This window comes from Limanda limanda, chromosome 8, assembly GCF_963576545.1.
Source record: "Limanda limanda chromosome 8, fLimLim1.1, whole genome shotgun sequence".
NCBI classification, from domain to species: domain Eukaryota; kingdom Metazoa; phylum Chordata; class Actinopteri; order Pleuronectiformes; family Pleuronectidae; genus Limanda; species Limanda limanda.
In genome coordinates, this window is record NC_083643.1 from 23,753,358 (window position 1) to 23,874,683 (window position 121,326).

Consider the following 121,326-nt stretch of genomic DNA (forward strand, 5'->3'; position numbering starts at 1 on the left):
TGGAATTGTGCTTGGTCAGCGCCTAAGCTCATTTACTCACAGTAGATGTGGAGTTAAGAAGATTTGGAGCGGTTAAGTTAATTGAGCAGCTCTGCTGTAATTCACTGGATCTGGAGAGAGACACAAATTACATTGCGTTCTGTGACTCATTCACAGACACTGAGCTGCCTAACGTTTTGCGAAACTATCACCGACTGTATCAGGTTTGAGTATTTTCCCACTCCTCGTCGTATTAGTCCAAAACAGCAGAATGAGCAACAAAATGACTTCTGAGAAATCTGCTGTAAATCCTCCTTTAGTAAATCGGATTATCAAATTGAATGTGTCCAATGTTTGATCAGGAGCTGGACGTGAGCTATCATGCTGCTTACACTGTAATTGTGTTTAAGTTGAGGTTATGAGCTCTTCCTGTTTCCATTCACTGATGCCTGTTTCCTATTTGCCAACTGAGACTTCCTGTCCACAAAGGCCACATGTGTCCCAGTGTTGTATCCAACAATGTCCCTAACAGATGTTTGGTTCCCACAGGGAAGAAATGTCGGTTTCTGCAATGAACTAATGATAAAGAGTTGCTGACTGCTGTAATATCTGGACATTGGGTTTCAGTTTTACATTGACATTGTCCAAGTCCATGCTTCACAGAGCCAGTGCTATGTGATCATTCAAATCTAGGGACTAAGACAGACAGTTTTATACTGTCATTACGAAAGGAAAACATGCAATAGATTAAGAAGAAATGGTTTCTGAATATACGTTTATGTTTTGAGAGAATCTTATTCCTGTAACAGTAGAATGACAGTAGAAGACAGTAATGTAGCTGATATTTGCTGACAATAACAGAAACATGGTGACTTATAAATGGATCATTATGAATAATATGGTGCTGCTGGCTGTCAAAATAGAGATTTATATAATCAATATACTATATATATATGGTGCAGGTGGATACAGATGTTTTCAGGTTTGATATATACATAATATAGTACAATTAAATGTATATATGTTTTTATCCATGATCATGTTTGGATATTTTAGTCTGTACCAACATGGCTGACCTGCTGCCCATCTTGAGAGCCATGCTGCTAGCATAGCTAAATATAATCATATAAAGACACACAGGCTCTGTTAAGTGTTAGTTGTACGATGGGACATGAAACTACCTCCATGGAGCTGTGAGACCATCGAGAGACTCTCTACCTAATTAAAGTTGTTTACCTTATAACTTGTAGGATCATCTTTCTCGTGTGTACCGCACCGTGTTTGCAGTGGGACCCAAAGCTCATTTGCATAATGAGCTTAGCTGCGGCCCCTTTTTTCCTTTGATGTTTGCCCAAAGCTGTAAAGACAACAACACGGATAGGGATGAAATGTAAAAAAGTAATGGCTCATACCTTGTCATTACATTTTACCTCACATTTAAGCTATACGTTGACACGTGTCACACACCTCAAGCACCTATTAGCCTTGTTACTTAATTTGTTGCAAGACATGACAGAACTGTCGGGATCCGAGATGCAGCCTGGCTGTTCTCCCTGGCCGTGCCACTCCTACTGCCCTCTTCTTGCCAGACAATCTTCACACCCAGTCTGTCTTTGCAGAGAATCACCCACGTACAAACACCCTCTTCCCCCTCAGAAGGGCCATGTCTGCAGCTTTGGCCGGCTTCCTGCCCGAGGAGCAGCGGGGTGACACAGGAGAGAGGAGGCAGCTCCAGCAGAGAGCCACAGATCCTGGACCAGACGACGGAGGAAGGGAGGATGAGTCAGGCGTCATGCGCTGAATTGGCATTGAGTGGCCTCAGTGTCCTGAGTGGTTTCAGTTAGCACTGTAACAAGCACTATTATGGCCCAAATGAGCTATATTTTATGAGTGTATTCAGTCCTGCGGGGCAATAAACATTTATGGAAGTCCTTTTTATTATCCACAGAGAGATAAGCAATTGATTTTGAAATAGTTTTCTGATGGCACAAATCCCCCTCTTATCTAATCAATATTCAGTATTTCAAGTATTCAGTTCAGTGAGTCACTGCTGACGGCCAGCGATGACCTTGGTGTCTGAGGCGACTACTGTGACTAGTAGTTTTGTCATGTTTTTTTGGAACCTTTTAAAATCTGAAACTTACTCAGACTTTTACTCATGCTCGTTAAAATGTCCTCTTTTCGAGTATGTTTTTCTATTATTCAGCCTGTGTTCAGTTTAAGCCTGAGTTCAAATTGTTTCTAGTCAAAGAAGAGAGACAGGAATTGTTTTAGTTTTTTTTACGATCCTCTTGTTGATTTTCTGAACAAAACATTAAGATGAAATATTACAGTCAGCTGTAGAGCAGCTTCCCTGCAGCTGGAGTCCTGCTCAATTGGTATTTTTTTTCCTATTCCATCATCTGGGAAAATGTCCTTATTTTCAACTCTGCTGCTGCCGTGAGTCACTTCAAACTTCACTTCATCTATTCCAGCCGACCCTGACTCACACTGCCCCGGCTCTCACTTGCTCATGACAGAAAAAAGCAGAGCTGAAAATGCATCTAAGACTTTGGTGCTTTGTCGTCAGGAAACAAATGTAAATTTGATCAAAAATGTGCTTTGATGTCTCTCATGTAAATGTTTCACCAGTTGTTTTAACTTTACCTGAACTTTTCAAACTTTTATCCCCCACTATATTTACATATTGATAAAGGTTTTTAATTAGCTGTTCCAGCACCTTGTGCTAAAGAGGAGGAGGAGGAGGAGGAGGAGGAGGAGGAGGAGGAGGAGGAGGAGGAGGAGGAGGAGGAGGAGGAGGAAACAATGCTTGGAATGTGTAAAAAAACTTGAGTCATTCCCACATGTCAAGCTCTGGCTCAGCTCCTCCTCCTCTTCCCAAACGTGTGTTGCCTTCACAGTCTCTTCATAAACTCTTAAATCCAAGCTCTAAAGGTGTAAATGTCACTTGTCCAAATAGACTAAAGTTGCTTATGTCTGACACGTAGAGTTTATTGGTTGCTCTGCTAGACTCTTTTTTCTCCAAGGAAAGACTTTGCAGACCAGCAAATTCTAGTTTTCATGAAGGTATCACATGTATGTTAACAATTATAACTCCTGTGATTTATACTGGCCTTGGGAACAGGAACACATTATATGCTAAATAGATTTTGTTATTACACCACTTTCTATGTTTTTCATGTACGCTTGGCTTTTGATTGTGATTAGACTATTTCCAACTGCACCTGAAGGCAGCAGGAAAAGGGGATTTCCTCTCCTCTGGTCATCTCTTATGAGAGACAAAATGTCATTAAAAGACACACTGCTGCTCTTATTGCTCTGTAATAACTGTAACACATGTACACTCGCTTGGTTCTGCACATCTGTTTGCTCCCTCCAGATGTCAGCTGTCTTCTCCATACAAACTGGGTTTTGAATAAACTGTTGACTAAACTGTTTGACATCAACTATTGCTTTAAAGTCCGTTTCCAAACATGTATCATCGGTGAATGTGACCTTACTTTACACAAAGGAAGGATGGAGGCGATGAACTTATTCCACTGCAGCACATTATACTGCATATAATTATAAATAACATATTATAAACCGTATTTATATAGCAGTAGCAGTTAGTGTAACTTTACAATAAAATACAGAGTAAAATAAACTAATAGCGTGTAAATGGCATGAACACAGATTAGCATTATATTTTGGTAGTTGTTAGTCACGCCACATTTTATATAGATATAACTATCAACTGCATGAGAATAGAAAAGGATATTGTGTCTATAAGGAGGAAGCATAAAAATCAAAAAGAGGATTGGACCAGGCACTGAGCCTTGGTGCATCCCACAGTGAACAACAGTTGCACGTGATCTGGCCTCAGCCATACCAATACAAATATTAGAGTGTCAGCAAAATGTATTTTCTAAATCAAAAACTCTTCTCATTCTTAATGGCCTTTTCAGAATGTTGTTGTCTATTATTATTTCTATGCAGCATATAAGAAGCAGTTTGAATACATGACGATTTTATCACTGTTAAAGGCAAAGCTTATTTTAGCTATAACTGCTGAGAGTGTAATTTAACAATTCAATGTAATGTAAAAGTACAAGACTGATGACATGTAGTTGCAAAGATGCCAACCACCTGTAGATGTTATCAGATGTTAGCAACCACCATCGGATGTTAGGGCTGGCGTCACCAGGTTTTCACAAGACACCCTCTTCTAAGGCAGGCTCCCCAATCACTTCTGTTGTTAAAGGGCTCAATTTATTAATAATATTATAAATCTAACAACAATAATCACCTCCTATATCCCATATGTAGTATTTCCAAATGTTCAGAACTGGTGCAGGCGACTAAATGTCAAGTATTTCAATGATCATTTTCACTTCACTGGAAACGATTTGGTGTGCCTAGTAAATTGCGCGTTCACGCGGCGTAGTCCTGGCCAGCCCAGAATCCCGGTGCGCTCGCTCCCGCGTCTCTCTGGTGGAAAAAACTGCAGCGGCCACGAAGAGAGAGAGAGGGGTGGGGGGGAAAGAGAGGGAGAGGGAGAGCGAGCGAGAGAGAGAGAGGAGCCGTGTATGAAAACACCCACAGACACTGACGAGGAGCTGACCCACACACACACGGACTTTTTCTGCTCATTCCTGCCGAGGACGACGCTGTCAAAGTCGGGATTAATGTCTGCTGGGCGGCGGCAGCGGCGAGCGTGTGGAAGGTAAGAAGAGAAAAGTTCAGCTGAGAGCTTTCTCCTTTGCCCCCAAATTGAAAGTGTCTCAGCCACAAGTCTCGTCACTTCGCCTCCGTCTGCCAAGTTGCAGCTCCGCGTCTTTAGCGACGAGCTAACTGCGCTGCGTGGCTCCGTTTTACGCCAAACGTCACGTTATTGCGAGAAGTTTCCCCGGAGTGAAGCGGCCGCGGGTCAGCTGCTGCTGCTGTCACCGAGCCGCCGAGCCGCGGAGGAACTCTCCGTGCCCGGGGCTGGCTTCGGACTCGAGGGAATTCCGCGCTCGCCGGGCTTGGAGACGAGTCCACACACAACTTGTCAGTGTTTACAGAGCAGCACAGACAGTTCCACTGACCGCTGCTACTACCGACCACACCGGGGCTTACCCTAACCCAGGGACCACCAGGGTCTTCCACAGGGGACCTGGAGATGCTTCTGCGTGAGACACACGAAAACAGCCTTAATGTTAGTCAAGTTAGTATCGTGAACAGAGAAGAGTGGTAAGAGGTTCGTCTCCTACCTGCACAACACACGCCAACACCAGGTTATGTGCAACAACATCAACTTATATTAATCAGAATCAAAATTCTTTTGATTGCCACTTATATTTGCATATATTGGAATTTGCCATGGTGTGGTTGGTGCACTTTACATAAAACAAAACAATATATACAGTAAGACAATAAATACAGTAAGAGACAATACGTTATGGAGTTAACTTATGTGCGAGGGGGGGGGCAGAGTCAATGTGATAGTGGGGAAAAACTGTTCAGGTTCAATTTAAAATACTTTATATTACTTTAGACTTTATTCGTACCGAAAGGAGCAATTCAGGGCAAGCAGGAGAGCAAGCAGGAGAGTAAACAGAAGTACACAGATATTCATCAACACATATAAAATGCTAAATACTGACAAATACTTTAACAAACAAACACACAAACAACAAAAGCAAATATGTCACATTAGTAAATGGCTTCCCAAGGATGGATAAAGTACAAGTGAATTCATCAAGGTTAATGGGCGATTGATCCCTTGCACTGTAGCATTATACCTATTCTTATTTACTGTTGTTGTTATTTAACTGAAATTTGTCATCACATTGTCACCAAATGAGTGTAACCTGTTTTATCTTCATTTTCTGTCTTCACTGTGGGTTTCCAAACAATCTGACCTACATACAAATGTTCCCATCAGTCGATATCTCAACATCCTTCCTGTCAGGTTTGAAGAGTGATTTTTCCTCCTGAGTGAAGGTTGTGGTGTCAACTCCTCTTGTTGAATAGAGAATGACAACTAGCAAAACATTTTACAAATCGGAGGGAGATCAATCATGTCTTATGCGGGGGGCGGCTGTGGCTGAGGGGTAGAGTCGTCCTCCAACCTGAAGGTCGGCGGTTCGATTCCCAGTCTGAACCATCTGCATGCCGAAGTGTCCTTGGGCAAGATGCTGAACCCTGAATGGCCCCCCATAGAATAACTAAGTGCTGCAAATAGATGCACTGTATGAATGTGTGTATGAATGGGTGAATGTGAAACTGTACTGTAATGTAAAGCGCTTTGAGTGGTCTTCATCGGACTAGAAAAGCGCTATATAAATACAAATCCATTTACCAAATCCATTTATGCTTTCTCACTGTACTTGCTCAATGCCTTTGCCTTTTATCACCATGTAATCGATATTGGTCATTTGTTACATTGCTATTAATGAAAATGATTACCTGATTGATTTTATTTTATACCCTATTTGATCGCAGTTGTGTAAAATCTTTCATAGGTGTAGTTTCTCCTTAGAGTTCTTTCTACAGTTGAAGGGGACAAACCTCTTTTAACGTACTTTTCTATCCAAGACCTGTCTTCAGCATGTTTTCTACAAATCAGTGCTGTGTGGAATTTTTATGAAAAAAAATTGCCTCTGAAAATATCCATTTATTAGTGTGAAGGCTGTTACAACTGATGACAGAAATCAGTTTTTTATGCAGATCTGAGATTGAGGTTGTAAGTTGTATTTTTTCTGAAGGGGATATTTTCACCTGTCAACATCTGTGGTCTCAGGTTAGTGTTGAAACGTTAGGTCAGTTACAGGTTCAAAATAAATCCTATTGGGTAGTGAGTTTAATGATAGGGAAATAGTATCTGAAACTTAGTTCTGCTTCCTGTTATTCTGAGGCACTGTTACAGACTGCTTGAAAGAACGTTTTGTTGTCGAGGATATGAACATTTTGGTTTTGACCGACAGTCCAAAACACATATTTTCCCTTTACTACCGTGTTAAAACAGCAAATTCAAATATTTGAAAATGCCTAAATAGATGAAAATTTGACACAAAAGAATTGTTAGTTTGTTAAGTGTCATTGTCCAAATGTCAGTGCCAGTAACATTAGTTCATGTTCAAAGTTGAACTATGATTTCTTATATTAGTGGCTTGGGATTTTTGTGGTAATGCATTTATAATTATCAACAAAAAAAATCCAGTATTCAATAACTGATTTGTACATCATGTACCACCATGCAACCAGCTCTCCTGAGGCTATTTATCTGGTATTTTGGATTATTGACTAATTAATTAATTGACCGATCACATCAGTTTAAGGTTGAGGAGAGAGGCTTGAAAATGAGCTGTGGTAAGCACAATCTGTTTTGTAGTTTCCTACTCATCCAGTGTGTGTTTTCTCAGATATTACACATCACAGTATGGGTCAGATGCTGGGTGGGATGTCGATTATGGTCTTAAGATGAGAGAAAAATTTACATAATATTTTTAGCTTTAAAGACGAAACATCAGCGTCAGACCTCAGCGAAACCACACTGCTCCAAATGTCATTGGGATTCCGCTGAAATCCACAGTATCCGTTATTTCCCTCAGTTGTAAAAGTACTGCACTCTTGTTCATGTGAAGAATGTGTTTGTGAAAGTGAAATGATCCTCAGTGGCAGTGTCACAAGTTCAGGCCAGTGAGAGTTGAAGTACATTACCACTGTAAACCTCAGTCCATTCAAAGCTGTCCGAGGGCCCCTGATAAATGTGCAATCACGTGGGACTGTAGTTTGTCAGTTCTTGTTTTTACTTGCTCCTTGCTCTTGTTTTGATTACCACTCAGTGAGTTGAAAGGGTCAACAGATGCAGGCGTCTGAAATTGTTACTTCCTCACCTGTGTAAAGGCGGATATGGAGGTGGGGGGTGGTTTTACCAGGATTTCAGAATTGCTAGTAACAAAAGTATGTGGGTCAAATATTTGTCTGATTGTATCCTTTATTTCTGAATCGCGGATATACATGACATTCTTTGTGGAGAACAACAGGAAGATCCTGGTTTGTGTTGGGCTTGGTCTTTTGGTTATGCACGACTATAAGAAGCTCCTAGTGCGTGACAGTTTGAAGGATACACATGTCTGACAGTTTGAAGGATACACGCTTCAATGGGCAGAATAGTTCATGATGTTTATTTTACGGCAGCTGCTATGCTGCCGCAAGTATTGTATTTACCTTTCACCTTTCTGTTTCACTATCACAAACATTCAAAGATGCAATATTGATCCATGCTATGACAGTATCGCGCAGGGTTTTTGATACCATTTGAAGATGTGCATAAACATTTTTGAGAGAGTCTTTTAACCATCTGTAGAGAAACTTCCATCTGAAAAGGTTGATATTCTTTTTGGAACATAAGTACCAGTCTAACTTTGCTCTTTTACAAAGTGTTATATCATGGGTTTAGGTCAGTATCCTTATTATGTTGTTAGGCTAGAAAATGCATATTATGTGACCTTAGGTACTCTGGGCATGTTTGTGCCGATTTAAACAGGAAGCAGATTTAAAGCAAAACTATCAATGGTGAAAAATAAGAGTAAGAATTAATTTTCTTGGATTTCTTTTCTTCGGCAACGTGGTGGAACTGTCACTAAAAGTCTGTGATTATAACGTTTTGCCTTCAACGCTGGTTAAGGTTAGGTAAGATAAGAAAATATAAGAACCAATCAGGAAGCAAATGCAGGTAACTGATCATTTCAAAACATCTCCATCAGTACTACAACACAGTACCAATTTGCAAACTAAAACAGGACCAGAAGTGTTTCCAAACTTCTCCATCAGAGGAGCTCAGAAAATAAGAAGTAGATTGTACAGAAGGTGTAAATGTAGGAACAGTGATGTGTTTTAAAACTAAAACGTAGTACGGTGAATGTAAAAATGTGAAAATATATTCATGACGAAGAAGACTGAGTTTTCGTCTCCTGAAGTCTTTACAGCAAAAATTTACAAAGGAGAAAATCGGTTAAAAAGCCAAGAACGACGCCTGTCACAGATGGTGAGGTCAAAGAACACTGAAAACCTGAAACATGTTAACTGTCAGAGAAATTGGTTTTCCGGGCGTAATCAACTCACTACAGTAATACAGTCACCTGACTAAGCCACTGTACAGCTGTACAGACATCTAACTACAAAAAAACTAAAACATTTTAGTGAGCAGCCAGACGCTGTCACGTGTCAGATGGTAAAGGCGGGTTCAGTTTAAATCCATTCAAGTCTTGTTATACCAATGTTATTGTGACTGGCACATAGTAAGAGCACTAACTTCAGTGTACTTCAGGATGTAGAAGTTAAAAGTGAGTCCTATAAGGATTGTGGTTCACTTCATCAGTTGACATATTTATTTTACTTTTTCCTCTTTCCTAATTTTTCTGTGCACAGTGAAAAACAATAACCTGTGTTTATTTTTTTTTTCAAATTTTTTAATGATAACGGTACAATATTATGTGAAAAATGCCACCACAGAGTCTAATCGTCCAGGAACCCAGGGGAAACCCTGAGCGAGGTAAAATAGATAACATAAATGTGACAAAGTAAATGACAGTTTCCATTACAATAGACTCGAATTGTGTTGTAAAGGACAATCATAGGTGACTCATTGGCCTGGAGGCGTATCGTGAAATAGCAGTTCATTGAGATGTCAAAAATCTGTCCCTTCACATTGTGAGTTGGCAAGAAAGTAGTTTCTGTTTGCCAGAAAGATCAAAAATTTCCAAACCTTCACCTGGACTGAGGCCTATCAATATTTGTTTAGGAAGTGTTGTCACGATAATGAAATAATGACTGATACCTTCTTAAATATCTCAATACCGATACTGAAACAATACAACAGTCATGAACAAGGAGGTCCAATGAGTCATATGTGTGCAGTCTACTTTAGGGCATTGCTGTAATGTGCTTGCAATTACCATAAAGTGCTAGACATACAGTTAAGGTAAGTAAAGTACCTGGTTTCAAAATATTTTAACTCAGCAAGAAAAAGTAAAACACGTTTCAGAAATTAAAATAGTTATCACCTCACATTCAAACCCTGTCATAGCTGATTCCAGTAAACTGTATTATTAGTTTTCCTGTGACACATTTAGAGCTAGCTGAGATCTCGTCAGATGACTTGTAATTTGGGACTGAAGGCATCATGTGCCTGTCACAAACAACATCCGTAATTCCAAACTTGTTTGTTTGGAAAAATATACATCAAATATTTGTTTTGGATACAATTAAGCGACATAAATAATAGATAATTGTGTGGTTGCCAGAGTGAATGTGAATTTGTTGGTCCTGAAACCGATCTGTGACGGAAGTGTCATGTGACTCCCTGACCCTTGACCTCTCCCCCTTGCCCTGAGCCAGGGCTTCAGCTAGGTAACAGGTGTGACTTAGAGGTTAAGGAGTACACACACACAAACACACACACACACACACATTCACAGGCACACTCAGATACACAATTACAAACTCTCTCTTGATGTTGAGCCAGCTTCTATGGAACAGCAGTGATACACATACCATAGCAAAATCCTAATCCATCCAGGTTCATGCTTCTCCATATTCTGAAGTGTCTTTGAACAAGTGATCACAACAGATGATCGTAATGAACCTTAGTGTTGCTCCTCAATCACTTCAATAAAATTCTACCCTTTTTTTTAGATAATAGGCTTGTTAAAATCTAAAATTTGAGGCATTGTTAATTAGAAACGAGGTATAACGTTCGACATAACGCACCAAAATAACTTTACATCTCCAAACTCTACCACTCCATTTCTCAAATGTCACTCTCTTTTTGGTGAACAACACTGTTCCCCTTTGACACCAACAGGTATTTGACCATGTAGTTGCCCCTTAAGCAAAATATCCCAGGTTTTAGAAGGTCATTGGAGCCTGATAAAGTGCAGTTTGGGCTGGAAGCCATGTCTACAAACTTCAGCTCTGCCTGCAATCAAAACAGAGCTGGAGCCCAGTCGCATTTTGTTTTTGGATCTCGGCTCCTGATATGATTTGTGTTGGCAGCCCCAGGTCATGGCTTATAGTGAGCACATTTTACAGTTACCAGGCAATAACATTGCACCTTCCAAAAGTCAGGGTAATGTCATCTGAGCCATGCAGGTGGGAAGATGTCAGAACAAATTAAATTAATCCAATGGAGCCCAGAGCTCAAGCACCCAGATGAATGGTGAAATATTTAAAGTTCCTCTACAACAAATCTGGTATGTTATTAATTTGATTATCAAATGATGACGTTTTTTATTTGAAGCGTATTCCTTCAATAAATCACATTCTTATTTGGGGTTTGAGGAATTATGCATCATTGTCAAGTGAAAATATAGTTTTTTTTCATTGGTTTTATTTCAGACTTTCAGACTGCTTGTGACTTTTCATCACATGCAACATTTAGCAATATGCAGTGGTCATAAGTAACACAGAAATGCCTTGTTTTGTGTCTTGCTGAAACTCAGGCAGTGATATCCATGTGAGACAACAGACTGGCATCCTGTTTTACTTTGTCCATTGTGGACTAAAGCAAAGCACTCGGTTCATCTTGGTTAACTCCTTGTTGGACAGTGCAGATCCATGACACACTTCTTAGTAGTTGTGCTCTAAAGCAACAGAGGGCAATTTGCCCTGGGTTTCTGCAGGGTCTTAAAAAGTATTTTAGTCTCTTAAAATTAAAATATTATGCATAGGTCTTAAATACATCTTAATTGTGATCATGTTAAGTTAACAGTATTTGCAGCATGCTTTAAAATTAGTTTTATTTTGGTGGCATGCACAGTTTGTTATGTCTCCCTGTGTTGTAGTTCTTTGTCAATGACCCAAAGTGCACTTTAATAAAACTACGTGGAACAGATTAGGGCTGTAACCATACTCAAAATCCTTTGTTTGGTTGGGACCTCGGTTTTTGAGCCACAGTTGGGTTCATGCCTTGTTTGTTTTTTAAAGTCGGATGTAGTGCGTTAGGAAAAGCAAGGGGGGATTTATAGGTTTTATTAAACACAAACATTTGGAACAGTAAAGAGACGAACACTAGAGAACACTTTGGACTTGACTTCAGATAAAACAACGTAAAAAAATGAACCAAAGAAAAGAATAGAGGGGAGGGTGTGCGTGTGTGTTTCTCCCACAATCTCAACATTCAGGGTTCAATCCTTATTTATACAAAGTCCGGTTCTGTCTCCCCCACAAGCCCAATACAGTTCAGTTCAATACAGTTCAAACAATGACAAACGGATACAACAAAAGCAATCCGTTCTGGGTTTCACTGCAGACTCTCATAAACCAACAACTCAGGAGAGTAGGTCATAAAAGAGTCGTATATTTTCCATCAGAAACCCAGTTTTTCACATGACATCTTACATAAGCGATATTCCCTTTTAAATTTGTATGCCCTTAAAGGGATAATTCACCGAAAATGGAAATTCACTCTACTCTCACTTATCTACTCACCACTATGCCGATGGAGTAAGCCCGACATTCAAATTTGACTCGAATTGGGATCATTTACTTTGAATTCAATACATGTATTTTGTGTAAACGTCTGATACCAGAAGTAGCGATGCGTCCGCGCACCCCCGGTAGTGTTGGTGCTTATAGACACTTGGATGACAGAACAGGAGAAATATGGAGGTATTTTAAAGTTTTTCTGTTGTTTTTGTACGTTTGAAGAATTGGTCCACCACTTACTTTTATTGTATTGTATTTGGCTGCAACACTGTTTAAATTCATCAGGTTGTGTTAGGGAAAGTACTGGCATTTGACAACACACAGTAACAGGTTTTATACATAAGGTCAAACGTGCATTAAAACTTTAAAATGTGAGAAGAGTCTAATACTTTTGGCAATGGCAATATACGTCTTGACTTTGTTTTACCTTGTTGCTCCAGCCATTTATTCAATGTGTGAAGAGAGCTGATAAATGTTAAACATTTCCGGTTTGACCTTTTAAAGGACTGTTGACTTTGTAAACATTGTCTGGGTATGTCAAGGCTATTGCTCTGCTGATACGCTATTAGCTATGGTATTGATCTTGAAAATGCAAGTCCAATGAGCTGTTAGCTGAGTAAGATTATTATTTGGTAATGGCTCATGTGAAAAAAAACAAATACTAATTGCTGTTCATGAATAAGTTACGATGCATTATGCCAACCAGGGTCTGTACCACTTCTTTAGTTTGCTCTGCATACCAATGAGAGCTATTAGCTTGGATGATAACTCTAATGACTGAACTCTGGGTTAAAGCTGTATGCTGCTGTTCACCTCTCAACAAACTTTGTCCCTTCACAAGTATGAATGTTTCTCCTTCTCACAGAGCAGACAGAGTTCAGCTATTCAGCACATCCAGAAGTGACTTAATGTGCCTAAGCTATTGGACTCAGAGATTAAGTGGTGTCAGATATTCTCTGTTTGAACTGAATATTGGGTGTGGGAAAGACAACTACTACCACCATCATCATCATCCTGTGAGGTCCACTATACAAAAGCAGAGGCAGAGCCAGTGGTAACCTAAGGACTTTTCATGGTTGATCTCTTTGAAACACCTCACCTGTCTTCCTACTTGTAAAAAAACTTTACAGTGTCTTGTTAATGCATGGCTAGTAGCTGACTAATTTAGGTCTTACTAGACATTTCATTGACTGTTTGTTTTTGGTGCTTAGCAGAAAGTCTAATGGAAGATAACCTGACAGCATATACTTTGAATGCTGTGCTATCTTTTTAAGATCTGTCATTTCACCCTGGCTTGGAGACCATCCACAAACCTGGCTCCAACACCACTTATATGGGTTCAGACTGAATATGAAAGATAATTGTGGGTTTTGGCTGTGGGCCAAGTCAGCTCACTTATTTTATTTAAACTTCTCACAACAGTATTAATGATTGAGGACACATTTTGAGTGGTTGTTCACATATATACAATCTGTCCTCAAGTAGACTCTCTGACCCTGAAACCAAAGGAGATTCCTTCAATGGTCCGTCCAGCTGTGATACATTCCAAACTTGATAAGTTCTGTATTTTCTCAGGCTACAGCCAACTAACAGAGCAGTCGACTTGAACTATGGTGTGATGGTGTTTCTTCTCGTCTTTAACACATTCCAAAGGCATTTTGTCCCCCCAAAAACTTGTGAATATTTTATAAGAGAAGGCATAAATGGAGAAAGAATCAATTGCATAATAAATTATAAAATACATAGAAGGTTTGTTGTGGTTTTCTTAGTTTGAGAAGCATCCAAGTCAAACAAAGCTGTTGTGTTGGTAACTTAAGTCAACCATGTCATGTCATGTCAGATGGGGACATTTGAAGTAAATTGTCAATTGTAACAGTCCTTATTTGAAGTCTCAGTGGTTTGTACAAAAACAAAGCATATTACTTCATCAACAGAAGTTCCAACTTTACAGTCCCACAAACAGAACGGACAAACAGCTGAATGGTGGATATTCCTATGTCCAGTTTAGGAGGTGCTGTTGCTGAAACAAACACACAAAAGTTTATTTGAAATTCTTGATATTTTAAAACTTTCCTTACTGAATATTGGAAATGAACAATGTTTTTAATGGACTTTTAGTCTTTCAGATATACAGTTAAAAGACTAACAAGTTCAAGAGCATCACTTTTGAACAAACTCATTAGCAAACATTACTGTTGTGTTCAAAATCAAGTCATCTTGCTACAGCAAGTGGACTGGTAACAAAATGGCCATTCCTCCGAGTATCAGTCTAATCTCATATAGGGCAAATTTAACTTGACAACTTCTTGAGTCACAACATTCAGTGAAGTTATGTTGCGTAATGTTTTTATAAATTGGATTCTTGATGTCAAAAGTCCCAAACCACCATCAAAGAAAATATAATGCCTAAATTAGATTGTAGATAATGTAGCCTTTTTTTTTTTTACCATTAATGCCATTATCTTTAAAGGTAACTTTGAAATACATTCTTAGCCTTTGAGTACTTAATTAATCGTTGCTTACTTTATTGACATGAAATGTAAAGGTAGAGCCTGAATAAAATGTTCTTTCTGAGAGTTTTGCAATCTGAGCTTCTAATACCTCCTTATGTCTGAGACAGCTCACAGCCTGAGGCTGCCAAAGACCTAGGAATATGTGGTGGGAGATCAAATTCCCTGGATGTACCTGGTTTCCGATTTAATTTAGAAGAAAGATGCCTTGAAACTCTATCCCAATGTTCTGCATTTATGGTGATTAAATCTGGATGTGGATGAATATGGGCTAGAGCAAATAACTATGAAATACAAATAAAAATCACTGTCAACACTGCAAATGAAGTGACATGCAGTTGCATGCATAGCCCACCCAGCATGTGTGCACACCTGCACACTTTATGTTTTCAACACTGTCCACATGTATCTCTGTAGCATGTGAAAAATGTCTCCTGTTTCACCTGTGTTACTGCAGTTAGGCTTTTGATCTTGGTGAGTGTTGGCACCTTTCTGGTTCAGTGGCTATTGCTCTTGCGGGATTTGAGTCTCACTGTCTAAGACCCTGACTGACGGTAACACTGGAGACGTGTGCTACATCTCCAAACTTTTTCCTGTGGGCAGGGAACTGGAAAACTCTCCTGACAAAGCTTGACAAGTGACAAATGAAAGGATCTTTGCCATAACTTTTTTTATTAGGCCATATCTATGCTTCAGTTGTTTCTTTGGATTTAAAAAAAAAGTTTTACATGATCTCTAACTTTTTTATTGCCATGATGTTGTATTGAACTCCATATATGGGCAGATAATTCTCCCTGGCAGGATATGTGATCTTTCTACATAAGTATTTGTTTTAGTTAGGGCAAGACCTCTGTGATTGGTTGTGTCTATGGTGGGGGTCAAAACAAGACTGCCTTACACAAATGTGTCGAGAGCACAAAGGGATGTTTGCTTTTGGCCAAGTTTTGACCTCACTAACTCTGCTGGACTCAGCCTGTATCTTTAAATAACTTGCTACGTGTTGTGCTGAAATCTCTCAGACATACCTTGCTGCTGTAGGACTTGTTTACCATGGTGAAACTGATCTGTCCCTGGTGTTGGAGATTACAGGCCTAGACAGGGGGCTACTTGTGTACCTCAGTGCTATCTGGTCGATTTATCTGAAGCATCAACCTTTCAGGATGAAGTGTGGCAGGTTTGTGGATACGGGTTGTGTGAGTTTGTGTGTTTGTTGGATATCGAATACTATCAGTTACACAACTGTACCAGCAGAAGAAAAATTATAGACAGCTTATTTGAGGAACATTTAGCAATATATCCTTTAGTTGCATGGATATATTCTGTATGGATGTAGAGTCTAAGTATTGAATATGTTTCTTAATTTGCATCTTGACAAGTCTCATAAATTACAGATGACAGAGATTGAGGCTGTGGGTGTGGTGCTCCTCTGCAAAGCCACCCTAATAATGGTTCTTCCTGACACTGCAAATGTGTAAAAGCTTCCTCCACTGTTCTGAAAGCTAAACTAGGTCAACATGACTCACTTATTTCTACTCAAATTCAAAAGCTCTGTTTCTTATCTCTTGTTCCTACAGTAAGACCCCTCGTCTTTTTCTGGCATTTTCTAATCTCGTCTTAATTCAGTATTGAACAGGTCCGACTTTAAATACTGTTGTGCTTCGGCTTTCTTTGAATTAGCTGTTGGGAACATTGTGTTAAGACCTGTCTTGAAATGTGGACAGAAATATATCCTAACGTTACAGTGTGGCTACAAGCCCTAGCATTAGCTCAAAGGGATAACTCGGATTCACCATGAATGTGCAACAAAATATTTTGATTTGCTATGCACAGATTTGCTGGAACATTGAATTTACTGGCAAAGAGACTAACAATTGTACCTTCAACTGTTTGTCAGTCTGCATTCCAAGGTGGGTAAGACATTATGCAACATTTGTGGTGAAAAGGCATCCCAGAATTCAGCACCTCATCACTTGTAAACAAACATCCGCTGGCTGACCCCGCCTGACACAGCAAGACTCTTTTGTGCAAATAATCCTGTTGGTGCTGCCCAAATTAAATTTGCAGACTCACCCCATTTTCAAGTGACCCAGCTGAGTGAAGGCACAGCTCAAATTACCTGTTCAATTTACCGACCCCTCTTTCCTTTTAGCCTGTGTACAGACACACACAGTCCATCCAAGCTGTGATCTCATCAGCAATATTAGCGCATGCATTATGTTTGTAACAGTAACTCCCATCTGGTTGTGTAAGAAGTTGTTGTTTGGTGCGTGACAAGATGTGGATCACATGAAGATTGAAATGGCAGGAAAACAAAAACTCAGACCCTGGCCCACGCCCAGGCCCATACCACAGCTATATCAGGCTGGCAGACTGAGGGGGGGGGGGGGGGCGGGGGGCGGCTCCTGGCTGGATGTTTTAAAGGGATGAGACGAGAGTGATGGTACTGTTTGGAATGATGTGAAAAACAGCACGTCTATTTAAAAAAAATCAGATGTCCTTTTGAGATGAGATGAGCAAGGTTTGAAGATTTGGTGTCTGAGCTAACTATTTGCATGTGCAACGTCTGTGTGCGTGAGTGAGTGGTTGTGGTAGCAGGTGGGTTTCCTGCCCAGATATTGGCATTGTGCCATTTGATTTGGGCCACGGGAGAAGGAGGACAAGGAAGAGGAGGAGTTCGCAGCAGTATGATCCAGAGGACTGTTGATTGACAGGAACAGTGGCTGTGCAGAAACTAGCCAATAAGCATGAGGCTCCACAACACAATAAGATTCAGTATTCAGCTCAATTTATGATGTCTGCTCCCATTACTGGGACGGCATATTGTAAGATCAAAGGGAAAATACAATGTTCAAACATCAGGATTATATTCTCCTGTGGGTTTTCTCTGGCACCATTCATTGACACAAAGGCGGAAAGTCTGTTTGTTTTCTTTGCTGAAGAAGTGCAGCTATGTAAATCGACAATTTATATGCTAGACTAGGAGTGGGCTGATCACCAATGGCTCCATCCAAAAAAGACCTACATATCTGTATAGCAATTAGGTGGACATCACCCTACCAGAACATACACCCATGTATTTACTCTGGCATGCAGGTTTCTCCCTTGTGCCAGCAGATCATCTTCCCCCTGGGCGAGTGCCGGAGTAGAACACCTGCACCGACACGTGATGGGGACTCAGCACAGATCAGAGGACTCTCCGCACTGTGCTCCTTTCTTGTTGCGTCAGAAAAGCATGCTAGCTCTTCAGGGGTGGAGAGAGCAGCGGGAGGAATGTTTGGGAGATGATAATGTTTCTCACATTGTAATGTGTCCCTGCTTGTGTTATCGCTCCTTGAATTGAGATTGTGAAACCGGTTCAGTTGTTGTGAATTGTAAAGAATGTAGAGGGATCCAAGATGTTTTCGAGTTAGAGAGGCTGATCACTGAGAAAAGACTTTTGTTGACCAGCTCTGACATCATCTGATAACAAATTTCTGTAACTAGCAGAATAAAAGGGGCATAAACTGTCATTGGATAATAGGTTATATTTTCTTGAAAAAATTTGCACATTGACAGTTTAAATTAAACATTTATTTCCTGTCATTATCAGTAGAGAAAATAATATTTAAGCCTAAATTATTCCCCAGGTTTGAACTAAAACCTACACAGACACAAGTATCTACCTGCCCTACATCCACCAACACTTTCTGGTTTTAATTAAAAGCTATCTCTTCTGCACACGCCTCTATGAATCCCCTATTGCATGTCAGCTACTTAAGCAAGACATGTTAATTTACTTTTGCAGTATAAGCAAGAATTAGGCTCAGTGTAAAAGCATGACAGGAAGGAGGACATGCATATTAATCAGGCTGACTTTCCTCATAACGAGCTTTAATTAAACAGTGTTGTGGATATAATGATTAACGACGAGTGCAAATATATCGTACAAAATTAGGTCAGCCCGTAGAGTGTGTTTTAGTGTATACATAAACAAGGTATTATACCAATTTGTCATATTTTCTGCCTACTCAAAATTATAGTGATTCTAATTTAACATTATTAGAAGGTAGCTGTAGGTCACTGTCGCTCTAACCAGCGTAAAGCTCAGAGGAAAGTGTAAAGTACTTGAGACTTAGATTGCGAAGCATGCCAGATTTTACTCAACACTGTTTGGTTTGCTGAATTTTCTTTCCTGCTGATGCCGTTCTTTAAGTCAGCTCAAACAAGCAGCTATCTGCAAACAACCCACTTTTATTTAGAGGTTTTAGCTTTTATCTCATTTGCTTTGTCCTCTAACACGCTTGAGTGTGCTTTATCTAAAGTTCACATACAGTACATGGAGACCTCTGATGGGTAGTTTGCCATTACCTTGTCAGTCAAATCTTTGTGGGCTATAGAAACACCCTCAGTTGCAGTTGCAAAATCAGAAGCTGCAGTTCTCTTTCAAGTTTGTACTACAATTTTTTCGTTGACAGTGAAGTGTGACTGGATAGTTGGACAAATACGTGTAGGAAACAGACAGTAGGGAATTTAATGTGCTTTCCATAGTGAGCTGTCCATAAGCTACTATTTCAATTTCAATCTATAATGAAATGACACCAGACATGTTCGGTAAATATCTTGTTTGTTTACATCTGACATCTATAAAATGCCAGATGTGTTTCTCAGATTTCCAGTTTTTTGTGTTGGGTGATGTCATTCTCTGTTAGGCCTTAAAGTGAACAGCAAATAGAAACTCTAATCAGTAAAACTTTTCTGTTACACACTGGTGTTGTTGCACAGATTAAATTAGTTAAATCATTGAGATTTCGATGTTATGATAGCTGTTTTTGTTTCCCAGGGAGGAAGCCTGATCAGCTCATAAAATTATCAAGTGAAAGCTTCCTTCCAAAACAAATTGATTATGAAGCTCTTTTAAAGTATTTTACTGCCTTTTTAGTAATTGTAAAGTAAGACTTTGATCTTGGAAGGAGATCATCTTAATGATCAAAACTGCCTTATTCTATATGTACATACTGAGGCATGCTTCGGGGTTAGCAATAGACTGCCACATTGTGCCTCTGCACAAGCAGACAGGCTTCCCCAAGGAGTTTGAGCTTGATCCTGAGCGATGTCTTCAAGTCACCCTGTTGAGATCACTTCTATCTGGCTTGCTACGAGTGGATACAGTTTTTATGTTCAGTCTGTCTACCTCTGTCTAAACCAGCTTTGTGTTTTCTTTGCACCAACTGGAGATTCTTGACCTTGGTTATTCTGTCATTCTGTAATTAGTGCCAACCATAAACAACCGGAATACCGCTGAGCATTGCCACGGGTGGCTGCACTCGCCACGACAGTCTGGAGTTTCCCTTTTGTCCTCAGATATGTCTGATGTAGAGCCAGCTGTCCACCGTGGGAGCTGAACTTTGGGACAGCCATATGGAGAGACGGGAAGAGAAAGTTGAAGAGTTAAAGGAACGTGGATGAAGTTGATGAATTAATACTTGTGAAAGAGGAACATGCCTTGTAAAGACAAAATACAAAGAGGGGCTTGTTAAGTAACTTGTTTCCTAGAGACGTCAGTCTCCTTTTCTGACCCTCTGCAGAATCATATTTAAATATAGACTCTATTGCCATCTGAATGTGATGCAAGTTCTTGGCTCTTGGATCAGCATAAAATGCTTTTCTTGCCCTGGCTCCAAGATGTACAATGATGACATCATGGTTAATGTACTACTGCAGAGCTCTCTATTCCAGTCATTTGTCTAATCGTTTGGCTAGCATACATATTCTTTGTGAATATTATATCCACTCAGTCACTAGTCAGAGTACCCTGGCTGAAAATTCCTGGAGATGCTTGGGTCATGACGTAATCCCTTTCGTGTAGAGCTGGCATGGCTGGTGTATGTTTGGTGAAGTTGGAGTAGACAACTGTGTCTATTGTTGATTGTCTTTTTGCAATTTTTTCAGATGCAGTCTACTTGTTTGACTCACAATCACAGCACCGAATGTATTTGGAAGTATGTAGAAGTTGGATGTGAACTAGAGCATCACATATCCTACCCTTGCAGCCCAAGCATCTCAAAAACATTTTCCTTTTTTGTCTGGAATGTCCAACTTTCCAGGCCGTTGTAAAGGTCATGGTGAACTTTCGGTTGTTGTCGTCGTCTTGGAAATAGGGTCTTGGCCTGAAGACATGCTCCACGGACCATTGCAAACAGTCTGCTGCCCCTCCTGTGGCCTGCCAGCCCACTTAGTCTGCACACACAATCAATCTAAGCACATGGCTTCTTGCAGACACCAGAGCGTTTTGTAAATGTTCAGCACCACACTGTATCTTTCCTATCATTCTAATTGGGAGTTTGAAAACACATTTTGTGAAAGTAAAGTCATGTCTTGTTTTACCATACAAATAAAACAAAAATTCACAGAAAAAGAGTATCTTGTCCCGATAATAATATTCTCTAAGTGGCAATTGTATTTTCAGAATCAGGAATTTCAGATAAAAGTAAGAGCCTGTTAGAGCTGTTGTCAATTTGGCCATTGTTTTCATTAACATTTTTGAATAAAGTTTAAAGAAAAAGCACTCTTTCTATTTGAATGTAGAAAAAATAATACTTTGTTAATTTGGTTATGACTGTAATAATTTTTATGATATTACTACCAGCCAAATTATTGTCCTCAGCGTTCAAACATATCAGAGATTAAGACAATAAGAAATCCTGAGAGCCACGTCCGCCTCAATTCAATCTATTTTTATATACTGTCAACTTTCTACAACTGGTTCGAAAGTCAGAGCTATCCCCAAAAAATGTTCACACTGCAAACAAACTAAATTCTGGTTCCCAGACCAGGACCTACTCTACTGGTTGGACAACATGTTGGTCCATTAGTCCAGCACCCATTATTTAATAATCCAAAAGTCTCAATCCAAAAGGTTAAATGTAAAAGCACCCTTTGTTTGAGCTTGAGTGCATTTAAATTGTCTGAAGCTTAAGTTGTACAATTTTAAATCTCAACCTCTGTATCTCACTTCCTTTGGAACTAACTTGTGCATTAAATCTGTCCATTGTTGCTTCCTATCAGCAGCTTGTGGAGGCATTATAACACAGACCGAGCTCCGCGAGTGGGCGCAAACTGCATCGCTGCTGTCGGGATGCAATAAAACAGTTTGCATCACAGTAGCAGCCTGACGTTCTCAGCTCTCTATCTGTCCTGATTACCAATGCTTGACTGCCATTAAGGGATACATAAAGCTGTTAAGCTATCTGCCTGTGAAGAAATACTGTAGTGCACTGTCAATTAGAGTCATAGGAAGTCATGGCTAAAACCAGCATTGAAGTGAATCCCAGGGGAGAATTAGCTTGGCTCTACTCTATACATATTTCTTTATTTAATAGTAATGATTTATTTATTTGTTTTAATTCTTTAATCACACAAACAGACCCTGTTCACCTCCCCCTGCCTCTTCCCACTGGTGTTGGATTATACTGTACATTAAAGGCATGTCCAGAAAGTGGACACCCTTTAAACAATAAAATAAAACCGGCCTTCAGTGTAATCAGAATCCTCATCTAAACCCTCGGCTCATATAGTTGAGAGCCACTAGTTGTGCTCTGCTCTAACAATTCCTTATATAGCTGGGTTTTTGTCTGAGCAGACTACAGTGTGCGAATGCGCTTCCTGCAGGAATGAATTTAGGCCAGGGGAGTGGTTCATGTCTAATTTCTGATGACTCATGCTTATCAGGAGAATTGGGATGTGACAGTGTTGTGGAGAATGTTTTTGGAATGGTTCGTTAGTCTGTTGGTATTATTAACGCACAGTCGGGTTTTTGGCAGGATTATGTGAATATTTGTGATTCTATTACATGAGTAGTGTTTTTGTCATCTCATTCTCAGCCTAATGCCTTGTAGAGGGTTGCTGCACAAAAAAATCTCTTTTAGCTTCAACCTTTTGTTAAATATTTCAGAATATTAGCATAATATCCTGTTGAATCAGGAGAGTGTTTTCTCCTTCTTTCCCTTAGTTGCTAATGCTAATGGTGAAGATGCAAACTAGTTGTGAATCAAATATAATCTGCTGACCAACCCAGGAAGAAGCAAACTGGTACAGACTCCAGTTTTACTTATTTATAAAAATAACTGACTACTTTCACCCCAACCATTGGTAACCGTGCCTTTCCACGCCGCAGTCCTTTGTGTTATGTAAGCAATCTCTGGCCATGCAATCTGCCGATTTCAACGCTCTGCTTTTCATTAGGGCTGGATACCGATTATCATTGCAATTGTATTTTTGTCAATAGCAATATAACAAAAGATCAATATATCAATATAATGCTTATGCGTTGTGCAGGCGCATGAGGAGGTATAAATAATTGATCGACATTGTCAGTTTTTAAAACTTAATATTGTCTCAAAGATTGTGGAGATATCAGTACTTTATGCTCAGTTTTTTAGGATTTATTTAAAACGTTAGTGAATTATAATTACTAGAAATTGTTCTGTATGACTCTTGGTTGTACCCCCTTTCTGTAACTGTGACTACTCAGAAGTAGGAGCTGACATCTCCCGCTTCCCTTGTTTGCAGGACAGCTGGCTGCAGTCGGAGGATGCCCTGTGGCTTTGTCTGAATCAGCGTGTTCTGGTTCCTTCAGACCTGTGACACTCAAGACAGCAAGGCACACAGCCTGGCAGGTAAGCTCAGCCCAAAAGTTTCTTGTTATTCTCGCTCCAAAACTAATCATATTTAGATGTTTCATCCTCTAGCGTTATGCAGTCTCTTTGTACAATAAACTAAAAACTCCCAATGTCTCCCGGAGCTACGCTACAAAATAACTGAAAAAGACTTGTTTACAGAACTTTTTTTGTTTTTCTTTCTTCTTATTTAAGAGCTGTGGCTGGTTGTGAAGTTTTGCTGTTGTGGGCCTATAAAGCCCATTGAGACTAGAGATATACTTGGCAGCACCACATGGGAATGTAACAACAGAAATCTACAGTGACACCTTCAACATTACTTGAACAAGGCAAAGAAAAATACAATTTTGATAGAAATATCATCATCTTCAGTCTGGCTTTTACTGGGAGACTGGTTCGGACTTGTTCATTCTGATTGCTGTGACTCGACATAATATTTGGAGAAGACTTATTCTATCATCCAAAGGGTTAGTTATCCTTGCACAGCGAGACTGGAAGGCCATATTGTGTGTTTTCAGATTGTCGGTTTGTCTATTCTTTGTGCCTGCCTCTCTATAAATCTCTCTCTCTGCAACCATTACCTTTGTGCTTCTGCCAAACTGCTCAGCAACCTCACCCTGTTAACACAGCTCCTATGGGCGTGTCTTTAACTTAGCGTAGGTCTTTCCAGAACACAGTCTAAACAAAATCTCCACAGCTCAGAACTCTCGAGGGAGAATGCAAGAGCATGTCTTTGTACATTTTTCTTGCATATTCTACAATGATAAAACATTGCATTTTGAGGGTAATACTGCACGGTGAAAACATGATATTACTCTCTCGGAGTTTCTTTCAAACCAAGTTCAAATGATTCAGTTGATATGGAGTATTTCTTTATTATAGACTAATTTTCTCCCTCAGGAAAATGATTTCATCCTTTCTGACTTCATGTTATTCAAAGTTATTTCAAAATCCTAGAGTCACGTCGCCTACAAAGCGGAGCAGCTATTTCTGGACATGTCTTGTTTTTGTTCTGTTTAGATGGTTATTACTGCTTCTGCTTTGATGACTGGCACTGCTGTGTTGTCTCTATAAATCCATCTGCATTTGATGCCAGCTTGGCTGCTACTGCTTCACTATTAAGTTAAATTCAAAGAACATATTTCCCATTCCTTTTTCCTCCTCCCCTGATATTTGCTCAGTTTGGTCTGTTATGCCTTGCAAACATACAGTTTTTTTTACCATAAGACAGTTCACACTTATATCCATGTATTCAGTGTAGTTTAAGCAATAGAATTTGCATTCTATTAGGAATTGTCTAAACTACGATAACCCAAATATGAAAATGCTGGTGTACATGGGAGAGCTATACAAAAACTTTTGCATTGATTTTCAGAAAGTTTACTAATCGGAACTAATCAGTGATAGATGCCATTTAATAATTTGTCAATAAGTATTTAAAACCAAATAATTAATAACTAAAGCATTCCACTGTGTCAACATGCAAAAGTGTAGGGTATGAAAGTATCCTGATCCAACTTTCGGGGGGCAAGTGCATCTTTAATGATCCCCAGTTCTTATTAGCAAAATCCCACATTCGTCTTTAAATTGTCTTTGAAAAGGCTGGGGCATAATTGGACCTGCAAGCGCTTTGGTTTTTGAGTCCAGGCCAGCAAACACACACACTTCTCTGTTAACAGACTCCCACTGATAAGCCCTGTGCTATCATGGAGGATCAAGAGGATCTTTAGGGGGGGAGTTGATTTGAGGGGCTTGTTTTTGACATCATTATCTTCTAAATGCTGATTCACTGATAGTGCCGTCATTAATGTGCTCAAGAGGGTTGGAATCCACATCTCTCCTTGGTTTCCTCTGGGGAACTTAATTAGTGAGCTGGGAGATGGTGGGTGGTGGTGTCTGGGAAAAGTATCCGTGAATATATGATAGCAGCAGTTGTAAAGTCAGAGCTTTATTATAGTAGCCATAATGTCAGGAAATTATAATGAAGATGTTGTTGCACATTGAGGAATCCAAGTAGATTATTTTTTAATGTCTTTTAAGTTATGTTTTAATTCTTGGAACAGCTTAATTGACAGTGTGTGCCGGCAGACCTTCCACAGGTCCAATGTTAATTTAAATATTGATGTCTGGCCTTAAAATGCACTGAAATGTAAGCGCAACATGGAAGATATTTTAAATTAGACATCATACTGCAAATCTGAAACTTGACAGTACATTCAGCATTCAATGAAGGACGCAAGTGCCAAACTCATCCAAAAAAATGTCATCGAGAGCATATGTACAGACTATTGAGCTACATCATAGTCCGTAGTCTGAATTACTGGATGTGGTGACACATGGCCGGTGGGTTTGAGTGCTGCCAAACTCTTGGAAACACCTTCTTAAATTATTGATGGTTGAATGGTGGACATTCACCTGTGCAAACATTGCTCTGGTTGACATTCCTGTAATTGGCATGCAGACTGCTCTCTTCCTGGCATTGAGATGTTTGACAAACATTTGACATCTCGGAGTGGCCTCGCATTGTGACCAGTCCAAAGCACACCTTGGCAGTTATGCTGTGTACATCAGCACCTAGAGATGTCACACCTGTCAGGTGTATGGATTAACTTGACTTGGGGAGAAGTGGTCACAAAAAAAGATTTAAACACATTTGTGAAAAGAATTTGAGAGAATTAAATATGTACAATGGATCTCAGAGCCTGGTTTTTAGATTCCACCAAGCGTCTTCCATCATCAGTATAGTGTATATATAGCAAAGTGCTCCCATACATGTGGGTGACTTCTCTAATTATTCATCTCCTTCAATAACGATGGCTTTCACCTTCACCTGCTTTTGAGAAGCAAAGATTACAACTGCCTTGATTTAACAGCATTTTTGTCCGTTGCACCATCGGAAATAAACCCTTTCTATGCTTAGAAAAATATATCTTATTTCAACTTATGAAAATAGTAGCCAAAAGAAAAGTATTGCATTTATATTTCTATAGTTTGAAACATAATTTATCAGTAAAATAAAGCTAGCTCATGAGCTTAACTCTCTTAAGATAAGGTGCTTTATCTGTTGTGTTACCTTTATCTACAGACTGCATAACTATATCTTCAGTATCAGCAGATATGAGCGGTAGTTTATCAGTTTTGTCTTCAGATTAAATCTGGTAATGTGTAATTATACTGTCCTTTTTCTCTTCATGTTTAGATGCCTGTGGTTTTGCTACAGAAGCCAAGTGCAGTGTTTTATACACTGTGCAGTTTCTGAGCTCTCTGACAGTCAGTGTATATTGACTGTATGTATAGATCTATCAAGATTACACGCTGTTGATGCATGGAAGCTCTCTCAGTCACTCTAAATATTGATTGATGCATTTCCCTGCTACGATTGTCCTCAATAAATGGATTAGGATGTGTCCTGAGCTTTTTGCCTCTATAGTTACCACTTCAACAATGCTCACTGAAAGTGCCCTCGCTCTCTCGTTACGATCGTAAACAATGTAAAGTTTTCCCATTAGGACCCCACTGATAAGGTTGTAATCAATTAAGCCATAGATAGTATGCACTTCCAGGAAATTTATTGTCAAAGTGGGAAAAAAGATAGAGCTTGGATAGTGCTCTGTCCTTGAAGCCCCTCATGTCAACGAAGCCAAGGTCAATGTAGATCAATAAAGGGAGTGGATGTCTGGAACATATTTTCATTATACTCCTGTTCTCTCTGTCTCTCTCTCTCTTTCTATCCCTCCTGGCCTTTCCCTGAAGGCCTCACTAAGTGGACTGTGGAAACCAGCAGCTGTTGGAGTTCCCATCAGAGCACCTCAGAGAGGGAAAGTGAATTTCACTGAGGGAGTCACAGGAGTCAGAAACATCAATATGAAATGATGTGGGGGTCAACCCTCTGCTTCATTTCTTTAACATTAGCCAGAGCAAACCTTGGAGTAATAAGAGATTACTCCAAACTAAAGCCACAAACTTTATTACAACTTTTTAAAATAGTCATACATTTGACTGCAGTCTGGCAACAATCCTTTATAAGCTTTCACCTACTCACACTTTTTAAGCATTTCATTTTAATTAATTGGAATGGGAAAGCCATACATTGTGGTATACGACTATTTTAATTAATATTAGCTATAGTTTGAGTATAAAATGCCACATGATGGAAATAAAAGTTGATACTGGTATCGCATTCAAAGTGACAGTTATTTACAGGTGTGTCTTAATGGAGTGACACATTTGTTTTACATACCCTTTAATAAACAGTTTTTTATTTTTATTTATTTTTTTATTCTTTTGCCATTATCTGCTGGTGGATCAAGGGTCAAGTGGTAAAATGACGTCAAGTTGACTTCTGAACCTTTTAGTTCCAGTAGCATTCTCTGTGGATTTAGGCAGCCTATTCATAAAGGTTTCAGAAGGTGGGTGGCAGTCTCCCTTAAATTCCACCAGACTGTGACCCCAGTCCCCTCCTTGCTGCCTGCTAAAGTTATCCCAGGCCTGTTTCAACTTAGATAGGCGGGAATGTGCCATTGCATGAGAAGAGGTCATCATTCCTCATGGTTCTCACAGAGTCCTTAGTCAAGGCTGCCGAGATATGGACGAGTCATGAGCACCCTCCCATTCATCAATGAGGAATGTTGATATTTATTGTGCGTAAGGCTTAACTTAGCTTATACAGGCTATTCAGAGGAAGTATCGAATGCTGTCGTTGTCATTGATGCTCTACTTACTTGTGCAATCTGGTTTCTAGATTATGTGCTCCAGTTTATTCCTATAATGAATTTATGACTTGTTTCATCTCAAACCAGCGTTAGATTTCCTGTGGCCTCTGTATTATTTAATAATCAGATATTAGGTTTAACCAGCTCTTGATCTGTGGGTCACAGAGAGCTGTGTGCATACTGCTCCTCCATAATGCCACCAAGTTGTCTCCAATGTATTGCTCTGTGACCGCAAGAGCGTCATTTAAGGTACTTTCCCACGTGCAGCCTAACCCATAAGAGGCCTGGTAATTCTCTCTGGTCTCTATAATGTGGGATCAGAAGCTGGAGTCGATTTACTGCGTAAGATGCTCTGAGTAATAAGCCAATTATTGATATTATCTGGAAATCTTTAATCATTGGCACTGGTGGGAACAAACCAGCGACATTCATAAGAGAAGAATGTGGAGGTCAGTGATATGTTGCTCGATGTCACATTGACATATATACATTTTAGCGGTTATTGAATAAATCCAGCAATTGCCTTACAATTATTTTTGAAAGAGTATGTCTTTTTTTTCCCTTGTGCCTAAGGAAGGAATTTGGCATTAACCTGTAATTATGTTTCCAGCAATAAGGTTACTTATATTAAATTAACTAAAGTGAAGGATGATTAATCACAGCCAACAACTAGCAAAGCCAGAGATTTGGCTCAGAGCCACAATTTAGTTGCTGGATATTGTCAGTTTTCTTTTCTTTTTCTGGGGGGGGTTATGTAAAGGAGGGTGACTTTTGACTCTGTGGTGTTCATGGGCAATTTCTCATTTGTAGATACTCTTTACAATTTCGGTTTAATTGCAGTCATACAATAACATAAGGACATTAGCTTGATTGAAATTCACAGATTCAATATTTTATAGTGTCTGACAACCTTAAGTCAGCAGCACTCATGAATATCGTAGCGGCGGAACTCCCTGAGTTATGAAAATAGATCCGGTTACTCCACATGTTGCCATGTAATCTTCATGTCAGATTTATTGGCCATGAGTCTGCTCAAAGACTTTCAACTTGATCTGCTCCATGCCCTTTAGTCTGACCACCTATTGTTTCACTGTTTAATCAACCTTGTCTCTCCCGGATCTTCAAACAGGCGGAGATTCAGCTGTTCAGCATCTGCGCCCCCCTGTGTGGTTTGTGCTTTGAAATGAAATTGAATAAGAAATTAGATTTCATGCATTGGAGTTGATCATTAAATTAAAATGGAACATTTCTAAAGGATGTTAGACTTTTTTTCAACTGAGTAATGCTTCTGACCTTACCGTCAAATAGGACAATATCTGATATGTCCACAGTGTAGTTACTGCTCTGTTTTTGCAGTCACAGCACAGTCATACCCTGCAACATAAACAATCTGCTTATTGAGTCTACTGAACTTTGTCTAATGGAGGAAAATCTAATTAATTTATTTGAAACTTAATTTTAAAGGCTGCAAGAGAAACTATATACATTTTTTTACTAACATTAACCCCTTTGTTGTGGTTTTAAACGGCTTAAATTCTTATGACATGAAAATGTATTTCAACAGCCTTAACAGTATTGCACTTGTGAAATCACAAACTTGACGTCTTCTTGAGCTTGTTTGCAGCTGTTAAAAAGTGTAGCCTCACTCCTCCTGCAGTTTTTAATCTGTGTAATTACAAGCAAAATTCTCCCTCTTAGCTGGGACCCTCAGAGACAATGTTTAGAAAGACTGCCGATGAAAGTGAAGAGAAATGTTGAAGCACATGATGGAAAATAACTGTAACAGTCTTTCCATCCACAGTTTGCATCATGCACTTTTCAAAGTGTTTCTTCTAACTATTTTGAAAGCTAACGAATAGATAGATCGACAGAGTCTTAATTTATCATGCCTTGTGTCTGCACAGGCATGGATATGTAAACTAATAAATGGGTTTCACGTAGTATTAAGGCTCTTATATACTACTACGTGTCCGTTTCTCGGAGAGGTCTCAGCAGGGGGCAAAGAGTCTTTTTGATTTTTACTTCTCCGACACAGTCCGTTGGAAAAAATTCATCGCCAAACCCATAGGTGGCACAACGGAAGACGAGCTCAGAGAAGCCTACCCCATTTGGAAAGAAGAAGTCCACGTGTCTCTGTTTACATGTTAGCCTGCGTCCCACACACTGAACCATGGCAACTAACAGAACTAAATAAAGTGACACCCAGCGTGTCAAGATGCTGATGTAATCGTTTCTTAGCACAGCGGTTCCCCGGTCTTGTTTCCGAACTGTGTTGCTGATTCCACAGCTTGAATCTGCTTGAGGCTACATGTAGCTAGAAGCTACCCGGAGCTAGCTCCCCCCCAGCTTCCACACACAGTCAGCAGGGACTTCCGGCACTAACAACTACTATCCAGTGTTTGCTTCTAACCTGACGGTATTATAGAAACAGTGTCATGATAGAAGTGGAATTAAAGTCGTGACGGCGGGTTCTTGCACTGTTACCACCGCAGTTAGCATGGTGGCTAGCCTAGCCTGCTAGCGCCGTTTTGAAAGCTCGTTATAACCGTATGTGACCGTGCACACATGCCCTCAGTGCTCTAACGAGCCACCGTCAGCCGGAAAACTCCGCTGGCTTAACACACACGTCACATTAATCGTAGAATCATAGTTGTGTTTGTGTTTGTTGCTACAAGTAAACAGGAAGTTTGAGGTTCCGAAATACGGAAATGACGTCATACGGAAATGATGTAGTTCGCGGACCAATCACAGCCAAGAGCGGTCCGTCGGGTCTCCAACATGAAGACGGATAGTTAGAAAAATCAGACGTGTACGAAAAGCTGTCCGAAGCACTCGGAGAGGGCGTTTCACGACGGATAGGGCGGTCTTATCTGTCCGTAATAGAAAAAACTGAGAGGCATAAATTGGCCTTTAGAGCTGATGTGCCAGGCTAGGTAAGGAAGCAACAGAACATTGCCTGCAACTGATTTAGCTGCTTTTAACACATAATACAGCACATTAGGTTTGTTGACAACCAACAGCTATCCAAATGATTTTCATAATCCTGTTTTACTGAACAAGAGGTTTTCAGGGGCTAGAGGCTTTGTAAAAATGTGTCAATTGTATCATGCACACAATGCTGCCAAGAAGATAAGTCACAGGGATTATCATAAAGGACGTAAAAACTGCATCCTGTCTCCACAGACTGCAGCTCGTCCCTCTGTCATGCCCTTATAAAGCCTGTACTATATAAAAATACTGGTTCAGACCAGCGTAACTAAAGTAACACAAGAAACACTTTGAAAAGTGCATGATGCAAATTGAGGATGGAAAGATTTTTACAGTTTTTTTCCACATGCTTCAAAAGTTTCCATCGATTTTATTGGCATTAGTCAGTATACTAACTGAATGAAAATACTGGTTCAGGCTAATGTCAGGAGGGTTGAGACTTCTTTGCTCCGTAGCCATCTTGGCATGTTGGGTTTCCTCTGCACCCAACCCAGACCCTGTTCATCCCACCCTCTGTAACATGTTTTTCCAGCTGTGTTTACATGCCAGTTCTCTAAAAGTTGAAGGTTAGGGTGAATGCCTTCCTCTATTCCCGACTTCTGACATTTGTCAAGACTAAGCATCAGTCATGTTTATCTTAACCTATTACTTGACATATAAATGTCAGTTCTAAGCTCACATACACATCGAAAACTCATTGATGTTGTAGGAAAATATTATTTTCCTTCTTACTTCCACATAGTTGTTGATCATTTCAAAACTGATTTCTGGCTTTCATATCAGGCATTTCAGAAATTCCTTGGTTCAACTTATGTAATATTATTCTTGACTAAATGAAACTGAAAGATACAAAAAAAGAAAATCCTTACACATGATACATAAACACTGGGATCCAAAGATATTGGACGCCATACACACAAACACGCAATCATTTTTCCTTCAGGGAAAATCCATCCGCAAACCAGTCAGTTATTAAGCAGAGAAGAAAAACATCCATACTGCATGCATTATTGATGAGTTTGAAAAGGGAGCCTCTGAGCTAATCTTTCATCTCTAGTGTATAGCATTGGGTACCCCTCAATCTATGAGAGTCCATTCCCCGGCCTTCACTCCACACACATGCTCGGTTATTGATGATGAGCACTCCAAATTGGTGCAATCAGTATGCATGTACTCCAACTAACCAAGGGGCTGGTAACGAGGGATATTGAGGGTGAAGGCAATATGCTGTGATTGTCTCAAAGGGTCAGTCAACCCCCATGGTGGAATGTGAAAATGTGTTTTTGGATCATAGTTGTGTCGACCTTGACCTTTGACTCACTCAGTTTGAGGCAGTGATAGAGGAAGCTCTTCCCCCAGTACACTTAGTCCTACATCTGTGGACAGACGGAAGTCTTTGGTTACATGATCTCTGGTCTCTGACAGTGTGATATGGGGAGAGGATAGCTGTAATGGTGGAGCGTAACCATTCAAATCCCTTGTAAACAAACATCAGGATTTGAAAAATAAATGTGGTTAACAGGCGATCAGTGTAGGGAGGCAAGAATGGGAGAAATGTGCTTTGTCTTTTTTGTACTTGTGAAAACTGAATACTTCTTGTGTAACGGAATTTTGTACTAATTAGAGCTGAGATAATGAGAATGAGTGATACCAAAAACATAAAGAGTAACATTAGGCAAGGCTGGAGGATGCAGAGACTGAAAGTAAGGGAATTGATCTGAGTTAAGAAATGATGCAGAGCTGCATTAAGCCTCATTTTATGTACTGATTCATTTGTTTTTCAACTTTCAATTCTGAATCTAATCAATCTAAGGAGAAATTGTGGTGTCTGTGGTCCCGATGTACTGACCTCATTGGGCAGAAAGAAGACATCATTTTTTACTGCATTTCGTAATAGTGGTTATCAATATCCTTTATTAATAATACTTTTTATCTGTCAAAAAAATGTATATATTCATTGATTAAATCATCAAAGCCCAGTCAGCGTACATTTTTTTTAAATTTCTTACCATGTACCTAGTGATCATTTAGGTTGAGATGTAAACTTTGGCTAAATCTAAGAGCTGAAGTATTTTAAGGCCAGTACTTGCAGAAGTCCATGACCCTTACTTGCAGTGGCACCGGTGTTATGATCGTCATTGTCATCATTAAAAGGGATGTTAGAAATCTTTATTCATGAGTGACACTGGATACAGCAAACCCTTCAATCAAGGAGCTTACACAGTGTCATTAGTTTGCAGCTCATTCATTCTTTCCACAAAGGTAGCTGACAATGCCACAGATCCTAACCTGCACTTATATGCCAGCACACCCTAGTTAATTGTCACATGGCTGGAGGCAGACAATCTTTTAAATGAACATGCAATGTTTTTTTTTTAACTTGTTTCAGTTTGTGACTTTGAACAAAGAAAGAGGACCCAGCTAATAATCACGCACCAATGACACCTTGAGAGAAAGATAAACCCAAACTTTTGTTTCCAGAAGGTTGAAAACATATGTTTAAACGGTATGCAAGTTTTTGTGTTGGACAATATAAGATTGTGATTGTCTCCTCCTAGAGTCAAAAGGTAAAATCTGATTGTCTGTCCCTTTTTTTCCTGAAAACGCTGTATTACCTCTTGCCAGACGCCCCACGGAGCCAAATCTGTCTTCATATGCCAAATGGCCAAAAGTAAATTCGATTTAAAAAAGCTTGGCAGGGAGATGGAGAGAAGAAAAGTGGAAACTATTTCAGCAGAGAAAAGTGGAACATAGTTAAAAAATTGACCAGAAATATAAAATCTCATTTAAGACCCCATGAAGGTGAAAGAGAAACTAAGGTGAATCCCAGATAAGGCATTTCCTACATTTTTGTTGATGACTAATGTTACAAAAAGACAAAAATCATTGTGATGGCAAGCAATGGAAATTGCTTTCATTGTGAATTTAAGTATTTTGTGTGATAATAATATCAAGAGTGATAAAATAAATATGACTTCAGCTCATGTTCCTGTCCCATTTACTGAATGACAGAGATCACAATTGTATCTTCCACTTCAAACAGCTCTAGAGAAATTTTGGTCCATGCCCCTTCAACACACATGAACGTCCATGACATGTTCTGGACTAATAAAAGACCTTCTAAGCTTTTCATCCACATTGCTATCTCCCCACCCACATGCATAGATGGTCATTAAGGAAACTTGTAGTAAGTGCCTAATTATGCTTAATTTTGTCAGTGCTAGTCACTTTTTCTATATCTCTGCAACTCACCTAGATATTTAAAACCTGACGAGCCCATCAAATCAAATAGACAGTCTGGTGTATCCCCCTCATTAAAGACTCAGTTTCACCTTTCAAATAACGTGGGCCTCGTATAACATGATAAACTGCAGCGGGGTGAGCTCATTATGTCATTTCAAAGGGTAAAACTCGCGTCAGTCCGGAGCTACTTTGTTATAAATCCTCAAACCCTGTCAGGTTGCAATGTGATACAGCTCTAAAAGCCTCGGTCGCCTGATGCCAGTGTTGTGGTGTCCTGTTGCTGCATGTCTCTCACAAAATCAGCTGTTGAAGGAATGCGAAGCTGGTTGGGCTGAAATGTTTCTGGGCAGACTGGCATACATGTGCGGGCATCGGGAACGTAAAGCACTGTGTCTGAAGGTGCGGTAACAGCTTACATTGCTTCACATTTATATGGGGGTATTAACGGCACAATAATTGCAAACCTGAACAATGCAACGCAGATCCTATTTCTTAATGACAATTTCCTTCAACAACTTTTCTTCAACTAATGAGCTAATTAAGAAGTAGCTGTGACATCAATGTGGATATTCAAGTTTCTCAGCTTCCATATAATTGGTAATGGTATTACTTTTTGCACTGTAGTTAATGATAGGACACTGAAAAGCACAGCATTTGTTTACGCCTTTTCTTTCTAAATTGTCGTACTTCCTGACAGACCTGAAGCAAACGCTTGCAATATGTAAAAATGTCTAGCAGCAAGTTAGTTTGCAAATTCCTCTTCAGCGAGCCTTGTTATCCAAAAACTCATTTTATTTTCCACACTGCCCCATCAGATTTTATGCACGGCAGTGCTCAAATTCATGATCCTGCTTTCATGGTGCTCCACAGCGTAGCTGCGAGTGACTTTCATCATTATTGGTACGCAGTGAATATGACTCTTCAAAAAGCTTATTTCGAATAACATCCTATAAATAGAATGGAGAGTTAAACGAGGCTGTTAAACGCAGTGAAGATTGCCTTTACTCACTGTTCTAATGACTTCATTTCTATGCATTAGGAGCAGCACTGATGGATTTTGATGTCTTGTCGCACTTTGTGATGACTCATCTTATCTATGGCGCTCATTACAAGGGTTGAAGTGTTCTGCTTGAAGACAGCCACTTGACCTTTTAATGAATATTCAGAGTGGCAGAATTGCTTCCACATACAGTCCCACCATTTTTTTCACATTTCTATTAATCTTTAACTATCTATCATTATTTGAATACCAAAGGCTCATGCAACTATTTGTCATCATATCCAAAAGTCGTGGTGAGAGTCTGTGAATAAAAGTAATACTTTAGTGGGAAAACAGCGGCGATTCTACAGAAATCTGTTTCTCTAACTTGAATTTCAGACATGCAAGCTTGGTTTTTGATGAAATTTGCTGAGTCGGTTCATAAAACCTGTTCCTATTGTTATTCGTCCATTCTGGAGGGGTTATGTTTTTGTGTTTTCCATCCATTTGTATGTTTGTTTGATTATCGTCTACACAATATCTCAGTCACACCTTATATCTATCGCATGTTTACTTGGACTCAAGGTTGAACTATAGATTTTGGTGGTGAAAAGACGATGCAAACTGTGGCAGTGGCAATGTCTAGGTGGTAATTCTAGTTTACCTTGTGAAATAACACACCAGAGACATATTGATGTTCACTGAAACACAACTTCCGTGAAAAGCAACGACATCAAATGTTCAATCTAGAGACTAAATATTTTAAAGAGTAAATTAGAATATACATTTAAATGTATTGTGAAAGTAGAGTTTGTTCCTAAGACCTTAGTCACAGAGGGAACTAAAACAACATGTAAGTGGTCCTAAAAATTAGGTGCTTCTGGTATGATGGAGACGTCTCTCTGGTGCCTAGACACTGTGATGAGGAATGGAGGACGAACACTAGGACATCTTATGAAGGTTTCTGATTAGACAGTTTGATGAGAGATGACCGTGCATCGGGAGTTGAGGGATGCAGGGTAAAGGTGGGTCACTCAGTGATCGTGGTGCTGAGCTGACAAAAGAGAGACAGAGGAGAACATTCAAAGACAGCTTACAGGTGATTGGCTAAAGGTCAGCCTGTCAGGTTGTGATTGGATGAGAATGAGCTGCTGGAGCCAAGAGATAGAAGGAACGGTGCATGTGAATTAAAAGGCATGGATAAGAAGACAGTCTTCCTGACTGAACTTGTCTAATGTATGTTTGTGAACTGATGCATTTTAAATGACATCTTATGACACTGTCAATTGCACTGAAATGATGGAGATTCACTGAATCTGGCAGAGACAGCTCAGTACATTTCTGCTGTATGCACTGGAGTTGGTAGGAGCAGTGTTTCCCATTAATTAACAAGACTGTATGGTGGCCCACAATATTATAATTGATCCCACCACAGATCCATAAATTCTGACACTTCTGATGTCTCGAACTTGGTTCTTTGCTCCGTTGCTGCATTTTATAGTAATGTGCGCAGAGCGGCTGGCAATGCAGTTCTTTTTCTCCCACGATAATTTGTCTTTCACTCTTAAGTCTGTGTACCCGTCACTCTGAATCTGTTTTGACTGAGAGTGACGTTTGTGCGTGTGCACCCCCGCTACCACCATAGATTGAATAAATTCTACGGAAAACGCAGGGGGTTTATGCCACTGTTAATGCTTTTTTGACAATTTGCAAGGTCACAGGTCTAGATAACAGCGTGCCTCTTTAATAAAATGTGAAAAAAAATGTCCTCACAGGGATTTAGTTTCGGAAATGTGAACCATTTCATCAACCTTGTGTACAGGCCTGGAGATTGTCATCGTCTTGTTTTTTGATATTTGCACAATGATACTCCTCTTTTACACCCCCCCAATGTCTGTGTGTCTTTATGTCTGCCTATTTGTCTTTGCCTTTTTTGTCCCTCTTGTTTCTGCATATTTTTGCCTTTCTCAGAGGGTCCTTCCTTCACAGGTTCTTAGCATGTGTTTAGATGTAGAGAGGCCCTCAGAGATATGCTGCAATCAGCCCAGAGCAGGAAGCCAACATGAGTACGCTGTGTAAGGACATCATTCTGTATCTAACAATCATAACCCTCTTCTCTGTTGCCTGCCATCCCCCCCGTCTTTGTCTGTTCAGCTCTCCCAAGGGTTGTGCACAGGAACCCATTGTCTCTGCTTAAGGTATTCATTTCTATCTAAAAGGTGCCCTTGTCATGACATTTGATCCATTTAATTGTCTGTAAATGCAGCACAAAAAAATGTCAATGGTTACAGCTGGCTCATATAGTTTGGATAAATGATAAACGAATTTCAGCGGAAATTTGAGAAAAATCAGAGCAGTTTGTCATCAGATAATTACAGTAGTTATAGTTTGAGCACATGTAGGAAATGACGCACACATCAGAGATTTGTAATAAGGAGAACTCTAAATCCGTGGAAACCTAGTATGTTCCCGAGTTGTCACTTTTTATTAAAAATTAAAAAAGTCATTTGAGCGAGGGGCAAAAAGTTTGGATGAAAAACAAACCCATATCACGGTGCCAATTGACACACTGGTGCTGCATGCACTAAGGTCATTAGTCTTCCATAGTTATTGGTTTTCTGTGGAAAATGTGAGACTTTCTGTTTCCACCTCAATTAAAAACACATGACTAAATGGTGAATATCCCTTGTATGTGGTATGTAGTGGTAGTTTAATTTACCTGGATAGGGTAACAAAGAGACAGAAGAGGTTATAAGACAGGAAGCAAGCAAAAATATAGTAACAGATTGGTCTTTCTTTGCCTTACATATGAATCCAATAACACTTGAGAACCACTCCTGAGGCTCGGTTGTGTTCACTGTTTTACTTTGTTGAAAAGTTCCACGTATGTTGAGTAGCTTGTTAATTTAATTAGTGATGATCCTGCGGCCAAATGAGGCTGGGTTGACACTGCATACCACAGTGGTTCCTGTGATAACTGTTGCTTAGTGCTCTCCCACTATTATGGCCTTTGACTTTATCTGCTGCTTTTATTTTTACCATCACTTTTAAATGCATATAGATAACAGATAAATGTGTAGACTCTGTGTTATGGGACGTTGGTCAACATGTGGATTTTCCGACCCATGAGTGCTCTGCAGTCAATCCTATGTGAGTACTCAGTAGTAGTCAATTAATTCTGAGTATTTTGAGTCCTGAGTTTACTATTAGGCTGTAAAGTTTTGTAATGTATCCTGTATGGCTGTTTGGATGACAACTTAGGAATAGAAACATTTGCTGAAGTACTGTGGTTGGTCCTGATACAAGTGTAATCGTTTGAAGTTACACTGTAGGTTTCAAAAAAGATAAACTCATTATAAAATATACTGTACCTTTCCACACATATTTCCATAAAGTCTCCCTGTATCATGTAATACAAGCATTCATTCCATTACATTTTTTTATCAGATGTACAAATGCCTGCATTTCCTTCATAATTTCCTTGTAGTATTCATTCAGGTCATACTGTACTGCCCATCTTCAATTACATGGAAGGTCTCAAATGGTCTCTTCTTGTGATAAGATTCTTTTTCGCAGCGGCCACTCTTCTAGACTGTTTTACTTATTTTATGTCATTGATGTGCATATGAGCTGCAACTCTAGGTAATGAGATATGGGAGAATAAAAACTCAGTGTACACTCATAATATTGAATACAAACTCTATTCTCTAAACTGTCCGTTCTTGCCGTTAATGTCTTTGAACTTACATTGGACCCGTCATAGCGCCCTCATTTCCTCATGGAGCAGCCATATAGGGTTTCCCTGTTAAATAACAGGTTTTTGAACCTTTCCACATGTGCGCATACCTAAACTCTGACTCTGTATTTTACGGTCCCAGATTGATATTGCTACGTTTAATCCCTCTGACCACCTTATGTTCTCAGCTTGGTTATCAAATATCCTTCTCTTCTGAATACTTTATGACCTGATGCCTTCCTCCGGCTCAGTGAAATGTGTCGAGGCTGATCTGGAGTCATTGCTCTTTAATCCTGCTCTGTGCTTAACGTGGGAGAGATTCTCAGATATTTTTCTGTTACTTTTTAATGGGATCAAATAACCAAGTGAAATATTCACTTTAAATTACTGTGGTGCCCTTGAGAAGTATAACCACCCCTGCTTGTGTAAAATTAGCAAGTGAATTATATATTGATGACATACATGTAATGTAATATCTATCTGTAGTTCAGGAGATGGGAAATAAATTCCTTCTATGAGACATGAACAGCTTTAGATTGTGGGGTTGTTGTATTGGTGTTGAATCAATTATTCAAATAAGAAATGTAATGAAATATAACATATAAAAGTATTATATACTATCATTTCAAGACATATTATACATGTAATAACATATCATATCACAGAATCCATTATTCCTACAGTCGATGACTGTTCAGTATTTACTTAAACCTCCAAACGGTATACAAGGTTCAAACTTGTATCACAGGGCTGTTACATCTTTAAAATTTTGCATCTCAAGCATGCCATTTAAATCTCCTCCATATTATTTGTTTACCATTAATTTATTTGTTTTTTTCTGTCAGGGCCTTATTCAAATCTAAATATCTGCTAATGTCTTTGCTTATCTTAAAATATTTGTAATTTAGTTGAGCACAACTTTACCTCAGTATGAGACTTAAGTTTGCATTTGTGACATTTCAAATATTTTTCTTGGCTCAGAACAAACCATGACAGACTTATGTTTGGGAAAGTTCCACATCTACCGACTCAGGATGGTTGGCTCACGTATCCAGAAAGTACTGATAAAGAGATTGACAGGGACAGTTCAAGTTTTATGGATTATTTTGATGGCCAAACGCTCACAGAAGCTGTGGGATTTATCCCATTGCACCCAGCCAGTCTAACTATGACAGACAGGTCTGTAGTTAATGTGTTTGTGAGAGAAAGTGACAGAGAGAGCGGGGAAAGGAAATGCTGAGTGAATCAATATGAAACACACAACTCTATCTTAAAGGCATAGTTCACAGACAAATTTTAATTCACCACCTCTATGCCGATGGTGAAGTGTTTGAGTATCAGGGGTAAACAGTGTTGCAGCCAAAGTGAACCCTTTTTCGGAGCTAATTCAACAACAGGAAAAAAAACACAACATGCCTCCATACTGCTGTGCGGTTTCATCCAAGTGTTTGCAAGCCACAACATTCATATTCGACAAAAAACAAACTCAAACGGCGTCATCACTTGTTACAGCAGCAGATGGTCCGGATGATGCAGAGAACATAAAAAAGTGTTAAGTAGAATAGAATAGGTAATACATTTGAAAATAAATCTGTCTAAAAGCATCCACATTTGTCACACATTAAGTTTTCTTAGACTAAATCATCCGGGTTGTTTTTAACTGTTGTATGCTGTACTTCCATGGTATATGTATCTGTCAGTTAGGATAATCTGATCTAAGCTTTTTAGTGAGACCAGGAATTAACTGGTTAAGGATAATAGTTTAATATTAAGAAAAACATTTCCAGAGGATGTTGTTTCCATTTTTCCTGGGGATTTTATTGTATTCAATATCTTAGTCATATCTAAGTCATTGTGCATTACATCTCTAAAATTTTATTTCTGTTGTTCATTAAATGTGACATGATCAAATGATTCTTCTTTGTCAGAGATGTCAACTACTACAAAGGATTTAGTCGTTGGAAATCTGTGTAATAAAAAACCTCAAGCGGAAATTGATTTACCCTAGAATAATTTAGACAGCTGCCCAATTCCATCAATACCAAGCACAGAAAGCAAGAAAAAACAATTCAGTGTTTTGCCATTATCTCTTTCATTCACCCGGTTCCCCAAGCTCAACCTCACTGTTGCAGAAGCCTTTTCATATGCTTTGATCCTGTTAATAATCATTTGCTATGCAGCTGAGGAAGAAGGGCAGATTGAGAAAGCAGCAGAATGCAATGTGCTGATAGTGGCATTGAGAAACAAGGGGAGAGCTTGGAAACTTGGAACATTTTGTGGTGTGGGAGTTTCAAAAACCCTGTGTTGTCCTTCCCAGATATTTTCACACAATATGAAAAAAACATAAAATGGCCTCGCTCAAGGCTTTTATGCTGTCCGGACAGTATTGCTGTCCTGATGAAAAAAACTTGAATTGGAGACCGTTTTTTCCCGGTTTTGCCAAATAATTTGAAAAGAAGGGATGTTACTGGTATTGAAATGCATATATCCCTGACATACTCCATACCTCTGGTGAACACATTTTCTGCCTGGTCTGGATGCTTATCTTGAGTGGGAATCATATGCAAACTGGTCCGCTTTGCTGGCAAGGTCGAAAAAGGAAAGCACTTGCTGGGGGCAAAACCGAGCCAAGAAGCTCAACTGTTTCTTCCTCCTTTTCTCTCCCCCTGGGTTTGAGATAGATTACTATGACTTTCTCTCTAGATACTGGAGCTCAGACGGGGCTCTCATCCCTACTGGAGTCGTGATCAGAAAGCAAAAAAGTCTCCATGTTTCCACTGAGGGACAGAAAGCTAAAGACATTTGAAGCTGTTTTGCTCTATTCAAGACAGTCAACACCTCTCCTGAAGTCCTAAGTGTCTATTAAAAAGGGCTGTAATGCTGTATAATATGCCTATGGACATCTGCAACAGAAATTCACACCACACTGGTTTGTGGAAATTGTGAATTTTCACTAGTCTGTAGAACATATAAGTGGGTATAAAATCCACAAAGTTTGAAAATGCCAAAAAGTGAACACAAAAAGGGATTATGGAACTTTTATCTGTGTTTTTCCGACATAGCTTTATAGCCATATTGTCAAAGTAGCTACCGTACAAGATCTTGTAGGGAAACTGTCAACCCTTGCATCCATTTCAAAACCAGCTTCACTTCCTGGATGAGTCATGATTAATTCAAATCTGATTAATAGCTTTCTCTTGTTTCTACTTTTATAATGTTATGATCCCAGAACTCATTAATACAATTGTTATTGAGATTCTAGGTAAATTGCCATTTTGAAAGAAGAATCGGTGAAGGCTCACATCCTCTCTCACATTGTTGCTGCAGAAACAACATGCCAAAGGGAGCTATCATAGTGACCAAGCAGTGATTTCATGAGTCCTCCCACCGGCAGGTAGGGCATCTGATGGTGAAGGACAGAGGGATTTATGATCCTGGTATGCTGCCTGTCACTCCAGATTGAGAAAATAAAAATGGGAGTGAGGGATTGTGTCAGTCTCTGATAAACAGGGGGATGGATAGCAGTGACAAAGCGGGAGATGTGCTAACATATGTGTGAGGGCTGTGATTAAAAACAGCTGTTGTTGAGGAGTCATTGGTGTTTGTGTGTGTGATTGCGCGCATGACAAGGATATTTATGCAGGAGTAGCGCCGACCATACAGACATGTCGCTCACATTGACAGATCAAGCGCGGTAGACCTTAATGGCAGGTTGGCCGTACATAATGGTGTCTAACCACAGGCATTTTTCTTGGAAGTCATCTGAGATTAAGTGTGGTTGCAGACAGTATGTAACAGTTGACTCATTGCATTTGAAAGTCGCTGAAGATCCAGAATTGACAGGCAAACCTGCCCCTGGAATAAATATGGATAGAAATTATTAAGATTTTTCAAGCACATTGTCACATAAGTTGCTTTCAGACCTTTCCTGCGAGCTCCTTCGCACAATATCCAGGACATTCACAGTGAACCAGTGGTCATGTTTTGACACAAAATCAGAAAAAAGTACATATATCTCGACATGAAAAAGAGTTGCCATAAGCATAGTCGAGGTTGACAAAGAAGTCAACTTGGAAAAATAATGAGACCCGAGAGCTTATGATGATGTTTTGCATAAATGTTACCATTGTGTACTCCTCTAGGCTTTTCTCCTTTTTGGCAGGCAAACTACGGAAAATGTCCAGACCCAATTTGTTATTTTAGGTTTATAAAAAATCTATACAATTGATGGTAAATTGCAGATTTTCAGTAAAACCCATTAAACACTTCTTGTGACAAAAGCATTGTTGTAAGAGCATTTTGAATCCTTCCTGAAAGAAAGTGCTCATTGTGACCACGCAAAAATATTGCATGGTTCACAATGAGCACTGGTTCCCCTTACAAGAAGCCTCATACAACATGTGTAAGTCATCCATCTGAAGTGTCGTAGGGCCCATGTGTTTATGTATATGGAATACAGAATTAAACCAATGTGTCCCATGGTCACATGGAGTGATAAGAGTGGAAACCTTTTCATGGAGCTTTTCTTAATCTGATCCCTGAGATGGATGAGCACCAGTGACCACAAAGGCTACAAAGGCCCTTGACTTAACCCATCTCTCTTACTTAACTTTTATCCTACTGAGGTCTTATCCCTGACTTTACTCATCTTCTTCATTTCCTTTTAATCTATATAAATTTTTGGATGCATGCTCATGTTCAGAGCTTATTGTTGACATAATGATGTAAATGCCATAAAGTACATATTTCATTAAAATCTTAAAGCTAATACACATTGTAACCATTATTAAAAGCCTAATGCTGCACTACTGCAATTTAATGAACTATTAGCCCTTGCCTCTCTTTATAACCATGCCCTTGTGGGCCATTGGAGTAATTCCACCCCCGGGTGCCCTGTTTTTATTCTCAATCTGGGCCCTGGCCCCTGAGTGTCAGAGACATATGGTCCAGATGTTAGCCCAGACGATGGGGTCACATAGACCTCACCAAATCATCTGCCAACAGCACTGACATCTGCATGCATAGTACCTTTGTGGTCAATAGGAAATGGCCTCTTTAAGCTAATTGAGTACCGTCGGCTACAAGACTAAACACTGGAAAAACCTTGTAGCCACCAACTGTGTCTGTCCTCATCCTTACATGCGAAATATAAAAGCTTGGTAGCCAGACTTGCTTTGATTGTAAAAGTCACCCATAGCACCCACCTTATTTAAGTCCAACATGAGTAAGTAATTTTTGAGGGAGCACTGGAAACTAGGCCTATTAGATGTGGAAATTGTGGGCAGGCTCATGAGATGCATTCAACAGAGTGCCTTTTGAGATTTTGTAGTTAGCAGGGAACACTACAGTATAAACTACTGTATGAGTTTACAAAGATGAAACTCAAACATCTAAGAAAATAAGTGCTTGTGGCCTGTAATTTGCATTAATCTGATGTGATAGGATTATTATTCTGAAGTTCCCCCCCCCCAAAAAAAAACCTTATCCATGGAAAGTACTGCATCTTTTGTGTAAAAAAGTTAGATATATAAAATGACATAGATGCTATACTGCTAATATTTCCATTCCAGTGTAATCGAGACTGTTCCTGTTAAGCACAAGTACAGTAGATTGTGGCACATTTATGCAAATGTAGCTGTAACTCTTGTCTGTATTCAACGTTATGTTGCATCATTAACATCAGGACCTGTGTCTACTCTCGTTTTTGTGACCACTTGCAGGTGCTTATGTAGTTCTGACTTGAACTGTGAGACCATGGCAGTATTTCTTTATTACGGCAGACATTTTGACATGAATAACAGCAAAAAACACAGGTGTTACTCATAAAATTAACAATGGCTCTGTTGATTTAACTATGATCCGGAGTCAACACGCAAAAGATCACCACCCTGAAACTGAAGTAGCTGTCAAAATGTCTGAAGTGATAAATGGCTATTGGGTGCTTAATCTTGACATTACACCCACACACCAGGAGTTGGAAACAAGCAAAGACTTTGTCCACACTAATACAACACAAGTATCCGTCCCTACTAAGACTAGTTGCTGGATTTGCCTGCATGCATCTTTACTCTTCTAACAGTTTGTGCTTGATGCTTGCATAGCAGGACTTCCAGTTAGTGTTGGCGAAAGCGGTGTGTCACTGCACAAGGTGACTACATTGAAGGGGGTGGGGCCCTGATTTGCTTCAGGTACAGATTTTGCCTGTTTCAGACATAGTTCAGGACGAAGTTCACATGGTCTGTGAACTTTGTCCTAGAGCGGTCGCCCTTCCCAGCCCATGCCGAAGTGTCCTTGGGCAAGATGCTGAACCCCTAACCCCTGGAAGGTGCGTTGGATAAAACAATCAGCTAAATTACTTGTAATGACATGTAATAAAAAAGCTCTGTTATCTACTATCTAAGCTCCATTGTAGTTTCAATGTAGAACATTGTTTTAGCATGAAAATGTGACATATTGTTTGAATCACTATTCAGATTACTTTGCCAAAACAATATTCACAATGTCATATTTTAGCACATAGTTGTAACTCACCCTCTTGGATCTAAGTTTTAGCCAATGAAATATAAAAGATAAATCATGCATGTTTTTTATTGAGTTATATTTTCTTTCCTGTTAAAACATTTTATCAGGGTGTAAATTGCAGGCCCAAGGAGAGAAAAACGTGTTCAAAATGCTGCACATCTGATTTTCCTCACTGCTTCGCCCCTCATATGCTTAACATTACTTATTTACGAAGGGGAGATAACTTACTATGTCTGGACTCGGCCACTCTACAAGACATTAGGCTACTGAAACATCTACTAAATTTGTACTTGAGGTTGCCTGCGCTACGATCCATATCTGTGGAGGTTGACAGCTGCTCTGCTCTTACTCTGTCTGCAAGATGTAAGGTAAAGAGGCATCATGAAACTGATAGGTCTCACTGGGAATTCAGTTTTACCGAGAGGATTCAGCTCAGCCTCATTCTCTCACTCCGTCGCCTTTTTATCCTTTCTTGGAACAACATGAACTCCTTAATGGGCCTTGATGCCTTAATGGGCCTTGATGCTGAGATTGTTGTTAGAGCACTTCACATATGGGGGACTGAACATGAATTGATATTGCTACGCTGCCAGTCATCCTGTTACTCTTCTTAATTCCCTTAGTTTCTTATATGCTCTCTTTAAATGTGACAAGATTTGTTGATTAGATTCTCACCATCCTTTACTTGTCTGAGCTACTTCCCTCATCACTCTCCTCTCTCTCTGTTATGTTTTGGCTCCCTCATCATCAGCTGCACTGTCATACTTGTTCCCTCCCTCCCTCCCTCCCTCCTTGCATAGTGCTTGAGCTTCTCCTCCCTCCCTCCCTCTCTGTCTCTCATTCATGCACTGGCTGCATCTCGACTACGTTTGTCATGTGGCTCTTTCCGCCGTTCGTCTGACTGGTCGCGGCTCGGATACACACGCCACTGTTTTGTAAGTAGTTAGTCACCTTGTTTTTTTAACACTCTGTAACTCCCTCCTCTTCCTGCGCTTTCAAAACTAACAACTGTTGCTCTCTGCACTGCATGACGGAAGCTTATTGCTAGCATACTGCCAGGCTCAGAGACACAGATGGACAGGGTGATCTCACAGGACTTCAGAGATCTGCGAAGAGAAGATTGTGAATAGGGATGGATTAGTGAAGTCAGGGAGAAGCTGAGGAGAGGGAATCACTGGCCATTCTATCTGTCATTATTATCTCCTCCTGTCTGGAGTGCCTCAATGTTCAGAGAAGCGACTTCTTCTGACAGGACACCCTAATTATACAGGATAATTGTGTTCGGACAGACTGGCTGATGTTAATGAGCGCTCCTGGAGCAAAAGCAGCTTTTTTAGTTAAGTGTTTTTAGACGACAATGGAAGTGTGTCAGGGCTGGAAAATGCTTTTGTCTGTATGCTCAACCTTTTCGACACAACCATAGGTGTTTATGTTCTTTTGTCTTGTCCTAGTCTTGTATACAACATGGTAGCAGTCATGTGATCACCCTTCTCTCGTCTGAATATTGGATTTGTGTTTGAGTAGCTTTCTCAGCTTAAAAAAAATAAAAATAAAAGCTATATCTGCTTACAGAGACTGTTGTTTGCACCCTGACTCCTCTCACTGCATTTACAGCATAATCCTTCACAGTCTGCATAGGAAATCCAAACCATAATAAAAGGATCTTTAACAGGATTTCATCTTACTGTAAAAAAGGACCTAAGCTCTAAATCGACTGAAATAAGAGAAAGAGAAATGCACAGTAAGATTCATCCTGTTTTCAATGCTGATATTCAAATAAATATTACATACTCAGCAGTACTTTGAGTACATTCAAGTTAATTCAACTAGATCTGTGCTTTGATCCATTTTTGCTGTATGTATATTGGCTATTTATTTATATTTCTGATCAGGAAGATGCACAAACACACACACACACACACACACACACACACACACACACACACACACACACACACACACACACACACACACACACACACACACACACGTGTTCTCTATGGAGGCTGATTCAATTTGGCCTTAATTTCAGCCCATTCATGTATTTCACTGAGCAGCAGATTTGTAACTCAACCTTAAATCAACCAGTTGATTTACAGGTGAATAAGAGATTATGGAGTCAAATCTTAAAATAATTTGCAGATGCTCCAAATCTAAGCCAAAAAATGTTGAAGGGGTGTTTTGCTTATTTTGACATACCTCCAATTAAATCAAGTAATTGCACTTTACCTAAAGGAAAACAAGAATTGTCCAGTAAAATATTTAAAAATGTCATGGATGATGTCAAAAACACTAGACGGTTTTATAGAGAGAGAGTGCAATACTTGAATCTGTGCCAAGGCGGCCTCATATAGCTTCCATGCCCGTTTACCTCAGTGCACATTTTTCTCTCTCCTTCTTTTCCAGTTTTGAATTGCTTCACAGCAAACTTTCCTCCAGCCAAATGTCTCAGCTAAGGTGTAAGTTGGCAGGGTTCCATCACTCTTTATTCCCATTTGACCTACAGGGGAGCGTTGAGGCTAGGCTGTGACAAAGTGAATCGACTGGGCAACAAAAAACTTGGAAGCCTCCATAGACAACTGTGGAGACAAATGGAAAAACTGTTGTTGCCAATGAAAAGCAGTTTTCATTTGTTCTGTCAGGATAATTTCTTAATTTCTAAAAATACTGTTGGCCAAAAATGTACAGTCCGTTTCATTACTTCATTCTGGCAATATAAATTAATGTAATAAACATTCTTGCATTTCAATCTGACATTTTTGTCCAAAGTGTTTTGAAAAACTAACACTTACTGGTCTTGCTCTGTAGTTCTGTGATAGTTCTGTGAAAAATGTTCACAGTCACAGATGGAACACTTGCTGTAAATGTTACTTTTTTTACACTGTTTCTACTGTAATTAGCTTTTAATTTGTGCCAAGAAGCATGTTTTGATGGCATTGCTTTTTATTTTTGCTGGCAGCTTTTTTCCCCAATAATGTCAAGTGGAGGGCATCTTCTTCCTTCTGTAGCTAACTATAACAGATTGGTAAAACCTTTGGTAATCATCCAATGGTCTTGTTGTGATGAAAGAATAGAGCCAAAACAAAGTTTTAAGTATGGATTATGTGCCAATTCTTTGTCTGAGCCCAATGCCCATGATGAATCATGATAAGTCTTTTTTTTTACATACCACTGCTTCAGGGCATAGGTTTTCAAATGGATTAGTACTAGCCTCATTTGAGTTCTTGAAGAAGATTTTGTTCCACATACTTTTTAAGCATGCTTCCCGAAGAATCTGGTTTTCTGGTTGAAGGGTTTCAGAAAATGTCTGGCATAACACTACTCAGCAGTGTTCCCCATAGAATAAGATGTGTCTGTGGTGATAGTGGCACCTGGGCGATAATAATTGTGATATCCCAGTGACGTACATACAAATAGCAGGTGTGGTGTTTTGGTCTGCCAGATGAGAACTGCATGCCTTAAGCGCTGCTATGCGAACCTAAAGCTGAAACTACCGAGGTTAGTTCTGGCTGTCTGATGAGGACAGTAAAAACTTCATGGGGCTTTTTATTTTATTGACTGTCAGCAACACAGTGGGATTTCAGCCAGTGCAGCTTGTGACCAGTCTGAATAAGACAGCCAGGTCAATTATATGCATGTGTGTGTGAGAGACAGAAGGTTTGACAGCTGGTCAAGTGCTGCAAACAGCTGTACAGTGCAGCAAGCAACAACAAAACTCAAAGTAGGAGATCTGTGTTGTTATGGGAATGCAATTTTGGATCATTATGAAACAGCAGGACAAAGTAGGCAATGGCTGGCCGCCACAGTCTAGTTAATTATGGGGAAACATTGAATGGACTGTTGGTTGACTAAACACAGTCGCAGTTTTGAGGTATTTTTGGACAGAAGACCTGCAGTCACCATGTCCTGCATATTTTTAACCACTTAGAGCTGCACCAGTGCTGCCTAAACAGCTTGACAAATAAGTATAAAATAGTTTAAATCTTTCTATAAGACAGAACCTTTATTATTATCTTCAGAAAGACAGCTCCAACAGTTGAATAGGCTGTAAAGGCAAAAATAAATTTACTTTATTGGATTTGTATTCATAAAATATGAATATATCTGCTCTCATTTTCTTTCAAAGGACGTCTCTAAGAGGTTTGGTGTGGAATTATTAACATATTACGATTACTATGAAGTAAAACAGTAAAAAATAGGCCACAGTTTTCAGATTTTACCACTCAAATCATCTCTCTGCGATGTCAGTAAATCAAATGAGAAGTCACAGTGATACTTGTCACTGTGGAGCTCGAAGCAATAACCTTCTGCAGCACATGGGCTGTCACCGAAAATATAGAGAGCACTTGGTTGGAGTTGGTCGTTATGGAGACAAGGGAAAGATAGAGCTAGGGAATAATGACAAAAGTGACATAGAGCATCTAGCATATCAGCCACTCTGATTTCTGGGTTAGGCTGTTTTTGCATATTCATGAAGCAGCACATAGGACTGACACATGCTTTTCGTGCAAGTTCCATCTGATAGCGACAATATCTTTGTCTGTGTGTCGTTGACCCTGCCACTAAGCTCTAAATTTTAAGTGATGATTTGTCTGTGGTCGTCCGCTGAGATCTGTTGTTGTGTAAAAGCGTCCTGCGTGTCCTCGTACTCAACCACAGACTTAAACTATATCCAACACCATATTTAAGAAAAACACAGGTCTTACGTTTTAAGACAGGCTTGCCTTCACAATACCTTAAATTTAGTGTGATGGATGATGGTGGAAACCAGAGACAAATAGCAGTTTAGTGATGTTTATTTTTTTTTCAAAGTGACAAGGTTGTTCCCCATACAGTAATGCTGAAATACCATTGAGCAACACAGTTGTCATTATGTTGTGTGGATACCTTAAAGTGTGAACTTCAAAGAAAAATATGCAAGCCAGACAAAAATTCAAACTGTTATTACTGTGTCAAAGCAGCAACTCACACTCCGTGTCTCAGCGAAAAACACTAGTGAGCTAGAGTTGTGAGTCCCATGGAAGGGAGTTTTACAGGTAGCAGATGGACCAACAGCTGTTGTTCACTAGGTATGACGTAAGGATTGCAGTCAACATAGATCACCGAGGCAGGGACATGCGTGCAATGCCACCTGTAAACACCCGACTGGGAATTGAAGTCAGCAGAAATGTGCAAAGCAAAGTGTTAGGCTGATACTGGAGGAGCCTCTAATGAGAAATACAACTAGAGGTTTGATAATTATAAGAGTGCAAGAGTGAAAAAAGAATTTTCTTTTCATTAACTACCCTGCTGTCATTTGTCCATTGAGCCCTTAACTAGTGAGTAATCCAGCTGACCTGCTTAAGTCAACTTGAGCTGGTTTTATTGGACAACTTCCAGGTCTGTTGCTCTGAGAGATTCTGGGAGTCAAACTAAGAACCAACAGAGCATCGGATGTGTAATTCTGTCTTTAACCTTCTTCACCTTTAGAAACCCTCTCCCTGAACTTTCGCTATTATGAAAGTTCAGGGAGAGCTCTGGACTCTCTAATAGGGGGCTGGCAGGATTGTGTCACACACAGCCTCTCTGGATAATTTAAGAAGATTATCCTATTCACACATACTGTGGATAAACTGCAGGCACATAAGATAAATAAAATGCAGTGTGTTTGTACCATCTCTGATACAAATAAACTCAATCAGACCAAGTTATACCGGGGAGGCTTATATGCAAAGGTACAAACTGCATTTATTCACTAATGCATGGACTTTATCACCACAGGACCTCCAGGGATTTATACTCCACATTCCAATTTTGACAGATCATTTTTTCCATTCTTAAGTGATTCAATTGGCTCATAAAAAATTCAAGGCTTCTGAAATGACTGTGGCTAATTGCATAACCCAATCAGATGCTTCTTCCGGGGAAAACTTTGGATTGAATCTAAAAAGGGAGAACAGTTTTGCGTTATTAATTTTTCTTGTATTCATAGCAACACTTTCAAACAGTCTTGAAACACATCACCTCAAACAGATCCTGCAGCAAAAGGAGGATTACATTTGAATGAGCTGAGCAATTTCAATACACCTTCCTTCACAGTTGACATTAAATCCACCAACAGGATTAGGAGAACTATTACCCTCCAGTTTATTTCAACATGCAGGATGCCAGGACAAGATGGAGGTTTTCATATTCCTCAACTGAGCATCGTGCATGTATTGTCAAATGTAAAACCTGATACATTGACCAGGGAAATATGCACATGAACATAAAGAAACAAGACTGTCAGGACTGACTGTTAAACCTCAAAGCACCCAGAATCATGGTCATCATTGTGTTGGAGTTTTGGTTTCTGATGTAACACTGGCTTTTCTACTCAGAGGAAGACAATTAAGTTCCTAGTGTGTTAAAGGCCCCTTTGAGTTACAATGCACAACAGCACCGTTTGACTCTGAAACCCATTATTTTCAATGGCTTGCTCCATGTAAGGACAGTTTTTCGTTGCGGCGAGCAATGCGCACTAGAAGAGCATCATATTCTTCCAAAAGAACTAAACATCCAGCTAAAAAACTGAAAAACCTGCCTCCTATTTTCCTCTGAACTAAGTAGCTAAATAGCTTTCTGTATAAAAGTGCCATACAATCTTATATTTGTGTAATGATGCTCCATCTACTGAGCTTCTTACTTGAGAGTTGTTTTCACTATCATGAATTATTGTGTACTTAGGTTTGTACGAGATATTATTGAGCAATTACAGTTACAATTTATGCAAGAAATGTCATCTACCACATACTGTATCTGGAACCCAGATTAATTAAAAACAAAAAAAAATGTATTCGCTCGACTGTATGTTCAGGAAACAGTTGTGTCGATAACAATATCAAATGTTGATGTTAAGCTTAAATGAGTTCATATAAGTTTTTGTAATAAAGTTTTTTTTGATGAATTTGCCTTGCCAAATGTAGTGTTAAAGCTAAATTATATCCTGTCAAGCCATGCCACAACAGCTTGCTCTGAAAATTACCCACAATGTTGAGGAGACTTCTTCAAGCAAAGCTAAGAGAATGATCTGTCTTCTTCTCTCCCTCTGTCTCCCCTCCTGTCACCCTCCCTCTTCGTTGTTTCCCGCACACTCATACACATTGATTATCTTTCTGACTCTGTCTCTGTTTTTGCTTCCTGGTCTCTGTAGGTTCCAGCAGTAGGTGCTCTCTGCTCCACCAGCTTTGACTCGGCTGCCACAGATGCTGCTTGATTCATTGCTGTGAGTAAACTCCTTTTTTGTAGCCGTGTGTCTATGTGTGTGCATATTGGTTCCTCAATCTGTGTTTCTCCCATGTCCTCATAGGCTTTTAATGGTTCTTTAGCTAGCACATGCAGCACACACTTGAAATAATGGATTACAAAATCTTCATTTCATCCTCAGCAGTATATGTCTCCCTGTGGCTTTATTTGCTGTACTGTTTTGTACTGAGATACATTGTGACTCTAAAAGTTGATGCCAAGTGAGACTGGTAACTCCCCATGGACCAGAGTCATGTAGTGATTAGTCTCCTGTCTCACTGTGTTTATTATCCTGCTGATTCCACTGGGTACGGATCCAGCTCACTCTAGTATTAGTAAGAAAAGACTGGCTTTTTCCAAAAACAAAAGCTGTGTGCATGAAGACTGTGTTCCTAACTTAATGACTGACACATTTATTGATATTTATTAAAGTTACCCGACTCACTCTGTCCATATTTGATTCAGTAAATGATAGAACTACAACAGCTGTTGTCGAAATTTTGGACTAAATGGTTTCTGAACAGCTGTTGTGCATAATGTCCTGAATAACTGGATTAGTTGAGATGCACAACAATGAAGGAACATTGTGTGAACATTAGATTATGATACCATGTGGGGGCACTAGACAGAAATGAAAACTTAATGATTTAAGATCAAACTATGGCAGAAATAAAACTATATGGATTAGTTAAACGAGTTAAAATCCTTACTACAGGACTTAATCCCTGCAAGTGTTTCAGGAAGTGTTTAACAGTCCAGTGCAACGAGAGTTTCACCTGCTCTTTGGCTTCATGCAGGTGCAGTGGTAAGAATTTTGATTTATGTTTAGAAATAATAGATGAGCCTCCTCCACATTATTCAGGCGAGAGGTGGAGCAGCAGGGGGCAGCAGGTGGAGACAGGAAGTTACGTATTAACTCCGCTGCATAGATCATGTGATCATGGTTACAGCACCCCGACAAATTCTGTAACTGAAAAACTGAATGGAGGCCCATACAGTTCGCCATGGTGTTGTGCATCATGTTATGTCTATGCTTTCAATAAGAATAAAAAATTATAATTCAATTTGCCAAATATTTAAAGCAGCGTTATTACATTTTTTGGTGTGTTTAGGGGGCAGCAGAACAAGCTGTGAGCCCAAACAGTTCTTTAAGTTGTACCTAATTTGGGAGAGACATGGTACCGCCTCCTTAGGGCATACGGTATGGGCCAATTCAGCTATTGGGTCGGCCCTCACATGAAAAATTCTAATCTTGGTTCTGTTTTGGTCTCTCAAATTCCTGATGGAAATGGATCCTTAGCAACTAAACGTTTCTCAAAGGTAATGCTAGCTATACACGTCATTTTTTTAGTCGTTTGTCTGTCTGTTATTTAGTCGGACAACGTAATAACCACTGGATTATCTTGCTAATGATCTCTGTTTCCATATGGCTCAGTGCCAGATTGGTGAAAAAGCAGCCGTTTGTGTCGTTGTGTCTCAATAGGTTTGGGTCCTGCTATGTATACATGTGCTCCGTCCCACCTCAGATGTTACTGTGCTTGTGTGATAATAATAGATTTATATGCTGCACTTGACATTTTACAAAGAAACACTAGAGAACCTTCGTCTCTTTGGTTTTGCTTTTCTTTGGTGCTTTGTTTTGAGACCTTAAAGGCACATAAGCACACAAGCAAACACTTGGAATGAACTGTATTGGGGAATTAACTTCTGCTGCAATATACTGTAAATGAAAGGACTTTATTTTGAATAAGCATAGCCTGGGGGAAGGGAAACTATGTCCTTTGCGTAGTTCAAGGATGTTCGGTTGGTACAATTTTTGCAGAAATTTGCAAACTCTTATAAATATCGCAGGGACTGGTTGAATTAATGATTATTTTCAAGGCTCCTCTGAGGTACTGAAGATTGCAAATGTTTGTGATATTAATGCTGAAACTACTTATTTTTCATCTCTTCATGATGCCAAGGGAAAAATAAGAAAAAGTTACTTAGCAGCAAACACTTGCAGCAACCAAATGGTCCTCACAAAGATAATAAGGACAGGAACAGACACACTCATGCACCCAGTCAAATGGTTTGGGGCCAGTGACAGGAAGAAAGGAGGATGATATGCTTGCTCAGGTAAAGGCTTGCAGGGGGGGCTTTTCCTTCTGTGAGCCTATACAAAGCATTCAAAAAGGTTGTGACCCATAGATGGCTGCTCTTATTCGTCCCCTTTGCACTTCACCTGAAAGCAATAAAGTGGCACAGGTTGACATGCTCCCGCTGCATCTGCATTCTCCGGGATCCGTTGGTATCTGTTGCTGCTGTTTTGTTTTTGCTCTTGGCAGGGTAAAGCATGGAGGTTTTGTGTTTACTGTAATTGGATGATGTGGTATTCCCTTTGAGCTCTTGATGCCAGCAGTTGTTTTTCTTGGCCCACACCTCTAGTGTTGTGCCAGTTCACACTCAAAAAGATCTACTTAAAGGTTCAGTTCATGAAAATTAACTAGTTCACGTTCATAGTTCATTTTCTAAAATGTTTAACTAAGTTCACAGTTCCAATGTGTGGACTGTAGTGGAAACTGTATTTTCACTGTTTGTTGCCACTGTTCTTTACCAAAGTAACTTACCTGCTGATTCATGTTAACACTCCACTTGAACTGATTCCTTCAGTTCAGCGCTCACAAACAAAATATACGCGTTCAAGCTGACACCTCACTTTCATCAGAACCACTACGAAATAGATAAACCTTCAATCTACAAGAATGAAAGCTGTCTATCCAAAACAGAAATACAGTAAACAACTCTTCACTGATTAGGGATTGGTTGTTGTTGTTGTTATTGCTGTTGTTGTGCTATTGAGCTGCCTGGATGGGGTAAAGCCTGCTCAAACATGATTGATCAAATTAGAAACAGAAAACATAAGACTTCTGGCTCCAAAATATTTTCCCATGCCTACAGATTCTGCACATTCACATGCAGAATCTGTTCATAGGGTTAAATTATTTTTAATAAGTGACTAAGACACAAGTAATGTCAACTTATTGAAGTTGGTTTCCAATATAAAGCTAAAATTCTTTAAGTAGTACAATGATTTTATTTTCTCTTTTACCCTCCTGCTCCTACTTCTTTCATCAAAGTCGGTCACTTTTTGGAATATATCGCGATTTCACACAACACCATAACCAGCTGTGAATGTTCTAACATGAGCTGGATGGGATTAGCATAGCAATGCTCCAGAGAGCACAGTAAGCAGGCAGAGCCGTGGTTAAATCGTTAGTGAACTAAGCCTGTCCCCCCATTACCATCAGTCTTCAGTCCAACTCTTCCATGAAGAAAAGAGGGAGGGGGTAGTTTCTACACCCACAGAAACCACCGTTTCTTTTTATTGATGGTAATTGCGAACTCTTATCAAATCTGCCCCCCCCTTCTCATTTGTCTCCGAGTTGAACACAGTAGCAGAGGCAGGCGATTGTTCTTGGAAGAAACTAGGACAAGCTTTTTTTCCAGTAGCTTCGGTTTTGTCTTGGGGCTGTTTCTGTCTTTTCCAGCTTCCTATATATTCTGCCTATACACTGTCTTTCTCATGCTTGCACTTCAGAAGGACTAATTAAGGCAGGAGTATGCTAGAGTTGAATTTAAATGTAGCAGGAGTGCTACTTTATTCCTCTTTTCCTTACCTTACCTAGTAGCCTTCTAAAATACTTAGTATAGTATATTATTTACTTTTTCTTTTGATGTTGACCTAAGTCTGACAGCACCAATATTTTGTAGTCTTTCAATAATTCTTAATGAGCAAAGAATAAAGTGGTTGAGAAAGATGCTGACAGAAAGGGAAAACTAAACTGTTAAGTTTCATAGCTACTACAAATTAATAGTAAATTCATTGACAGGACGACAACATGCTGTCTGCTCTGCCTAAAATAGCAAAGGCAACTATAGTTCAGGCAGTTCGATGTTTTTGTGATATGAAAGTCCTGAAACCATGAGAATTTGCTGGGATCCCAACTGGTTGCTGTTCAATGTATCCTCACTGGAATCCCATAAATACCCAGTGAGGATGTTAGTTAGGAATCGGGGAAGAGAAGAGAAAACCATCCTCTCTTCTCCACAGCCATCACCAACCTGCCCCTGGGTAATCAGTCCTAAACCACAGTGTGGAGACTAGGAGCGAGTGAAACTGTGTGTGTGTGTGTGTGTGTGTGTGTGTGTGTGTGTGTGTGTGTGTGTGTGTGTGTGTGTGTGTGTGTGTGTGTGTGTGTGTGTGTGTGTGTGTGTGTGTGTGTGTGTGTGAGTGTGAGAAATAAGAAAACTGTTTGTGAGAGTAAAATTCTGATGATGACACGCTTGTTATTTATAGCCCTACATCCGGATTGTACATTAATACAGACCTGCTGTAGTGCTGTGTGTAGATGGTTTTTGTATGTTTTGTATATTGCACATTAAATCCTGTTTTACTCCTTTTTTCCAAAACCAGAACATATATACAGGACTGAAATTATATCTGACAAACACCTTTAAAAAGAAAAAAAAAGAAAAGAAAAATACTGATTTAGACAAAGGCTGCTTATTAAAGATGGTCGAAGAAATGTGGTTCATGTTTGACCAGAGTTTCCCACTGAGCAGACTACAGATCTGTTTCATCGCCCTCTGCCTGACAGTTTTCCTTGGGCTTTATGTTAAAGGTTATTTTTTTTTCCCTCTTGACACCACCGTGATTTCTAAAGTAGTGTTATGAAAGGGAAATAAATGTACCACATCATAATCTGCATATGACTTTGGACACTTGAGATGTTTTTCCTCTGCATGAATGGCTCACCAAAAGCTAAAAAAGGACGGAGCTGACAATGATCATGTTGCACATTTTTACCTGCTCCAGTGACAAAGAGCTTGGGAACAATAAGGAGTCACACAGTGTGGTTTTTCCTTGAACACTTGGAACATTTTGTTCCTCCTCAGAATTTATGGGATCAGGTAGAAGTTATGCACATATAGCTTTGTGTTTATATGCAAAGCTCCCATCTATAGTATTCAATAGTTGCATATACTCATTCACAAACAAATACATGTTGTAGTAATTGTGTATGCTGGCTTTGATTTGACTTCTGAACATTTTGTCAAGCCCATAGAGATATATTTCCAGTGCTTCAAACATCTTGGCGGGTTTTGTTTGCGTTTAACTCGCCAAGGAATAGACCTAGCCTGTATTATTTTGATTTCTTCTTCTCTTCACTTGGTATTTAAACATGATGTAGGTGTTTATTTGCATTTAGAGTTTGTGGAGATGCAGTCTAATGCTAGCTGTGAACGGGCGTACTTAAAGCTCAGATCAAATCACCCGAGACACATTTTAATGCCAGGAATGAACAAGGCCATATATCCTGTGTTGTCTTTGTGTGTAGTTTGCACTCCCACACATCTGGCTGTGCCTGCTCTGCCCCTCCGCTGGTGTTTGTCTGGAGGCCAGCGGGTTGGTCTCCCCAGAGACCCACACTGGCTCTTTCCCAGACCAGACTCCAACAACTCTCCCAGAGCTTGCACAATACCAAACACTGCAGTGGAATGCTGTTGCTTTCCTTTTTTTTTTTAGCTCTGCTCTCACTCTGTCATTGAGTTTCTGGAACTGATACTCTCTCCCTGACTCAAGTGAATGAATGTGCTCTTTTTTCCTCCAATAGTTCCAACTGGCATGTTAGGAGCTGGAATGTTGAATTAGTTATAATCATAGCTGATGAGAATTGGCAGATATGAGCCTAACCTCAAGTATGTCTATCAGTTTTTGTCATAAGATTCTGCTAACTTTACTCAGGAATAATTGTCAATTTTTTAAATATATATATCAGCCGATATTTGGTCATCCAAATAATTATTTTCTGTCTTATACCGGTATCAGCCCCCAAGATTTCACACAAGTCAGGCTCTATAATCGACCCCTACAGACCTGACCTTACCGCCACCTTTCTGCCACATTCCTGATTTGTCTTCTTTTCCCTGCACTCAGTCTTCAGGCTGCAGAGATAACATCTAATAATTTAATCAAGTGGCTCTTCTGACAGCCTTTTCCCCGATGGAGACTTCTAGACTTTGATTGTTTACATGTTAATTTAATGGTAAAGAATAATTGAGAAAAATGGACGTTCCTCATACACATGTTCTTACATGTACATGTGTGCTTTAATCACAAAACCTTAACTTTTGTGGTGCAAGTGGAAACCCCATAAAGAGCATTTTTGTTTCTGCTGCTTTAGAAGTTGCTGCTATAGACATCTTCTGAATAACTCAGCCGTGTGTTTCAACATCCTAAGGCTAAGATTTCCACTGGATATATTGAAACTCAACAGCTTTTTCCGAACTTGTGAAATTGTTAAACAACTGACAGTTGGGACTGCGGAGGGATAATACAATGAGGACATTGTTTTGACAATATCTGGTTTTGAATTGCCTGTTCCATGTCCGATCTGTCAGTGAACAAGCTATTGGAGATTTATACTGATGTTGTTTGGTGTTCACATTATTCATCACTGTCTGTCAGTGTCAGCACTACTACTAATAGGGCTTGTTTTCAGTTTGTTTACTGTTGAAGGACGAAAAGCTTGAAGGATCTACAGAGGACAAGAAATGGTGTCACAAAGGAGAAATATGTTTTACCTTTCAAGAACATTAAAAGCATCCGGGCTTATGGCGTATATTATGGCATTTTTAGTTATGTGTTCATAACGTATGCTCCTCTGTACAAATTGTTTGTCATTGTGCCATGTTTTAAGGCTTTTGTGACTGTCCAATTAACTTGATTAACCTAAAGGTCCCATAACCTTGGACCTGGTGTGAGAACACCAAACAGCTTCAGCACTTTGGCATAATGACATGCAATTCCTATCTACACTCAAACACAAACACACATAAAGAGCCAGCCGTCTAGCCACTTAGTACATCATAGTGGATTCAGTCCATTACACTCAGTCCATTCTCTATTTCATCAATATGAATGAGCCCTTGATGCAGCATGAACGGTGTAAAGACTAATCCACAGTGAGAGTTGCTCTTCCGGCATTTCAAAAAACACCTTTTTCTAGGGTCATAGTACAGTATTAAGTTTTCATACCATCAGTGGTCCCAAAATATTAAATAGTTCCTTAATCTTTACAGTCTTTGGCATTTAAAAGATCTTGTCGGGAGCTGTCATCAGATTGAAAAAATGTAAATACAAACATGATCACAACAATCATCTATACAAAGATGACGCCTTTTTTCCCCATTCGTTTTCTTAATTATACAGTGTTGGCTGTGATTTTCTTCCCAGACAAAATACATTCTTCTCTCTACATCCCTCTAACTGACTCTCTTTCTCACTGACTGTCGCTTGAAGGACTTTGATGCTGTGGCCGTCAGATTATATTTTTCAGAATTTTTGCTGGTTATTTGCAATACATAAGATTTATCTTTTTTTCTGGGCATTGATAGTTCATTTTTGTTGAAGTAACTACAGTAAGATTCTTAGACTTAGGTCAAATAGAATAGCTTCTTTCAAACATTCACTGATGTCTGAATAATCTCTGGATATTATCTTGAGGGGCTGTATTAAAATCAAAAGGAATACAGGTATCTCAGGATGAAGAAAAGTGGTGCCATACTTGTAGAAGACACAGACTCAGATGTCAATAGAGCTTTTGGTGATAAGAGCCAATGCTGGTATTGATGTGCTATATACAAAAACATGTGATCTCCGCTGCAGCATTAATATGTTACATCCTGCCTCAGCCTGCTGAACACAGCAGAGATTCCTTTGTTGTTGTGAACGTGTGCGGACATTCTCTGGAGTTCATATATGAAAACAGCTTATGTGAGAGTAAATTAGATCAGAAATAGGCTCGTAAAACTTCTGCTTGTACTCAGAACCAGCTACGAAACAGTTACAGCTGAACTTGGGGGACCAATTCCTCTGTGTCTCCTCTCACCTCTTTTCTCTTGTCTGGCTCTCTGGGGTGGTCTGTGTGTTGTCAGCTCGCTGGCTTGTTTGGATTGTGAATGCATCTCTCGGGACGTTCTCTAGATTACCATGTTGCTATAGTTTGGTACATAAATCTCACAGTAAAGTCTGTAGTTAGAGTTTCGTTTTACTTTTTGTGTTTGTGAGATGTTTGGGTGAGAGGTGTGTTTGTTTTCCTCCAGGCATTTTTTCTCTCTGCAGCATTCTGTGCAGATCACATGAATTTTAAAGTTATGACTTAGCCTGGAAATCAGACCAATCAGTGAGCTCATGTTTATTTACTTTCACAGATAGGTTTGCCGCCCTCGTGTTCAGACAGATTACCATCCGTCTTTCCAACCGTTAATCTAAAATAGGCCAAGTTTGATACAATCACTGAAAGAGGAGCGCCGCTGAGGGATTTTATGTTAACGAAGATGGCTGCTGCTTATGTGGAGAGGTCTGATGAATCTCCTTAACAGAAGATTTTAAGTTTAATTCATCAACTTGTCATGCTGGTCACTTCAGATGTCACACAATGCACTGCTCTAATTAGTTTTACCAAATTGCATCAAGAGGCAATTTGGTCTGCGACTGTAGATAACCCCCCTTGAAAATGAGTTGAGGGTTTTGAGACCAGTTCACAAATGCAAATTAATCGGGTGATGACAGGGCCAGTAAAAGATATGCTGGACAATCAGTCACTGGTCGGTCTATATGAAACGATGGTCGCTCTTCTTGAAGAACAGAGTGAAGGTGGGATATCAATGCTGGAAGGTAATTTCAAGTGTAGAACCACTATAAATCTGGTCATTGTGTTATTAGATAGCAGTCTTGCAATGAACCTATTAAGAGACGTTGAGACTTTTGTATCTATGCACGTAGCTAACTGCTTTGAACAGTAACTTCTGAGTAAGACCATCACTTTTTGTTAGAAATCCAAACTTTAATTTGAACATGGAAACGTTAATATTCAAACAGCAGAGGGCGGCCACTGTTAGCTTGATATATTGACCTTGATCCTCCTGACAGACACCCAAGCATCTGAAAAGCATGTGCTGTTTAATGTTCTAGAGCAGTGGAGTCAAACTCAATCACAGAGAGGGCCAAAGTTAAATACTGGGACTACGTCAAGGGCCAAACAAGGTCAGCATTTATTAAACAGGATATTGGATAAAGTGCAAAAAGAAAACACATTTAGGTAGGCTACATTCTTAATTTATGTACATGTAATAGATCCTTGAGTTTGACATGTAGGTTCTAGACAGTACATGGTAGAGTAGCAAACAAATGTAAGACTGTTTGTCATCTTCTCTTCTCATCTTTGTATCATATGAATTGTGTGTCATGTCAAATTAATTTGAACCTGATTTTGGGGAAAGTGACAGCCCTACTTCTCATGCTGTTTAAAGTTTGTCGTCCATTTCTATGGTAGTTTAAAAATATGAAAAATACTGACATGGTACACTTGTACTTTCTCCTCCTGACTATTGTTGCTGTGTTGTGCTCTTTTTTCTTTTTGTAACCTAGTTTTACAGTTTTGGGTTTTCAGCAAGTAAACACATCTCCTAACAGGGCAACACAAGAGACAGGCTGCCTATAAACTGCTCATCATGGTTTCATGGTGCGTTTGTTCCCTGCACAGACATCTTTGTTTCAGCTGCTCACTGCTCTGTACCTTTAACTGTAGCCAACGTTTTTTACAGGCAGTTCTTTCTCGCACAAATCTCCCAAGTAGAGACAAAACAAGTCTCAGTGTTTCAGAGTGTTTCATTCAAACAACACAGACAGAAGTCTAAACAAGCGTATGACTTCCATGGGCTGAGACTGGCATCACATGACGGTGTTGTTGGCAACAACTGTAACATACGCAGTGCCTGGAAGAGTGCATTTCAATTATTGTTCCAGTCCTTGCTATATTTGTGGACTGCTATTGGAAAAATACATTTGCATTAGACAAGGGTGAATAATATAAATAATAATAACAATAATTATATGAATTTTACCAAAAACATTGCAATATCAGGCCCTTTAATTATTAAATTATAAAAATTAATGTTTCAGCTTTTGGGCCAGTAAAAATATACAACATTACAGTCAAAGGGAGGCCTATAGTGAAAAAAACATTATGTTCAAATAGCTGAATCTGTGAACTAAAGACACATAACGTCATAAGAGTTTATTATTAGCTCAGTCTTGGCTCTTCTCCATTCAAGGCTTGAGCTGTTAAGGAGCTATAGGGAGAGTCGTATACCTGTCGACAAGCTCCTTGAAACTTAAGTGACATTCAGTGGAGTCATTTCAGTCTTTTTGACAGTGTCTGTCTGTGGATACAAGCTGAAAGTTGGTAGAAATTGGGAATTATGTGGAGCAAGTCATCCATGACTCAGAATGGGTTTGCCCCTGAAATTGAAAACTAAATCACACCCTTTGGTCACATCTGTCATTGTCACATACTATAGGAAATGTCATTCCAAATTACTTGTCCCCTCCCTGGCTGTCTGATTTTTGTTTTATTCTTTACAACTTAAGATGGTTTATGCTTAAATAGACATGGTATGCGCCATCAGCACCCATTACTAAGTGAAGAGAATAGTCAATGGCACCCACTGACTTAGAGGTGGTGTTGCTTTAATGGCTGCATGGGGAGAGACTTTTGAAGGTCATAATTTTAAATCCCTGGATGAGCTGAGAAAAATGGGAGGGAAGGGAAGGTAGCAGTAAGTGCTGCCTGCATTTTATTTGCTGCTGTCAGACTGCCCTTCACCAAAGTGCCAAACTGCTCAGAGCCCGTCGCTGTACAAGATGTGCTCCCAGCTGTGGCTGTGGATATTATCCACAATGACTGAGTGAAATGATTAGATAAGTGAGGGATGGATTGAGGTGTGATAGGTACAAATCAAGAGCCATAAATAAACTACATTCATATTGTATTCTTGTATTACCTTATTGCAGAAGTATCATCTATGCATGTCAATTAATAAGAAATTACAATTCAAGTATAAATAAAAGGGATACAAAATATTGATATGGAGATAACAATCTCTACATTAAAATGTTCTTTTTAGTTGTATGATTCTTAATTCCTGTCTCATTTTATTTATAATCTTTATCAATGCTCAACGACACTTTCCATATGTTAGAAACAGAGAAAGCCAAGAAAAGCTAATATCTAGAAATATAAAGGATTACACATTATAATCATAAATTAAAGTGAAGTATAGGTGAGACTAAAGTACATACTTTATATGATATTTACCTTTTAGAATTAGCATAAATTGGACATAATCGCCTTGTTTTGTTTTCAATGGCAATTTGTAATTTATTGCAACCTTTATAGTATTCCTTATTAAAGTAGCACTGAGTGTTTGTTACCGTGCTAGAAAAGTAGGCATTCTATATTCAACTGAAAATGGAAATAGTTCAGAAAGCATGTTCCTGCCCAAATAATAATGTTTTGGGCTTTAATATTATTTCAACTGTGTTTGTTTGTCTAATAACTCACACAAACAAAAGATAACTTATAAATACACCAAAAATGCAGCTCAACCATAATGAACAGTAGCATGAAGTCTGGTGTGGTTGAAAGTAGCATTGGTTATTTACTGTATTCCTGACAGTAATGCAATGTGTTGTGTTGGCTGATTTGGTAACATCTTGATATAATACTGTAAGGCTAAATGACTGTTCTGTTTAGATTCTTTTGACCTGTGATGATGACGCTGGATTACTCTTGACTTAACTGTGCACAGCTTTCTCCCACTGCTCGGCTTCTTCAACTGCACTTCTGTTCATATTTCATATCTATTCTGCTCTTGTCTGTCCCAGTGCCACGGCTGTCTTATCATTCAAGCCCCCTGTCATTAAGCGGCAGAAAATCCTATATCCCATCTCCTCATGGCTTCAGCTTTCAGCCTCAGTTATTCCACTATTATGTTCCAGGCTCAGCGTGCTCTCACTCACGCTCTGCATGAACGTGCTCTGGGTGGGAAATGAACTTCAGTCCTCTGCGTGCTGTCTTTTCTCAGGGGAAAACATTGCCTCTCTATGGAGAGGGGAGTGTGGAAGAACTTAATAGAACTTGGTTTTGATGCCCCATTTCTTCACATCTCAGTCTTTCCATCTATTATTATTTTCAGTGCTCCCAGTTTGTTGTGTCTCTCTGTCTTCCCCCACGTTCAACCTCATATGAGTCTACTATTTATGCCCAGTAGCTCCTCCCAGAATAGCCATGCTTGTGCTACACATCAATTTGTCCTTCTCTTTAGTGCAAAACTGATGTTTAAGTACAAGTTCACTGTTGCTTTCTAGGTATTTTTACTGAAATGTGAGCGTCGTCTTGGTGATACAAAAAAACACCACATTGCTGTGGTTTCACAGTATCATAGAAAGTCCCAGAGCTACTTTATTAGACTGTGAATGTCAATGTATTCACAATTTTCCCGGGAAATAATTCATAGATTTTATTGGAACAATTTCATTCAGCTTGATTGAATGGGAGGTGACTGTACGGCCTTGGCAGAATATGAACTTGATCATTTTGGTGACCATGTTAGACATTTAGTGAGTTGTGCCGCTTCTCTCTGTGTCTGACAGACACTGGTAGTTATATACCTTTAACTCTGTGATGTTGTCTGGTATACCACACCTTGGAATTTCAAGGCAACATCATATTTACCGCCCAAAGCCGCTCAAATAAGTTTGAATGTTACTTTTGTGCAGTGTGGCGAGTTAGTTGTATTCTGAAAAGACATTGGGACTTCTCACAGCTACTACTGGATATTAGTCTGAGTTTCAATCCTTTTTTTCAGAGAAGTTACACATATACATAAACTCACACCTAGAGACCAAATAATCAATTGTCCCTCTTCCCATCTAGCGAGCCAAACAACCAGTCACTGTTGAGTCAGGATCTATTTAACCAATGTGGATAGAGATGAGATTGCAGTGGTGGCACTCTTCTCTGGCTGATATCTACTGGTTGCTAAATGCACGGTGACATCTTGGCAGTCTGTGTCTGAAAGGTCTCTGAAAGTGCTTTATCTCCCTCATGATGAGTATTTCTCTGACGTGTCAGCTCACTGAGCTATAACTTGTGGGGGAAGTGATGAGAGAAGCCTCAGGTGTATAGGATGAATAAGAAGGATGAAAGGATGGTGTACGTATGGGAGTTAAAAAAAATAGGCTGTTGAAATTCAAAGACTTACCCTTGTGTAGCATTGTGTTATGTAGTCATTACAAAGGTACATTATTGTGTGCTATCTTTGTTTTAGAACTGTAATAATTGTTATTGAGTATGTATTCATCTCAATTATCCTATTGATCTGTGTCCAGTTGTTTTGACAATCTAAATCTCATACTGACACTTCCTCTTGATGCACATCCATCAGAGACAGTGTAAATCAGATTCAGATCCAAGGTAAAATATCATTTTTGGTGAATTCCTATTTGTGTTAAGATTGATGACTAATACACGTATATTGCACAGCCTGGCTTGTGGTTTATTGTGAGAACATAGTGTTCAGGTTGCAAAACGAAATCAGTTTCTATAAAGGTCTGAGAAATGGTCCTACTTCTCACTTGCTTGATTTATTACATCAGTAAAAATTTCCTACGAAGTTTATGATCTCAATTGTTGCTCTCAAGTCTTCAATACAGCATGATAAGGATTAAATTATAGTCATTTTTACAGGAAAATAGATGATAAAGCATAGTTTGGCTGTCAGGCTAACCTCCACTCCCAAATATGGTAACATCCTGCTTGAAAAAAATGCCAAGTGGGGCTTCAAAACAGCATTTCACAAACCAATGGGTGACTTTATGGTGGGGGCCAGTTAGGTAAGAACAATTCAACCCCATTATTAAGTCAAAATGATCTTACCTGCTCTAAGTAATATAACTCAGCAAACTATTCTTTCCTTAGTGGTCAAATTGTACATGTGCCAATCATTTAAATTGTGTTGGACCACAGTTACACAACCATACTGCCTTCTTGTCTTTGTATGCTCTGTGATGATTGTTGGGATATAAGAAAAGTAATTGTCATGCTGAGAGTTTCTATCTGTTCCTCCATTGCACTGCGATTGCATCCACCTTATTGCCAAGATCAAGGCTGCTTCACTGCATACTAAACTTACATGCCACACACGGAGGGAAATATTTCTTGGATGCGTCTCACTGTGGTAGCTTTCAGTAAATACAATTCTAGCCCACCAGTTGCTGCTCAGAAAGTTATTCTTATCCCTGTATAGATGTGGATCTCACTTGGAAGTCTCAGGGCTTCTTGGTGGTAGTGGCACCGAGCAGTAGGTGCTGTGTGACATCTCACATGGGGCAAAACCAGATAGTGTTTGCTGCTTTCACAGATGGTCACACGTCGCGGGCTGCAAGGTATCTCATCTAACGGCTAGTTCATCAAGTGCAGTCTCAGAAACAGAAACCCACCCTGCAACTTCACGTCTTCAATTTTAATTAAGCAAAGCTTTCCTGGTTTGTGTTGTCGGTCGACAGTTTGTTGTTTTCACACAGAAAACTAGAGGTGGTGCCACCAGAATTCGAGCATTTCAGTGGGTGTACGGAATTATACCATGCATATAAGCATTATGCTGTGTGAGTGGTTTTGTTGTGTGTTTGTGTTTTCATACAGCTGTAAGATGTCTTTCTATTTTCCTTTGGCTACACACATATTGGGGGAGATGGGAACACTCACTTCCACAAAAAAAACAAATGATGAAAAAAAGGGGCACATACATTCTTTTAAAGGAAGTCATACAAAATACAAATACACTCAAAAAGTGAATGAGTTATTTGTTGGCCCATTACCCATCCCTCCAACAAGTTTCAAGAAAACTGGTTCAGTAGTTTTTGCGTGACAGACAAAAACAGCAATGAAAACATAACCTGCTTGGTGGAGGTAAAAATATCAGGGGAGGTGGACAAAGTAATGAAATAACCACATGTGTTTAGCTAATTTATTTTGAAATGGTCATTGAATTGGAAAAAATATATATTGGGTGCTACTCTTTAAAATCACTATTCCAATACAAATTCCCCAAAATGTCTGATTGTTCTCTGTAATACAGTATGTCAAGTTGAGCATCTTCCTGAAATATGGACAGGAGGGAGGCAGATTTACATATCTCAGAGGGAAGAGCGAAAGTGAGAAAAACAGCCTGAACGAAGAAAGTGAGTGGGTACGGACAAAGAGCTGGAGAGAGAGAAGAAAGTTGGAATATTTGAGCTGGAGGGAAAAGACAAACAACAAAGAAAAACTTTGAAAGTGCAAGAATGGAGTAGGAAGAAACAAAGACGAGAAGGAAGAGCGCTAGTACAGTTAATGTGGAGAAGCCGTCAAGTGTTAGAACAGAAGACAGACTTCGGAGCAGCTGAGGTTAACAACAGAGATGATTGATTCAGCCTCTTAATGAGGTACTTGCAATTTCACCTTTCACCTCTAACAGCTTCAGTCCTTGTGTGTAATCAGGGGTTAAAGTTTAGTGAAAAACAGGCTGTAAATCTTTCTGAAACAACAGAAACGTGCACAGAAGCTGAATAATTATGCAATTAGGTGTTGTAAGGTTGCAACTGAGTGTTTGGAAGCTTGAAATTGGAAGATTTGAAACGTTTGTGTATATTCATATTTACCTTGTTTTCTATAAATGTTGAAGTGAAATCTGGTGCACGTGCGTTGGGAAAAAAGTGATATACTACTATATATATGCAGTCAATGGTTAATGAAAATAGTAAACTTAAATTGCTTGCTTTTGTTTGTTGAGGAATTTTGTTTTAGTTGTGCTCATTGTGTGTAGAACATATGACAGAGAGATATGCTGGAAGAATTGAGCAGAGGGTCTCTTCATATAGTGGATCCTGTCTAAAGAAATGAGACATGTTTGTGGAACTGTACCAAGCTCAGGTCATTTCCAGAAATGTTTTAATGAGAGATAAACAATGCAGTGTTAGACAGTGTGTACTTTGTTGTCTCATTTCTTGTCAGCACTGGCACACAGACAGTGGATCTGAATTCTGAATGTTGTTAAATGTAGTTTGGATCAAACACTCACAGACGTACACACTCCACCAATGTATTCATATAAATGATGCCTACAGGTAAAATCACAAGCTTTCTCATGCCATTTGATAGTCCACACACACACACGAGCATGCACTGAAAATGTACTGTGTGTGTGTTGAATGTTAAAACCTCCTTATACTTTATACTGATTTGGAACGTACAGTACATTTTCAGGTTTTTCACTATGTTATATGGTTTTTTTTATTTGAGCACATTTATTGTCATCACTAACAGACTACCAGGTGATCACTTACTGCTCGCACCAATTTATCCACTCTAAATATTGGATAGATATGTGCACTTCTTTATTAACTTTTCATTAACTATTCAAGGTGTTAATTCAGATCTTTAGAGTCGTGCCTGTAATATTTCTAACACACACACACACACACACACACACACACACACACACACACACACACACACACACACACCTAAGCTGCTGGTTGAATATCCTCATGAAATATTTAGTTCTTTGATGATTCACTCATGATGAATCAAAATTCCCAGTGTTTTCCAACTATTAACTTAATGCCATGAACTGCATTATTTGTTGTTTTGACTTTATTGATTGAATTTAAACACAACAATCAAAGTATGGCTAAAAGCATAGAACAGTCATTTTTTCTTCTACCCCTGCATTCAGACTATGGACAAATGTGATATAAAATAAGAATATACACAAAATCTTGCCACAACTCACTTTTCTACGGAAAGATGCTGTATATTGAAATCACAAAAGTTGTCTTTTTTCTGTCAATTGTTTCTTCCCACTCTTTTGAGCACAAATCAATCTTATTTCACATAGTATAATTAAGTCTTTAATGAAGAGCAGTCAGTCCTTTACCTCAAAAACAGTCATCAATCTTTATCAATGAAAGATCCATTTAAATTGTCAACACTAATGCATGAGCCCCACTAAATATTCAGGACAGGTAAGTCATGAAAAACAAAACGAGACTGAGGAGAATAACTAAGCAGATGACAATAAAAATGATTATCCAATGAAAACAAATTATGGCCTCTATAATTTCATGTTTTTCTAAACCCTGAAGAACTAATAATGTAGGCTAACATATAATTAATGTTTAGTATTAAAGATAGTGTGTGGTCATGCCCTGCACCCATTGTCCTACTAATGGCCTGTAGCTGATGTCCTATAGTGCTGTTTCATATCTTTAAATCAAACATTTTTTTGGGTCACACAATCAAGAATGCTCTGTCAATATAATAGAACAAAAATCCTTGTAGTAATGAGTGTGTGTGTGTGGCTGTTTGTTTGTTTGTGTGTGTGTGTGTTTATGTGTGTGTGTGTTAAGGGAATATTGTCTTTCATGTTTACGCAACGTGCCTGCACAGTTATTTTGAAAGTGTTTTGTATTCTCGAGGGTCTTGTGTGGAAACCAATTTGCCGTGCTGTAATTTTCGTCACATTTTGGTTGTGTTGTGTAATCTCTGTTGCATAATGAAAGTAACACAGAAATAGCAGTCCTTAATTTGGCTGATGGCCACGCGTAAGAACACTTATATTGGAAACCAGATAAAAACATTCTCATGTAAAAACACAAGTGACAGAGATGATTACATAAGCAAGATGGAGTGCTTATTTCAAAGAGATTTCCTCCCGTCTTTCTGTACGGTTTCTGGGGTTATCATATTTTAATGATATGCCCGGCGCTCTGAGATTTGTGAACTCAAAATATTGGCCTGCATGGTTTAGGAAGGGACTGCTGGGCAGATGGGATTGTCACTGTCCCCGAGGCATATCTGTCATCCCAGATTAGATGTGGTGGGGACTTTTCAGTCACAGCATGGCACTACTTTCTGCCTTTGGCTTAATGAGAAACTAAAGTGTAAGTCAGTTTTGCTGGCTGCTCGATACTGCGTCATATTAGCCCCCACTGTGAAGGAAAGGAAAACTGAAAACTAAACAACAACTGAATTATAATTGCAATGGAGAGAAAAGTCAAATATGCTAATGTCACATTCACCACTGGGGGTTCTTATGGTGTTGGACGTCTCTGACGTATATTGGATAGCAGATATTGCTTGATTCTCAGAAGCGTGATTGGAGTCACAAAAGACTGAATTATCTTTTTAGACTGCAAGCCGGAAGCTGCTTTTCATAATTCCCTCAAGCCGCTGTGAAGAAAGTATCACACAATGAGGAGGCTTTATCTTGATTTCAAAAGAAAACTCTTCACGTTGCCATGCATTTGACTTCCAGGGTACAAATAATGTAGCTTCAAATAAAAAAAAATGCTGGTGTGGATCCCATGAAAGCCCTCAGCTTTTTCTCATTGTGCTAAAGTTATTGAAATATAGTCCTTCTCTGCTGTCTGTTTCTTTTAAGTACATGTGCCACAGCTGTTACTCGTGTTAAAAACAGTCATCAATCTGTCCCAAGGAAGGTACGTGCATGGAGTTTGACGAAAATTATCTGAATCCTGTTATGATTGTTCAATATATTGTTTTTGTCATCTAGAGAGCAACCTAGTCTCAGCTGTTACAGGCATTCCATAGACCGATATCAAACTTTTCCTAGGTCTTACTTTTAGTTGTCCACAGTGTTTGTGACACAGGCCCGTCAAGTTTTGAATAATAGTGTTTGAATTATGGTCTTTGTTTCCTGGGAGGATGCGCTGTAACAGGATAAATCTTCCCCACACCCATCACGACTTTGTCTGCTAAGTTTGATTCAGGAGTTCCTGCTTTATTGTGTGAGGCCCTGGTCAGGGGGTTGCCATGGTAACACCCTTCCGCACAGGATCTGACACCCGTGACCTTGTTAGATAGATGAGAAGACGGATTCACCAGCCCCTGTCAATATGGTCCCTGCTGTACAGTTAATCATCTCTTACTGATGAAACTCAGGTTTAGCTCACTCATTGTCATGTTATTGTACTAAACTTATTTTGATTGGTCATCCTCAAATGTTAAAAGACAAGAGAGAGTAAACTTCTTCTGGACTATGTGGGAGTCTCTTTAAACACATAGTGCAAACAGTTTAGGGTTTGCAGTCACCTGCAAACCCTAAACTGCCTTAAGTCGTGGATAGAGCACATCGACTCAATTCCTTGCCTTACGATAATGTTAGTAGATTGTAAATTTTATTTAAAAATATACATAGCAAGGATTTATATTTGGGAACTTTGTAACACTGTTTACTAAACAAATGGATGTGGCTTCCTGGTGCCAACGTGTGCCCTGGCGGGGCGAGAAAACAGGATGCGTCTGATATGTATGCAATGGTGCCGATAACCTGGGCCAATATTTGTGCTCGGTTTTAAAATGTCAGCCTTTGTTATTTTGCAATGACCGAATGTAGTCAAGTGTAAAAATAACATATTTATTTTGTATGAGAGGTGATTTATTAATTAAACAAGATTAGATCTTCATTTTTGAAGCCAGTTTATTTTTTAATCGTATGACATATGTGTCTTAATAATGTTTGCTGACAGCTTATTACCAGTATGTAGTGCAGCAGAAAGAGGGTGAGTTTTATTTTTAGTTAGTTTTTTCACATTCACCCTCAAGGAGTTTAGAAATTGTCGCAATTTTTTGCACCTAGTTGGAACAAAAATTTGTCATTATATTAAATATTTGATGCCAGTTTCTTTGCAGTCAAAGTCAATAGCTCATGACCCTGTGACCCCAAAGTCTGGTGACTGCCTGTTTTTGTTAGTCCATTGTCCAGCCCCCAAAACTCCTTACATTGCCTCTATATTAGAGTCTCTGGTCTGCTAAAATGTCCTCAAATTGTTGAGACAGTGTATAGAAAAAGCTACTTGTCTTACACTCTCATTCTGTGCGAATCTAATCCCCTATAACTCAGTAAGAGTTGTTTCATTGCAAGTCTAGTTTGCTAGAATACAGAGCCAAAACTTCAAAAATATCTCTCACTTCAGACTTAACTGTAAATCTATAAACATGAAAGACTCTTCCTCACTGCCATTTGTCAGACCACAGCACATGTGAACTCAGCTGTAAGTGCTTTTGGTTTCCATTTTCCGTCTAACTGCTCTAGTTCATAGGATTTAGGACTTTAAGGTTTTGATTCATTGACAATATCAGTGGCTTTTATCTCACCTAACCTGGCTGAAACAGCCAACTACAACACAGGACAGCAATTCAGAAATAAGCTCCCTTAATCCTCTTCACTTCTGCCTCTCTGCTTTTAGATTTGTACAGGTCCCGTTGAGGGCTGGGAGGAGACAGATCATTTGTTCACAGCATAGACTGGCTGCTAAGTAGGGAAAGTTTGCCACCTAATGGAGACAAGGTAACACTACTGTGTCCCTTCATAAAACATTGCCTGTCTCAGTTGCTATGTTTCAGCTTTTCTTGTACCTTTGTTGCTTCATTTCAATCTGGGTATAATAAGTATAGTATAGTATAGTAGCTTTATTTGTCAATTTCTTTACATGTACAGACATACAGAGAAATCAATATATCGTTTCTCACTCTCCCACGGTGAAACATAAAGTGCAGGGGGCTTAATTATAAGTGTATAATAGGTTCTAATTCTACTTGTTTAGGTGAGTATTTTAGTCCCACATGGACATTACTTTGTAACTTTCTACCCACTCTGTGCAGTTAAGTAATTGTATCAAAGAATATAAATGAATGTTTTAAATTAACAATCCATAGCAGTATAAATGGAAGAATCTGTCTCAATTTAGATTTTCCTGTCTTTTAAATATTTTGAATGAAAAAGTTTATAGTGCACTTGCTGTTACGATGGTAATAGGGATGTCACAGTGTGGAGATTTTTTCCACCGGGTAATAAACCTGTGACAACGCTGTTCTTACCGATGACACTAAATATAGTTAAAAAGAAACAGCTCTATATCTGTAGAACTTTAACATTTGCTGTTTAGATCTTCCCATTACATTTTTAACGATACAAATGATTTTGGTGCACTAAGTGAGTGAGTGAGTGAGTGAGTGAGTGAGTGAGTGAGTGAGTGAGTGAGTGAGGGAGTGAGGGAGGGAGGGAGGGAGGGAGGGAGGGAGTGAGTGAGCGTGCAAGCGTGCGTATATGTGTGTGTATATGTGTGGATTAGAAATTTTACCTCCCATTTAATCTGACAGTTTGTAGATTGACTCAATAATGTTATCAGGTTTGCTTTATGCAATGATTCAGATTCTGAAATACTTTCAAATAGTTGCTTTAGCTCGGTCCACTGATATGTGAAAATGGACCAAATGGATTTTATATGTATATAAAATATTTAAAAAATGGACACACAAAAGTCACACTCTAGATTAATGAGCATTGCATTAGTGACATAGAATTTTATAAATATTTTAATTATACCTTTTTCTCCTGTTTTTCTTTTTTCAGGTCCAGCATCCCCTACGTTTGAGGCTAAAGTATTCACCATTCATCATTGTGATACTACATTAAGGCCCTGTGGCCTTTAGCTTCATGGCGGGTTTTCCTGTCCATTGACCCAGTGTGCTGACTTACTGGACCAGTAACCATGTCCGCCTGCAGCACATTCACAGAGCACGTGTGGAAACCAGGCGAGTGCAAGAACTGCTTTAAACCTAAAAGTCTGCACTGTCTGGTTCAGAGTGGTGGAGGAAAGCCTCCCTCTGAGCAGAGGCCTTCAACAATTCAGCAACAGAATCCACTCACTGCTGGGGCCAGAGCCATCCCTCACCTTACCAACTCTCAGAGGGCTGTTAGTGGGTCGGCTCGCTCTGGAAACTTTCGCCCACCGGTAGCTAAGAAGCCAACCATTGCTGTTAAGCCAACTATGATGCTGCCCTGCTCCTCTGCAGGGCTCGATTTAGATGGCAACCTTCAACCACCGCCAAATGTAATAGAACAGGGCAAAGCATCTGCCTTTAGAATCTGGAATCGCAATGGACTGAACCTTCAAACACCTAGTGGGCCCAGAAACAACAATGAAGGAGAGGATGGCAATGAGGAGATTGAGGGCTATCGACAACTTAGCCCGAGGACTCCTAGTGGAAATAATAACAATAGTGGACTGACAGATGTCCTAAAGGAGATTGCTGGGTTATGTCCTGGCCGTAGTTCCCCACCCCTTTCTGGCTCCAAGGACATGTTTTGGGGACGAATCAGTAGTTCATACCAACGGTCCTTGGAAAGAGGTCTTCTAGCCTCAAGCTGTCTGGCCATGGGAAGTAGCATTAGTGGTGGTTGTGGAACTGCTCAAAAACGGGTATCCCTTAGTGACAGCGCCAAGATCATTAGCACAGAGGGTGGTCGCTTCTGCTACCCAGAATTTTCCAGTGAAGATGAAGATGATGAGGATGAGAACGAAGAGACTGAAAGGGATGATGATGAACATGAGAGCTGGGATGAAAGTGATGAAGAGTTACTATCGGTGGAGATCCGTATGAGAGGCCAGCCACGCTTTGCAAATTTCCGAGCTGCCACATTGTCTCCAGTTCCCTTTGCTGTTGGGAAAAAATGGAATACTGTGCCTCTTCGGAATCGCTCACTTCAGCGGATTTGTGCAGTGGACTACGATGATAGTTATGATGAGATCTTAAATGGATACCCTTCCAATTATTCCAGTGGAGCTCTCTTTCCCTATGGGTCACATAACACGCAAGGTAGTTGTTTCCTTTCAAACTCAGAGTCTACCACTTCTCCAGAATCATCATCATCGCTACCAGAGGATTCTCAAACAACTTCCAGCAGTGGGAGCAGTGCCCCCTTTGCTTTTAGAAATGGCCTGCATTCTCCCACCTCCCCTAAGGCACAGGTCCCCATCACTTCACCTATCAAAAAGGGGCCTGTCCACAGAGCACTGAGCCCACTGAAGGTGAATGAAACACACAAGGCTGTCCTGGCCATTAGATTAGAAGACCAGGATGGCAGAGAAGGCCTGCCAATGCCCCAGGCACTTCCAGGTCAACCAGTGACTATTAGTTTTAGTCCCACAGAGGAGCAAGCAAAACCATACCGTGTAGTGAACTTGGAAAAATCGCTGATCTGTAAGCCTTACACTGTAGTGGATGTGTCAGCATCCATGGCCAACAAAGACGAACAAATTCCTGACTCTATTCCAAAACCACAAAACCTGTCGATGTCCTCCAGCCCTACATCATTCTCCAGTGCTCCTTTAGGTCAGCCTCTGTCTCCAAAATCCCCTATTTCTCCATCTTCTTCTGTGATGCCAACATCACCCTCATCTGGTGCTCCATCAGTTACCTCCCGGAAGAAATCCGGGAGTATACGCTATCAAGAAGTGTGGACATCAAGCACAAGCCCGCGCCAAAAAATACCTAAAGTAGATTTAGGTGTTGGGCCTGGCCCCTCCATCCCTACACAACACTTCAGCCACAAGTCAGCTCCCACTTCTCCGATTGCTGGGCTGTCTTCCTCCCGAACTGTACCTGTGAAATCCCCTAACTTATCAGAGATCAAGTTCAACAGTTTCAATAATGCAGGCATGCCTCCATTTCCCATTATTATTCGCGATGAGCCAGCCTATGCTCGCAGCTCCAAGAATGCAGTCAAAGTACCTATTGTTATCAATCCAAGTGCATATGACAATTTAGCTGTGTACAAGAGCTTCTTAGGACTCAGTGGGGAAATCCCACAGCCAAAGGGGGTAGGTAATAGGGTAGCCAGCCATACATATGAAGAGATTGGTTCCTCTGAGAGTGTCCAATCCTCCTCAACAGAGAAAACTATCTCTGGTACAGGCACATCAGAGAGAGCTTCTTTTGAAGAGACAAAAGCTCCAGCTGAAGCCTCATCCAAAGTACCAAATTTACAACCTAGAACCACTACAGACTCTAGCACTGTGACAAGCACTGTGTTGAGCTCAAAAGTTGGGGCCCTCTCTCCCACTACGTCAACAAATACCCCTGCCATTCTTGCCATTACTGCAAACTTACCTAAACCCAGCCCGACTGCCAATTCTGTTACACGCACTTGCAACACAAGTGGAGATGCCCCTTGCAGCAATGACGATGATACAGATCTAATTTTGTCTTGTGGGCCAGTGGTATATCACAGGGAGGAGGCCAGTGCTGTACTTTCACAGATTGTGGCCTCCATCCAGCCTCCCCAAACTCCTCCAGAGTCCCCCTCAGCACAAGCCAACAACTTCAGTTCTGAGGAGCTGTATGCCGTCCCGCCTGATGCCATGAAGGAGACCCTTACCCGACCCAAGTCTCTTTTTTCCACAACAGATGGTTGTCTTTCTAAGCCCAAGAATGACACGCCTTCAAAAGTTTTGTCTAAATCCCAAAGTGCCTCTGCTTCTGTCCCACTCTCAAGCCCCCGCTCAGAACCCAGTGCCCCCTCCCCCCCTCCTAGGTCTACGTCTTCCCCATACCACGCTTCTAACATCCTTCAAAGACATTTTGGCAACTGGACCAAGAGCTCTGCCTCCAGTTCTCCTTTAAGATCCAGTGAAGGTGAAGGAAGTCCTGGTGGAGACGGCAGACGTATTTCTGCAGAAAGCTCCAAACCCAAACGCTGGATCTCCTTCAAGAGCTTTTTTCGTCGGCGGAGAGATGAGGATGAACAGAGAGAGAAAGTGGAGAAAGAGAAGGAGAAGGGAAAGTTGGTTGGGCTTGATGGGACAGTCATTCATATTCTTCCACCACCACCAATCCAAAACCATCACTGGTTCACTGAGGCCAAAGCAGAAGATCCCACCCAGAAGCCAACCATTATCTTCACCTATAAACCAGACAGTAGCAGCACCACTGGTGATGGAGAGGGAGAACTACGAGTAGAGGAGTGCAGACAAACTTCACAACTGGCATCTGATGAGACCAAAGAAACCAGACCTTTGAGCCCAGGGAAGACGTCACCCTCCCAAAACACTGGAGTTGATCTCATCAGCAAGGACATCAGGTATTTGTTCCAGAACTTTGAATTTACTCTCCTGGTACCAGTATATTCCGTTCAAAACTGGGGTTTACAGTAAAGTGAATATTTTACACAAAATTTTTTCATCATGACTTTGTCTTTAAGCCTTATATGTGAATTCTGAATAATATATTTAGTTGTGTTCTACCTACACCACTCCCTGCTGGTCTAATGAATGATTTTGCATGCAATACCTGTTTTGCCATTACCCACATGCATTCCCATCAGAGCAGCCACATGGTCCAGCTTTAAATTAAGATGTTTAACCTTTTCCATCTACCCCACCAAAGTGCAAGGGTTGCTTCTCCTCTTTTCATACAGATAGATCATTACAGATTCTAAAGGTGTTAGTTCTTAATTTGCCTTGTCTGCTCGCCCACTTGCTTGGACTATAAAGCCTGTGTGGTCTCTTCCCTAATGTCAACAATTACCTGAATAGCAGGCAGTGTGCTCAGTGTTCCTCCCTCCAGGAATGGGCCTTAAGCTGCTTTCAGACATGCAATGAACTCCGCAATTCGTCCGTATTTTCTCCGGAGGACGTGCATGGGTAAACGCAAATATCTGAGTGAGATGGAGATTTGATGTGAGAACACAGCAGGGGATCCCCCACTGGATTCTATATGCAACAGACGTAAAAAAAAAAATTAAAAAAAAATATCTCCGGGTGAAAAGGCGGTCATACACGTAGAAGATATCGACAAAGTCAAGAAAGCTGATGAGTATCTTATCGAGTTTTAATGCTTAATAAAGGGCAAAATTATATTGTTTTCTTTTGATTCTACATGTTATCATCCACAAATAACTTAATGAAAAGCTTTGATTTATTTTGCATTAGGAAATAGTCATCACACACCACCAGCATGATTAGTTGGAATTTCACTCTGGAAATATCACAGCTACAGTCTAACTCATGGACAACTTCTTAAGTTCTTGTTGGGCATCTTCTCACCTGATCTCTTACATTGTGACTCCCTCGTAACACTGCCCTCCTCCCTTTCTTCTCCTCTCTATGTGTCTCTGCCATCCTCATATTATCCCTGCCTTCTGTTGCTTGGCTTGCCACCATTGCTTACTTACTCTCTTTCATGTAATTTTTGCTCCTGTTCCATGTCTTCCATCCATATATTTTCGCCTTTGAGCCCGAAGCACTGTGAACTCTTTAATATTTCACTCCTCCATCCTGTCAAGAGCTCGGCCCCATTCTGTCTCATTTCTAGCTCCCCTCCGTTTCTCTCCTCAAGTTTCAGCTCTAGTCATCTCTTTCTTCCAGAAGTTCCTGTCTCCTCTGTTGCCTAATTACAACTTGTACAGGTATCAAATATGTGCTAGTTTTACTATTGATATGAGATAGGATATAGTTGCAATTTTGATGCCAAAAAGAGAGAAAAGGTGGTCTCCCAGTTCCTACTGAGGATGAAGGAGTATTCAAATAACGACAAAATAATTTGACTACGTTTATCATATTCAATAAAGTCACTTCAAATATTAAAGGTTTCTTTTGGGTCTTAACCAGTTTATCTGGATTGTAGGCCTTAATAGGTCTTGAATGCATATTATATTTATATAAATATTTCATACTAGGTCCTAAATATGTATAAATAGCTCTTAATTATGTTAAGCTTCATTTAACACTTCTTCCATTGCTTTTTATAAAAAAGAATGGTATACATAATGTCTCTTTATGTTGTAGTTCTTTCTCAAAGAACCAGATATTAGCATGTTAACAATACTAACGTGTAATTTATAACTGAGCCGACAAAAATTTGGTCAGAAATGAATGCAGTAACATCAGCCTGACTATGGGATTGACCACGGATAACGTAGCATTTTGAGTGTTATTCCCTACAAGGTTACTTCAACTTATCTTCAGTTATGCGGAACTGTAATTTTGTGACTGCTATACAGTTGTATCCCTTATTGAAAAGTCTTAAGTTTAAACTAAAGTCTCCAGGAGACCCATAATACAAACTGCAGTATATAATATTAAATGTTACTCTTGTTTTTATTGACCTGCGAACATCAGGGAGCATCTGAGTATTAAAAGACTGATCACGTCTTTGAAATTAAATTCATATGCTCATGTTTGATACCAGAAATAACTTTTTTTGGAAACTTTTATTAAGCAGCTACCAGTATTGTACATTACATCCCCACATACTGTGTAGCCACAAATATGTAAGCCTATGTGGAATCCCACTTCAATCAAACTATCACACAACTCTTTGAAACATCTCAACTTTGGTCTCGTCTACTAATTTTCTTTGCACTTGTCTTTTATAAACATTCCTTTGTGACCCTTTTTGTTTACAGCATTCACTGTGAAGCTATCAATTAGTAACTGAATTATTCACTTGGCCTCTTGGGAGGTCTGTACCTTGCATTGTTACTTTACTGTTTGTTTGGTGTTTACTTCAGGTGTTGGCGAATAGATTTGTGTTGACCCCAAAACAGTAAAAAAACTAAACCTCTACATGGTGCCTGAGCTTCTGTTGGCGTTGTGGAGGAAGATGTGACATACTCTCTAGAAAGAATGTGCTTGTGGAATGCGACTTCAGTAGATACCTTTTGGTTCTTTGGGAACAGACTTGAAAGGGTAAAGAAAGCCTTGTTCAATATTTAGTGTTATTGTTGACAATTGCATGGCGCCTATTGTTTTATATAGTTGGTATAAGTATAAGTTATAGTATACGTTTTTCAGCAGTGTACTGGAGCTATTGTTAGGAGTTTCTCAAATTTGTTTTTATGAGGCAACACATTTTCACCATTTAAAATATGTCCCCAGAACCCATTTTTTCTTCACACTTTGTTGACCTACCTGATGTTGTCGATAAATGGTTACATGATATGTTTATTTATAAAGCAAAACCACTTTGGCACTCGTGTTTTTTCTGGAAGTGAAATATTTTCCATTTTGGCTTCTTAAATACCTGAACTCTCCCTGGATAAAAATACCACTAGGTCAGTTATTGTATGAACTGGTCACTCAGGTCATTTTACAGACCTTCTGTTTTGATTGGCAGAAGAAGGGTTAACTCCTCCGTGTCTGTTTCTTTGCCTGGAAGCTCTATTGGCCAACAGTAGGCGTGGTCCTTTGCTCTGGTGAACATTACCTCAGACAGGTAAGAGCTTTCAAAGAGGGAGAATAGAGGAAGACGAGGAGCGAACACATGCAGGAAATAACTTTTGGATTCTTCACAAGTGGCCAGCCTACAGTTTCTACTCTACCTAGAATGTGAATTCTCCTGTGCCTTGTGTCCAGGTTTCCCAGATGGGAAGCTGTGTGAGTCAGTATAGTGGGTAAGCTCCTTTCTTTCACTCACATATTTATAAACCTGTGACCACGCATCGAGGCAATGTGAAGTCATGTTGACTTAAGGAGGAAAGGTTTCTGAGATTGCGTGATTTGTGTTTTTGGTTGTTGTGATCGTTTGTTTCTTGAATAGAAGGTCTGAGAAATTGAAATGCACTGAGGTAGCTTCATTCTGTCTCAACAAGTCAGGTCCTGACACTGAAACATGTTGTAGGCATAAAGGTATGTTTGTGACCAGGGCCTCTCAAGGTGTGAAACCCAGTGGATGTTGTCTTCTTCCAGAATTAAATGCTGGGAATTGGTGCCCTGCCACATCATAGCTGACAGTAACCCGTTATTTTCCTCTACCGCAGACGTTATGTTTTTATCCCTGATCATTTGGTTTTTGGTTGACTTGTAAGCAAGGTTACACAAAAGCAACTGAACAGATTTCCACAAAACTTGGTGGAAGGGTGTCGTATGGGTCAGGAAAGAAGCCATTGCATTTTGGTGTGGACTTTCTTCATTGCATTTTTTCAACATTTTCTCCATAGACTTAGATTTTTGCTTTTAAAGAACAGGCGCATTTAGGGAACTGATATCTATGAATGTGTGAAATTTGGTGCAGCTTGTCTATATTTAAGGAACAAGGAACCGTGAAGATTGAAGAGGAAACTGAGTGAACACGTACAAGTCAAACCACTCTCAGTTTTTATAGCACAGCCTTTATTCGATTTGTTCACACTGCACTGTCGATTCACTGTTAAGTTTGGAAGTACACTCAGTCTTTGATTCCTGCATCTTTTCACACTATTCTGCTTACCACACTTCGCTGGGCCTTTTATTACATCGACTGTCAGCTACTGGCAAAGTGCTGAAGTCATAAACTCACAACTTGGAGGCTGTTGATCGACTCTCTTACAAGGAGGACTTATGACCTACAAACGCAGATCATAAACTTGTCAGATCTGATGCCTTCCTCAGACACAAGAGCCCCCGAGGTAGAGATAGATACATGAGTGGATGGGTGTTCTTCTTCAAGTACTCACTTTTCTATCACGTCATGGCCACAATATAGCATTCAAAAGTTCTCTCTGAAATGCCTGTGTAATAGCAAATCCTGGAAAACCAATATGACTTTAAATAATGTGAGCAATATTTTCTGTTTGAAAATAATTTCTTGAAAAATGATATTCATCTTTAAAGTGAATTGAAACCAACTGAAAAAGAAAATCTTGGCTCAGGTGTCAGTTGTTTAGTCCTTTCAGTTTTGTTTGGCAGATGATACCTTCTCAAAAAAGTGCATGATCACATAAAGCATTAGTCATATAAGGAAAATATGATATCGACATTAGAGTAAAAAGAAATTACACATCTGATTCGAGATAAAACAAACATTACTGCCAGTCTGCCCCACCTATGAAACCAGCACTTTGAACTCTTTGTTTTATCTAAACTTTTTACTGCTTGCTTTTCCTTTGTGTTATTATTTAGCAGAAGGACAGGAATGATAAATAGATCAAAAAGTTTCAGACTAAAAATGGTGGTGCTATAATAGTTAACATGCCATTAAAAATAATATCTCAGATTTTGAACAGATGGCATGGCCTGTCACTTGCTTAGGTGGTAGAAATCGCAGGTATTGTGTGTGCTACAATGGGGGTGATATCTACAGTAGTTTAAAGTGTCAGCCAGCCTGGGTGATCGTACCTGTGTGGCCTGAGGGTGTAATGTCTCACAGAGGTCACATTAAAAGACTGTGGCTCAACTGTTATCAGATCAGAGATCAGTTCCCAGGTTGCACTGAGTTTTGTTTTTCCTGTGATCAAAGTGGGCAGATGGATCCCAGAAGGCTCCTGATGAAACACCAGCTGTTTACATTTATTCACCATAGCTGAGAGACACAGCTACAGGTGACTGTGGAAAAACGCCAGCTCTTTCTGCATGAGCTTACTCGATGCATATTAATTCATGGAATTAAAAGAAAGTACTTTGTGAATCAAAATGGTTATTTCTCAGTTTCAGCTTTGTGCTTGTGGTCAGCTGCAGTCTCTTTATTCTCTTATCTCCTGCTTTAACCAGATGTAGGTTTGACAACATGTACATGTTATTACATGTTCAGGGCTTTCTTCTTGTTACTATATTACATCTATTGCATCATTGTACTTAGGTCTGTGGTCTGAGCCGGTGGGCTCATTCTCTTGTTATGCGAACATCTAAAGTAATTATTTTGGGATGAAGGGTTGCTATTGGTTACTTTTCAGCTCTTCAGAAACAACTTTTTAGAAACGTAAAAACAGCAGAAAAAGAATCTTGCATAATTATATGACAAGCACATACATAACATAATATAATCTGACCTAATATGTTTCTGTATGACAGAAATATAACAAAATGAAACCCTCATACTGTACGTTTGTTCAATGTTCGTTTCAATGACGAAGCTCGTCAATTATGTGTATGTTAATATGCATCCATCTGCTCGAGACAAAGAGGGGACCCTTAAGAAATTGCTTCGGGGCACGATTAGTGGTCCCAAACTCCACATGGTAAATTTACATCAGCGTATGGATCGCTGACTGAGCCCATTGTAGCCAAATGGGCAGGGCTAGTTTTGGACCAACATTTTGAAAAGATATATGGGTTTGGGTCAGGTGCAGTCATATTGGCTTGGCTTGCCTACTCGATTTTTTACACTGCACATGCCTGTTATCAATGAAAACAAGGAAATATTAGGTTGGGCTTGGCTAGTTTTCTCTCAAGCTTGGACTGTTTCAGACACAAAAGTACAACCTGAGGTGCTCTCTACTTTAAATGCAGAGTACTTTTCTTCTATGTCAAACTTTTCAGGAAAAGTGTTCTTTTAAAGCACAATGTGATGCACACCGGCCCCATGAGAAACATTGGGCTGTTCCTTACTTAAGGAAGACACATGTTGCAAATTGCCTGTACAACATGAGTGTTGTGTCAGTTACAAACTTTAGTGTACCACAAGTATCTCATAGCGTCCTCAAGGCTTTCACACTGTGGTCCAAGTCGCTCTGTGTAGTCTCAGCTGTCAGCGATATCACACCCAGAGTAACTGTAAGATATGACAGTTATAGATTCCTTGTGTCCACAACTCAGATGAGCTGCTGTCAGTTCATTATAAAGATATGGTCTTGTTGTGTATAAGGGGACAATATGTATTGAATCTGCTGTAAGTTACTTTGAAAAGAAGCATTTCAACAGACATGTAAAATTCAACAGATTATTACTTTTTATTTATTTTATTGATCATTTGATTTACTTTCATTTATAAACTTAACACCTTACTCTTATACATTTCTCGAAGGGATTTTCCAAGTACACTTGGAAAATTAGTCAGCATATTGTAAGAATCAGTTATATGAAATATTACTATTGCTTAAGTTACATGGGTTATTATAACTCCCCTTTAAGATTCTACCAATGCTGGTTTTACTAGATGGGTTTTGCAAACGAAAATAGGGAAAACTCTGAATGAACTGTTCACCGCTTCTATTTTAACATCGATGATCCACAAAAATACAATAAATCTGAGAAATATATACTTAGTTCTTAATAGTGTGTTCCAGTACAACTGCACTCACACGGAGTGTTTGTCCCGAAAAGAAAAATAACATTCCACACACTAAAAAAAAACTAGAAAACAACAGTTTAGCGAGCTGTCACTGGATACTTCCTCTGCTCTCAGTCTTGTTAACTCAAGTGAATGTGACCAGCTATTTCCAAATGTTGTCCTGCAGAAAATAACCTCGGTATCTTTCAGTCGTGCTGTCCCCAATTCATCCCTTAATGAGAAAGAAGAAGAGTGCTGATGAAGTGATACAGACATTGATTTGAAAAGCTGAAAAGATAAAAACATTATTGTATTTGTTTAGTTCATATCCTGTGTTCCTAGATACAATTATTTGTCATAGGCAAAATGAACAATGGCAGATAGAGGCTGTATCAAAAGCTTGTTTATCATCTTTAAAAACTACTATCTCTGAAATGGAGCTATAATATCATCCTGCTCTGACTTGTTTTGCAGATATTATAATGTAGAATAGATGAATAATACGTTTTAGCATTAGAATAATGAATCTATTCAAAGTACTGGGTAAAACATCAGAAGCCAGACTATTTTCCTCATCAGACCGTTAATGGAACCCGTACTCCACATTTTCATAACTAGCTGATCCGTGCCTCTCTCTTCCTGTCATGTGCAGCCAGGTACCGGTCAGTGCCAGCAATGCAAAGGATCGGGATGTACTCGGTGCCCCCTATCAAAGTGCCAGAGTGAATCTGGGTCTGCTGCTTGGGGAGGGCGAGGAGAGCCATGCCAACCAGCTCGCCACCCCAGCTTCAACCAGCGAGGGAAGCGCCAGCCTCGGAGAGCCAGAGGAGGACGGGAATCACTCCCATCACTCCCACTCTCCTGCCTCCAGCCAATGCAGCGCCACATACAGCAACATCGGTAAGAAGGACACATGCAAAAGATGGTTTCTTAACTTTGTCTTTGTATATGCATGTGTATTAGCATTGTATATAGGGGACAAAAAAGCTGAGAGAATGTATGTAAACCAGTTCTTACTGTGCAGGAACTACAACGTCTGCAAGCCTTTGTTTACCTAAATGCATTTTACCCTTGTGTAGGACTGGTTTTGTTATTGACTCATCACCCACACCTGAATTTTATTTTGCACTGCAAAGGGTTTGCCAGAATATAAAGAGAACAATGCAGTTCAGAATATACTTTTTTTGCAAAAAAAAAGGGGAAGGTAAAAAAGAAGACAAATGGAAGGGAGAATGCAAATAAGCTGCTGACTCTGCACCTCGATCCCCCAGAGATATAAGAAAAACTTCACATGGTTCTACAGTGTTGTGGCTGCAAATTATATTTTGTCTGACTTGCACTTGTTTTTTACCTCTGCTATAGGAGTTGGTTTGTTAGTTGGCTGGTTTGTATGTTGGTTTTTAAGCAAGATTTCATAGATCTTGATGATAACGGCACATTTAGGGGACTGATATTTATGAGTGTGTGTAATTTGGTTCAGTTTGTTTGACTGTAAGGGTTATTCTAGTTTGTACTGATCAAAACTTTGATTAGGTAACTGGAGTCAGGCGCTGAACATTTCCAGAATATGTCACTCTTCAGCCTCTGCAGTTCACTTCACTTGTGTAAAAGTGGCTGGTTTTGATTTTTTAAGCATCAGCACACCTGTGTATGTGACAAGTAATAATTAATTCCCCGCTAAAACAGCTGCAGCTCGAAATTCTCAACATATATCATCATCCACAGTCTATTTTGAATCTAGATCAAACGGAAATAAAGTATTTCAGTTCAGTGTGGAAATCTGTGTCCAGAGTTTAGTTTTCGAAGCTGCGTCTGTCCCTTGTCCCTGTGAATAATTCTCAACAGGGATATGTCATGCATGAGTGACTGCAGTAGTACAATTAATAGCATACAAGTCTTTATGCTGAAAGAAATATAATTGAGCCTTATCATTATTTAGTCTTTACTCTAAATATTCAGGTTTGACTCTGCAGTCTTCAAGCCAATGTTGAAAACAGTACTTAAGTCCACAGCTTAATAATTCTGTCAGTTTCACTGGATTCCTGTTTGTAGCAGATAAATCTTCTATAGCAAATAAAAATGTATTTTTATAATAAAAACCTGTTTAACCTGAGCTTTCTAGTTTAATTTGACATAGTGAGTGGGGTCAGAAGAACAGACCCACAGAAGTTAAGTCTGTAAAAAAGAGACAGAACAATGTTATTGTGTATTTACTTTTTGCTTTGACTTTATTTGAAGCTAAAGAAAAGAAATTGTAAACAAATAGCTGAGATAAAATCGTATTTGCTTCACGGTGGCAATTTTTGTGATAAACATTGAGACCATGCAGCCCTTAGCAAGTGCAATAACCTCACAAAAAAGATGAACTTCACCTTCACTTCAAGGCTTTAGCTTTTTGGCTTTGAACACCATCGTAAAAGGAAAATAGTGAAGATTCAATTTTATTTATGTATTTACGGATACATTTTCTTAATTTAAAACAAGACATTTTTTCAGCAATTTATCAATATTTATTCATCTTAGATATGCTGGGGTTTTTGTCTGAGCAGTCCAAGATGATTTCAGGTATAGTCTATTAAACAAAAAGAGTTTATGAAATAACAATAAGTTCCCTATACCCACTCTGTGGTTAATAATAATATTTATAAAGACTGCCGCATTGTCCACCTCCAATTCTGTGATGGTAAAGTCCTGCAGTCTGTTTGTAATAACATCATCGTGATATTTTTGTCAGCAGCTCAGTTTTACATGTCCGGTGGTGGTGGAACGAGCGGAGAGAGAGAGAGAGAGGCAGGCTCAGCTTTCAAACTTGTCTGGCAACTGACAACATGAAGTGTGGGAAAGATCTCATTATGATCAGGCAGTGCGGGAGAGAAAAAGAATAAGTAACAACAAGGGATTTGGAGTGTGGGTTTGTGGAGAAGATGCACTACTGAGCTGCATCACTGTGTGTTTGCACATGTGGAAGTGTGATGTCTTTAGGTGTGTCGGTCTTCTTGTTAAAGGATTCATCAGAGGTTTTGTCTTTTGTCGTTGTTCTAATTAGGCTCTTTTACAAGGGTGTGATCAAAACTGGGTACAGTGTTTGTTGATTCTCCAAATGCACACCGGCTCTGGATGAATATATTTGGAATGTGCTAAAAGCTCCCTGGATGATGCAAGATGAGCTGCCGGCAGCCTAGTTCTACATGCTGCTAATGAGGCACAATGCAGGAGCAAGTGTGTGTTTATCTTCCATTTAACATAGGAAATTTTTTTGTCAGTGAGGGTGTGTGTGGTCTTTAAAATGAACACACAGAGCTTCTATCTTGTGTTTTCGACCTGACAGGATTTCAATCTCCATGCTGCTCAGTTTCGCCTGCGGAAAAACTCCCTGTTCACACATTTTAGTGGAGAATCACATTCATAAGTGTCTGCCTCTCGCGCTCTCTCTCTCGCTCTCTCTCTCTCTCTCTCTCTCTCTCTCTCTCTCTCTCTCTCTCTCTCTCTCTCTCTCTCTCTCTCTCTCTCTCTCTCTCTCTCTCTCTCTCTCTCTCTCTCTCTCTCTCTCTCTCTCTCTCTCTCTCTCTCTCTCTCTCACTTGCCATATATACGCTATGCACACACTAGTGTTTTAATCCGAGCAGTAGGAGGCAGAGCGCTCTCTGCTTCGCTCACTGAGAAGTCTCCAGTGTTGGTGGGAGCGTTGAGCCTGCCTGTTGGCACCAGCGGCTCCGGACAGACTCTCAGGGATGGAATCAGAGCAGAGCTTTTCTCTCTGCCTCCCTGTGCCTCTGCTGCACCACATTTACCTGAAAACTTTGGGGCATTAGTGGAATTGAGGTAGGGTTTTTTTTTCTTGTATTTCTACCTCATCTCACAATTATTCATCAACTGTCTGTCTCTCTACCTCTTGGTTGTCGGGTGTCTCCCCCTATCGCCTCTTTTGCATTTTTCTTTCTCTGTCACTTTCACCTCCTCTAAAGCCCCCCTCGCCACTGCTCTGGCTTCATTCCTCCCCTCTACCCACCTCCTCTATCGCCTCCTGTTGTCATGGTGTCACAAATGTTGGAAAATACAAGTCTAAGTATGTGGAAATATATGATGTTTTCTATATTTAATATATAGCATTATCAATATTTGGTTAATTTACTCTGTTTAAGAAGTTGGTTTCCTGTTAATTTAAAAATGTAAAATGTATTTATATTTCATCTAAATGAAGATGAATAAATGGTACATACATTTTCTCACATTTTTAAATCATCGTTTAAATTGTCATCAAGAAAACATAAAAATGGAGGAAAACCATTACCTCAGCCCTGCTAATAATGTAACAAGCCTTGTTACTGCGACTTCCTCAGCACAGTAGCTATGATGATGATGATGTAATGATGAACAATAGAGAGGTACCCAGAGACCGATAATAGTTTCACACATATTAAGTTCTGCGTTGCAGAGAAGAAGGATTAGCTTTTTAATCCTGAGCAGATTTTTTTTAGAGACGGGGCTTTGCTGTTTTATCTCCTTGATATGCGACAAAGGTCAAAGGATGTTAAGTAGTTATGTTTTTTTCTAACACCGTCATTGTAAGTGTTATCTGATCATTTCTCTTTGGCCTCTGAGAATTTTTTATGAGTATTTTTCACTACATTTTAACATGATTACACAAAGAAAATTGTCAGACCCTTAATTTAATTATTTTTGTTCTACTACTGTTAAGGTGATATGCTCAAGGCAATATGTTTTTAGAATCCCCATTCAAGTTGAAAAACACTTTGTCTACTAATTATTTGTATGAAGCCAAATCAAAACATTATCTCAAGTATCTTTCCATAGAAGTTTGAATTCTTACAACCTTATATAGAAACCCAGAGAAATGTCATGCATTAAATCCTGCATTATATTAAAATGTTCCATTTTCAGTTTTTTTTTAATTGAGGTGTTGATTCAACTGCGTAATAATTTTGGAGGCTATAGTTTATGCTACTTTTAAAATGTGTTAAATATCACTGAGATGTGTTCCTGCAATTTAGCCTACACTCATTGATATAAATAGGGTGTAGCAAATAATATTAGCTCCTGTCAGTTTAACACAGTACACCCCAACTGCCCCAGAAACTGCAGCCTCTATAATGATCTCACAGTTGAATCCTCCATCTTAAACAGCTTCAACACACAATGGACATCATAACTTTGATGAGGAGGAACTTACGTTGCTGCAATAGTTGCAGTATTTTTATTTATTTCTTTTAAGTAAGGGGACAGTCACTAACTGGGTTAGTCTTACGTAATCAAGTTAAGTCATGGCACGTTGCTTCAATAAAAGAGAGAAGGCGACAGTTGTTTTCTTGGATTACTGCAGATTGGTGGAGAAACACATTAAATACACTCGTTCCAGGGAGGATTAACAAGACTCATTTACTTCATCCCGACTGCTCTCTCTGAAGGACTCCGCTGGTTACTTAAGATGATGGCAGCGTGACGCACACGTGAGGAGTTATTTACAGGACTTCTTAATGAGCAGCATTTAGTCTCTGCGTAGAGAAACCATTTGATGCCTGTCACGTGGGGGATAGTGCAGCCTCTTATCGAGATAATCAAAGAAATCAGGGTGTTCCCCTGTGAGTTTAAAGCTGCACAGCAGGACGCTCAGTGACCTTGTCCATCCACTCAGTTAAAACCCTCAGGCTCTTTCATTCCCATCACGCAAGCTCCACGATTCCTTTGCTCTTTTCATCACACCATACACTCGTCCCTGACCCTTCTGCCTCTGTGGTCCTCAACTCCAGAACACTTTGAGAGACTCCAATCAACCCCTCTACCCTAATTTTCCCTCCCACCTCCATCCCAGAGAAATAAGGTCACTTCAAGTCACTGATAACTGTGCGCTTCACGCTGCCTGTTTAAGCCTCACTGCAGACCACGACTTCAGATTTGAGTCAGGCAGCTGGACGGTTGGAGGGACGACTTGTGCCCAGCTGTCCTGCTCTCGGGCTTGAATGCTCCTCAGGGCCACAAGTTACCTCACGTGCCGCAGCACACAACCTCATGTCACCTTCTCATCTTTATGGGAGGCAGCACGCCAGTGGGAGGGAGAAAATGCTGATGGGTTGAAACTACTAGCTGTAGCGAAGATAATGATGAGCGCGGTGTGATTTGCATGTCAGATGTCATTTTCTTTTAACTTTTAGGAAATCTGGTGATAAATCATTCACTGATAATTGTAAATTACATTTTATATATTTGATTTTTACAATAAATGCTTGTCTGCTCAGAAGAATTCAAGCTTGAAAATAAAAGACAAAACTGTATTTCAAACCTTTGTTTTACTGTTGAACATACTGTTGGGTAGTTCGATCTCTCTCCATCTTTATTTAAATCACAAAATGGTTTTGTGTTCAGTAAAACTCAATCTTCAAAAAGGTAACTTGTAACTGCAACTGTCAAGTAAATGTTATTGAGCAAAAAGTACAATATTTTCCTACAAAATGTAGTCGAGTATAACTGAAAAGTATATACAGTGGTTTAAGTTCTATATCAATTCGAATTTCATTGATTCTTAGTAAAAAACTAAACATGGCATCATTTTCCTCTCTCTTCCAGGTCAATCCAGAGCCAACATGATCCCGCTGAAACAACCAAGGAAACAAGCATCCACTGACACCTTGGCTTCCATCGACCTGGACGGACCGGCCGACCAGCCAGCCCATTATGCCACACCACCACCACTACCCAAGAAGGGTGTACCTCGCCCCAGCACCGACTCAGCCCAGAGACCCCGGGCTGAAGCTAAACCTGGGGGCACCAACCTCAGTGTGGCCAATCCTCTGTACGACTTGGACTCCACCTGGGAGACGGCAAGCCAGAGCTCCTCCCTCAGCTCCGAGCCTCATCGATCCCACAATCAGGAAAGCGGCGACTCACTAGAGAGACCCTCAGCTGCTGCAGCCACCAACAGGGGCCACCCGACGAACAGCACGTCCTCCATGGTTCCTCCGCCGGCGTCTGCTGCACCCAGCGCCACCGGCAGAGAGAGGAGACCCTACCCAAGTACTGAGTCTCTAGCTGGAAGGGGTCGGGCCACAGGTCGAGTCTCTGGTACTGGAGGAGGAGGTGGCTCCAAACCACAGAGACCTGCTCTTTACAGAGGTCTGGACAGCTGGGACGAGGTGGTTGGGAAGATCCGGGGTCTCCACACAGACACGCTGCGGAAGCTGGCCACGAAGTGCGAGGACCGTTTCATGGCTGGCCAGAAGGATCACTTGAGATTTGGGACTGACAGCTGGTCCCTTTTCAGACTGACCACTGGGAAACCCTGCTGCGAGGCGGGTGATGCTGTTTACTACACTGCTTCCTATGCCAAGGACCCACTGGTCAACTACGCTATCAAGGTGAGACGACCTGTTTACAGATAAGTTTGCCCTACAGGATGACCACTTCTGTTTTCATTTTGCCCGGCAAAGAAGACTATGGTTAATAGGGTACTATATTAGGTTCTGAGAAATATAATTTAAGTCTATTAAGTTTATTGAATTCTACCTACTTCTATTTTAAAAATACTTACTTTAGGTTACTTTAATTAACACAAAGTGATGCACCTTTGTTTGTTGGACTAGAAATTGTTAAACAAGCTGTTCAAATTTCTAGATTCAGGTGAAAAAAATGTAGTAGTGGGCCATATAGCTTTCTTCAGAAAAATAACTATTAACTTATAGATGAAGAAACCATTTTTATAATTAATGAATTGTCTTTTTAATGCAATGATGCCAAACCTTTTGTTTCAGCTTCTCTTCTTTGTTTTACGGTAGCTTGATACATTTGAGTTTTAAATGTTGGGTACAAGGCAAACATTTTGTTTTTCATATGTGTTGTTTTCGGCCCTTATGTATTGTTTAATTTTCTTGCAGATTTTGTAAATTAACACTAAATACTCACCATAACATGTAATATCTAAAACCTGGGAACATTGTACGGTCCATGAAACAGGAACTGAGCTGGTTTGTCCCACTTCAGCTACTTGCTACATGCCTGACCTAAAAACAACCACAGTTCATAATATATACTGCACCAAAGTATTGCAACAAAGTTGTTCTTTTCAGCATTGTAGGAGTTTGAATTTCTAATTGTTTTTTTTTTTGTGTCTATTTTTGTTATTTTGTCTTGTCCTACTTTGCGTTCTTGCTGCATTGAGAGAGATTCTTTGTTAAATTTGGGTCTGGTGAATGTTGAACACAAAAGATTCATTAATCACCATTATTCTGTTTTGGTTGACAGAATCTCCTCCCACTCACTTAACAGGGGTGGAGGAATGTGCTGAAATATTTGCACTTAAACTTCAAGCCTTTAGGGCACTATCTTGTAGAATGAAACCTGTGTGTGCATGCATAATTATGTGAGGGGAGCACTTTTGCCAGCATGTGTTACAGTATTTGTGTGCGTGCGTGTGTGTGCGCGTATGAGAGAGAGCAAGAGGGGCGGGGTCAGAATTTCCCGGAAGAGCTCTGAAGCTAAGTACAAAGCAGATATGGATGAAGGTTGCATTATTCACAGGGTACGAAACTCTCTGTGCTCCACAACACTTCAAAGCTTCTCCTTCATATTAGCAGCAGGCTCAAGAGAAAATCTTGTGTTTTATGATTCTCATCCATAAATAAGGCAACTAGGGACAGCAGAACAGAGACAGGCCCCAACTTTCCAATTATATTTTCCCCAACTCTCTATTGTGATGTGGCCCACGTGTGCTCCTACTTTCCTTAAACCTCGACTGTATGACAAGCAAATTATTCCTCTTTCAACGTGACTGTGTCAACTCTCTACTCTCAGCAAGTGACTCCTGGTGCTTTGAAGGTTTCCAGCTTCCCTAAAATATCAGGAAACGCCCGGGGCTCTGTTACAAACACAGACACTGCAACTCTATTACACTGTAAAATCTATGTGTACAGAGGTCTAAAGGTCTGAGACCACGTTCCCATTTTGAACCTCACTGCATCTTCAAGGGATGATCTATAGGCAGCTGCAGTTTTTAGAGTTATGTCTAAACAAACCTTCAGTGTAAGTAAGAAGTAAGAATAAGAGTAAGAAGGGAACATTCTTACAGAGGTGTATAGTCAGTCCTAACAGAAATAATAAAGTTGAATGATTGAGGTAGTGGCAATCATTAAAAACACATCGCACACACACACATAAGTTCTAAAGTAGAGCAGGGCTATAGACTTTTAGTAACTTTTACATGTGCATTAGACAACATATATATGAGCAAATGAAATGCAGTGCACATTGATTGACTGATGAAAACATCTTTTATAATAAATAACAGAAATTCTAGCAACATTTAATTCCTTGCATTTGGACCAATATGTTAAGGCCCTACATTTCACACACTAATAAATCAGTCCCCTAAACATGTAGGCATTTTTTCATCAACATCAATGAGTTATTCTCGGTGAAATCAACAAGAATGTCCCTATCTCACAATGTTAAAGAGCATAAAAAAAATCTCCTGAATCTGCCCCTTGATTTTATATATTTGGTGGCTATAACAAAATAAACATATTCTCCAGGCATCTTTTATAATAGTATTTGTAAATTGACAAATTAACTTCTTTGTAATAACAGGTTTCTCCACTCAAAAACTACCCTGACATTATGTTAATTGTTTCTTCTCTATCTCTTTATATCTAGATTTGTCGCAGCAAAGTGAAGGAGACCCAACAGCAGTTCTTCCACAGTCTTGCAGTGAGACAGAGCCTGGCCTTGCACTTCAACATCCAGCAGGACTGTGGTCACTTCCTGGCCGACGTTCCGGCACGCCTGCTGCCGTGGGAGGAGGAAGAAGATCAGGAGGAGGAAGATGATGATGAGGAGGAAGAAGACGCGAGTGGGCTGAAGGACAAAGAGAAAGAAACTAAGACCGAGGCCAAGGCGACAGACTATAAAGCACCGAATGGTAAATTACACGAAACCCCAGCAACGGGTCACACAAACACGGCCAATCGCTTGAGGAGCCGAGTGGTGGTCATCACACGCGAGGTGCCCTTCCAAACGGTGGCAGATTTTGTGCGAGAGGGTGTCGCTCGCCACACTCACAACCCGGAGCTGTACGAGCGGCAGATCTGTCTCCTGCTGCTCCAGCTGTGCTCCGGCCTGGAGCACATGAAACCCTATCACGTGACGCACTGTGACCTGCGACTGGAAAACCTGCTGCTGGTCAACTGCCAACCTGGCAACCCCTGGAACCTGGACTTACTCGAGCCCAACAACAACAGCAACAGCACCAGCAGCTCGGGTGCAAACTCCACTGGTGCTGTGGCAGCTGCCGCCAATGCCACGTGTCCCGCCCGCCTCATCATCAGTAACTTCTCCCAGGCAAAGCAGAAGAGCACTCTCATGGCTGCCGACCCCACCACGCTGAGGGACCAGTCGCGCCTGGCGCCAGAGATCGTCACGGCAACCCAATACCGCAAATGTGACGAGTTTCAGACCGGGATTCTCATCTACGAGATGCTGCACCAGCACAATCCCTTTGAGGAGATGCCCGAGCTCAAGGAGAGGGAGTACACCTGGGCTGACCTGCCGCCGCTGCCCGTCAGGTCGCTCTACTCACAGGGCCTCCACCAGCTGGCCAGGTTACTGCTCACCGTCAACCCCTCTGAGAGGATACGCATGTCCGAGGCCCGGGCCTGCCTGCAGTGCCTCCTCTGGGGCCCTCGGGAGGACCTGTTCCAGGCGCTGGGCTGCAGCAGCATAGGCCCCATGTCAGGGGCCACAGCCAGCCAGCGCGAGGCCACACTCCAGAACTGGTTGGACCTGAAGCGGACGCTGATGATGATCAAGTTTGCCGAGCGCTCGCTGGACACAGCTTGTGGCGTGAGCCTGGAGGACTGGCTTTGCTGCCAGTATCTGGCGTTTGCCAACACGGACACCCTGAGCCGGGTGGTGCACATCCTGCAGCTGCCGCAGCCGCATCAAAAGTCCCAGAGCCAGCCGGCACAGAACCAAACTTCAACCCAGACACATCAAGCAAACACCTTCCACGCTACTCAGTCACAGCCACTCTGAGCTCCTCTCCTCAACTGTTACTATAGCAACTGATCCAACGTTCCCCTGGGTGGTACCTCGGCAAATGTTAAAGAAAGGGGGATGGAAGCTAATTGTCAGCTTTGACTGTGCAGCAGCCGCAGGGGCTCACAACAAACCGGCTGGTCGTCCACTGTCTTTGTTGTTGTCATGGACAAATCAATCCCCCTAGCTCCCGCCAAACAGCTCGGCTTCATGATCAGGGTCATTCATATCCCTCAGATCAGCAACTGCCTCATCCAGTGACCGTCTCACATGGTTTTCAGACTTTAAAGGAAGCTGATGCAGAGTTATTTGTTTCTTAGCTTTTCTTCTCACATGTGATTTAAACTAAACCAGATCTGGATTGAAGAAATTAATTATAAATGTGAGGGATGTTCATGTTCTGTATTTTCTTCAGCCAAATTCTGAAAAAGTTGTGGCATTCATTAGGTACAGTTGGCGGCCGTCTCTGTGCTTTATTCGAGACAGAATCAAATGGAATTAAATAAAAACTTTATATTGTAACACATGAATATTTTACAAGTTTCACCAGACTTCTGAAGAGGCACCACAGTTAGAGTTTTTGGAGAGGAAACTTGAAATCATCAGAATTTGTATTCTCCAAATGATTTAGGTCTTTGTTACATTTAAGCAGCAGTTCAAGATGCAGATTACATTTTTTTTATGAATAGAAAAAGAGAAGTGAAGGAAAATTATTTGATATGAAGGCAATGTGGGGAAAAAGTCAAAACGAATATCCTCTTCAAAATTGGAGCAGAAGTGGTCAGAAGCAGAATTTGCCCTTTTCAAAATCAAATCTAATCAGGGTCAGATATTTTTTTAAATAAAGTGATAAAAAAAGTGAAATAAGTTCCACTGAAGCCAAAGATTGAGCACAAATGGTTTTATTTAATTTTAAAGAAACTTTAAAGATTTTTTTTAGCAGAGGTTTATTTCATGAATACAGTAAGATGTTATTTAACAATAACTAGATTTATTGTTTGAACAGATGAGGCTGAGTTAAATGTCACTTTAAAATCATTACTTTACAATATTATTAACCTTACACTTCAGGTTTTCCTGATTGAGAGTAAGTGATGAACCCTGAGCTGATTTATTTTTTTGCAGTTTTCCAAGCACAGTTAAAAAGTTTTAGACACTTGGAAAGTTTAAATGGATCACAACTGCCCCAGCTGTTGGTTTGGTTTCTCCTCGGAGGAAGGTGCAATTGTTTTATCTTCTGTTGTTTCTTTTGGATGTAACAGTGTGTGAACGTTTGCTCAACAGTATGCAGTCTTTTACTAATCCTCTTCTCTATTTGTTTTGTGGCACATAAACTGAATCATTTCAGTTCAGTCCTGCGACATCAGAAACAAAGTGAATTTCATTGTTCAAGTTTTTTTTTCTTCCAGCGGACGGGATGTTTGGGAGGACTGCAAAACGTTCTTCTTTGTCTGTTGTGTTGTTTTTGTCAAGTTGTGTCGGAACGGTTCTGTGCGTTACAGACGACATTTGCACATTCGGTCTGAACGTTGGTGCTCCTTGATGGAGACTGAAGACACGATGAGGATGATGATGATGCACGAGAGACTGAAAGAAGTTCCTGTGATTTTGAAGAGCTGGATATGTTGTTTTGCAGTGAGTGGAATCTTTTTTTTTTTTGTTTGTTTGTTTTTTTGCCTGGACTGAAACAGACACTGGGGCCTTGTCTCATCAACTTCTGATCTTCCACTCTGTGAACCACTTAGCTTCACACGTATGAACTAATAGTTCAACCGCAGCCTTGAAGAGAAACTGCTCAACCACTGAGGCTTCCATTCCTCCGGCCACGTTTCCCCCCCGTCCTCCTGTCGTAGCACCGCGGCTCGACAGACCCTATGTGCTTCAACTAAACAAGCTCTTTGTTATTGATCAGTAACTTCCTGCCTGGAGTCAGTGCAAGCAGCGCGTACATTCAAGTCAAATTTCTATCATTTTTGGAGTTTTGTGCACATGGGTTTATTCGTGGTTATGATGAACACCCACATTGAAAAACATCTGTGAGTCAGAACTGTTTGCTTCAGTGCAGAATGTTCCCTTGACATGGACGATGTTTACAAACATACTGACTGCAAGACATCCACAAGTTTAGTCTTTTCTTTCTCGATCATATCCAAAACCTGCAGCAGTTCATCTTCTCACGGAGGAGCAAATGTACGTTTTGGGATCAGGATCCTGTTCGTTTTACTGCAGATGTACAGAACAAGAGCTTGTTGCTGCGTTTTAGGGTTTGTGTTCTAAGGAATGTGTGTGGACAGCACTGGTGGCTGTCCTTGTATCTAGAGATTTAAGCCTTTATATATTATATATAGTATAAATACACATATATAATCTTTATCTATTTTAATCCACACACTATTTTGTCAAGTACAGAGCACCTGTATTTCTGTCGTTAGAGTCCAAATATCATTTATTCATTTGTTTCAAGTTTTACTTGACGTTCCTGATTCTGGCTTGTTTTGGTGAGTAGCTATCACTGTCCTGAACAGAGGATAAATAGAACTCAATCTCACTCTTCAGGCACATTCATGTACAGAACAATGTACAGTATTGTTACCCCTCTGCTGAGGAGATGAACCACTTTGAAATGAGGCTGAAGGAGGATAACGGAACGTACCATGAAAAACCAAGCATTTATCGACAGCAAATATTCAGCTTCCTGTGTTGTACTTTTTCCCTTTGCTCTGTTTTCTCTCGTTGCGTTGTTTATTGCCACTGAACAGAAAAACGGAAGCTCTCAGAGGATTTCTATTGAAATGTGTACAGTATGTCTCCTGGCTTGCCGCCCTTTATTGTTGATGGAGTTAACCGACAGTAACAGAACAATAAATATATGTTTTTATAGATCAACTGTGTGACGTTGTGTTATTGCTGCTGTGTGATCTTGATTAGCCCCTCGCAGCTCGACAGGTTGTCTTCACCTACCTCCTTTTTTTTTACAAAGTCTCAAATGCAGCTGTACGTGAAAAGATTTAAACCTAAATTAAGTCATTTTAAAGTTTATTCCTCTGTCGCTTAAGTCTTTTATTATGTATGTGATTTGCATATCTGTTTGTGCATCAGTGATTTCAGCCAAATAACCATCTTCCTCAAGCTTCGGGGCTGATAATGAGTCTTTAAATTATTCACAGTGTCCCAACTAAAACTGGAGATATGTTAATCGTGTCACTGGTTTGAAACATGAACCATAACTAAACTCCAGAGAAACCTGGAATCTGAGTGTTTATGCATATGCATATACATATATCTTAAAGATGACGACATCTCCACATTTTACTCTTATTCAGTGATTTATACATTTTATACACTCATAACACTTATTTATATTAATTAAAGTCAATGTTTTGTTCTATATGCATTTATTTATGTTTTCAGGTTGTTACATTTCTGGTTTAAAGATATGTCCTCTGATTTATTTCAACTGCAAAGTATATTACACCTCACTGCAGCTCACTATTGATCTACACTGAAACTTTATGTTTTGAGAAATCTACTCAAGCACTTTGTTATGAACCCCCAAAAAGTATGATTTAAAAAACCTCCAACTAAACCATGTTATTAATACCTTTTCATTGTGTCATATTTGTAATACAGTGGCCATAAAACAGGCTATCTGGACCAAAATGGAATGTTGTTTGCAACATATACTTGAGTCATACTCAGTTTGGGGGTGGGAGGTGTTCTGTTGGCCCATATTGATTTTATTGAATTGTGCCACCACCTGCTCCACCACCAGATGGAGACATTCATCAGACGAAAACCAGGGGGCACTGTTCACCTGCTGTTGAGTGTCTCAATCATCCATTGGTTTGTTTCCTTTGGCTTCCATGTCTAACATATTCACTATGATTTTACAATTAAAAATAATATGACAGCATAATAATCTGCCATTTATGAAAGTCAGTCATTTAGCTTGAACTTTAGAACCAAAGTTGTGTCTGCACTTGCTCTTTTTACAAGATCTACCCAAAGAAATACAAATATCAAGACTTACTGTGGCACATTTGTCCAATAAAACTACAAAATGATCTCCTACATTGCTCAAACCTGTCCAAATCCACTGCATGAGGTTATGGTGAAGGATTATCTGCTGGCAGTAATCGTGACATTCATCCGTCTGCATCCAGTTCCATGCTCCACTTGGTTTATTTCCTGTATTGTGACCTATTTCTGAATCAATACTGTGGCCGAATGAGGTCAACGAGAAAACTGAGGGTCAGAGGAGCCTCGGAGGTGACTGCAGGGGGTGCAGCGCAATAAACTGTAAAGGAAAATAAAAGTACTGTAGTGATATTGTCACGGGAAATGAAAGAAAATATCATCTAAATGAAAAATATCAGTAGGGATAAAAGAAAGACGTTACAACATGGGCTGTCTATAAGCTGAGTGTTGCAGATTTGTGATTGAAAAGCTACAAAACAAAATGAACCTATATTTAATAAAGTCTTTTTTCTCTTTCTGTGCATCCTTCAACCCTTAGAGAGGTTTTGAGGAGGAAGATTTGCAGTGTGCTGATGACAGCTGATTGTTCTGTTTTTAAATGGGTTTTCAGTTTTCATTTCAAATCCTGTCAGTGAGGTTTCCCCCAGGTAATTGTTAAATGACTGTGGAGGTGTGTTTAAGATGCAGACCAGCAGGGATGCAGTAAGTGTTTGTCATAAATGATAGATGGAAGAAAAGCAACAGGCGGAGGATGAGAGGAAAGTGGTAGAGCGCTGAGTTATATGGTGGGAAGTAGAAATATTCCAGTACTGTACTTCACTATTTGCACTTACTTCAGTGTTTTTATTTTACATTCAACTCTTATCTTTAAATCTTTAATATTGTATTATCATTACTCCACTTCTTTTATGTTACTGTTACTTTGCCTATTCAAGTCAGTTAAACTAAACAATCAGCAAATATATGATGGATTATTATAACTTTTTACTGCAGGACTTTTGCTTGTGCATCACATTTTACTCTTTCCCATTATTTTATTATATTTTCAGAGTAATTGTTGAGACAATAACAAAACACGTACTTGTCCCCAACTCTTCTAAACTCAAGAACTAAAACAGCAGCAACAATTCAACAAATCCAAAAAAAAAAGAAACAAATTTTTCTCAGATGTTCCTGTCTTCCGTATCCAATCACATTCGGTTTTGAACAACAACAAAAAGCAACAGATTAAGTCATTGAGGTGTTGAGAAGGTCTCTGCTTGCTCACCTTATCGTCTCATATCATATCGAATCTTCTCCATACACAAAGTAATAGAAAACTCTGTGAGGCACTCTTCATAACAAGGATGTATCTCTGACTTTCTCAGTGATTACCATTCCATGATTACCATTCCATACAGAATCGACAAAGTTTCCATCACCTGGTGTGACCAGCCTATTTTTGCCGTTTTCAGGATTGGAGCAATTTTAGCATCAGAAAACTTCAGGCCAGATGTTAAGGTTTGAATTAACTGATGACTTGAGTAATTGAGTGTATGCAGTGACAGCATCCGGATGTGAGCCACTTCAGGCAATGGTGTTGCACTTCTGATCTTCTTGTGGATCCGAGCCTAAAGTTGTCCAATTGTAAAAAAAAAAAAGCAACAGTGGCCCAAATATCCCAAAACAAATGTGTAGCCTTTTTTGGGGGGCAAACATGCGGTGCTCTCGGCAAGGTGTTATCTGGATTTGAACCTAAAGAGGTCCATGTAGCACAAAACAAATTCAGGCCAACTTTGGCAGCTTTGAATAACAAGCAGGATTGGTTTGGCTTACTTGTGGCCAAGACATGGCAAACAGGAGTGGGCAGCCCGAGTGCCATCAGTCCTTATATGGGCTGGATGTGTGGAATCTGGGCCAAATCTGGGTCTAAACAGTTATTCTATGTGGGAAGCATCCTCTGAAATTCCCACCTCTATTTCCCTCTCCCCCTGCCCCCTCAGGTGCTGTGTAGATGGAGTTGAACAGAAGTTCATCCAGAGAGTAATATGTTTCAAAATATGAAAGTTTGCACAGATTTTTTGATATATGAAGGAGCTGGATGATCAAAGTGTAAGTTTTGCTTTGAAATGATCAAATGAAGAGAACACTTTTAGCAACTTAACCAAATGGGTATTTTTTGGTGTTTATTGCTAAGTAGCTTAAAAAGATTAATAAAATGTCATTAAAGGAATCTCACAGGTGAATCAAGTAAGATAAAGTTATTTCCAAATCAGTTCTATTCAAAGGCATATTAAATTGTAACTGATGCCTTTAATAATGGCTAATAAATCATATCTTAATGGTTCAAAAGTCGGAAGCAATTAATAAGAAGCTTTGGTTCGCTGAGTTGTGAAGAATCTCCTTTGATGCTGTTTATCTTCCGGGTTGTTCTGATCTATGCAGAGGGAATAAATGATTTATTAACTATCTAAAAGCTATTGGTTTAATTTATAGAGCCTGTAAATATAGGATACCTTAAGTGGCACTTACCTATTTCAATTTACCATCTTGGTGTAATGTGTTGAGACTGTGCACTGCCAGGCAGCGAGGTGAGGATTACCTTAACTGTAGCTGTAACCAGATTTGGTGGAAAGGGCCTGGATGAGAGGAGGGATGAAGATGAGTGTTGAGCTATCTGAGGTGTCATCACTGCACCCGGCACATGCACACCCCCGGTATTAACAGTTATGTAATTTCACACTGAATCATCCCCAACAGCTAAACTCCTCAGAGGAGGAAGAAGAGAGAAGAGTAGGAAGAGAGCAGGAGGAGGAGGTTTATTCTTGGGACAGGTTCAATCAGTTTGGAGGTCAGGAGATTTAAATGAGGAAGAGAGGCTGAGGGAGAGAAGAAGAAAATAAAAAAGTTTGTGTGTCCCTCAAATACACCTGTCCCTCCCCCTACCTCTGTTGCATCTGTTGCATAACTAAGACAACACCGAAAATTTAGGCTAAAAACATGTATATGATGATGTTTCCAGGCAAATTCAAATGTCGGGGCTTTGTCTGTTGTTTTTTTTACATTTGAAGAAGGAGTCACCAGTTACTGTTTACCCCTGAAACTCCAGAAGGGTTTTGTGGATTCAAACACTTCACCCACCCATCCATCAGCATAATGAGTAGATAATGAGTGAATTTTCATTTCTGGGTGAACTTTTGCTTTAAAGTTAGGTTAAGAATTAGGATTAGGCAAGCAAAAACTATGAATAAGGTAGGGTTCAGATGAAAGTTAGGTTTAGGTTAATGTAAAGTTAAGGTCAGGTTTAGATTGAGGTTAGGGTATTTGGGTAAGCCGCTACCCTACTAGGATACTCACCATTGTGTCCTATATTCTAAAAATGGTTTTGGTTAATGTTGGGTCAAGATTAGGTTTAGATTAATGTGAGGTTAGGGTTAGATTAAAGTTAAGGTAAGGGTAGAGATAAGGGTTTGACAAGTATTATATATGGTTTAGGTGAAGTTGGGGTTAAGATTAGGGTAAGGCAAGTAGGTGAGGGTGAGGGTGAGGGTGTGTGTGTGTGTGTGTGTGTGTGTGTGTGTGTGTGTGTGTGTGTGTGTGTGTGTGTGTGTGTGTGTGTGTGTGTGTGTGTGTGTGTGTGTGTGTGTGTGTGTGTGTGTGTGTGTGTGTGTGTGTGTGTGTGTGTGTGTGTGTGTGTGTGTGGGGCAGACAGCAGGGGGGGGGGGGGCGGTGGTCATGTTATTATTGAGCGGGGCCGCCGGTGGAAGATGCGCTGCAGGGGTGGGACTTGGTGTCTGCAGTCGCTGGCTCTCGGCTGAGCCTGCACACAGAGATGCTTCTCACAGCAGCAGCAGCAGTTTCCCAGACTCCAGCGAGCAGCAGCAGGAACAGACGGACATCACCTCGCTCCTCCTCCTCCTCCTCCTCCTCCTCCTCCTCTTCTTCTTCATCCCTCTGCTCCTCCACCTCCCCACTGCCGGGCCACGTCTGAACGCTCCTGGATGCGCTGCACCACAGGAGCAGTGTGAACGCCGTGTTCCTCCCCTCCTCCTCCTGCACCTCCTCCACCGGGACGCACAGACCGGACCGGCCCCTGTGTCATTGGATGGAGAGAGGCGCCTGAAGAAGGGAGAGCGGTGGAGTTGCTCTACCCTCCTCCTCCTCCTCCTCCTCTTCCTCCTCCTCCTCCTCCTCCTCCTCCTCCTTCCTCCACCTCCTTCTCCTCCTTCCTCCCTACTGCACCAAAAGAAAACTCCGGGTAAGAAATGCTCACTCAGGCCGTTTGGCTGCATCCACACACACCTGCCGCCCGAGCCGCTGCGCTCCTGCACCTCTCCGTGCACCAACACGCAACATGCATCATGGCGAGACTTCGGGGGTCTTTTTCCTTTGCAGGGGTGAATTTAAAGCGTGTGAGGGATTAGCTGCGCTTGTAAAATGCAGCTCTGGATGCTTCCTTCTTGTCTCTCTTTAAAATCTGGCACAGTATTGTTCTTACTCGATCCAAATATCGATGCGCAGTGCAAGTGGACACGGGCTGTAGGAGCAGGATATTGACTGTGGGGCTGGTTCGATGCTTCAGTGGTACACAGGAGGTTGAAGCAGGGATGATGAATGGCACCATGAGCTGTCCTTTCAGCACCACTCTGCTGAACTCCAGCTCTAAGCTGTGGCCTGGAAAAAAACTTAGTAGAGGTTAGATGAGCTGTGGTGTGTAATTAAACCAACTGGAAGTCTGATGTGAGCTTCAGGGAGCTAACCTGTACGACTGGATTCTCCTGTCCTGTGTTGAAGCTCTGGAGCTACTTCAGAATTATCCCTCGTCGTTAGTCCTCCTCAAACAGTTCTTTAATATAGCGTCACTTGTATTGTTTGTGTGCTGGAACTTGTGTGCATGTCTAATGTGCAGAGTGAAGTTAGAAAACTTTGTGTTGATCCTACCTGGTTTATCTGCAAGATTTTAAACTCAAGGTTTTCCATGAAATTAAACGGAATTAGCTTTTTTACAGTTTACGTAAGTGGCTCGTATATAACTTTGAATGATTTACTGAACTGCAGTTATTTTTGTAATGATTGCATATTGGCAATCAACACAACTATTAGACCCAACACGGGTCTTCTTCAGTGTTTCATTTGATCCAAACACAAGATTCAGAAGATAATGATGGCATTATTGGAGCCAATACTATGAAACTGAGTCCTGTCAGATCAGACTGCATGTTTGCTTTTCTCCCAATTGGTATTCTACATCAATCGTTCCCAAGGGGTCGCAGAATGCTAACATCCATTTAAAAGATGGTTTAACAGTTCACAGCACAGACGTTGTGCAGCCTGTGACAAAAGGCTGTGAATGAATATTGCTTCATTTCCAAGGGTCAAAAGTTAAAAAACGTCAGGAGACCAAATGTTCTACAGCGTATACTAATCCTATAAAGTGATGCAGATCATGAAGCTGTAAAGAATGTCAGTTATCAGTTGTGTTTGTTTGGCTAAACAACAACAAATGAATCTTTGCGGCTGCTTGATGTTTTATGCAGACATTGTATGGACGTTACTTTTTCTTCTACTTTTACTTATGGGCACTCTGTCGGTTTATTGTTACTCAAGTTGACTGATTGTCCCGCAGATTCTTTTTTGACTCTTGAGGACCTCTGCCCAAACATACTGACTTCTCTCTTTGCTGTGGCCCATTTTAAAATCAAAAGATGTGCTCTGAATATCTGGGAAAAAATCGATTGATTCGTCCTTTTCTTGAAGCCACATATTTGCTTTACAGAGGCTTTTAACATGAATCACATCCAGAAGCTGTGTGTTGAGCATACGCTTGAAAACAAAACACGTATCAAACTCCAGGGCCTGGAAAACAGCTCTTGTTAACATGAGATCACACTCTGAGGCACGTGTGTGTGTGTGAGTGTTTGTCAATGTCTATCTATAGTTATGAGGGCCAATTTTGGTTAAATGCCATCATTATGAGGACATTTTATCTGGTCTTCACGATTTCAATGGGCTGTTTTTGACTTGGTTTTAGAGTTAGGGTTTAGTTTATGGTTAGGGTTAGGCATTTAGTTGTGATGGTTAAGGTAGGGTAAGGGACTAAGGAATGCACTATGTATATGAATGTCCTCACAACTATAGAGAGACTTGCATGTGTGTGTGTGTGTGTGTGTGTGTGTGTGTGTGTGTGTGTGTGTGTGTGTGTTTTACTGGGATTCTCGCTTCTAAGCCAAGCTGAAATATGGCCTGCTCAGAATTCAATTCCTCCTCTAGCACTTGCAATCATCTCAGCCATTCGTTTAACACCTACTCTCTTTCTCACTCTGTCATAGACTTCCCCTGACACACACACACACACACACACACACACACACACACACACACACACACACACACACACATACCTCAGAAGAAAAGTGCTATTACATTTAGAAAAGTGAGAGCACAAAGATGAACAGTGAGGAATCTCCTCTAACACCTGCTGACATTTTCAAAGCGTTTCCTTCCTTACATCGAGCACTGGCCGACACTTTACTGTGTCACAGTTCATTTTTCCTGAACAGAACATGTAATTGGTACATTTTTTGCAGGATGTGTGTGGTCAGAGCGGTTTGCTGTCGGATGTAGCAGCAGATAAGTTCTCTAAACACTGCAGGCTGGAGAGAGAATCATTAGGTAAAGATGAAGGGCTTTAGATGCCCAAAGATATTATCAAGTATAAAACTGTGTTGAAAACATATGAAACAAGTTGGCTTGCTGACGGTTCATTTGAGATAATAGTTCTAAATGGGGAAATAGAGGGGTGCGATGTATTTTCCAATCAAACACCAGAGTGGCATCAATCCTCTCATCAGAGTCACGAAGTGAGAAAATAAACATCCCTTTAACCTGCTTTAATCTGATTTCCCATTAGGTTTTAAAGCTAGGGTTGGTAATATTGGAAAAGCTGAGCAGGCAATGCATAAAATATTCAATCGATACACCCCGACGACTCCTATTGGCCGTCTCTACAAAGCTACGCCCCCAAAAAACACATGAACTCGCACTGATTGACAACTACAAGAAAACGACTTCTCAGTGACTCGCTCGCTAGCTTTCTTCCTGTGAGTTGGGATTTTTGGTACCAACAGACAGTTTCATCCAAAACACTTTGCCAGCTGGAGGGACTCTGATGTGAACACTTCCTGCATTACTCCATGAGTCCATACGTGTCTCTATGTCGCGATTCAAATCACAGGACACAGGTCGACCTTTAGTTGAGTGATCTAACGTCAAGTGGAACATGGACTACTTCACCCATCACACATTATAGACCACGCTATAGACTGCTATACCGCTTGCATCATTGTGACCTCTCACCTGGTGGCCCAATGCTGACAGCACCGTCAAACGCAACAGTGGTTATTACAGAGAGCTTTAAAAAAATTCCAGGCTTCGATTAAAATGTCTCTAGTTTATAGATATAGTACCTCTCGAGAATAGAGCTACTTTGTTTGCAAAGCATCGTCAGTATTTGGACAATAAAAATATCTTGTATCAAAGAGATGTAGCTTATCACACATGCTCAAAAAGGAATCATAGAGGCCCATCAAGGTACATATCTTTGTAGCCTTCTTGAATGAGAGTCTCCTTCTCAATGAAGACTGGCTGCTCATATGGGGCCATTCGACATTGCCTTGAAACGTTGATAAACCTAATTTGACCCCACTTGATAGGTTAACGTACAGACACATGCACATCAAAAGTTCTAAAGGCTGCTACACACTACAGGATAATCGACACGATTTCAGACACGTTTTGCCCTTTCTGACGATTGCAGAGTCTGTGCCGATGATCTTCACAAATAATCCTGAAGTTTAAGGGGTTTACAAAATAGTCTTAATGCCAATGATTGAGTCAGGACCCCCCCCGTTCTCAAAACATGTTTGATATTGATTCTTGAGCAGCTCTTATCAGCTCCGTCAGAAACCCACAGAAGCCATTGAGAGCAAGCTGATCGGGAAGCGTTACCAACCGGATGTTGCGCACTTGTACAGCACTTGTATCTTACAGACGGCAAGTGTGTGGTCGGAAGTTCTGGCCAAATTTTCCAGTGTGTGTTTAACGTCCCCTGTCCATGTTAGTGTGTATTGTGTCTCTATGTGTCTCTATCTCTGTGTCCGGTGGAGGCCTGGCAGATGCTCCTCCTCCTTCCTGGCTGGTGGTGGAGACAATGATCCGGATTGGAGAGGCATGCACCCCAAGCCTCCAATCATCAGGAAGAGTCACTCAGGGCTGCTATTTTAATTTGTCTTTTGACAGTGAAGCAATTGTGTTGTTCAGTGAGGAATTATTTTCAATATAAGGGTTTGTGCAGCTCTTGTTAAGTGTCCTCTTTTTGTTATCTTTGCCTCTTTGATTTGAAAAAGCTCCCTCCGGCCTGTTTTCTGTTAGTTAGTTTTCATTACAATCGAAAACCTGAGTTTCAAAATAAACTAAACAACTTTAATTATGTTGCCTCCTCTTCCCTAGCGAGCAGGGTCTGTATATGTGCGTTCTGAAGATTGTAAGATAAACAGTCAGTTAAATCTGTCATTATGTCTGGGATCCCCCACGTCTTTCTAAACGGTCAAGAGTTGAAAATCCTCTAGTGTTCAGCAGGCTTAACATGCAATACATTACCATTATTACTACGCGATGAAGGAATATAACAAAAAAAGGCAGGAATGAAAGTACAAAAAACAAATGAAGGAGGTTGTCTCCCCTCCTACACTACCTCTGATGTTTATAGCTGGTAAAGGTCACTGTTGTGCTCTATTTAAACCAGTTTCTCTGTTTTCATGTACTAAGCAGCCCGCCTGCATGGCTAAACTGAGCATACACATGTGGTTTGGCTACGAAAGCTGGCTTCCATAAATATAACATTAAAAAGGGACATAACAAACATTATACTTTGTAAAAGCCCAAATGGTTAAATAACTGGAAAGAAGTAAAAAAATAAATACAACTGTGTGAACATGAAATGCTGAAGTCAGTGTTTCAGTCAGACCTGATCTCTGAGCTTAAGTTTCCCTTGGAGGTCAATCGCTGAAAAACAGAACATTTCCATTAGTGTGTTAGGGGTCATTTAGATCTTAAGTGGACATTAAAGCTGAATGCCAGCAGGTTAGATATTTAAAGTGGACTTCTAACCCAAAAAGAAATAAGGATTTAGAGTGAAAGCATAAAAGACAGTGTTACTGTCCAAATACCTCTGGATCTGACTGCTGTTACTCAATAGTTAATCAATAAAGCCGTGGCGGGGCTTCAAGTCGCCGCTCTTCCCCAGAATCCAGGCTCCCACCCACTTCCACATTACTGAAAGTGAATGAATCTTTTGTCCACAACAAACAGTCAGGTCTGACGGACGTTCCTGCAGCACTAAGAGCTCCCACTGTCCTGTATTAGCCTAATTGTGAGGGTGTTTACCAATGAGCGGTGGACAACAATCACACAAGGTTTTGAGATTTGTTGGTTTAGCTCCAGACTCGTGCTTCAATATCAGAGAGGTAATAAAAAACCAGAGGCACTGAATATGTCTATTCAGGTGAAGAAATAAGTCTGAATGCAGTGGGTGTGTTGTGATGCATTTGTGTGTGATGGAGCTTTTTCTCGTATATAACATGTCATTGTTTATCTGGACAAAAGGCAAAAATCATTATTCTAGGAAATAAGCTGGCAGTTATTCAACCAAGTGAGTGATTTGCCTCCATTTGTCTGCTTTAATTGTGTTTGCTCAGTTTTATCCACTCTCTAAATGAGCTTTTTTGGACTTTCTCTCATAAACCCATCACAAACTTTACTTTGAGCTTTTCTCTCCGTCTGGGGAATAAAGGTAAGGAACATTTAAGCTCCAGGTTTCTGGACACAAATCAAACTCCAGTTGTTTAAGTAGCTCTCGACTGAATATACAAATTAGAGGGAAATAATGTTCTACTTAATCTCACACTCAAAGATTTTAAGATGAACAATTTGTGGCCTCAATGAGCTTCTGGCTGTGGACTGGTAGATAAAATTGCCCTGATCAGTCGTAAACTGCTCAGAGTTCATTGTAAATTTTAATTGTTTCTGTTCCTTTGCTGCACTTTTATCAGCCAGTAGCAGGGGCGGATCCAGATGGGGGGCACGGACCCCTATAGACATCTGATGGGTCAATTAAGTGCCCCTGTCCTGTCCGTATTCTTTAAAAAACAATTGTCATTCACTATCATTCACTACTACAATAAATATGACTTTGAACACTTAATTTGTTAGGAATTTAGGATTCAAATTCGACTCGAAACAGCATCATTTACACCAGGTTTTTTGCCTGATCTCCGCTGATGGAAGTACCCGCACTGCACCCTGCACGTACCCTTGTGTGCGGCGGCATGTTTTTTCTTCTGCCATTTTTTTACGTCTGAAGAAGTCACCAGTTACTTCAGTTCTATTGGATTTAGCCCTGAAACTCCTAATGTGTTTTGGGGACTCAAACACTTCTCCCACCCCTCCATCGGCATACATGTGAGTAGGTTAATGAGTGCATTTTCATTTTTCTGTGAACTATCCCTTTAAATGTTCATCTCACTGAATCAGGGATTGCGTATGGATGTTGGACATATAAATGGCCCCTCTGTGTAAATTGGGGCCCCTTTATGACTCCTGCTTTAGACAAATCCTGGATCCTCCTCCTGGTCAGGAGAGGTGACGTATCGTCGGCAAGAAAGTTTGAGCTTTGGGTTATTTTGAACCCTGAGTGATTGAGTTGATTCGCTGCAGATTCTTCTCGACTGAGCTGGCACCAGCGCTGACATTTAAAAAAAAAATAAAAAAAAAAGGTGGCGGCTGGTGCATTGCTGCTTTTCCTTTCCTTCACCATTTACCAAATGAGCTGTCTAAACCAGAGAGTCAAAGTGGAGCTGACATGGGAACAGGCTGTGATGTCGGGGTGTAGGACACAGGCAGAGAAGAAGATGTGGCTCAGTTGCCTGCACACAGATTCAGATCCTCAGCCGCTCCATAGAAAAACGGCAGTGAGGCAGTTGATTTGATTGTGAGTCATTGGGCGAGATTTAAAAGCAAAGTTGATTGATCAGTTGTTGGAGAGAAAGAGAGAGAAAGAGAAAGACTCGGAGGAGAGCAGCTGACAGACCTGAGAGCCCTCCTCCGTACTCCTGCTCTCTGATGGGCTCTGTTTCTTCATCCCTATTCTTTATTTTCCTCCATCACTTATTTCTATTATCTCATCCTTGTCTTTTTTCTACCCTCATCTAACCATCCTCTCACCTCTCTCTCTCTCTCTCTCTCTCTCTCTCTCTCTCTCTCTCTCTCTCTCTCTCTCTCTCTCTCTCTCTGTCTGTGTGTGTGTGTGTGACATAAATCACTGTGTGTGTTCCTTATTGATCAGAGCTGCTCCCACATGCAGGTCCAGTACAGGGGGGATTATTGTTCTCTTATTGCTTTCTGTTCTCAGCAAACATGGAGCAGCAGCAGCAGCAGCGATGGTTGTGACTATTCAATGTGAAGACGTGCTGGGTTCGTACGTTTGTGTCTCGGTCTTCCTCCCTGGTCATGTTGGTTTATTCGTGGGAGACAATGCACCAGATCTCAGACAAATTGCAGAAATACAAACGTCCAGACCCTCATCCTCCTAAAAAAAGAAGAATCTGTTTTTCATTCTTTCCAAGAATGAGAGTATTAATTATTACAATTATTATTTTTTACCTCCCTGGAGGTTGTGTTTTCACCCCGTCCCTTACGACCATGTTGAATTACTGAATTACTGGATTACTGAATTAATAGATTACTTTGAAGCTGGCTGAAGAAAGTCAAAAGGTAACTTAAAGTCATCCCCATATTAATGTGTTAATGGATTCATTCATATTTACAGTACTAAGGCTGTGAAATAGTTTTCTTGTATGTGAAAATATATATAAACAACACAACATAACTTAACATAATATAATATAACATAACACAACACAACACAACACAACATAACATTAGATTACATAACATAACACAACACAACATAACATAACATAGCATAACACAACATAATACAATATAATCCTTTATAAATCCCACAATGGCTGAATCTGCCATACAGCAGCAAACATGTAATATGAACACAAAGAAATGTAAAATATTGAAAATTATATTGAACATTTGCAAAATATTTGAAATTGCGCAAATAGAAAATTTGTATCGCACACTGTGAGTGTGAGTCAGATAAATAAGTTGCATGTGTTCTACATGGTTCAGTTCTACAGCATCAGGAAGGAAACCCCTACGACTCCTTTAGATACTGTGGATGTCTCAGTCTGTCACTGAAGGAGCTGCCCAGTGCTGTGATGGTGACGATCATGAGGAAGGTAAAGAGCAGAAAACACAAGATTCTTATTGTTGTTCTTTTTAAATGAGCGCCTGCAGCTTATCATGCTGTTACAAGCTGGAAGAGATCAGGTGGTGTGTTCTGTGACGTGAGAGGAGCACCTTTCACTCTGCTACAGATGTTTTAAGATACACCCAAAAGTAGATAATAAAAGTTGAAACTGTTTATACGTCAACATTTCATTCATTTAGGCTGTTGAAAATCCCATTTAAAAACGGAATAAAGCTGCACTTTAATTGTTTAAGTGTTTGAGTGTTTGAATCAGGAATCTTCTTTGTCATTTTGCAGCCGCTACAGTGAAAGACACCTGCTCGTCACTTCAGTCTTCACTCCTTTTACCTTGGACAGTCTCATTGCTGTTCTGGATAATTGCTCTGCACAAACTTCTCAAGCTCTGTTACTTTACATTATTAACGCTCATCACAGCCTGTTGTGCGAGCTGACATTGTGACGAGACATTATCTGATGCATATCTCGCTGATTAAAATGTCCTTTAGCATAATATGCAGTGTAGGGAGATGGTCCTTGCAGGCCTGGTGAGGACTGCCTGCAGATAAATGTGAGATAAATCTGAAGCAGTGGGAGGGCTGACATGATGTGGCCATGAAGAGGACACCTCAGTGGTTTACCTCGAAACAGCATGTTAATGAGCTGTAAATTGAAAGAAAGTGTTGTGGCAGGACAAGGAAAGGCAGAGACGCAGGTACTGCTTACTGTTGTTTATTAAGTAGACAGGAAGAACTAGCACATGTTCCCCATACGGGAAGTATATATAGCTTCAGCCTTTACATTTCCCATCAACCCACTGGGTGAGAGGACACACCCATGAGCAGTGTTGGGGAGTAACGGAATACATGTAACGGCGTTACGTATTTAGAATACAAATTATGAGTAACTGTATTCCGTTACAGTTACAAATTAAATAGATGGTATTCAGAATACAGTTACATTGTTGAAATCAGTGGATTACATGACGGTACTTCTCGAGTTTATTCACTCTCTCGTAAATCCACCGGCGGCAAAGCCCCCAGGAAGCAGCTGGAGACCAGGGCTGCCGTAAGAGCGCACCTTCCCCCGGCGGCGTGAAGAAGCCTCACCGCTACCGGCTCGGGGCCGGGACCGAGGCTCTGAGAGACTTCCGTCGCTACCAGAAATCTACGGAGCTGCTGATCCGCAAGCTGCCCTTCCAGCGCCTGGTGAGAGAAGACCGACCTGCGCTTCCAGAGCTCCGCTGTCATGGCTCTGCAGGAGGCCAGCGAGGCACGCCGGGTTCACACCGGACGCTGAAGCGCCGGGCAGCGCTAATAATATCACCCGTTGACCCAGTAGTATAAAAGCATATAGTCACTTGTTGCTCCAACATTAACTGCAACAGCGTCCCAATTTAATGTCATCTATCTGCAAGAACTTCTCCGCTGTTTGCTCCGTTCAATGTCGGGTGTCGAGGGTAAATTACGTATTCTCCGCCCCCCCCCCCCCCCTCTCTTTTTATCTTTATGACTGCTTGTGTGTCTGTAGTGGATGGGCAGAGGGGGGCATTTAATAATGTGATCGGTAAAATTGGTAAAATTAAAACTCCAGGACAACAGAAGGGGAATACAAACTATGGGATGCATACTTTATCATTTATATCATATAAAATGTCATCAATATCGTTTAAAATCATTTTTCAGTGTGTTTCCTGGAGCGATACGCTCGCGTCAAGCGCAAAAAAAAAATAGACTCGACGCCGAAACGATCGCTGCACTGCGCAAGGCAGCCTTGGCGCAGGGGGGGGGGGGGGGGTCCTTCAGCCTCCGGTGGGGCCGGCACAGAGATGGGAGAGGATGGGAGCCGGACATCCAGCTGGCCCGCCGCATCGGCGGAGAGAGAGTTTAAACTGCTGCTGCTCCACTGACTATAACAACGCCGCAATCATACACTTGCATTACAAACCGGAAGTATTCAAAGTATTCAGAATACGTTACTTAGATTAGTTAATGTAATGGAATACGTTACAGATTACATTTTTGGGCATGTATTCTGTATTCTGTAACGGAATACGTTTTGAAAGTATCCTTCCCAACACTGCCCATGAGTGCACGCCACACAGCCCCCCCCCCCGAACACCCAGAGGGAAAAATACAAAATGGGACAAAAGTCAGTACCTCTCAGGGGGTTTAACGAGGCGACCATAACGGCTACGCCGATCCCCGTCCGCAAACGCAGGGGTGGAACAAGCAGAAGGGACATCATTTACAACAGGCACAGGATCAGGAGGCACAACTGGAGAAAACAACACAGGGGTCTTAGAAGGGGGGTGACCACGACGGGGAACCCGGGCCGGTAGCACCTCTTCGCCGGCCAACAGATGAGCTGGCTTAAGTCTGTCTAACGAAACACGCTCCCTGCGCCCGCCCATGTCCAGAATGAAACTTTTAGAACCCGCCTCTAACACCCTAAACGGGCCGTCATACGGGGGCTGGAGGGGAAACCGGTGAGCATCGTGACGCACGAAAACAAACCGAAACGGGTCGCGAGATCCGTTGGCACGAAAGACCGAGGAGAAAAATGATGCACGGGCACCGGTGCACAAGCGGACTGTGACGCAGGACGCGGAAAGGGGGCCGAGCTTTGAGGCAGAAACTCCCCTGGGACGCGGAGCGGCTGACCGAGTACCAACTCTGCAGGCGAGGCATCCAGGTCAGCCTTAGGAGCCGAGCGCAACCCGAGCATCACCCACGGCAACCGATCCAACCAGTTTGCATCTGAGAGCGCAGCCCGCAATGACGCCTTAAGCGACCGGTGAAAACGTTCACACAAACCGTTAGCCTGGGGGTGGTAGGCAGTGGTACGGTGAACCTGTGTGCCCAAAGACTTTGCTAGCGCTGACCAGAGCTCCGAAATGAACTGCGGGCCTCTGTCAGAGGTGATATCAGACGGTGCACCAAAACGTGAGACCCAAGCTGAAAGAAAAGCGCGTGCCACGTCCGCAGATGTCGTGGAAGACAGAGGAACCGCCTCTGGCCACCTAGTGGTCCGATCTACCATGGTATGGAGATGTGTAAAACCCTGGGAAGGGGGAAGAGGCCCCACAAGGTCGATATGCACATGATCAAAACGCCTGGCTGGAATCAAAAATGGCTCGAGGGGCGCCCTAGTGTGCTGGTGAACTTTAGCGCGCTGACACGCCACACACGTGGCCGCCCACTCCTTGACCTCTTTGCGAAGGCCAGGCCACACAAACTTCGAAGACACCAACTTCACCGACGCCCGGACACCCGGATGAGAAAGAGAGTGCACCATATCAAAGACCCGACGGCGCCAAGCAACCGGCACCACCGGCCGGGGGCGGCCCGTGGAGACGTCGCAAAGGAGGGCAGGCCCACCATTTTGCACAACTGCCTCCTCCAGCTCCAGACCGGTACTCGCAGCTCTCAGTGCAACGATACCCGGGTCCCCAGGTTGATCGGCAGCCAGTGCGGAAAAATCAACCCCAAGATGCACAGGGCACACCAGCACCCGCGACAGGCAGTCTGCAACCGGGTTCGCTTTACCCGCCACATGTTGGATGTCCGTTGTGAATTCGGAGATCGCCGCTAGATGGCGCTGCTGGCGAGCAGACCATGGCTCTGTCACCTTCGCCATAGCAAACGTCAATGGTTTGTGGTCAACATAGGCTGTGAAAGGGCGGCCTTCCAGCAGGAAACGGAAATGACGCGTAGCCAGGTACAACGCTATCAGTTCCCGGTCAAACACACTGTATTTTCGCTCACTGTCTCGCAAACCGCGGCTAAAAAATGCAAGGGGCTGCCACGCACCCGCAACCCGCTGTTCAACAACTGCACCAACAGCCACATCTGAAGCATCGGTCGTGAGGGCGATGGGCGCCCGAGACTCGGGGTGCGCCAGAAGCGCCGCGTTAGCCAGGGCAGCCTTGGCCCCCTCAAAAGCCTGGATCCTCACAGGGGTCCAGTCAACCTGGTCCTTGGGTTTCTTAAGCTTCAAAGCACCATACAATGGTTGCAGGAGTTGGGCCGCACGCGGCAAGAAACGATTGTAAAAGTTTACCATGCCCAAAAACTCCTGTAGCGACCTGACCGAGACCGGACGGGGAAAATCCGCAACTGCATGCACCTTCGAGGGCAAAGGAACCGCACCCTGCGACGAAATGCGATGGCCCAAAAAGTCTATGACAGACAGCCCAAACTGGCACTTGGCTGTGTTGACAATGAGACCATGCCCATCAAGGCGCTGGAAAACCTGCCTAAGGTGCGACAAATGCTCATCAGCCGACGGGCTGGCCACCAAGATGTCGTCCAAATAGACGAAAACAAACGCAAGGTCACGTAGCACCGAGTCCTTCAATCGCTGAAACGTCTGCGCTGCGCCTTTAAGGCCGAACGGCATTCGCAGGAACTCGAAAAGCCCAAACGGTGTAATGACAGCAGTCTTGGGCACGTCCTCTGCCCGCACAGGCACCTGATGATAACCTCGCACCAAATCGATTTTAGAAAAAATTGTCATGCCCGCCAGACGAATCGAAAAATCCTGAACATGCGGATTTGGGTAACGGTCATGGGCCGTAATGTTATTTAAACGGCGGAAGTCGCCGCACGGCCGCCAAGAACCGTCCGCCTTGGGCACCATGTGGAGCGGCGAAGCCCACGGGCTGTCGGACTGCCTAATGATCCCCAAACGCTCCATGGTAGCAAACTCCTCCTTCGCGGTGGCTAACTTCACGGTGTCGAGGCGACGCGAACGTGCGAAAACGGGCATACCCGCAGTGGGAATGAAATGTTCCACGCCGTGTTTAGTAACCGCGGCAGAAAATGCGGGTGTTGTCAGCGAAGGAAATTCCGCCAGTAAGCGCTGGAAGACATCCTTTGACGCCGCGAAATTAGCGTGTGTTAACGGCCCGGGTCCCCCTGACTGACAAGGAAAAGACGCAAAAGACACAGCATCAATGAGCCTGCGATTAGCTACATCCACTAACAACCCATTAGTGCACAGAAAATCTGCTCCGATAATAGGAACCGTAATGGAGGCTACAACAAAGTCACACAGAAATTTGCGTCCATTGAAACACACAGTCACAGACTTGGTACCAAACGTCTCTATAGCCGAACCGTTAGCCGCTGTCAGACGCGGACCACTGCCACGGGCCGAGAGGTCCGTAGCTGCAGGAGGGAGAAGGCTCTTCTGCGAGCCGGAGTCCACCAGGAACTGATTACCTGATATGGAGTCATGAACGAACAGCAGCTCCTCTTGATCACCAGCGCCCACGGCTGCTACCGAGCGCCGGCTCTTCCGTTTCCCGGTGCCTGGAACGCGCACGGAGGAACGCAGCGGCGCGCCTTGCTGCCGAAGCGCTGATGGAAGAAACACAGCTGGCCGCGCTGTGTGCGGGTGGAGACTGCAGCCATCACTGCCGGGACCTCGTTCTCCAACGTCGACTGCAAGGACTCCACGGCCACACTCTGCACGGAGACGTTCCTCGAAGTCAGCAGGATCCGGTCCGCCTCCTCAGCTAATCCACGGAAGTCGCCGGCCGCCAAGCAAGATGAGTTGGCGAGGGCTGCGCGCACCTGCAGCGGGAGCTGGCGCAGAAAGATGTGCGGGAACAGGAAACCCTCATCCTCGGAGCCCAGCAACGACAGCATCTCGTCCATCAGGTCCACTGCCGAACCATCACCCAAACCGGGAAGCGACAGTAGCTTGTCCGCTCTCTCCGCGGCTGACAAGCTGTAGCGCCGGAGGAGAAGCTGCTTGATGGCGGCGTACTTTCCCCGCAGCGGCGGGGCTCGCAGGAGCTGCATCACGCGACGGGTGGATTGCTGGTCCAAAGCCGCGACCACCAAAAAATACCTGGAGTCGTCTGCCGTTACTCCTCGCAGATGGAAGAGAGCCTCGACGTGCTGAAACCACGGCGCAGGGTCGTTCTGCCAAAACTCCGGCAGTTTAACGTGCCCCGCGGAGCTGGTCGCTCGCGGAAGCTGCTGCGCCATGGTCGTTGTGGAAACACGGTCCACGGGAGCCGGGGAAGAAAACACGTCTTCTCCCGATGAGGAAGGGACACTATCCTCCTTCACCTCGAACATGTCCAAAAAACGGGGTCACCAATGTGGCAGGACAAGGAAAGGCAGAGACGCAGGTACTGCTTACTGTTGTTTATTAAGTAGACAGGAAGAACCAGCACATGTTCCCCATACGGGAAGTATATATAGCTTCAGCCTTTACATTTCCCATCAACCCACAGGGTGAGAGGACACACCCATGAGTGCACGCCACAGTGTCACATTTAAAGGAGAAACTGGTTGTGATGTAAATTACCGACATATGTTGATGCCGTGAAATAAGACATCCTGGTTTAAAGGTTTAGACCAGCTGCCTCTTCCGATTAGTAATTGCAACAGAGAAAAAGAAGAGCGAACGAAGGTTGAAGTTGATTCCTCCCCTGAAGCTGGCATCTCCTCCTCCGTTTATTACACAAAGTGCTTCTATTAAACCGTCTCCCTTATCACACAACACTTGTGCAGAGATTTGATGTGCTGGATGGTGGAAGGAAAGATGAGGAGAGGAGAGGATAATTAGCAGCAGAGGCAGATCCCTGTGTATCCTCCTCTCTAGGGCAGAGTGCAGGTCTGGTCTGCACTGGAGTGAATACCCACGAGTGTCTTTTGCATTGATGATTTTTTTTTTTTTTTTACTGCATAAACCCGCTTTTTATTTTGACATTTCAAAGAGATTTGGGTGTTGTGTGTTTGCTCATGTGTGAACCTCTGAAATCTTTGCTTTCCCATATTTTACCGTCTCTGTGCAGATCTGTGGAAATGTTCGTCCAATTCTTTAAACTGGCTGAACCCTTTTTTTGATCTTGATCCTTTTAAGAACAGTTGCAAAAGTGGATGTTATATAAATAAAATAATTGACTGCGTCTGGTTCTGCAAGATTTGACTTCCAGTTAATGAGGGATTGTTTTCTCTCCACAGTCGCCAAAGTGCATTGTGGGAACTGCTGGGTTTCTCTATAATTGTAAGGTCTTGACCTTCTATGTAAAGTGCCTTCAGATAATGTATATTATGATTTGGCGCTATACAAATAACATTTTATGAACTGACTTACATTGCAAGTCTTACTTCACATTCTGCCTCAGATATTTCGTTGTCATGAGATAAAAACTTCCGCTTTATTGGCCAAGTATGTGAACACACACATACAAGGAATTTGACTCCAGTTTAGCATTGCTCTCAGTGTACTTAGACACTGAGACACATAGATTGACGTACAGCTCAGTACGAAAACAACTAAATTCTTAACAAATTAGATAAATAAATGTATATCCACATATTTGTTTGGAATCATCAGTATTATTTGGGGATTTATGGATTATTGCAGCTGTTTTTCATCTGTAGTCCCTGAACAGAAGTCATCATCGGTGTGACACAACATAGAAATTGGATGACAAATAGGTGTGTGGCTGATCTTTATTTGTCGTCTCTAGTGCCTGAATGTTGAGATTGCAAGAGTGTCAAATGTAATTCAGAAGCAGTCCAATGTAAAGAAAGGCCTTAACACAGACAATATCTAAGTACTGGTATTAGATCAATTCTAAAGACAACTGGGTTAGGGTTAGGGTTAGGAAGCATGGTTGTAAGTTGCAGAAACGGCTATGGCTACACAAAAGAAAGTGTCATTTTCAAACTAAAACTGTCTCTTGTGTTTTGCCTCCGAATCTGTTTTCATCCCTGTCCACACCAACACATCCAGAAACACATAACGCCTGACTGCACACATTCACTTGATATGTGTATGTCGGTGTAAACAGGACGCATGTGGTTGTAAGTTGCAGAAACGGCTATGGCTTCACACAAGAAGGAGCAATGGCGAAAATGTAAAAAAGCAGACAGGGTCAGCCAAGCCAAGGCTGGAGCCAGTTGTGATTGGGTCATGTGACAGGAGCCTGACGAATCAGCGAAGGCTACAGCGTGACCGAAAAAGAAAACATTTATCAGTGCTTACATCATCGTTTCCAAACATCTTTGTTTGTCTGTACAGACCTAAAACACAGCCACGCACTTTTCAAACTAAAGCGGAGCCAGCAGTGATTCAAAACTTCTCAGTTTTAATGTCACTAAAACTCTGGAGTGCAGTGTTGCTGCCAGGCGGATCTGTAGCAGAGCGAATGCATTTTTTAAAAGAAAACTTGGTAGTATGAATGTAGCCTTGGACTTACGGCCTTGTGGGTTTATGTCACACATAAAAGCTTGGGAACCCTGTGTGAGAAGATAACTGCATCATTATGACTTCCAAATTCTGTAAATCCACAGGCACCGAATTCAGATTAACAGACTTTCCAAAGCTGAAGTGTCCAAACTAAATGTGTGTGCCTCCTTGTTTTTCCAATGTATTTCTATTTCAGGCAAATTGGACTTGATGTTGGTGTTGAACCCACTGAGGCTCCAGAGCGCCCACGCTAATTATTTACTACATCTGTCAGACATTGTCTTACTCACCCTCTCTCTACTATCGGCCCTCCCCTCTCCCTTGTAAGCTTCCTCTGGACCTCCTGTACACTCATATGTTACCTTGAGCATGGCCGAGCCGATCCGAGCTGTGCTGAGCAAGCGGTGGGAGGGGGGGAAGGGGGGGGGGGGTGCCCAGAGCTTCCCTCTCTGCCACAGATTCCCCCATGCTTTGCTAATGGCACATCAGCAGCTGTCAATGGGCCCTGCACTGCGTCAGCTACTTTAATTGGCCTGCATGGCTGTAGTCTGCAAAGCGCTCAGCAGAATTGAGTGAACACCACCCCCCCCACCCCACCCCACCCCACCCTCACACACACACACACACTCACACACTGCTTTCTCTATATCATTAGTATAATGCTCCCTTTTTCCCCGGGCTGCTGAGATATGTGGAGATTCCTCTGAGTGGGGGCTTGAGGAGGGGGGGGAATGAGTCACAAGGCAGCGAGCGTCTTTTTTGTTTTTCAGTTTGTGGAGGCAGAGGGGGGGGGGGTGCAGGGGGAATGTGGTTCTCTTCTCCTCTGCAATAGAAAACTGCTATTTCATGGGAACGAAAACTGAATTGATTTCTTATTGTGAACTTAACAAACCAAACGGCTGCATGAGCATCAAGTACATTCACAGTGAGTCCA

General features: G+C 40.9%; 1 protein-coding gene across 1 annotated transcript; it reads left to right on the forward strand.

Annotated features, from left to right (window-relative positions):
• Positions 1–4,568: 4,568 nt before the first annotated feature.
• On the forward strand, positions 4,569–98,728 carry peak1 (pseudopodium-enriched atypical kinase 1). The gene is made up of 7 exons (XM_061076818.1): positions 4,569–4,684; positions 23,493–23,599; positions 52,951–53,022; positions 74,409–77,918; positions 85,455–85,702; positions 91,385–92,172; positions 94,463–98,728. The coding sequence occupies exons 4-7, from the start codon at positions 74,548–74,550 to the stop codon at positions 95,837–95,839; spliced, it is 5,784 nt and encodes a 1,927-aa protein (XP_060932801.1). The 5' UTR covers positions 4,569–4,684; positions 23,493–23,599; positions 52,951–53,022; positions 74,409–74,547; the 3' UTR covers positions 95,840–98,728.
• Positions 98,729–121,326: the final 22,598 nt, after the last annotated feature.

Excerpts from the sequence above, each read along its gene's own strand:
- peak1 (XM_061076818.1), top strand. The coding sequence starts at position 74,548 with ATGTCCGCCTGCAGCACATTCACAGAGCACGTGTGGAAACCAGGCGAG. Across the intron at positions 77,919-85,454 it reads CTCATCAGCAAGGACATCAG|CCAGGTACCGGTCAGTGCCA; the intron begins GTATTTGTTCCA and ends TGTCATGTGCAG. Across the intron at positions 85,703-91,384 it reads CGCCACATACAGCAACATCG|GTCAATCCAGAGCCAACATG; the intron begins GTAAGAAGGACA and ends TCTCTCTTCCAG.